General features: G+C 45.9%; 1 protein-coding gene across 1 annotated transcript; it reads right to left on the reverse strand.

The window, feature by feature from the left end:
- Positions 1-1,103: 1,103 nt before the first annotated feature.
- TPR8 (Tetratricopeptide repeat (TPR)-like superfamily protein) lies at positions 1,104-86,707 on the reverse strand. The gene is made up of 10 exons (XM_087386200.1): positions 86,455-86,707; positions 85,865-86,109; positions 44,860-44,893; positions 26,894-27,033; positions 26,671-26,734; positions 26,479-26,578; positions 26,221-26,384; positions 26,078-26,124; positions 2,211-2,303; positions 1,104-2,098 (listed from the first exon to the last, which is right to left on the reverse strand). The coding sequence occupies exons 1-10, from the start codon at positions 86,525-86,527 to the stop codon at positions 1,751-1,753; spliced, it is 1,308 nt and encodes a 435-aa protein (XP_087242326.1). The 5' UTR covers positions 86,528-86,707; the 3' UTR covers positions 1,104-1,750.
- Between the last annotated feature and the right edge of the window lie 15,747 nt (positions 86,708-102,454).

The raw sequence follows: 102,454 nt of genomic DNA on the forward strand, positions 1-102,454 counted from the left end.
CCAAGGTTTTTTTTCTCAGCTTCTGAAGCCTGTTTTTCAAGAGATTTTATGATCCATTTCCAAAGCATTAAGCCCCTTCCACTAACACAATATTTCCATAGTTTTCAAGGCCCCTCTATCCAAGGAAATTTTGCTTTTGAATCCTGGCATTTTTTCTAAGCTTTTGAAGCCCATTATTTAGGGCCTCTTTCAAACTTCAAAGCGTATTTTGTCAAGCCATCAAAGTCAAAGTTCCAAGCAGCCTTGCCAAGCCTCTCCAATGGTGATGTCTCAATGATTTTCTCAAGATTTTACAAGGAAATTCTCTCAGTGAATTTTCAAGCTTATCCTTGAGCACAAATAAAGTGTTTCAAGGTCTACTTCCACTTTCTCACAATTTTCCAAGCAAAAGAGTGGTGTTTTTCCGAGCATATTGGTGTTTCTCCAAGACGAGCGGATTTCCTTTCTTGAACCATGTTTCAAAGTCTCCTCCAATCAAATTTCATCCAAACATGTTTGAGTTAACTATAATTTGGCATGTCAAGCATTTTTTAGCATTCCTCTTGAACGGTGTTCAAACAACAAGTATTTTCAGGTGAATAAAATTTTCATCGACATCAAATGTTTTACTCGAACTGTGTTTGGGTGGATATCAAGGCAAAACTTCTAGTCACAAGATGGGTTTTTCACAAAAGCAAACCTATTCAAACCATGTTCAAGTATTGACAACCCAAGATATCTCTTAGTATCTCAAGCATTTAGTTGAATATTTATTTTACAACATTTTATAGCAGTTTTTTCTCTTCACAAATGAACTGACATCTTTGCTATCTATGCTTGAAGAGCACTCCAAAGACGAAGTGTCATCTTATTCAAATTATGCTCAAAGTAAAGCAATATGAAACCGGGAGCTATTATGTACAGATGCAAGCATGTCAAGATTGTTTTCTAGCAGTTCAACGTCTCCTTGAACTGTATTAACTCAATGCAGGAAAGTATTTCCTTCAAACAATTATCTTGCCTCTCCACACCCATGCTGACGTAAAATGAATTCTAGCATTTCACAATAGCACTTCGATCTTTATATGTTAAAACAATAAGAAAATAGATATCTACGCCTTCCATACTTCAAACACATTGAAACTTGAGGACTGCATCCACAACAGTTTTAGCCACCTTTTCTTTTCCCATTGCTCCATCAAATAACTCTTTGGAAATTTATATCTTTGGCTTGAACTGATACACCCTAACATGTAGAATACATTCAAGAAGATAGTAACCACGAACACGTGGATGGAAAACTAAAACCCTTCACATGATAATGTAGAAAATTTCCAACCAGAACAAATCTGTCGATATGGCAATTTTCAATGCAAATGCTGAGGGAAAAAGTCAAGTGCAAGCCATGTTTAATTCATGAATCAAAATCGCTCTCAAAACTGCTGATTGGACTATTGAGTTCTCGACAAGGACATGGAGGAATCAGCTGCTGTCCCCCCATCCATTGTGTCCATATCTATCCATCTAGATGAACCCCACATGCCAAAGCTCATCAAAGTACAAGCAGATGAAAAGTGTGGCTTTTACCCTGATGATAGTCAGCCAGCTTTATCATGCATAGCAGGCCATGAGATCCCCACCAATTGCATAAAACCATGCAATTGCCTATTCGACTCACCCAACTTTCTCAAAAGGAAAGAAGGAACCACTGCTGTAGAAGGCTCATCTTATAGAGCATCCAGCTGCACTGGGGTGGCGATATGCGAAACTCTCAGCCATTCTCTTGATTGCCTTGAGACTGATTCCTTTCCTGTGGCGATGGCTGTTGAGATCCTGCCTGGCCTGAGGTCCCTGCAAACATTTGTAGCATTGACTGCATTAAACCTGCAAACTGTGGGTGTAGTTGATCACCTTCCATTGTGACATTCACACTGCCATCCAATGTTACTTCAGGATGCTGTCCATCCGAATTTGCACTCGGAACATCACCCTCTCTCGGTGCTGCTTGCTCTCCTGCAAACTGTGCTGCTAAGTTTGCAACTGCCGGAAACAAATTTGCCATGCCTGGTGGAAGAGGGACATTGAAGGGAATCGAGGCAGTGAATCTTGAGTCGGAGCTCTACAAAACAGAGGAAAATGGATAAGCTGAAAACTATACAATATGCAAATTTGGGACATGACTTCCAAATTGCGAAGTGTTAGTAACCATTCTCAATCAAACATTCATGGACCTGGCTATGGCTTTGTGTATGATGCTGATAACTCTGCTCTGCATTTTGATGTCTGTTACGAGCTCTCTCTTCATTCCACTTTTGCTGTGCTGCCTGTGAGACACTGAATCAAAGTTACAATCCTGAAATTCCACCTATGCATGATGGAGCACTAAGGTCTCTCTCATTGGAAAGTAATCCATTCTTTTCTTCATTTCTTTTCAGTGAATTGGACATATCAAGACCCCATAAACAATAAGTGCCAGCAATAGTTCAGAGTTCCAAAACCCTGTTCTGAGTACACGTAATTCTACACTCCTTCCCACCCTCTGCTCCCACGACCTGCTTCATCCCGACTCCCTCTCCACCTTCATGCTCCCCTGGGTCTTCTTCAGTCCAGCAGTGAACTGTCCCCCCTGCCCCCCGTTTTTGGCACTTCCCTCTCTCGTAGCCCCTGTTTGTCCTGAGCTTGGCCCAAGACTCTTCCACCCTATTCTGCTAGCTTTTGGCTGGCATTTGCTCTGCCCAACCCCCTGAGGCTGTCCTCAGGAGCCTGCCTCCTCAAACCTGTTCGCACTCAGCATAGGGCCCCCTGCACTGCTTCCAACTTGCAGCCCCTTGTGGGCATTTTCCATCCCTCTACCACACGTCAGCCGGGCTCATTGGGGAGCCTCCCTTCGTAGCCTCGACCCTTCTGGGGCAAGGCGAGATGCACACACACACACACACACAAAACCCCTCCCCCCGCCTTTTTCCACTCTTTCACAACTGGGTTGGCTTCTAGAAAAGCACATTGCCAAAGCTGCTTTCAGCCAGTGTTTTCTGCCAGGCCAAAAGCCTTTCTTGCTTTCTTGCCACTGAAATTATGGAGGGGAGAAGGACACAGCCCTTCACACCTTCCATTTTCTGAGATGGGCCAGGCAGACTGATAGTACGGCAGTACAGAAGGTAGCCATCACAGCATCTCCCTCAGCCGTTCCGTTAGCTTCAGCTTCTACATCATAATCATCAACACCCACCGTACCATTTTTGGAGTTGAAAGTACCACCACCTTTGGAGTTGACAGCACCATCATTGGAGATGGCAGCACCACCATCAGGGATGGCTTTGGCATGCCCTTCTAGCCCGACCACCACCATACCACTATATGCCTCCCCACAGTATGTCTCATTCGTAATACCTCTACCCCTCAATCAGCCACTTTTCCCCTCCATAGCCAGACTCACCTCACCCGCTTTCCAAGTGTCTCCTCACTACCCTCAGCCCCATGCCACTATACCAACACTCCCCAGCAGCTCAACTACCCCCCATCACTCAGCCGCCCCTCATGCCCTACCTATACCCGTCACTCTAGGCACACACGATCCCACCCGAGGCCTGGGAGCAGATCATCATGGAGGATCACGGCCTCCGTACACGAGAGATGGAGTAGGCTCCCTTCATACAAGTTGCAGCAGAGACAGAGACCTACAACAGGATGTCCTTGCAGCCTGGACAGTGGCAGCTGATCTCCAGAAGGAGTTGGACGACGTCCATCGCTGTACAGAGGAGCCCCAAAGACCAGTCCTGCATGAGTCTCCAAGTGGTGGATGTTGTGAATGGGGGCCTGCGCAGGCAATCATTTCAGACACTCTACTTGAGCAGCAGCAAAGAGCTAGTAAGGCTCTCGACATTAGGGCTGGTGGGGTCACACGTACCAGTTCAGCCATTTCAGATGCTACCACCTTTGTTACCTCCACCTTAGGGGTACCAAAGCATGGTATCAAGGGTGGATGGTGGGTTAGAGGGAGATCCTACCGGAGATCAGCCTCTTTGATTAGCTTCAAAGACACTCACACTAGGCTAGCAGCACGACACAGGTGCGCATCTCTACGGCCCATCCAGATATTCACTTGGACGAAGATCTTACTCCTCTATAGGTAGAGGGGTGGAAAACCCTCTGACTGCAGAGGGATGCCACACGTAAGGAGAAACTAAGCCATGCTACGTGAGGGTCAGCTCTTGACCAGCGGCGGACCTAGGCGAGGGCCAGTTAACACACTCGCATAATGATGCAGGTCTATAAGACCCACACAACCAAGACCCTGACCTACACCATTTGGAAATATAATGGAACCTTATGGTCAAAGCCAGGGAAACTCTCAGAATATACACAAGACGAGATAAGTTTTCTATAAAGAGACTCATCAAAGCCCAGAGCACCCACTACTGCCAGTCTCTAGATACACGTGAGTTTGCATATCAGGACGAGACCAAACAGGGCGGGGGAGTACGCGGATCCAGTGGAGTAATACAAATCATCTCTCATAGGGGTGATGTGATCAACATGTCACATTCATCTGGATCTGGATAAGGAGCGCATCTCACAAGATACTTCATTGCCGTATGCTACTTTCCTCCAGAGACTTCGATTTTGCCACATAGCTTTGGGAGGATGGAGAAATATGTCCATACGCTATCTTATAAAGATATCATGGATTTTCGAGTCGCGGAGAGGTCCTCCTCCTTGGAAACTTCAACGCCAAGACTATTGACCGCCAGGTACCGATCAATGATTTTCAGCATGACTCGATTATGTTGCCTAAGGGGGGTTTCTCACAAGTATCCATAGATCGTCGACCCCCAATCACCTATATGGGCATATTGATATGGGCAAGATGCATTACCTGGTCATATACAATGGTCTTAAAAGATGGCATTTTCCACATGTAGTATGGACCAGCATAGTTGACTATATCATGGGATCCCCTACTTTTGCCTCCCACATCTCAAATTTCTCTATTCCCCAACCACCACCTCGAGCTGATTATGCATAGCTGTTCATAATGCTTATCCGTCCCACTACCACCACCCACTTACAATACTTCCCAAGAGACTCATTTTGACCATACGCTAGCTCCAGCCTATGCCACCCGCCTTTCCATTATGCTTTAAGGACCTTGATGGTATCCCACTTCTAGAGGGCAGAGCCGCAATTGTCACATGTTCCCTACATGGTGCTCATCCAATCTTTCCCTCATACCACAAGATCAACCCATCGACCACCAATAGGGTCGATCCGATGCAATAGCTGGTACGATGATGAGTGTAAGGCCTTGTACCATCAACTCACATTCGAGACTAAGCATTTCACCTTCCGACCACCATAGAGACAACACGAGAGTATCATAACCTAGTCTCCGAACTTAGCACAGATCTTCAATCACGTTGTATGCCATGGTTTGGAGTACCACTGCTATCGTGCCAATACACAAAGAAAGGGATCCCATGGACACTAGAAATTACCACACTCTCGTGATTGGTCACACATTGGCCAAGATTTATGGATCGGTACTAAAGAGAGAGATCAGCTCCTATACAAAGGCACAACGACACTGAGCTTTGGGACAGGCAAGGTTCTCGAGGCAACATTCTACTATTAAACACATCTTCACTCTACGAGACACCATCGAGGAGGCGAGATCGAGATCCTAGGTAGTCTATGCTTGCTTTGTCGACTTTCGGAAGACCTTTGACACAATCTCACATGATTAGGAGACTTTACTAAGTTGGAAGAGCAACAGCAGGAGTGCTAGAGGAAGAGGCATCAGGAGGAGTACCCCTGCAGAGGGACCACCAGTAGAGGCAACCACTGTAGCATTGGCTGGCCTCACATCAACCCCAGAAACAATATTCCACAAATGCTTTGCAACAAGAATATGTTTCATGAGATAAGGCCACATCGGATAGTTGGTGCCATCCAACTTATCATCTTCACGAAGAACGCCAAATAGATCTTGATTGTTCCTAGCCATAGCAAATGTGATACCCTGAAAGAGACCTGAAAACCCAAAAGCCTCAAGGCTATCACTGCAAAAAGCTGGCTGTCCAAAACTGACAGCAAATATCTGCAAATTTCCAACCCAAAACAAAGGGCAAATGCAGATCTGACCCAAATGTGACTGTGTCAGGCAACGTTCACTACAAAAACAGCAAATCTAGCAAAAGCCCCAAATTTTGCTGAAATTTTTGCAAATGTTGACCCAATGTATGCGAATCTAACTCAATGTCTTGCAGAAAAGACTCAATGTCTGAAAATATGACTCAATGTCCTGCAAATGTGACTCAATGTTCTCCAATCTGTCCCAATGTATTGCAATCAAAAGCGAAATTGCAGACCAAATCCCAAAATAGCCTCAAGGCTTGCAACTGCAAAATTAGGACTTGTCCACAAATTGTCTACAAAAGTGCACCTGTCCCAAAGTATGGACCTCAAAATGTAGGCTTTCCAAGCTGTTGAAATGGCTTGAGAAGATTTCAAATAGTAGAAGGAAGATAAGGAGAGCAAAAGCCCTCAAAAGCCCCAAATTTTGAGAGTACTCTACAAATGATTTCACACGTGCAAAGGCTGTATCAAATCCCGGAGCAAGTACAGAGCGTATAATTGTAAGGATGCAGAGTACGCTGACTATACGAAATGTACGATGAAGGTACGGAATCCAATGTACAGTTGTACGGATGCAAGGTGTACGGTTGTGCGGAGACATGTACTACGCTATACGGTGTACGGAATATGTACGACTGCAGAACGGGTACAAGTACGTGATTCCAATGTACGGTACATGTACAAAGTACAGAGACTGTACGAACCAGTTACAAGACCTTCCGTATGCCTGTACGGAAGATGTACAGCGATACAGGCATGGAGCCCTACGGTGGCTCAGGTACGGACAAGTACGTAGTGCAGGTACGGAACATGTATTGTGTACGGAATCCAACATACATTGGCGCATATACGTACGGAAGTAAGCTGTGAGTACGATCGTCCGTACCATACGACTGTACGGATGAAGGAGCGTTGGTACAACTCCGAAGCAGGAGATGAGTCTACCTCAGCTTTGATACCACTGTAGGATCGAATGAAAGAGAGAGTGCAGGTAGCAAAGAGTCGCACGAGTCTTAGCCGTCACGTCAACTAGGATAATAGAAAAGAAAGAGTACAAAGTACTTGTACCTAGACCTAGGACTAAGTGTCCTAGGTGTCACATAGGACTAGGTGTCCTATGTGGCCTAAAAGGCACTAACACTACAAGTGCCTATATTTATGCCTAAAAGGCACATACCATGGCCTATAGGGCATCACTAGAACCACCAGGAGATGGCCTACACTATAAAGGCTCAAATGCAAAATATCAAGTACATACCAAACAGTTGTACTACCTGTGTGTTTGCTATGAAAGCAAACCATGTACCTCATCGAGGCACCTAGCAAGAGCCTAAATAATCCTGTACTGTCCCCTTCTGAAGTACGACATCCATCTGACCATGAGACCCCAGGGCCCTCCATGGAATCCACCCTCGTGTCAGTGTCGACACCCACACATCTGGAAGGTACCAAGTGCTCCATGCTGTCCTTCACCTTCACAAAGGCATCTGACTCCTCGTCAACCCACTCTCTATGTCAGACATCCTCACTGTGATTTCTTGGCCAACATATCTGACCTCGGTAACACTCGGTGATGTCACCAAGAACAACTCTTTGATTACCACATTTGCTTTGGCCTCTCCCTCTGAATCTGAGTCGGACTCCTTTTTGTTTTTTCGATCTGCCTTTTTCTTTCTGCAATCCTTTGCAAAATGTCCTGGCGTGATAGTATCACAATAGAAGCACTTCTTCTTCTGCTTCCTCTTCGAAGTCTCCTCATCGTCAGAGTCGTCTTTCTTCGACTTGCCACCATTAGGCTTGCCCTTTCCTTTGCCAATGTAATCCTTCGCCAGCATCGCCTTGTTGTATTTGTCGTCGTTGTAGAGCTTCTCCTGAGCTTCCTCCTGTAGCAGTAATGGATCCAACTCCTCAAACGTCAGAGGTTTGGTCCTCTGTCCTGCTGTCGCGGTCGTAACAAAGCTCTTAAAATTCCGAAGTAGTCTCCTCAGTACCATCAAGGCCAAATGGCATGAGTCTGTCTTCTAACCAATTGCTGCCAGCTGATCCCTCACCACCTTGACCTTCGTCAAGTGCTATGTACCATATCTCCTCCTTCCATATCAAGATTGTAGAGTTGATGTTGAAGAAGCAAAATCCGGGAGATGTTGTCCGTCTCGTATAGATCCTTCAAAGTGACCCACGCCTCTACTGACGTCTCGGCCATCTGGATATATGGAAGAACAGAGTCTGCCGTAGAATGCCAAGGCATGGGCATCTCTGTCTTCCCAGGCTTCGAGCTCCTCTCTGTCGTCTGTCATGAATATCTTCCCTTGCCTATCCACTATGTCCTCCGGCTTCGCCTCCACTCCCGTTGTCAGTTTCCATAGCTTCCGAGCCACTAAATGACTCCGGATCCTCACTTTCCAGATCGGGTAGTTGGTCCCGTCCAGTTTCCCAGACTCTCCGAAGTTAGGGATAGTGAATGAGAGAAAATTGGGAGGAGGAGGAAGGGAGAGCAGGGGCTGAAGAGGCTATAGAGGTCGACATCTCTGCTATTTATACCACACAGCAAAGTCAACCAAACTCAATTTTCAGTAGACCAGAACTCTGAACGCACCTGACTGAACTTGAGTCACCCTCCTCCTCGCAAGGGCACAATCCTCCAGTGGTGAAAGTCGATTCCCAAGAGCATCTGAATCAGGGTCGTCCTTCAGCAAGGTCCCTGCCTTCAGGCTCCCACACCTATGAGCCTCCTACTTGGGCTCTGATACCATGTTAGAAATTACCCAACCGAGGGTATGCACAGCAAAAGATTGATAGAATAGCCCAAGAGCTCACACAGTGTGGTGTGGGGTGTGGAATCACAAACTTCTTTAACTTATGTGCATAGCATAGGTGTGCAGACTCATCAATAGACAATGAACCAGCCAGATAGAGAAACCACCAAAATAATATATTTCCGTCCAAAGCTATGGACACAATACAAAAGAGATAGATCCAAAGTCCCACTAATGGTGTGGTCCTCTGATCTTACCACAAGGTACTTCTCCTATCTGCTAGCTATCTCTAGACTCGAGCCCGCGTGCTCCACCTCGAGCGTTTGTAGACTCTGTCCAGAATGGTTCTCTCTACCTTGCTGCCTGTAGATCAGCCTAGGTAGGCAGCATTTACTAGCTCAGTCTGCAGCCCTCTTTAGGTCTCCTTCACCTCCTCAGAAAAGGCCCAAGGAAGCCCTGTCTGCTGCTCCTGTCTGCTGTAAATCTGCTGCTCCAGAGAATGAGATATGAGGGCACAAAGGCCCTCCTTATATAGGGCACAAGGCCCTCCAGAACCAACCGACCAGCCAGCCCTAATTGGGCCGACTGGCTGGTCTGTAGCAGCCCTAACCAACCGACCAGATGGTTGGCTGGTTGGCTGCCTATCCAGCCCTTTGTTCCATGCAGGGCCCGGCCCCTTTGGATTGCTTACCCCGCCACCTGCCAGCCCTGTTTGCAGGCCATAGACCTGCCCAATACCTGCTGCAACAGTGCGACTCCATGCTGCTACTCATCCGCCTCTGCTCAGCCCTTGTCCGGACCCTGGCGCACCCTGCACACCTTCCGTACACTGCCCTGCAGCAGCCCGTACACGTTGGTCCCTATTCGATTGAGATGTGGCAACACAGAGTGACCCTATTGAGACAAATCAGACAGCAAGAGGTGATAGTACCACAGGGGAGAGAGAGAGAGAGAGAGAGAGAGATCGGCCACAGCAACATGTCAGATCTCTACGCATTTGAGTCAGCCCCAAAACACAGTGCAGTGAAGGAGGAGTTAGTTGACATGAGGGCATACGATCACCAATCAAGAAAATCCACTGAGCTCTAGAGGGAATGCTCACTTCGTGTCCAACAACCAAGGGAAAAAACGAATGTGAAACTGAAATGCAAGCACCTCCTATAGTGCCCAAGGTAGGTGACCAAAAAGTATGACCCGAAAGAAGTTTGCCTATGACTTGGCACAATCTCTGGCATCCAGTTTGATAAAAAGAATATCAATAGCATCCCCAATAACACCTAGATGTAGCTGATTTTGAATCAGCTGCCTACAACGACGATGTGGCACATCGCCTAGACCCTGTATATTCCAGCTAAAGATTCTCATCGGTGCAAGGTAGTCGAGTAAAATACCATACCCAACCTGGTAGCTGAAACAAACCTCTCCTAAGTAGTATCCCTCCTGCTGAGGGGAGGAAAATCCACTAGCGGAGGGGAATGCCCCATCGATAGGGATTCCCAAGACAGCATTCGCAAAGGTGGAGGGAACAAACTCCTCGATGTTCACCAAATCTGTCAGTACAGAGAATGAGTTTCTGTGAATTAAGCTTGGCTGAGGAGTACGAAGAATGCCTACACTCGACGATGGTGAAGGTAAGGGGCAACCCTCTTGCATCCCTCAAGTGTACCATCGACTCTTATCTTCCATTGGAGCCTCTTTCGGGTTGGCCACCGAGATCCCCCCTCTCCCTAGGATGCCTTCTTCAGCAGTAGAGGCAGTCGGGTCAGACGGGGTACCGCATGTTAGGGTCATTGTCTCTAACCCTCACATCAAGATGACCACACCATGCTCCAGCGTCCAGATGGCTCATTCTTCAAGCAAAGAGTCGAGATCGCTGGGAGACAGGATCAGTGTAGGGTTTGCACGACCCCTGGGCACTTTGCTAGAGATTGCCCAAGAAATTAAAAAAAAGAAAAGGCCTAAAAGGTCCATGGGTGTAGCGCCTCATAACACCACCTCGGTTGGACCTACTTCACGAGACCTTCCACCTCTCGCCCCGAACCGTCAGCTATACAGCCTCTCGTCCTAGACCTTCTTCTACAACATGAAAAGGACCATCATCACATCTTGTTCCAGTCGTCCCCAGTTGGGTGCCCATCAGAGTTGTTGAACCAGTTCCACCTCAGGAGGCAATTGATGGCCCCCTCGACCCTCCCTTATAGGCAAGAGATATTCTTGTCCTAGTTCCTTGTGCTGATGAGGTTGTTTATGTCCCTTCAGTTGTTCATGTAAAGGAGCTTCCATCTATGAAGAAAATCATTGCCAAAACCCGTGCCATACTCCAGGCTAATGCTCTTCTTATGGCCGAGCTCCATCAGCAGCCCCCTTTCTCTTTTGCTTCTCTCTCTTCACCTCTTGACAGAGGCAAGGGGATTATTTCTTCTACTCCACCATCCGCAGGGATCCTCTGCACACCTGCGCCAGAAGCATCATTCACGAATTCTTTTGCAGCTCTGGCAAACATGGCAGAGTTTGAGTTAGAGTTGGTATCCTCTACCTTTGGGGAGCAGGTTGTTCAGATCATCGTGGATAGAGCTACCCCTTCTGCAGGTGTAGGAGTGTTTGCCCCAGTTGACTTTTCTCCTCTTGATATGAGGAAATTTTCCCAGGAGAGGGATATCTTCGCTACCAAGTCGGGTAAGATTTTTCATCCGGCCTCTTCCTCTCGCCGATGAGGATTGTCCGTTGGAACGTTCAGGGCCCCAAAGGTGTACCTCACCACCACCGTTGAGAGACCCTTGTCGTTGATGTTCAGTCGGGAGGTAGACTTCTTAGATCTTCAGATGATATTCTTTTGGAGGTTACCTTCCGGCCTGTTAGGATTGCAAGTTACATGGAGTAGGGCAAGGAAGTGGTATCTTGATCCTGACCCTGTTCTCCTGGCACTTGGGTCTTGGAGACTCTGGTTATATGGTGGTTCCCCCATTAGGTTCTTGCAGTGGGACCCAAGGGAGTGGGAATGGATTGATGAAGGGCACCAAGAGAAGAGCATCCCCTTCTTTCGTTACACAGTCACAAATGCCAGGAGATTTCAGCTTAGCAGTAGAGGTTCGAGGCCCTCGAGAGCTCCTCATTGGGATAGTTTTCAGATTTCTGCAGAGGTGCAGAAAAAATTTTGGAGGCTTTGGAAATCCCTCGGGAATAGAAAAATCACTCTCTTCTTTTGGCTTTATATGCATGGAGGGATTGCAGTGAAACCTGTGGAGATCCAGGTTCGGGGCTGACCCTACTTGTCCTCGATGCCACGCAGCAATTGAGTCAGTTCAGCATTGCCTCTACTCCAGATGGGCATGCTCCCCCCTTTTCAATACAGCATGGACACATCCCCCAAGTCGATCCGGCGAGATGAGATCAACCGTATCATACGGTTAGATCTCCTTCAACTCCATACGTCTCGGACTTGGGGGGGAGACCAGGAGCTCCCCAGCAAGTCCAGGTTCTACTGCAACCACTTCCTGAGAGTATCGAAGGAGGGATTCATTATCAGACCCCAGTAGAGGACAAAGGAGTCTCGCATGCACTGAGGATTGCCATTGGATAGATCCGTGTGACGTGTCTCATCTCATCAGCAAGGATCGAGACGGGGAGAGCAGCAGGCATACCCACGGAGTAGCAGCAATGTATGCTTTGCACACTAGGAGTGAATGAGACAAAGGAGCATTTCCTACATGTCTGCCCAACCTATTATGAGATCAGGGGACGATACCATTGCCTCTACCAGGAGGGGAATGGCTTCGGTCCACTCTCACAATTGATCCACTTCCGAGATCAGGTGGTCTGCATTGGGCTCTCTCTACTTGACATGCGCCGACACAAGGAGACCCTACTACAATAGATTTAGAGAGCAGTAGGAGGCGATCAGACCACAAGACAGAGAGTCTGACACAGCATAGCGTCACGACACAGACTTCTATGCATTTGAGTCAGCTCCAGGACACATCGGGATGAAAGTGGAGGAGATAGCTGACATGCGGGCATCTTGGATTACGAATAGAGGGATGCAGAGACCACCTACAACACGGAGATTGACCAGAGCACACTCTATTGAGGTCCATTCTATCACAGCTTTCCTCAAGGGAGACCACCCGAGGCGAGGGGTTACCCTTAACATAGCCCAGCGGGTTCAGAGATCGAGGAGACCACGTCCCTTTCCGCCACCACAGCATGGCACAGCCCAACAGACACAGATCCGAGACATTTTCACTGCTCACAAGAGAAAGCTAGGCTTTGGCTTCTGAGCCTGAGTCTTAGATCTCAGACCTCAACATGCTACAACTCTCAGCCAGTCTCTGGATTATATCTGATTTTGTTCGAGCTATTGAGCTCTGTAGAGTTATCAGGTTATCAACTTATCAGCTTATCAGCTTATCAATTTTATAGAATGCATATCCATAGTTGTTATCCATGTCACAACTAAGTATAACAATATTCACAATTAACCGATGTTATGTCTAGTGTACATCTGCCAAATACATATCAAGGGTTTGCTACAACCCGTCGACTAGTGGCCATGGGTAATTTATACCACTAGTCCTTTGATCAGTTAGTCACTTTGCTTTTGCAGGAAGAGCAAGGTCGTGCTAATAGGCAAGCTACTATTCCTGATCATGCATTTGTTTCACAGCAGACAAGAAAAGGCAAGGCTTCCAAGCCTATGGGCAAGCCTAAAGGGCCTTAGCCCACTCTTTGCTCTAGCCCACTGGGGCTTGTATGAGATATCCTTTTGGTGTACTTTGTACCTTGTCCTCTCTCTCTCTACCTTGTCCTCTCTCTCTCTCTCTCTCTCTCTCTCTCTCTCTCTCTCTGTGTGTGTGTGCTCCCTACACACCACGCTCCTGCTCCATGCTCACCACGCTCCTTGCTTGCCACACTACTCGCCACCCCCACCGCTGCTTCCTGCTCGCCTCACCTAGCTTGCCATCGCCACACCTTGCTTGCAGCCTGACCCATTACGTAGCCCACCACGCATGCTGCTCCCTCCTCGCTACCCCCGCTACTCTGCTCACCGTTACTCCCCACCGGGACACACTGCTATTGCTACCCTCTCCAACAAGCCTAGGGCCTATCTCCTCACGTAGCCCAACTCCAGCATGCCCAACGCAACCTAGTCCATCGCTTCAAGCCGCCATGCTCCTTTAACAATGTCGCTCGGGCTCCATCAACGCCGCACTGCTACACGAGACTATATGAGAGGCCACTAGGCGCCACGATGACTTGTCATTTCAGGGGGCTGCTCCATCAACGATGCCTTGCCCACAAGCCTGTATAGGACACCACGTGTCATGACAACCTACACGAGGTCACTACAGAGGAACACAGCCCATATGAGACAATACATGATGATATCATAGAGCTCTCCAGGCAGAGTGATATCCTTCTTCTTGGTGACTTCAATGCACACAGGAAAGATAGACAAGTAGGCTTGCTGGATTTTACAGCTGATCTCTCATAGTGCCAGAGCTAGATGTAGTAGAGCTCGGGATAGTGAGACACTCAACAGACACAGCACCAGTGAAGCATACAGGCGACACCTACTTGAGTTAGGGGCAGCTCATGATTTGATCATATATAATGGCCTCCAAAGATGGCCACTATCTGGCGGGCTCACTTGCTTCTCACATGGCGGGGGATCGAGCACAGTGGACTACCTAGTGGGTCCCTTAACCTTCACCTCATGGATACATGACTTTATTGTGCCACCCTCCCACTCGGTGCTGACCACTCATACCTAGCCTTTCATCTATCCACTACTATGCCACTTACAGAGAGCCCATCCCACATCCACTCAGGAGTCAGGTCCACGTCCACTTTGACCCTGCCCTTGACCTTGTCTATGTGAACCACTTAGCCCAAAAGCTCCCGGCCTCACTACTTGGAGATGATGGAAACCTCGCACATGCCTCGGACACCCTTGTCTCAGTAGTACAGGATGCCGCCATCAGGTCCTTCTCCACAACTCGATCTACACATGCCCCAGCCGGGAAGATGCCCCAAAACCCTTGGTATGATGACGAAGGCAAAGAGATGAGAGCTTACCTCACACGTGAGCAAGCCCTAGGCCGTCTAATGTCACCTAAGGCGCAGCGGATCTCCCGACGACTAACACATCGTAAGAGGCAGGCTTTCTTCACACATAGGATGGAAGAGGTGATCAAATCACTCCGCAGGGAAGACCCTACCATTGGATGGGGGCTTCTATCGGAGGGGAAGTCGCCTATTCCCATCACAGATCAAAGGCTTTGGCACACATATGCATGCTCTCTCTATGACGTCCCGAAGCAAGCACCACCAGACATGTGCTCTATGCCTAGACCTGCTACTTGTCATTTGTTCACTGCACAGAACCTACGGGGTGCACTCTTTCGGCTTCACAACCGGAGAGCACAAGACCATGAGGGGCTACGGACTGAGAATTTCGCACACCCAAAATCAGTTTGGCAATATGAGACTAACATATTTAGACATAGTGAAATGGGAAATAACACACAAATCCCTAAAATTTGCTCATAATTTTGCAAATTTGTTTTTCAAATATGTTAAAGTTTTGATACATCAAGTCATGGAATCTATTTGGGTGCATTTGAGAAAAGGTTTGTTGCAAAACAAATTGTTGTGCCAAAGGATGTTAAAACAACACCAACATCAAGCAAATACTTAAATCGGGGATAGGGTATAGGGACTTTGAGAACCTTCGCACATCGTCCGACCATAAAGAGAAGTTGTATAAAGAGGCCTTTGCTATGATGCAACAATTAGGTCCTCCTACTTTCTTTGTTACTTTTTCATGTGCCGAGAGGATGTGGAAACATTTGGTTTCTACCCTAAAAACAACATACAATACAGATAGCACAGTGGCCTTGGGACCACAAGCAGAGATGGGATGTCAAACAATAGGAGAGGAAAAACCCTATGCTATGCGGACGATACTACACTCAAAAGCTACAAAATATGCTATCACTACTTCTGAAGTTCGGACAGAAGGTCCTGAGTCCGATCCTAGCACAGATGTTCAACCATGCGGTATGCCAAGGCTTCCCACCTCCTTGGGACACTACCATCATTGTACCGATATACAAAGCAGGTGATCCCATGCACACTGGGAACTACCGTACCCTCGTGATTGGCAATACCTCGGCCAAGATCTATGGTTCAGTTTTATAGAGAGAGATCGATGGCCACATAGAGGGCCTTTAGGTCAGGCAAGTTTTCGGAGACAGCACTCCACCCTAGACCACATCTTCACCCTGAGGGCTATCATTGAGGAGGCGAGGTCGAAGTCAACGCTTGCTTTGTAGACTTTCGAAAAGCCTTCAACACTATCCCAAGATCCCGCATGATAAGGAGGCTACAAGAGATGCAGATTCCAAAGATCTTGATTTGGGGGGTGATGAGTCTGTACGAGTCCGTTAGAGGGAGAGTCTATGCCCCAGAAGGCCTATTAGATTGGGTTGAAAGCACAATCAAGGTGAAGCAAGGATGCCCCCTTTCACCGACCCTTTTCGGACTCTACATTGATGAGATCACATCCTTCATATCTTGGTGCAGAGACGAGACACACGAGGAGAGAGCAAGCACAAAAAGAAAAATGATTGATAGATTAGATGTAACTAAAGTCACATCATATACATGGATAGGGTTGTGCTTGCTAAGCACACCCTGCAGGTCACATGGAAGTGTGCCTGCCAAGGTGTCACCCTACACTCCCAACACCTATTTGTTGGTGCAGAGACGAGACACACGAGGAGAGAGCAAGCACAAAAAGCAAAATGATTAATAGATTAGATGTGACTAAAGTCACATCATATACATGGATAGGGTTGTGCTTGCTAAGCACACCCTGCACGTCACATGGAAGTGTGCCTGCCAAGCTCAGGGGAAAAAACCTCCACTAGTTGGAGTAAAAAATGCCCCGGGCCTACACCTAAGGTGTCACCCTACACTCCCAACACATAGGTGCTAACAAACCCCCCTGGAGTGAAGTGGTCACAGTGTACAAGGCAAATGTGATATCAATCACCAAAAGGAAGTAAGTTCAGAAGCTTGCGAAAGCCTTCGAACTTCTCACGAGACAATGCTTTGGTGAATATATCCGCCGCATTGTCATGTGTAGGCACATAGATCATGCTGATTTCTGAGGCAGACAATCTCTCTCTGACATAATGATAATGAACCTCAATATGCTTTGTGCGAGCATGGAAGACGAGATTCTTCGCAAATGCCAAAGCACTCTGACTGTCTGTAAAAATAGAGGTAGCACACTCCTGTCTCATACCCAAATCAGCAAATAATCGCCTGAGCCAAGCACACTCAGCGGTGGTTGTGAAAGCTGCCCTGTATTCAGCTTCACAACTGGAAGTGGCCACGGAGGGTTGCTTCTTACTCAACCAAGAGATGCATGACTGCCCAAAGTAGAAGCAAAAACCTGAAGTGGACACTCTTGTGTCAAAGCATCCTGCCCAATCGGAGTCACAGAAAGCATGCAGCTGTGGATCAGCCCCCTTGGGAACAGAATAAACCAAGGTGCATAGTACCGTGCAAATAGCGGAACACCCGCTTAACAGCCTGCCAATGCTTGGTTCCTGGGCAATGCATGAATCTACTCAATAAGGAGACCCCAAACTGAATATCTGGCCGTGTGTTGCATAAATAAATCAAACAGCCCACAGCCTGCTGGTACAATGTCTGATCAAAGGCATCTCCGGAATCTTCAATGCTGAATTTCATGCCAGGCTCCACAGGAGTTGCAACTGGCTTGCAATCCTGGAAAGAGAACCGCTGAAGCAACTTCTGGATGTATTTAGTTTGTTTCAGAACAATACCATCATCCCACTGTATAAACTGAATGCCCAAATAAAAATGCAAAGGGCCCTGATCACTCATCTCAAATGAGGAATGTAATTCAGCCTTGAAGGCTGCAATATCTTGCTCTTTGGGGCCTATGAGCAGCATGTCATCAACATATAAAACAATGACCAAAAAAATATCATATGTCCTCTTAACATAGAGGGTACTCTCAGTTGGACTGTTGCTGAATCCCTGGGCAACCAAATATGTGTGTATCTTCTCATACCAAGCTCTAGGTGCCTGCTTAAGGCCATACAGAGCTTTGTGAAGCCTGCACACCAAGTGTTCCTGTCCATCCTGCACAAATCCACGAGGCTGTGTAACATAAACCTCCTCATGCAAGTCTCCATGTAGGAATGCTGTTTTGATGTCCAACTGATGTACTTGCCATCCATGATGGGCTGCCATGGCAATCATGCATCTGATAGTGGTCATGCGAGAGGTAGGGGCAAAGGTTTCATCAAAATCAATACCCTTTTACTGAGCATACCCTTTCGCAACGAGTCTTGCTTTGAAGCGGTCTACTAAACCATCAGCCTTCCGCTTAATCTTGTAAACCCACTTAGTACCAATGGCCTTTTTGCCTGGAGGCAATTCAGCCAAGTGCCATGTTTCATTTTGCATGATAGAATCATATTCTGAATGCATGGCTGCCATCCAATTACTGTCCTCTGCAGCATCCTCAAATGTCAGAGGTTCTTCATCACTGCATGTGCTCTGAAAGGCATAATCAGTAAATAACCCAGATGCATGATGAGATTTTGCACGAGTCCTCGCAAATAAAGGAGTATGTAACCTGCTGTCCCGTAATGTTTCAATCAGCCACCTGGGCACCCGTTTGGATGACTGAATGGCTGTCCTTTCCTCATCAACTGCTTGGTCAATATTTGCCTCATTTATAGGCATATGTGGTTCAGCCACAATAGGCTGATTAGGTGCTGTACCGGCCTGCGTAACAGCATGGGGAATCAAACTGGAATGTTCTGAAAATGAGGGACCTTCAGTTGTCATGGGCAGCATTTGTTCAAACACATCCCTGGAGTAGACATCAGGCTGTTTTTGACAGGACAGCAATGGCTGAGTGGAATCCTCAGCAAAAATGACATCTCTGCTTGTAATAACCCTCCTGCTGGAGGGATGATACAGCCGATACCCTTTGCTTTCAACACTGTACCCCACGAAAATGCATTTGAGAGCCTTATCATCAAGTTTAGTACGATATTGCTATGGCACATGTGCATAGGCCAAGCAACCAAATACTCTGAGATGAGCAACAGAAGGCTTTCTACCATGCCATGCCTCATACGGGGTGAGATTATGCAAGGCCTTTGTGGGACATAATTTGCACACATGAGAGCTTCCATACAGGTTGGGCAAACCTTTGCCTTTGAGCATACATCTACCCATCTCCATTTCCGACCTGTTTTTCCTTTCAGCCAGCCCATTTTGCTCTGGGGTGTATGGAGTGGTACACTGATGGATGATGCCTCTCTCTACAAGATATGCATGAAATTCCTTGGACATGTATTCCCCCCCTCGATCAGTGCGAAGTGTCCCCACTTTTTCTGAGGCATAATTCTCAGCCTGAGTAATAAAATGTCTGAATTTTGTAAACACCTCTGACTTCTCCTTCAATGGGTAGAGCCACGTGAAACGAGAGAAATCATCAATGAAAGTGACAAAATACAGATATCCCCCAATAGATGGAGTCCTCATAGGACCACAAACATCACTGTGTATAAGCTGTAATCTCCGGACAGCTCTGACAGTCCCATCTTTGGGAATCGGTGTGCAATGCATCTTCCCCAAGATACATCCCTCGCATACATGGCGAGTTGGAGTATGTATGTGTGGCATCTCGGACACCATTTCATGGCTGTGTAAACGTAGCAAACTTCTGAAATTGAGATGGCCAAATCGAGCATGCCATAATTCAGCATTTGCCAACTGTGATGGGGTGGTGGTGAATAAAGCATCATGCAAAGCACTCTCATAGTGATCAAGTCTGTAAAGACCATGGCATAAAGTTCCAGAAGCCACAATTGTATCACCATCACTAATGTCATGTACGGTGCATCTGTCATCCAAAAACTTCACCATTAAGCCACCACGGGCAATGGCTGAAACTGAAAGCGAATTCTTTTTTATGCCATGCACCCATAGCACATCAGAGAGTGTAAATGCACCACCATTTGCTGCGGTAAGTACAATCTTTCCCACTCCTTGCACAAGATGGGAGAAGTTGTTGGCACATGTCACCGTGCCTCCATGAGAACCAGCTGCATAAGATGTAAACAAATCCTTCTGTGAGGTAATGTGCTTGCTAGCACCACTGTCAAAATACCATACATTGGCATCACTCGCAGATAGGCATGCATCATGAACAGACGGATTGTAACTGCATAACACTGCAAAAGCCCATTCCTCATCATGGGAGGATGTATAAGTGTAATTTGCAGCCTCTTTGTTATCCGACTTGGGGACATTATCCGTCACTGCCATGCTGGCCCCTTTGCTCTTTTCCTTCTCAAGCCTCTTGCGACATTCATTAATGTAGTGTCCTGGCTTCCTGCAATAGTTGCACTTCCCCTTTTTCTTGGGTTTATCACCCTCTTTTTCATACTTGCCAAATGGCTGGCCTGCATCTTTCTTGGGCTTGCTGCCCCCCTGAAACGCAGCCTTACCTTTGCCTTTCTGGCTGGCAATAAAAGCCTGATCAGCCACACGCATCACGGTCCTATTATGTCTGGACTGCTCCTCTTGCAAGAGTACAGAAACAAGCTCATCGAAGGTAATTGAATTGGGATTACCCTTCATCATAAGCCGCATAGTAGTGGACACATTCTGATACGCGTCAGGGATGGCCTGCAACACTGTAGAAACCAACAAGGCATCCGGAATAATCTCATCCACAGATGCTAATTGCTCCCGTAAATCCTTTACCTTCGTGAGATAATCATCCATGGAATCACCATCAAGCATAGGAAGAGTCTCCAATTTCCTCTTCAAGTATGCCACACGGGCTTCATTCCTGACTTGGTACAACTTTGCCAAACTTTCCCAAGCTGCCCTTGCTGTTTTGCATGACCGGATGTGAGGAATAATGCTTCTTTTAACAGATAATGCAATCAAGGCATGTGCATTGGCATCCCGGCCATCCCATCGACTCTGCTCTGGAGTAGGTGATTGTGATATCTCTGTAATCCGAGATGACTCACCCTCTGAACTAGGTGAAGGAGCGGTTGTTGGTGCATGTGGACGCAACTAAGTGCCATCCACAATGCCCCAAAAGCCTTTGGCCACAAGCACATGTCGCATCATGTACGACCAGAGAGGATAGTTGGTCCCATCCAACTTATCTTCTGCAGAGAGCAATCCAAAAACATCCCTTTCTGCCATTGCAATTGCACGGAATTTTCCCAAAATGCAAAAATCCCTCTGATTCTGCCCTGAGTGACTGTGTACCTGAAAATACAGAAATACCCCGAGGCACGCTAGCTAAAGAAGAAACACCAGCACGTATCACACGGATAGAGAACTCCTCGTACCAGAACAATCCCTCTGTGGTCGCCACGTAGGTAGCTCGTCGACGGCGCAGGTCACGTGGCAATGGCGCTGAGCGGGCTGGAGCAGCTCAATGGCGGAGCTTCACGTGCAGACAGCTCCCCGCAACATGCATGGCTGGACAGCAGCAACACGATCAGGTATCCAGGTGCAGCTCTCAGGCGATGAAGGGCAGCTGCAGGTCACGCTTGAACAAAAGGGCGACGATGCAGGTCACGCGGCGGGCGATGGCGCACAACAGCGTGTGACGGCGCTTCCACGTAGGCAGCTACGACTGGAAGACGTGCGACGGCTTGTTCAGGCTGGAGCTACTATGCACAGGCGACGGCCAGGGGGTCGGCAAGGTAGCTGGAGCAGACGACGGCTTTCACGGCGTAGGGCCCGTCCGGTGCAAATGCGTAGTCGTCTAAGTCTCCACAGCCACGGGGCATCAGCAGCGACAACTCCACGGCAGGAGCTCCGGTTCACAGGCTGGGCAGATGCCGCAGCAATAGCAAGTGATGGCGCAGGTCTGGATGGAGCGGCTACCTCCAAACGGGATGATACACGTCTCTACGACGTGCAGCCGACGTGCAGCCAGCAGTGTAGAGCCGGGCTAGAGCGGCTATGCATAGGCGACTATCACCACAGGCAGGGCAAAGCCGAGCATCAGGCTCCACGCTCAGCAACTTCACGAGCAGCAATAGCAAAGGCGCAGGGCTGCAAGATGATAGCGACGTCCACGAGCTCATAGGTTGTGCTCTGATACCATTTGTTGGTGCAGAGACGAGACACACGAGGAGAGAGCAAGCACAAAAAGCAAAATGATTGATAGATTAGATGTGACTAAAGTCACATCATATACATGGATAGGGTTGTGCTTGCTAAGCACACCCTGCAGGTCACATGGAAGTGTGCCTGCCAAGCTCGGGGGAAAAAACCTCCACTAGTTGGAGTAAAAAGTGCCCCGGGCCTACACCTAAGGTGTCACCCTACACTCCCAACACATAGGTGCTAACATCATAGACCGACTAGGAGGCGAGGGATCACTACTTGCTGATTTGATGATAACAGATACTACTATATGCGGATGACATAGTCCTCATATCATCTTCAATAGAGAGGCTCCAGAGACACTTAGAGGCCCTGGAGGTGTTTTGTAGAGAGAGAGACCTGACACTTGACCTTGGGAAGACCAAGGTTATGATCTTCAACAACTCACAAGCAGTACTTCGTCGACTGAGCTTCACTTACCGAGGGGAGTCAGTGGACAGTGTGCAGTCCTACACATACCTGGGAGCAGTTTTCATAGGACGAGTCTTCACGGTGACCCACGCAGCCACAGCACGACTCACACGAGGGCGGAGTGCTCTAGCCCGACTAGAGAGACGGTGCTTCCAAGCTCATTTCCAGGATCCACCGACGAAGGGCTGGCTTTTCGACACCCTAGTGAGGCCAGCTGCTATGTATGCAGCACCATTCTAGGGGTGTGACCTCCTGATGACAGTTTGGAAGAAATTTGAGAGACTACAAGTGACCATGGGATCTAAGATGATTCGGAGTAAGCCCTCAGTCCCACACCATATAATACAGGCAGAGTTCGCTATGACAGTACTTCAGATCAATGCCATCTTTCAGGCAGTGACTTTTTTGCATAGAGTATGGGAGCTACCTAGTTGGAGATTGCCGAGACTTGCACTTGAGTCATCTAGACGACTAGCAGAGAGCAGAGGCAGCACATCATCGTATGCACTCGTATCCGCTTCGTTTGCTAGACATGATATTCAGATGGACCGACTTCCCCCATTTCAGTACAGCATGGATGCACAGCCAGAGTCGATCCCACGAGATGAGATTAACTGTATCATACGATTAGACCTCCTCCATCTTTATGCGTCTCGGACTTGAAGAAGGGACCAAGAGTTCCCCACCAAGATCCAAATCTATCACGACCATTTCCTGAGAGTTTCGGAATCCTGAGAGTATCGGAAAATGGACTCATCATCAAGCCCCAGTACTTTGAGGACAGAGGTGTCTCACACTCACTAAGGATTACTATTGGACAAATGCAAGTCTCGTCACATCAGCTGAGGATTGAGACAGGGAGAGCTACAGGTATACCCACAGGGCAGCGGACTTGCACATTGTGCACAATAGGGGAGGCCGAGACAGAGGAGCATTTTCTATGCGCCTACACAACCTACTATGAGATCCGGGAACAATACCACTGCCTCTTCCAAGAGAGATTTGGTTTCGGTCCACTCTCACGACTAATCCACTTCCAAGACCAGCTGTGTATTGGGCTATACCCGATGGAGATGTGACGACACACAGAGATCCTACTGCGATAGATCAAAGAGCAGCAGGAGATGACCACGCCACAGGATACTGAGCAGACCGAGCACAGAGGCAAGTCACGGACTTCTCTGCATTTGAGTCAGCTTCAGGGCATAGTGGAGTGGAGGAGTAGTAGATAGCTGATATGAGGATAGTATGGATCAGGGGAGAGAGCAGACGTGGCGCCATCGAGAGAGGGACACATAGACCGACATGAAGTGGGGCCAGAGCACGCATGTTCGAGGTTCGACCTATCTCAGCTCTCCTCAAAGGAGATTGCCGAAGATAAGGCTTCACCCTTGATACAACACATTGGATCCAACCATCGAGGAGACCACACCCTCCTCCACAACACGAGACATCCTGACAGATGCAGATCTGGGAGATCTTCACAGCACATCGGAGAGCTATCACGGTGCTGGGTTCAGTTTTTGAGTCTCAAACCTCAGCTCACATTTTCACATTTGAGCTTGTATTTGAGTTTCTTTGTTTGATCTTTTGAGCTCTGTATCTTGGCATAGCATAGCATAGCACTCAACAAAAGGGCCTTAGCATACCCTTTTCTTTTTTATTCAGTCCCATGAGGCTTGTATGAGCTATCGTTTTTTCTAGTGTACTTTGTCCCATAGACTCGTGAGGTCTTCCGAGGACATTAATCTCTCTCTCTCTCTCTCTCTCTCTCTCTCTCTCTCTCTCGATCCTCAGTAAGCCATCAGTCCCACATCAAACCAATTCAGCTGAGTTTGAGCTACCCCTACTACAGCTTGACGTGGCATTCTAGGTGATCATATCTTCACCGGGTCAAGATTATGGTTCCTCGACCACGCCGACACAGGTTACCATGGCTTGCCTTATCCACATCCATGACATTAGGTGTTGTATGTCCATACATGCACATGGTTTGAAAGCCTAGCACTCCGGATGGATAGATTGCTCCCCTTTCAATATAGCGTTGAGGCCCCCAGTTCCGCTCAATTACCACACCACAAGACTAACCACGTCATCCAAGAGGATCTGATACAACTATGCACCTGATTAGCCACTAGCGAGCTTCTGTGAACCTCAGCTTCTATAGAGATCACTGCTTATGGATATCAAAGAACGGCTTCGTCGATCCTACACACAAATCCACCTCCCCCACTCTTTGAGGATTCCAAGGGGGCAATTCACTGTTTCCTCACACCGACTACACATTCATATTGGACGAGCTAAGGGCCTACCTAGAGAGGGACTCACACTGTGATCTACAAGAGATTTGAATCAGAGGAGCACTTTTCCTCCAGATGTCTTGTGTACTGTGAGATCCGAGGTCATCACCATTGTCTTTTCAGGGCTTGATTCAGGGGCAATTCAGTGTTTCCTCACACCGACTACACATTCATATTGGACAACGAGCTAAGGGCCTACCTAGAGAGGGACGCATTTGCACACTGTGATCTACAAGAGATTTGAGTCAGAGGAGCACTTTTCCTCCAGATGCCTTGTGTACTATGAGATCCGAGGTCATCACCATTGTCTTTTTAGGGCTTGATTCGACCCCTCTCCAGCCTCTTGTCTCACCCGTATCAGAGACGTTTGGCGACTTTACTTCATTATGTTGTACGACACAGGGACCAGCTACTCAGGGCACATGGACGAGATCAGAGTTCCCAGCTAGACCCCACCCAGCTGACCTGCACGGCCTTGTATGCACATATATCCAGATGGTTTGCCGGTCATCATATTCATATGGATTAACTTTTTAGAACAATTTGGATGCCACGACTTCTTGAATTCCATGAGATGAGATCAACCGTATCATATGGTTGGATCTATTCCAGCTCCATATGTCATGGCTTTTTTTCTTTCCAGTAGATTCCCCTCCGAGCTCCAGTTTTATCACAATCACTTCTTGAGAGTATCCAAGGATGGAGTGATCATATATGGAGGATAGACGAGTCTCAGTTGCAAGTATCTTCTATATGTTCACACATCGAGAAATCCATTGGTTAGCCCATCAAACTAGTTATTAGGCAATGAGCCAGACCCGGTGAAGGCAGCACCCAGAATTCTCCTTTAGCATCTCGTCATAGCAGGAGTCATCGATTTAAATAGAATTAAAAATCATGGCCAAAACATATTGAATGCTTAATGATGTGCAATGCATAACAAGAAACCAGTGCAGCTACTCGCATTGCCTACAAAGTTTGGAAAGGAATAGTATCCAAAGAAGCAAAGAGAAAATCATCATATGATAAATATACACACAACACGAAGCACAAAATGCGCACAAATTTGGAAATGTGTTTAAGTGAGTTCGCATGTATTTGTACAAGAGAAAACCTATACATGGATTAACACATGAGCACCTGTACATGTCAGTGCACCTACAAACTTTGATGAAACATTGGAAGACAGAGGCCTGAGGGATCGAGCTTCTAATTTTTTATAGAATACTTATTTACCTGCAAATTTTCCTGAATGGAGTGACTAGTGGGATCCAAAGAATGAGCTGCATGAGTCATGACATTTGCAGAAAACCTTCAGAGAACTCTCCTCATAAATTGGTCTAACAACACCGATTTCTGCATATGTACACAGTACTCACCCTTTTGGAAACCTTTTTCTATGGCCTCTTGATACTTTCCTTGAGCATAATAGGCAAGGCCTAGGCGGCTGAAAGCTTTGCTATAATTTGGGTCGAGCTGAATAGCTTTGTTGCAATCTACAATAGCTTCTTCATACTTCCCAACCTGTGTGTGAGCAGCTGCCCTGTAAGGCAAGATGAAGAAAGCTGGGCATCAAATCCCACGAAAGGAAAATCCAACCAACCTTCCAAGTTAACAGGTAGGGTATAAATTTCTACCTGTTGGAATAATATACAGCATTGTCCCCACAAAGCGAGATCGCCATTGTGTACAAATCAATGGCCTCAGTATAGCGCTGATTTGCCATTGAATAGTTCCCTTCAGCATGCACCGAATTTTTTTTTTAAAGGAGTATTAATTTTGTAAATAAAAGAGATCAATTCACAATTCCCATAGTATGAGCCTCCAACCTTGGACTTTGAAGGCTTCTGCAAGGATACGACTTTCTGATGCACTTGAGGCAGTACTCATTCTCTGTTCAAATGATAGGCAATATAAGAAAACCGTCCGATTCTTCCTACAGAATATACTGCAAAACATGCTGAAGACAGCACCAGTAGATATGCAACCATGATCATAAAAGGTAAATAAGGATGTAAACATGGATTATCGATTTGGAATCTTAACATATACCTCCACAGTCTCATGAAAGGTACTTCTTGCTTTGCTTATGCGCTCCTGATACTCAGGTGTGTCTGTACGAAGCCCATCAAAGTAGCCTGCACTTTCTAGCCCTTCCCTATACTGTTCAAAGAGCCTTTCATCTGAGCAACCTGCCTCAAACAACAGGGCAGAGACATTGTTAAATCCATGTAAGGGCTTTAAATATATATATATCAAGATGAATCCAGAAACATGCCCAAACTCATCCTCTAAAAACACAACAAATAGTGCAGTTTCCATCTCATGATAGTCACTCGTAAGGTTGAAAACCATAAACTCCATATGCTTTCACACATACAAATCCACACACCCACACATCTTTTCAGCATCCATTTGTACAAAGGTCTTTGTATTGAGTTTCTGTCGTTGGCACTCTGGAGGTGAAGGTACACTCAGAAGGCTAATCAAAAAGTAGTCCACATTCTCTTCATTCAAGCTACAACTACTTATGAAGACTATACAATTTCATTTTAGTATCTCCCAAACAAGCATCTAAGCAAAAAAATGTTTAGACAATCTAAGTGCCTTAAAAATTAACAAATAAATATGGAGGACCATGGCAAGGCCCCTCGTACAATGCTTTCCCATACCTATCTAATTTGCAATTCGCACACTCCCAACTAGGAAGTTGAGCTCAAGTCTTTCTTTCAGGGAAAAAAACAAGCATCAAGATCTGATTACCCGATGAACAACATAAAACTTTACATGTCTAAGAGATTCAGAACCATTGCCACTCCCCCCCCCCCCTCACCATCTATCTCTCTTTGGTGGGGAAAACAATATGGGAAGACATGATAACCTTAATCAAGGAACTCTATGAAAGGAAGGGGGAGAAAAGACCTCTCCATCAAGGACACACATGGTATGGTCACGGGAAAAGGCATGGAGAGGGGGTTGAAGAAATTAGCAAACAGGAAGGCTCCAGACTCGCAAGGCTTAATAGCAAAGACGCTGAAATGGGAAGGAGACAAAACAAAGACTTGCTAACCATGCTAATAAATAAAGCTTTGGAAGAGGAATTTCCCACGGATAGCAACTCAATAGAATTGTACCAAACCACTGAGGAGGAACAACAGGGCAGCAAGCAATTACATAACAATCATGGTTAGCAGTTTAATGGCAAAATTATATGGTATGATACTCGAACAGAAAATCAGCAAATGAGCAGAAGAGCAAGGAAAAAGAGTACCCCCAAACATTCAACAATAGATCATCCAGTTAAACACGAGCTGAAACAAAGGGACTCAAGAACGATAGGAAAGCAATCTACTACTGCTTTTGACACAGTACCATGCAAAAAACTATGGGAAAGGATTGAGCAGATTGGATGAGAGCACACAATGGTGAAGGAGTACAAACTGCTGGGTATGCCTTACTCTTACTCATCTATGCAAATGATGTAGTTCTCTTAAAAGACATAAAGGGCATGCCAACACAGCTAGATGCCCTCCATAAATTTTGCCAACACTCCGGGTTGTAAGTCAATATTGCAAAGACAAAGGTCATGGTAATTGGAACAAGGAACGAGCAATTGTCCTTCACATTTTAAGGGGAACCCCTAGAAGCATAGTTATGCGTTGGTTCGTACTAAAGAGTTCTATAGGAAGAAAAAATGACAAACCGCTTCAGTTTCAATATAGAAATGGCTAAATCCACTAAGGTGGCCAGTCAAAGGCTACTGGAACACCGGATACAGATGAAACACATTTCAGGGCCCATCTTGCCCTAAAACACCGTTTCAGGAAGGCCCCAATTTGAAACACCGTTTCAAGGGCTGAAACATTTCAGAGGGTTGAAACGTCCCGTTTCAAGTATCACCCCCCTCCCCTACTTCGCGATTTGCCCCGGCGGGTTCTTTTGCTGTTTGCGTTTTCATTTTGGCCTCCACTTGCAAACTTTCACTCCCTTCACCCCTTCAGCTTCACACTCTTGAACTTTTGAGGGTTTTCTAGCCCTCCTTGAGCCCCATTCACTCCCTGCGAGTCCTTTCTCTCCTGCCATCATCCACTTCCCTTTAGCCCTCCTTCATAGCTCAACCTCCACTCCATCCCTCTCTTTCAGCCCTCTCTTTCATCCCTCCTTCAGCCCCCTCTTTCAGCCCTCTATTCCATCCTCTTTCAGCGACCTTTGTTCAAGTGTTCAACCCTCTTTCTAGCTTCAGCCCTCTTTCAAGCTTCCATGGCTTCAAGAAGCCATATCCCTGAGTCTCATCCCATATTTTTGCTGGAGTCAAGTTGATCTGCTGGGTTCCTACGACACCAAGAAAGGAGGCGCTCGCTAGTTCATGTGCATGTGGTGTGGATTGCAAAGAGGTGGGATCCTTGATAGGGTGAAGGCCCATCTTCTTGGCATCAAGGGAGAGAGGGAATGACGCTATGCAGCGTAATCTCCGAGGCAGAGAAAGCAAGGTTGGCTTGAGAGGTCGAGGCGTTTCCTCCCGCGAAGAGACCAAAGACTATTGCATCCATTGATGGAGGAGTTGCTTCAGGCTCTCATGTGACTACTGCAAAAAGGACTCCTCTTCCCTCTGCTGCTGCTACTACAATTTCTTCTTTTGGAAGTGCACATGTTCTTGAAGCTACAGGTTCTACTCCTAGTGTATCTCCTTCACCTCTCCCACCTGCATGAACTTTACACAACATGGCATTCACAACAGAAGGCACAAGTAGATGCAACCGTGGCCTGTTTCTTTACTCGAATGCAATTAGTTTCACTATTGCAAGATCTGCTTATATGAAGGAGATGGTGGCTGAATTTACAGCATTTGGGCCCAGATATACCCCTCCCACTTTTGATGCATTGAGGGGAAAGCTTCTAGAGGATGAGGTGAAGGCAATTAATGAAGCCATTCAGCCTATGATGGAGAAATGGCATAAGTATGCATACACTCCATAGAGTGTGGAGTACAACAAAAAACAGCAAATGTTTTGATGCAGATGTAGGCAGATGCAGTGGAATATGTGGGGCCATCCAATGTTGTGCAGCTTGTTTCACATGGTGAAAATACCAACAAGGCTGCAGGTGCATTATTGGAATAAAAGTATCCTCACATTCAATGAGTTCTTGTATTGCCCATTTTTTAAATAATTTGTTGAAAGACATTGGCAAATTGCCTTGGGTAAAAAATGTTATTGACAAAGGAAGAGAGATAGTTGCACTTATTACACGCCATCATTCTTCTCTCTCCCTATACCGCAAGTTTGCAAGCAAGGAGCTCTTGAAGTATGCGGAGACAAGGTTTGCATACAATTATCTGATGCTTCGAAGACTCATTGAAATGAGACGTGCACTTAAGCAAGTTGTGGCAAGCCCAGAGTGTGATGCATGGCCCACTTCTAGGCAGGCCCTTGGACATTGGTCTATGACTTGTGTATAGGTAGCGACGACTTCTGGGTTGATGCATCACACATGTATGCTTTGTGTAAGCCCATTGTGTTGTTGCTGAAAAAGGTTGATGGGGATAAGCCTTATATTGGCAAAGTATATAAGGGGACGGATCACATGATAGAAAATATCAGAGTGTTAGAGAAAGATCCCCAAAGGTTGAGAGAGTTGGAGAGCTTGGCTGTGAGCAAGTGGGACCAATACTACTCTCTGATTCATGCGGCTGCATTTGTGATGGACCCATAGTTTCAACACAAGGGAAGTGCACAACAAAGTGATAAAGAGGTGGTCAGTGGTTGGAACCTGACTCTTCAAAAAGATGGTGCCAACCCCGTATGCTTGGTGGAAAGTGAAAGTCATGCAGAAAATATTGCAGAGATTACGGCAAGGTCCAAGAACAAAAAAAGGAGTTCTACAAGCAAGAGATCAATCCAATGGAGAAGCACGAAATGCAGGAACACCTCAGGGAAGATATCTCAATGTTCAAACGGCACATAATCAGAAGAATAAGAACCATCTTAGACATAGAAAAAGGCAAATGGATAGAGTAAGAATCTCAAGGGAGGTAAAACCTATAAAATCTGTCCAACCCAGAAAATAGAAAATGAAGAGCACACACTCCTCCAATGTAGAGCACAGATGCATATCAGAGAAAAATACAAAGAAAAGTACAGCAGCCTCAGCATAAGGGTCCTCATGAGTCAACCAGCCAAACAATTGGGTTCATACCTAAAAGAAATTTTGGGACACCACAATAAGATTTTCAACATGGCAGTCCGGCTGGCCAAGTGTCATGTGCACGGATTGGTATCTGACGTGTATTGGGGTACACAAGACTAGCTCAGGTAGTCTGGGGAGGCTTAGGGCTAGGCAGGCTTGATTCTCGCGTTGAGTGGCAAGGGTACGAACCAGTTATAGGTCTTCGCTATTATTGGCACATTGGGCCCGAGTCTATATAAGGGGCCTAGAGGTTCAGTTCTCAGCGAGCCGATGGGAGCAAGTCTCGTTCCTAGGTGCTAGGTCTAACCTCGATTGAGTCGCAAACGCGTGCCTGCATCTTAGCGTAGCCCAAGGTCCAGCAGCGGATCACAGGCCTCTTGGCGCCACCTGGTGGTATGGGACACCATGCTGGTTAGGATCTGGTTGGGAGTTCGTGCCAGTAGCTCAGCTCGTGGCTCAGAGGGGACATCTCCTGATTCAGGATCGCATCCCGTAGATGTCACGGTTGGGTGGTGAGCAGCCTGCTCAGATTCCTCACGTTTGGTGTGTTCTTGTGTTTGCTTGCAAATCAGAGGTTTCAGGAGTGCTGGGGTCATGTCAGTAGGTATCAGAAACAACTCTTGAGGTAGGAATCTATGTTACGAGTAAATTTGGACGTGATTTTCTCCAGGTATGCCTCAAATTCGAAATTCATGTTCATGCCTGCAAGTGCTTGTTGGTTCATCGTTTAAGGGTTGTTTGTTGCCTAGATTGGGATAGAAGGAAGGAGTGAGAGAGAAGGGGTGAATTCGTTGTTCGTTGCTGAGGATCTAAAGAGAGAGAGAGAGAGAGAGAGATGGCGTAGTTAGGGTGAAGTGGTGAGGAAGTTATGGCACAAGGATAGGTGCGAGAACGCCTCCGGAGTGCAAGGTTGTGGCGGAATCCAACGAACCCCGAGCACCCGACTGGCTACGTGGAACTCTGAGGAAGGAGAGCGCGGAGAGGTGCGTAGTAGTGTTGGGCATGGTCGCGATTGGGGCTGCGCTGTATTTTGGGCCTAGAAGCCGAAAAAAGCACCAACCCTCCCACAGAAAGCTCGGTTTTCTAAAAGCCAGGGCCAACAAGTCTATAACGTAATGAACTGCTTCCCTTCACCAACCCGTGGACTGTGTGCAAGCTATACCTCTCCCCACCTACCTTCACGGATCCTGTCAGCCAAGGCGGACTGCTACATAAGACCGTACCGACCAGCCGCCTTCTCCACCGAACTCTGCCAGACACGATTGGGGGGGTCACTGTTCGTCAGTTCAGGATCAGCCGCCTTTTTTCTCTTCAGCCAGCCTTGCTATTTCTGGAGCCTTCTCCCATCCTTGTGGCGAGCCTCTACTTTGCTTCATACTCCTAGCTTCGAATCTGCCTATTGCTCCTCTTCTCTAGACTACCCTCTTCATCAGATCCGATTTCAGTTATGGCTGATTCAGTAGACCCCGGGCTCGCTCTGGGTGATCAAGATATGAATTACCATGCAGAGGATGACCAGGGCCTCTACGATGATTCGATTACGAAGACCGCTTTCAGTGAATTCACCACTGCTCTCGATGAAAAGTTTGAGCGGGTTAATGCAAATCGAATGGGGTTGACACAACAACTCCAAGGGATTCAGACTTCAATCTCGCTTTTGACTAGCACTGTTCAAGCGCTCACGCATGTTGGGTCCAAATATCACTCCCGATCCTTATCCCGGAGATCATAAATCCAGAACTAAGGAGGTGGTTGAAACTTGGTTGCAAAAGTGGCAAGTACACTTCCAGTTTCACCCTCACCCCAATGAAAAGAACATGCAGCTTGCAGCAGGGTATATGTCAAGGAAGGCTTTATTGTGGTGGAAGGAACTCCGACCAACATGGATCAAATTTCAAGAGGTCTTCAGGAAAGAGTTTCTGAAGGAGGAAGATTATGATATCATAGGCAAGCTCAAGGCCCTCAATATGTCCAAGCTGAATTCGACTTTTGAGGTCTATCTTCAGAGGTTTCGTGATTTGCAGACCAGAGCTACAAAGATGGATCCTGTGACCTTGTTAGGTTTCTTTGTGGATGATTTGCCTGACTCGTACAAGCTTCAGATCAAGAATAACAAGTGTGCTACTTTGCAAGAGGCCATGAACTATGCGCGCATCTATGATGATACCATGGCCAATGCAAAGGGAACCGGGAAGAACAAGAGGAAGTTCTTCAAGTCAACAACTGGTACCAGGGAGTCGAAGTCAATTGACAATGCCTCCAAGAAGAACTCTACTCAGACGAAGAATGGTCAAGCCCGTTTCCTACGCACCTTGAAGTTAAAAACAGAAGAACATTGCTTTATATGCGAGGAGCGGGGCTACACTTGGAATGATTGTCCAAGAACCAATTGCAAGCGCCGGGACCAAAGCTCCATGCGGGAAAAAGTACCAAAGCTAAGGGAGCTAACCTAAACTGAGGGGACGAAAGGCTAGATGGGCAAAGTTAATGCAAGATTTTGATTTTGATATACGTTATCAAAAGGGTTCGATGAATAGTATGGTGGATGCCTTAAATCGAGTCAAGTTTGTAAATGCTATGTCATTTACGGAAATATCCTCAAACCTATTTCAATCCTTCAGGGGGCTTTGCGCAACTGATAGTCATTTCAATTCTTATTGGCAGAAAGTCCAGGATGGGAGCTCCATGGTTGACCAGGACTAAGGGATTGCGCCACCTACGGTATAGGCGGCAAGAGGTCAGTGGATGATTAGGAAACGACTTGCTGTTCCGGAATGGAAAGATATGTGTGTCACATGTTTGAGATCTGCGATCCAAGATTCTCTGGGAGTGTCATGATGCTCCTAGCGCTAGATATCCGGGTATACATCGGACTCTGTCTCTTGTGAAACATACCTTTTACTGGCCTAAGATGCGTGCATTTATTGAGAACTATGTGGTAGGTTGCTGGGTTTGTCAAGTTACTAAGGCAGAACGCCTTAGAAGCGCGGGTTTATTACAACCATTGCAAATCCCAGGTAATAAATGGGAAAGTATTTCCATGGATTTCATTACCAGATTGCCTAGAACGTGCAAGGGTCATGACTCCATTTGGGTCATAGTTGACCGTCTAACAAAGATGGCTAGATTCTTACCTACTAGATCCACCATATCAGCTGTTTAGTTGGCTCACGAGTTTGTGGACCAATTGTTTAAGCTATATGGTTTGGCTATATGGTTTGCCTTCTGACATAGTCAGCAACAAGGACTCTAAGTTTACAAGTAACTTCTGGACACTTGCTTTTGAGAAGTTGGAAACTACTCTAAGTACTCAGATCATGCACAATATGATGGCAGTACAGAGAAGGTCAACCAATTGGTTGAACATATGCTTCGGGCATATGTTGTAAGAGACAGTCTTCATGGAAAGATTATCTCCCCATGATAGAATTTGCTTATAACAATGCAAAGCCTTCAAGTACTGGTTACAGTCCTTTTATGCTTATGTACGGGTTTCAACCTAAGTCACGTGTTATGGTTGGGTTCAAGATAATTCAAAATGATGCTGCAAAGACATTCTTGCAAGACATGCAAGAAATGTTGCACTTTGCCAAGGAGTCTAAGATCGGGACAGATTTTATGCTAATAGACATCGTTCACCTAGAGAGTACTCTGAAGGGACGATGGTATATTTACATATTCCCAACGAATCCAAGAGCCTAAGTACCGGTTTGGTTCCGAAATTATCCCCCAGATATTGTGGTCCTTTCAAGATTATTAAAAGAATTGGACCAATTGCACATAAAGTAGAATTGCCTCCTGACGTTAAAGTACATCCAGTGTTTCATGTCAGCAGACTGAAACAGTTATTGGGTGCGGATGATCAACTTGTTTCTCCTCAAGAAATAGTAGAAGTTACAGATTTGACTTTTATTCCACACGAGCCTGAGAGTATTCTTGAATTTCGTGAAAGACAAATTCGTAATAGAACTATCACGGAATACAAGATCAAGTGGAAGGATCGTGTTGAGCAGGATGCAACATGGGAGACATTACCAAACCTCCAGAGGACATCCCTGGGTTTTTTAGCAAACTCAAGAGTGAGTTCTTAGAGGAGGGGAAGTATATCATGTGCATGGATTGGTATCTGACGTGTACTGGGGTACACAAGACTAGCTCGGGTAGCCTGGGGAGGCTTAGGGCTAGGCAGGCTTGATTCTCGCGTTGAGTGACAAGGGTACGAACCAGTTATAGGTCTTCGCTATTTTTAGCGCATTGAGCCCGGGTCTATATAAGGGGCCCAGAGGTTCAATTCTCAGAGAGCCGATGGGAGCGAGTCTCGTTCCCAGGTGCTAGGTCTGATCCTGGATTGAGTTGTTCACGTACGCCTGCATCTTAGCGTATCCCAAGGCCCAGCAACAAATCCCAGGCCTCTTGGCATCACCTGGTGGTACGAGACACCAAGCTGGTTAGGATCTCGTTGGGAGTTCGTGCCAGTAGCTCGATTCGGGATCGCATCCCGTAGATGTCATGATTGGGTGGTGAGCAGCCTGCTCAGATTCCTCACGTTTGGTGTGTTCTTGTGTTTGCTTGCAGATCAGCGGTTTCAAAAGTGCTGGGGTCGTGTCACCAAGTACCTACTAAACTATCATGAATTTTGAAAATTGTATCCAAGGGATGTAAAAAGCTACCATCGCTTCAATAGTGCTTTCCAATCCCATAGACCCTGTAGAGTCTCAAGCGAACTTTAATAAGATTTACGAGTCGGCACTAGAGAGAGAGACACACAAAGAGATCAAATCCTATACAGAGGCACAAGGACAACGGGCTTTGGGACAGACTAGGCTCCAAAGGCAACACTCTACTCTTGACAACATTTTCACTCTATGGGCCCTCATTAAGGAGGCGAGATCAAGATCCCAGAAAGTCTACGCTGGCCTTTAACATAGTTCCACAATCCCGCATGATTAGGAGACATCAGAAGATGCAGATCCTAGAATACATGATTTGGGGGTGAAGAGTCTATATAGGTCAATCAGAGGGGGAGTACCTACCCCCCAAGGTCTACCAAACGGGACTGAGAGCACGGTAGGAGTGAAGCAAGGCTGCCCCCTCTCACCGTGTCTCTACATTGATGACATCACTACCTTCATTGAGCGCCTAGGAGGTGAGGGATCACTACTTGCTGATTTGATAATCCAGATACTATTGTACACAGATGACATAGTCCTTATATCCTCTTAAGTAGTAGCAAGCGTGCCACAGAAGACAGAGAAAGATCAAGAACAACGTGTCACAGATTTCTACACATTTAAGTCATCCCCAGGACATAATGCAATCGATGAGGAGGGCCTAGCTTAAATGTGTGCCGAGTGGATCAGCAAGAAGAGACGATGTAGAGTTGTGGAGCCAGAGCCCACGCACGATGCAGAGGTTGACCAAAGCACACACGATGGAGGCCCAGCCTATCTCAGTCCTACTCAAAGGGGACCATCAGAGTGAAGGTTTCGCTCTCGACATGGCTCATTGGATACAGAGATCACGGACACCACACCTCCATCGAAATGAGAGTCAACCCGCGAAACATAGATACAAGATATCTTCGCATCCCACCGGCGAGCCATCATGGCACCAAGATCATAGATGACACTTGGTCACATCTCTTGTCATCTCAAGATTTTTAAGTTTTTGTGTTTTTTAGGAGTGCTAGTTTTTAGTTTCTTAGTATAGCACACAACAAGGGTCCAAGAAGCCCTTTGCATCAGCCCATAGTGGCTTGTATGCGTTTACTTGCACATCTTGATGTCTGCTAGGCATGTTCTATTATAATCTACACTGATAGCCAGAGCGCTTTGGCTATTGCGTGCAATCATGTCTTTCATGCGTGTACCAAGCACATAGAGGTTCACTTTCATTATGTTCCACAACGACTATTAAATGGAGACATACAATTGTGCTATGTTCTAACAGAGGATAGCTTAGCAAAGAGAGTGGAGACATACACTTCCCCTTTGTTCTAAAAGAGGATAACTTCGCAAATCTCTTCACGAAGGCTCTACCGTGACCAAAATTTCCAGCTTTTTGACGATAAGCTTTACACTTGGTATGTTATGTTACGTGATTCCACTATCCCTGTACAATCATAAGTTGCTATATCCATCTCGGATGAAATGTGCAACCATGATTTATTTTCCACGTATTCCTGAGATGTTTCCAAGACACTTCAGCCATACCATGGAGGGGGGTTTGTTGCGACTTTCGCCTTGGTAAGGCCTTGTAGGCAAGTTAGGGCACTTGGCCCATTTAGTCCTAAGTTGGGCCTATATGGCCACACACTTGTACTTTCTCATTATCCATTTGCACGACTCCAGCTCCATTGCATTCCACGTTTCATGCATTTCCCAATCAACAAATTGCCGGTAGAGCATCCAGAAACACATTTTTTGGTATAACACAAAGCTTATCCCTATGAACATGCCCGTATCTCTCACGCCACAACTTATTTGAGCGAGAATTGATTTAAGCTGTCAAGGCAATCATTTCATTAGAGACAACTGTCTGACACACCACCCTTGATAATCAAACTCCAATTGCATAAACAGAGAGAAGATTCTTGTAAAGTTTGGGAACTAGAAGCACATCAGTAAATATCTTGGCCTCACCTTTCTCCCTGATGAAAGGAGCATTGCCTATTCCCTCCACTCAAAACTTTAAGTTGTCACCCACTGTGACTGAAGATATCAGGGGCGAGAAAAGGATCAGGCATGCTGAAGCCTCATTTGGGTAGGGCAAGAAGGAGAGACCAGCAGATTGTAGGAACTATTGGACACTCAGTAGTTCTCGTTATATCAGCCACTTGGATGTAGGTAGGACAGCTCCCAGGCTGTCTACACACAGAGTATGCATACATACTTTTTATCAGTCCACATCCATGTATTTTGTTGGGGTAAAGGCACTGGCCACCCTTGTAACAGTATTAATCTAGTACTACTAAGTACACTAAGTACACATTGTACTTAGGTACTTAGTGGCCCTAGTCTTATCTATATATACTAGTGTGTGTACTTGGGGAGGTACCACTCATTCCTTTATCCCCACCCACTGGTGTGTGACTACAGTGAGTGTGTCTCTCTACTCCCTACTCTATCTCTCCCTCACTCTCTATCAACTGGTATCAGAGCCAACGGGCTCTCTCCCTCCGCTTCCACTCCCTCTCTCCCTAGCCTACCCCTACCGTACGGACAAGTCCGTACGGCCGTACATCGTCCGTACAGCCGTACGGACGGATCGCGACAGCCAGGCTGCAAGGCGGGAGCGCGGGCGGCGTAGCCAGGGCGCGGCTGCACGTCGCAGCCAAGAGCTGCTGCAAGGCGGGAGCGCGGGCGGCGTAGCTGGAGCGGCTGCAAAGGAGGGAGCGCGGGCGGCGTAGCCAGGGCGCGGCTGCACGTCGCAGCCAAAGGCTGCAAGGCAAGCGCAAAGGCGCTGCTGCAAGCTCGCAGGGCGCGGCTGCGAGCCAAAGGCTGCAGGTCGCAGGGCGTGGCTGCACGTCGCAGCCAAGGGCTGCATCTGCGCAGGCCACGGCGCCTTACGCGGCTGCATCTGCGTGGCCAGGACTTCAAGGCGTGGCTGCATCGGCGTCGACAAGGTCTCCGGGCAGCGTGCACGTCCGTACCAGCCCCCCCCCCCCTTCTTCCGACTCCTTTTGTTACAGACGAACAGCAGCAACGGCCAAAAGTACAGCCAAAAGGCGGGGTACCGCAGCAAAGGTATGCAGGTGCTACTGTGGCAGGGCATCACTCAACTCTGAGGCTTAGCTTATGCCGCAAACAGAGTTGAGACAGGTTATTCACTTGGCCAGTGAGGGTTGACACAGTGTATGCATTGTCAGATTTGCAGTGTGTATGCTTGACACTTGGGCAGAGGTTTATGCTTTTGTCAGTGTGTACCCGCACATGCAGTGATTGCAAGCAGTTGATGCCATTTTACTGTGTTAATGCACGGAATGTGCTGTCAATTCAAAGGGCTTTTGATGCCATTATGCTTGGGACAAATGCTTTAGCTTGTTGCTGAAAGTACAATTACTTTTGGTACAGATTTGGTCGATTTTGACCAAGTTTGACTTTAGTCAAATTTGGGGCTTTTGTAGCCTGACCGGAAATCTGTCAAGTGGGAGCACTCTACATGCATCAGGCTATTTCGTAAAGCACTACTATGCTTTGAAAGTGCAAATTTGACTTACAATTTTTTTTTTTGGTCAAAGGTCAATCTTTTCATTGGAGGTCAAATCTCTGATTTTCTTCATGCATTCAAAGGGCTTTTGAGCAATCTCACTTCCAAACTGTGAATTCAGTTGGGGGGGAAGTTTCTAAAGCATATGGAGGCCTAAAATCAGGGATCTTCATCCACAATCAGAGATTCACTGTTTTTTGACAGTCCGGGACTGTCACACAGCAAATTTGACCAGATTTGACTGTCAAAAAGAGTCAAAAAGTACTGCTATCTTTTAAGAAAACAGTTCTGGGATTTTTCTGGAGCACTTTGAAGCAGCTGTACCGCACTTTCGCCAGCAAAAAAGACAGGAACAGATTGCTGTACTGTTTCTGCAGCAAGTGGGAGAAAGACTTTCAGTCGGTTTTATGCCACTGAAACAGTACCAAGTTCATTTTCTGATCGTACTTCCGCTGCGGGGGAATTTTCTTGGAGTAACTAGTGCTTAATTGCACGACTACAGGGAGTCAAACTCTATTTTCTTTACCATGAGTTCTAGCAGCGACGTGTCGTCCTTGTTCCAGATAAAGAAGCTCGAAGGAGCTAAAAACTACGACATATGGAGGACACAGTGCTACAATGTGTTGATGCAGAAGGACCAGTACAAACCTATAAAGGAGAAGGGTGTTAAGCCCTCCAACATTACTGATGAGCAGTGGGAGAAGATGGACGGCTTGGCCAGGTCGACCATTATGCTTACAGTTGTTGATTCACTGGTTGTAGGCATCAGGGATGAACCTACTGCGTGGAAAATGTGGCAACGCCTTGAGGATACTTATGCCAAGAAAAGTGCCACGGGAAAAGCTTACTGGCTGAAAAAGCTTGTTGGTCTTCAAATGAAGGAGGGGACAGCTATGTCCACTCATATTATTGAGTTTAACAGCATATTCAGCCAGGTGATCAACCAGGGGTTGAAGCTCGATGATGAGCTGAAAGCTACACTCATCTTATGTTCTCTACCTGAGTCATGGGACACATTCAGGACTTCTACCAGCAACTCAAATGTCATTCTGTTATTTGCAGATGTGGAGAGTGCTCTTCTACAGGAAGAGATGAACAGAAAGAACAATGCTATTGGGAAGTCAAATGCTTTGAATGCACGCAGCAGGTCCAAAACACGTGGAAAAGACAGAGAAAGAGAGAGGAGCAAGTCCCGCTCTAAAAGTGATCTTGTCTGCAATTATTGTGGCAAGAAGGGACATATTGAGAAAAAGTGTTTTCAAAAGAAGAATGACCAGAGAGCCAAAGAAGGCAAGGCTCAAGGCAAGTCTAAGGGCAAAGAAAAAGAGGAGCTGAATGTTACTTATGTTAGTGACAGTGACAGTGGACGTGAGATATGTTTCACCTCTTCACTGGAGGCTCATACACTTCATGCTGGTGATGGATCAGATATGTTTTCCTGGATTATAGATTCAGGTGCTTCCTTTCATGTGACATCCTACAGAGATCTGTTTGTCAGATATGCAGGAGGGCAGAAGGGAGTTGTCTTTCTTGGTGATAACCATGCATGTTCTATCATTGGCATAGGTGATGTCAGGCTTGTGCTTGAAAATGGCCAGCAGTTAATACTTAAAGGGGTCAGGCATGTTCCTGAGGTGAAGAAGAACTTGATTTCCACAGGGTTGTTGGATGATGATGGTTATCTTACCACCTTTGGTAATCAGAAATGGAAAATCAGCAAAGAGGCAATGGCTATTGCCAGGGGTCCTAAGGTTGATACTTTGTACTCACTTCATGCTGGACATTGTCCGCATTCTGATGTAAATGCCACCGAGCTGCCAAAGATTTCATTGTGGCATAGCCGGCTTGGTCATATGAGTATTAAGGGAATGGAGCAATTGGCTCATTTTGGTTACTTGCCTAGTCTAAAATATTCAGATTTACAGAAATGTGAATTTTGTCTCTACGGTCGTCAAGTACAAATACCTCATAAGAGAAGGTCAGATCAGAAATTACAGCTCTTGGAGCTAGTACATACAGATGTGTGTGAGATGCCTACACTCTCTTTAGGAGGTTCAAAGTACATACTGTCATTCATAGATGACGCCACCCGCAAAGTGTGGGTTTACACTCTCAGAAAGAAGAGTGATACGTTCAAGGCTTTCACTAAGTTTGTTGCACTAGTTGAAAATGAGACAGGCAAAAAACTGAAAGCCTTACGATCTGACAATGGTGGAGAGTACTTGTCCAAAGAATTTCAAGAATTCTGTGAGGCAAAGGGTATCCAAAGGGTTTTGTCTGCACCATATGATCCTCCACAGAATGGTACAGCTGAAAAAATGTTCAGGACCATTCAAGAGAAAGTCAGATCCATGTTGTCACATGCTGCATTGCCCCACACATTTTGGGCTGAAGCTGTAAAGACAGCTGTGCACCTTATTAACAGGTCACCAAACAAGAGACTATGTGGTGGTGTGCCTGAACAGGCATGGACGGGCAAGCCTCCGTCTTACAAACACCTACGGGTCTTTGGTTGTGTCGCGTATGTGCATGTACGCAGGGAGGACAGAACTAAACTGGATCCAAAGTCTCTTAAATGCATATTCCTAGGTTACGGTGACAAAGGTGAGATGGGCTACAGGATTTGGGATCCCAAGAACAGAAAACTTATACGCAGCAATGATGTCGTGTTTGATGAAACCATCATGTTCAAGGAACCTGTTGTACAGCAGGAACCTTTAAAAGTAACTATTGATGATGACAGGCATCATGGGCAACACAGACAGGCTGTAAATCAGCCACAACAGCAGCATAATCAGCCATTAAATGATGCTGCAGCAGATCCTAATGGACAGCCAGTTATGGCAGAAAACATCCCAATGGATGAGGCACAGTTAGGTGATCTTCCTGACATGCAAATGCAGCCAGGAATCATGGAACAGCCACCTTATCTGGGTGATGAACAGGCTGGACAGCCAGCTCAAGATGATGGTCTTTGGGTTAGAAGGTCAACCAGACAGACGCGGCAGCCAGAAAGATTTGTTCCAGGCATTGATTATTTGATGCTCACTGATTGTGGAGAGCCTTCATGCTACAGAGAGGCTAGGCAGAGGGCAGACAAGGTTCAATGGGATCTTGCTATGAAGTCTGAAATGGACAGTCTTCACAAGAATGGCACTTGGGAATTGGTACCCTTGCCTACTGGTAAGAAGGTACTGCCATGCAAATGGGTTTATAGACTTAAAGTCACACCTGGTGAAAAGCCAAGGCATAAAGCCAGACTGGTTGCCAAAGGGTTCAAGCAGGAATATGGTGTTGACTTTGAGGAGATATTCTCTCCCGTTGTCAAGATGACAACACTCAGAACTGTATTAGCATTGGTTGCACATGCAGATATGGATTTGGTCCAAATGGATGTCAAAACAGCATTTCTTCATGGTGATTTACATGAGGAAATTTTTATGCAGCAGCCAGAGGGTTTTACAGTGAAGGGCAAAGAAAAGCTTGTATGCAGACTGAAGAAAAGTCTTTATGGTCTAAAGTAGGCACCCAGGGAATGGTATCATAAGTTTGATACATTCATGCGAACCCAGGGTTACAGGAGAAGTGACATTGATCACTGCTTGTATACCAAGAAAGCTTCAGATGGCAGTTTACTTATCCTCATTTTGTATGTGGATGACATGTTAATTGCTGGAAAATCTCATAAGGAGATGAATGCCTTGAAAAAGAGATTGCACCAGACCTTTGATATGAAGGATCTTGGTGATGCCAACCATATATTGGGTATGCGCATACTTCGGGATAGGGAAAAGCGGTTGCTATACTTGTCTCAGAAGGAATACATTGGCAAGGTCTTGCAGAGATTTCACATGGAGGGGGGGAAGAGTATTGGTACTCCATTACCTCCTTATGTGAAAATCAGCGCTTTGGACAGCCCTCAGACAGATGCTGAGAGAGCTGAGATGTCAAAGATTCCGTATGCATCAGCTTGTGGCAGTCTCATGTATGCTATGGTTGCAACCAGGCCCGATATTGCGTTTGCAGTGGGAGTGGTTAGCAGATACATGGCTAAACCTGGCAAGAAGCATTGGAATGCAGTGAAAGGTGTCATGAGATACCTAAAGGGTACACAGGACTTGTGTATATGTTTCGGCAGTCAAGATGCAAAAGTGCAGGGTTATACAGACTCTGATTATGCCGGTCACCCTGATACCCGGAAGTCTACTACCGGCTATGTTTTCACTTTCACTGGAGGTGCAGTGTCGTGGGTATCTAGAATGCAGCAATGCGTTGCTTTGTCTACTACAGAAGCTGAATATATTGCAGCCACTGAGGCGTGCAAGGAAGCTATATGGCTATCTCGGCTAGTGGCAGATTTGGGCTACTCTAGTGATACTCCATTGTTGCATTGTGACAGTCAGAGTGCCATACAGTTGGCACGAAATCCTGTTTTTCATGCAAAGACGAAGCACATCGACGTGAAGTATCATTTTATCAGGGAGGTGCTTGAGAACAAGCAATTTCAGCTTGTGAAAGTTCACACTGATGACAATCCAGCAGATCTGTTGACAAAAGGATTGGCTGCTGAGCGGTTTGCACACTGCAGACGGCTTATGGGTATAGGATAAGCAGACCAACTGGTCCTGTACATGATGATGTATATTGCTGTTTTTCTTTTACTCTCTCTTATGGGCACACTGCCTTTAAGTGGGAGGTTGTTGGGGTAAAGGCACTGGCCACCCTTGTAACAGTATTAATCTAGTACTACTAAGTACACTAAGTACACATTGTACTTAGGTACTTAGTGGCCCTAGTCTTATCTATATATACTAGTGTGTGTACTTGGGGAGGTACCACTCATTCCTTTATCCCCACCCACTGGTGTGTGACTACAGTGAGTGTGTCTCTCTACTCCCTACTCTATCTCTCCCTCACTCTCTATCATATTTGTGGAGCACCGTAATTACCTTTTACTGTCCTATATTGCTGAGTTATTTCCAGGATTGTGTGCGGTTCTATACCTACTTGTGTGCACAAGAAGAAACAAAATTTGAGATTAAATTTGATCAGTGGGAACACATCATTCGGCCGTGGTGAGAGTTGTGTGTTTCCTGCCCTGTTATCCTGACATATCATTAGCTGGCAGCTCAATCTTTTTATATGCAGTGCAACCAATTCTTCAAAGTGTACAGAATACTTCTTCTTTTACAAGGGTCTAGCCTAGAATATCTAAAATGCCTACAGATTACAAGATTTAGATAAAGTATCTACAAGAGTTTGTCCTAGAACCTTATGGTGAGCCGTACACACAAACCTCTAGGACTTTCTTGATGATGATATACTTCTTCCAAGTGTGGCATGATAATATGACACAATACTATACATCATTGGAAATCTTTTGACAAGCACAACTCAATGGAGGGTGCCACGCATTCATTTAACAATGTGGACATCAGATAATGCAGCAATTTAGATTTGAGGTTATTTCTCCCATTTTGGCCCAGAACTTTCTTGTCTACATCTAGATCTGAAAGTATGAAATTTCCAATTGACTCATTGAAAAAACAAACCATGCAGATATATTAGGATGTGTCATAAACAGCAAGAACTTTTCAAGCAATCCGCATACTTAAAAATCTTACCAATTGTACTTTTTTCTATAGTTGAACACCGTTCCTGCATAACCAACAGAAATGCATGACATAGTTTAGTCACCAAACTATTCAATATAGCTTGATCCAACTGTATGTAATATAAACAAAGGTTAAATCATAAAATTGACCCTCATTTCACAGTCACCTCAAAGCAGTCTACTTACGTATGTTACCTACCTGGACCATAAAGAATTCGCTCCTGCATTTTCTTTATTTATAAGAAATCAAACAAGCCAATACGACATCAGACCAATACACATTATCGGTTGTCAAATAGATTTATCAAGTGTAAATGTGTGCGAGCATGCATGGTCAATAATAGAAACTTGTGCATGCTACCAAAGTGAACTTTTTTCCATGGGCAAGAGCATAGCAGGCTGCTCCCTCATAAACTTTCCAAAGATGGAAAGATGTGGCTGGTTGTGTAATATATATTCTGCCTGTTGCCCACCTTGCATCTTGTGTGGGATTGCGGTAGAATCCCCATGCATTAGCGCAACTTGGTGCTCTACCAACCAGGATGTAGCATTATCGTGCCCTATAAGATTACCCTCCTTGGAAAGAAGCTGATTGCCACGATACTCAACTTCTGTTGTGGAATGCTTTCTTCATCCCCAACTGCAGCCTTACCTTGGTCTCCTTCAAAACAGCACTTCCATGTGCATCTTTTTCATCATCTTGCATATATGTATTACCTTGCTGTTGTGCACCAATGTACTGATAGGAACAGTAACTATTTAGACCAATATGATGGTGCAGGGGCTGTTTGCCATCAGTATTATTATGCCAATTTTCAAAAGTGTCATAACAGCCATCTTCCTTTTGCTGTCCATTGTCTTCATAATTTTGGCTGTCATTTTCAGGCGGTATCGTAAAAGTGTCATGACTACGTGCGTGCGTGCGTGCGTGCGTGTGTGTGTGTGTGTGTGTGTGTAGTCCATAAGCCTCAAAGGCATTGGGGCCACAAGCTAGTAGTTGAAGACCTATGAGTTCTTGAGAAAAGTTCACTTCACGGGACTAAAGACTTTGAAGCAGGCAAGAGTTGATGAATGGCAGATCAATGAAGGTTTCAACATTGCCTATTGCACAGAAGTGCACAAAAGAAAGGAAACCTTCTTGAGCCCCACATTAAGTTGCATGAGACCTCTTCTTCTCTCAATCTTCTTTTCCCCTACAACATGTGCGTTTCACTTTTTTTTTTTTTAAACCATAAAGCTTTTAACTTCCTTAACTTTGAAGCATAGCTCTAATTGCGAAGATATCTCGGCCTTAGTTTAGAGCTAGACAAGCTCGTCAAATAATATACAGAGTTCCAAACCTACAACCTAGAGAAAAAATGGCAAAATACAAATCTGTTTAACGATATGCCTTCACATGAAGGGCTTACAATGATCAATCATTGAAATGAGTGTCTATAGGAAGGGAAGCACTTGGGGCTCCAATACCATGTTAGAAGATAGAGAGAGTACACATTACATACTAAGTATACACAATATACCTTCATAAGACTACAACATATCGAATCTTCCACATTATTTTTTTTATAGAACAAGAGAAAGTCAAAGGTAGACAAGGGTGTTTCTAAGCAACTTTAAGCAAAGTCGTGAGTAAAAGAGAAATTTTTTAAAATAATAACTTAGAAAGCAAAGCTATGATTCCCAAGTATAAGCGGACATCTAGGTTTCGAGAGATTTTGGAAACTCTTGGATAAACCCAGTGGCAAGTGCTTACCAAATACCAACCGTCATATATATCCCGACCATGCAAGGCGTTTCGTGCTTGCCATGCACTAGAGTGTGATGCAAGGATATTTCAGCTTGAAGACCACCTGAAATCTGATGCATGACAATCTTCTCAATAAGCCCAAAAGGAGAGAATACTTGATGCCACACATCCAACAACAAATTGTGGAGGATTCTACTCGGCTGGGAATCTTCCTCATGTTGAAGATGCCCTCAGCTATTTGCATGCTGCTCAAAGCCCTACATAAGCTGCCCAAACTAGAGGCATGTTGCTCTCCATAGGCATTTGATTGTCCCATAGTGTGTAATAAGGCTTTGCTGTTGTCCCATTCTACCAAATGCATGCACATGTGCTGGAATGCTATCAATTCCTGCCTATCTCACACTTGGCAATGTGATGGAGAGGTTCGGAAGAAGGTGGGTAAAGAGAGCGCAAATGCATGTACATGTGCTAGAATGTTGTCAATTCTTGCCTGTCACAATGTTGTCAATTCTTGCTTGTCTCACAGTTGGAAATGTGATGGAGAGGCTCAAAAGAAGGTGGGTGAAGAGGACACAATGCGCTAGGCTAGCTCCCTATAGGATGATTCCAATTTAATAGATATGGCTGCCCAAACTAATTGATGGAGAGGCTCAAGATAATAACCGAAGATGAGGCTATGAAAGGAGGCCCACATAGGCTCAATTAGGGTCACAAAAAGGCCTTGAAAAGGGGCTGTAAAGGGCCTTACATTTTCTTTTTCTCTTTTCCTTTTTTTTTTTGGGGAACAGTGGAAGGGGAGGGAGGGGGGGTCGGGCGGGCCCTAAGTCACCTAAGACCCTTAGGAATCCTAGACTAAGGAGCTTAGTACTCTTAGTATACTTAGGACACTTAGGTCTAATAACCCAATTTGCCTTAAGCTAACTTAACTTGGCCTTGTTAGACTTACCTAACCAAACTAGACCCAAGTTAACTCCACTAACCTAACCAAACTAAGCCCAACCCAAATTAACTTGACCACACTTACCTAACCAAACCTAAACTAACTAAACCCAACCCACCCGTCTAACCTACAGCTAGACTAACCTTAGAAATTAAAAACATCTAATAGCGACGGGCGACGACGGACCAGCGACGGACGCTGATGGACGAATCACGAGCAGTAGAGGCCAAGGCGAGGAGCATTGGCAGCTGATGTGAGACAGATGCAAAAATGAGAGGCGACGTTCGCTAGGAAGATGTGTCGTCTTGCTAACGTTCGGGCATCACTAGTTATAGGTGTCTAATGACGAAAAAGCAGGGAGGTCGAGTCTTATGACATAGGTTTGGGGCTGGTGTAGTTCCCTAAACCTATCCGTGACTATGTGCTTCAGTTTGGTTCTAACAACTACAGGATTCAGTTGTTCATCCGATGGAAAAGATCTGGAAGCTAGTTCATCTAGTAGAAGCAACTCCTAGATGCAGCCCAAATCATTGGGTCGCTTGATCATCAGTATTGCTCGAGTATGGCTCTAATCTGAAGAACTCTCTCAATGCTCAAAAAAGAAGAAGGTTGAACGCAGCCAAAATAATCCACAATGCTTGTTTTCATTGGTCATTAGGTTCATGTTTCCATTGGCATTGCAGATTTCCTTGGTCGTCAGGCAACAGATGCCGTTGGTCATCAAAGAAAAGGATGCTCTTGTCACAAGGACCTGAAATTATGGGACTTTTGATTTGCGACTCCCGTAATTCGCACGTGACTGCCTTGAACCTCGGGGGCACGAGGATCCGGCCATGGGGCGGGACTTGGGGAATTAAAATTCCTGGTGGGTCCTTGGAAATAGTGAACGTGCGCCCAGTTACTAAGCAATTAATTCCTAGGGCCAAAGTGTGCAACAAGGGAGCCAAAAGAGTGGTGCAATTAAAAATTGCTAATTTTAGCATAGGACTACAAAAAGTGCCCAGAGTTCCAAAAGGAGCCAAATCATCAGTTGTGAACTGCCAGAGCCTGCCAGGTGCTACTAGAGAAAAATCGCATATTACCAGGAGCTTCCGGACCCTGCCAGAGGAAATCGTCACCAGCCAGGGCCAGTACCAGTGCATCTGGGCCTGCCGGAGGAAAACGCACCAGATCCAGGGCCTGTTGCAGATTGCGATTTCTACCAAGGTGTCTTCTGCAAATTGCGATTCTTTTTCCAAGTCCTCCGGGCTATGCCAGGTGACTGCCCCCTGTTCTGGTTCTGGTTCTGGTTCTGTTTCCAGGTATTTCTGGCCTGCTACAGGAATTGCAATCTGTTTTCAGGAGTTTCCAAGCTGTCCAGGGTGTCCCAGGGAAATTGCGATTCTGTTTCTAGGCTGTCTAGGCTGTGCAGGAAGATTGTGATTTGATTTCTATAGGCTTCTGGGCTGTGCCAGCTGATTTTTAATAACTTTCCAAGCGTGGGTGTTCCCTTCTAAGCTGCTTTTGGGGCTGTGCCAGAGCAGAATCAGCTTATCTCCACAGAATCTAGGGTTTTCCAGCCAGGGTGACCTTTCGTCTGTGGATTTCGGGTAGAAGAAGGCTTGTCTTTACTTGCTTTTGCCATTCCCTGATTGGTTGCTGGCTAGTTATTGTGTTTGGGTTCCTTTCCTCGTGAAGAAGGGTTGATTTATGATGTTGGGCAGTGGCCAGGGAGGCTATAGATTGAGGCAACCCACTGGAAAGTGTTTGGTTGTTTGATTGCACCAGAGTTCAGCTGTTGAGGGCTTTGTCTTGCAGTTGTTCAGACGTATTTGGCTGGTTGGGGCACTTGGATGTGCGATTGCAAGAGTGGTTCAGATAGTGGATGCTATAGGGGTCTCTGTTGCATGCTTTGGTTGGCTGAGGATATAGGATTGTCTAGTGATTGGATGCCATTCACCGTTTGAAGTTGAGCAGGGAATTACAAGGTGGGCTGGACAGGGGGTCTGCGGGCGTTGGTTTGCCTGTGGTGCAACTTCCCAGAGACCTTTGTAATCAGCCACTTGGCTTCAAATGAATGTTAAATAAATACAGCAAGAGGCGCCAACGTTTGGGGCCAATCGGTGTCCTTGTTTCTGAGTAGGAGCGTTCTAGCTCCCCTTGCAGCCGTGAAATTTGAGACATTTAGTGGGGTGCAGGATAAACTTAAGGCCTTGACCTTTTTGCAGCAGTTCGATGCAGCTTACACAGGAGGGAATTTTACAGAGTCATCCAAGGTACGCCGGGCTGCTAGTTTGCTAAAGGGGAACGCACTTCAGTGGTGGACGACTATGCTTATGCAAAACACCGCACCAAACACGTGGGTAGGTTTCAAGCAGGTGTTTTCAGCCGCATGGCTTACCACGACTTTTGAGGTGGATATCATGACTGCTTGGCATGAGCTGAATTCCATTAATAGCCGCAATTTAGAGGACTATAACTGCAAGTTTTGGGCGGCTTTGTTGCTCGTTAGCTCCTACCGGCTTGTTCCTTTCACTGAGCAAGTTGAGAAATATTGTTGCGGGCTGCCTAAGGAGTTGAGAGACTACTGCATGAAGACTCAACTCTCCAATATGTCTCAACTTATCAAGAATGCTAGTACATCATATGCTTTGATGTAGGGGAGGACTTATGGGTTCAAAGGTGGACAGAAGCAGGAATCTAAGAATGGATCTTGTCGGGATAAGTCTGATAGAAAAGCTAATCATCAAAAGGATGAACGTAATCGCTTGTCTCCAAGGAACGACGCGCTTTATATGAAGCTGGCAAATGTTTCATTTGCAAAGAGGAGGGACATCGGTCTAGAGATTGTCCCAACCATAAAAGGAAGGAGCCGGCTAGTGACACGGATGAGCCACGGAATGTTCCCAAGGGCAAAAGTTCCTAATTCAACAGCGGGTTGTTTACGGCTGGTTTTGTATAGCGCGGTATACAGGTACTTGTAAAAAGAATTTTGTATGGCAGAGTCTGCCACTCTTTTTGGTATCCGATTCTGGATTAAGTATGTTATACGGTTTGCAGGATGGTGTTTTCCCTGCTACTTTTGGATGCTATTTTTTGTCATGAGGTTTCGACAAAAATAAGAATGCTATTTTTGCCATGAGGTTTCAATAAAATATGCATGTTATTCTTGTCATGAGGATTCGACAAGATGGGAATGCTCTTTTTTGTCATGTGGTTTCGACAAAAAGAAAATGGATTCCCCTAGACCTTGGTTCCGGATGCGCAATTCCTCGAAGTGGTCTATGTCGTGCATCGTTGGCCGCGATGTAAGTCGCTTCGTTTGCAGTGCTATACGTATTTGTTATCTGCAGCTCTACAAATCATATATGCACTGTTGGTGATCTATTGGCGGCATGGTTGGCTGTCCACTCATATTTGGATTTGATATCTCACGTACTTCGGATGTTCATGATGTACCACTAGTGTGGGTCTAAAGAGATGGCCATAGGTGGGTAAAGCATGTATGAACTATCCCTGGGAAGTACAGTCTGAGTATCTATTGCATGCATTAAGTATATACATATGCTCATGATGTTACGTGAGATGGATTGGACATCGTGGGAAGCATATTGTTTGTGGGTGCATGTATGCATGTATGCATGTATGTGGCATGTTTGCTTGTCTTTTGCCTAACAAACATTGTAGTGCTTCCACTTGGTTTTCTTTTGCAAGCAATCGAGGACGTTTGCCTTCTTTAAAGAGGGGGGTCTGTCATGAGGACACAAAATTATGGGACTTTTGATTTGCGACTCCCGTAATTCGCACGTGACTGCCTTGAGCCTCTGGGATGCGAGGGTCTGGCCATGGGGCGGGACTTGGGGAATTAAAATTCCTAGTGGGCCCTTGGAAATAGTGAATGTGCACCCTGTTACTAGGCAATTAATTCCTATGGTCAAAGTGTGCAACAGGGGGGCCACAAGAGTGGTGCAATTAAAATTGTTATTTTTAGCACAGGACTACAAAAAGGGCCCAGAGCTCTTATTTTGAGTTCAGTTGACCAAATCAGTTCCAGAAGGAGCCAGATAAACAGTTGTGAGCTACTAGAGCCTGCCAGGTGCTGCTAGAAAGAAAGAAAAGAAAGAAAGATATATTAATGTCCACAGGAGACCTCGCGGGCCTACGGGACAAAGCGCACAGAAAAGCGAACTCATACAAGCCTCAGTGGGCTGAAGCAAAGGGTACGCTAGGACCCTTGCTGAGTACTAATCTATGCTAACAGAATCAGAGGATTACCAAAAGGCGAGCGACAAAAAGCGAGCGAGCCAAAAAAAGCGAGCAATAAAAAACAATAAGATTTATAAATCCCCCATTTCAGTAGCAAAAAATAATAACTTATTCAAAAGTCCATATGTTTCCTCAATGCTAGAAGGTTAAATATGCATATAACTTTCTGAGCCACTAACACTAATTTCACATCATCCATGAGATAGTTTGTATGTTCAATTTCCAATTCATTGTTTGTATTAAAGACAAACCCTACAGTAACTGCAATCAAGTTCTCTCTTTCCACTAGAGTAATTGAGATCATCAATGCAACCTTCCACACAGGTAGGGTGTTTCCAAGGACTCCTTGCATGGATTAGTCTAGATTCCATGCATATGTAAATGCTTAGCTTTTTTAACTCTGTTCACTCTTGGAATGAAACCCATGTTTCTTTGTTACTAGAAAAATATCCTTCCCTAATGATTTATTCTTAGCTCCCACTAATCTAACCAATGCAACAAATTAACCACAAATTCATATTTTGGTGCATTAAATTTTACTAGATGGTGCACAAAGACATGATAATCATCTAAAGTACGCCTTGCCATTTGATTCGATATGTAACATGACCCTATTTGGACTTATAAATCAAAAGATACAAGGATGTGAAAATGCCCTCTTTTGGGCCAAAACAGGGAGCACGTTAACGCGCTCCCTGTTTTGGCCCAAAAGAGGGCATTTTCACATCCCTGTATTTTTGCAATATGTCAACATATGATTTTTTTAGCCCAAAAGATGAGTTTTTAACATCCCTACATCTTTTTATTATCAAATATAAATGGCATAATGTTACATATCAAATCAAATGACAAGGCATGATTTAGATCAATATCATGCCTTTTTGCACCATCTAAAAAAATTGTGTGCATCAGAATATGAATTTTGTGAGATTCTATCCAATTTTTTGCACCAAGTTTAAGCAAGGTTGCCCATAATGGGGAGCAAGAAGACACTGTCTATTTTGGCAAAAAAAAAACCAAATTTTAACATCCTCTACCTTTTAATTGCACTTTGGGGATCACTCTTCATAAACCCATAAAGCATGTGCAAGCAAGCATGTATTAAAAATTACCCCTATTCTTGCAATTTACATTTTGTCATGTAAATGGTTGAACCCATGTATGTGTTTACATTTTAAAATATCTACATATATAAATTACATTAGGTTGCTATTTTATAAATCCCCTCATGCACACAAACAACATGTAAGTCCCCTCACTAAAAAATACCCCTAAATGCACAAAAGTGGTATGTTACATGTTTATGAGTGACCCCCCAGGATAATTGCCAAACCCAAATGGAGTCATGTTACAATAGTCCTTAACTTTAGACTACTCAATTTCAAGAAATGTGACACATAACCACTCTTTTGAATACTTTATACTTCAAGCAATTATTTTATAAAAAACTTAAATTCTTTCTTTACTTGCTTGATTTTCCAATCACTTCAACTAATTGTCGCTCGCTTTTTTGGGCTTGCTCGCTTTTTCTCGCTCGCTCTATTGACTACCTCACAGAATCATTATCATAAACATAAACATAATCATAATCATATCACATCCATCAATCTATCCAGGTGCTGGGACGAAACCAAAGCCTGGTACAATGATGGCTCTCTGGTGGGCTGCGAAAATATCTCGTATCTGTGTACTCTGGGGGCTCTCTGTCGCACATGTGGCCTCTGTGTCCCTCTCTTAGCGAACTGTGCCAGCTGCTCATCCAGATTGCTCTCATATCAGCTAGCTCCTCTTCCTCCACTCCACTGTGCCCGAGGGCTGACTCAAATGTATAGAAGTCTGTGACGTGCCGATGTGCCTGGTCACCCAGGGACAATTGCGATTCTCTTTCTAGGCTGTCCAGGCTGTGCAGGAAGATTGCGATTTGATTTCTGGAGGCTTCCGGGCTGTGCCAGCTGATTTTTAGTAACTTTCCAGGCGTGGGTGTTCACTTCTAAGCTGCTTTTGGGGCTGTGCCAAAGCAAAATCAGCTCATCTCCGCAGGATCTAGGGTTTTCCCGCCAGGGTGACCTTTCTTCTGTGGATTCCGGGTAGAAGAAGGCTTGCCTTTGCCTGCTTTTGCCATTCCCTGAATGGTTGCTGGCTAGTTATTGTGTTTGGGTTCCTTTCCTCGCGAAGAAGGGTTGATTTATGATGTTGGATATGATGTTGGACAATGGCCAGGGAGGCTATAGATTGAGGCAACCCGCTGGAAAGTGTTTGGTTGTTTGATTGCACCAGAGTTCAGCTGTTGAGGGCTTTGTCTTGCAGTTGTTCAGCCGTGTTTGGCTGGTTGGGGCATTTGGATGTGCGATTGCAGGGGTGGTTCAGACAGTGGATGCTATAGGGGTCTCTGTTGCATGCTTTGGTTGGCTGAGGATATAGGATTGTCTAGTGATTGGATGCCATTCACCGTTTGAAGTTGAGCAGGGAATTACAGGGTGGGCTGGCGGGGGGTCTGTGGGCATTGGTTTGCCTGTGGTGCAGCTTCCCAGAGACCTTTGTAATCAGCCACTTGGCTTCAACTGAATGTTAAATAAATACCGCAAGGGGCGCCGACGTTTGGGACCAATCGGTGTCCTTGTTTCTCAGTAGGAGCGTTCTAGCTCCCCTATGATTTGTCTTGTGGTGCATATTTACTTGTCAATTTACTGTGTATGCTGTAATTAAGTGGATCCTACCATCCTTTATGTTGAGGCTAGTTTCAGTGGTTCCATTGCCGGGATCCACCTAACTTCTTCAATAGGGGAGCCTGTGGTTGGCTTGGTGCAAGTCCAGCAGACTAGGTGAAGAAGACAACATACTATTCAGTAAATATGTCACACACGGAGAGATCTGTGAGCCTGACTGAGGAAGAGGAAGAGTAGATGTCTCAGTCTCTTGGTAGTGACCAGGGTGCAGGAGAGGAGACCCAGTATGTTGCAGAGCATCAGGATGATCGGACGGATGAGGAGGATGCGGAACTATTCAAGGCACAGATGCAGAGTTTCATGAGTGCTTTCACGCAGTTCACACACGATCCTCACTTCCAGAAGATGATGAACTCAGATGTGCAGCCGAAGAAAAGGAAGCCTAAGGATGGGGATAGGGATGTTGAAGCTAATAAGCGACCACATGTCACTTTTCAAGATCAGGCCTCTCAAATCCCGTATGGTCAGCAGTAGTCTAATATGATTCCAGGAACTCAAGGTAATAATTTTCAGTCCATGGTTTCTAGACAGCAAGGAGTTTTGGCAAACCCGGTGCAGCCAGGTTACTTTGGTGGATACAATTAGAGTTCTAGGACCAGCTCCTGCGAGCTTCCCCCCCCCCCGCCGTACCTCTACCTCCCCCTAACCCCTCCTTGCCTCGCCCTCTCCCACCCCTACCCCTCCGCCCTCACCTCCCCTCACCCGCTGCTGCCACCGCGCCCTCCCTCGCCACACCCGCCCCTCCTCCGCTTCACCCCTGCCCTCCGCTCTCACCCCCCCCCTCGCACCTCCGTCTCTCCCCCCCCTCACCGCAGCCCCCCCCGCCTCACCCCTCACTCCCTGCCTCACCCCCGCCTCGCTCCGCCCCCCCTCGCCACACTCCACCCCCGCCCTCGCTACCGCTCCGCTCACCCCCGCCCCGCTACCCCTTCTGCTCCACCCTGCTACCCCTTCGCTCCACCCCGCCCTCCACCGTTCCGCTCACCCCCGCCTCCCATTCCGCCCCCTCACCCCTCGCCTCCCGCCCCCGCCCCCTCTCGCCTCTCCGCCCTCCCGTTCCACCCCCGCCCCCTCCGTCCCTCCTTCACCCCCGCCCCCCCCCCGCCCATTCGCTCCACCCCGCCCCCTCCGTCCCTCCATTCCCCCCGCCCCCCCGTCCGCCCCCTCGCCCCCACTCCGCCTCTCCCCCGCCCCCGCTTCCACTCCCGCCTCCCCACCTCACCCGTTCCCCGCCTCCACGCCTCCACCTCGCGCCACCTCCGTTCCCGCCACACCCAGGCTCCACCCTCCCGCTTCTACCCCCCCCCCCTTTTTGGGTGGCAGCCACTTCCTCATCGGTAGCCTCGCAGTTTGTCTTGGCGGTATGGCGGCTCCCTGCCCGGAACCGGAGGCCCAGACGGTCCCTCCCTCTCCAGATGCCTACCGCGTCATCTTGACAGAGCAACAATCATCTCGGGTTCAGGAGGTTGCCAATGACTTTGCCCTTACCTCTGTCTATGGCAGAGTCATTGGACATTCCCCCTCCAGATCAGCCATCAGGGACTGGCTCCAGTCCACTCTCATGCTAGAGGACGGCCATATTGAGGAGGTGGCCCTTATGGGAAGGGGCATCTTCTGGCTTAAACTCTCTAGTGCGAAAGCTGCGAGCAACCTGATTCCTGGCTCCCCCACGTCAGTGGATGGAAAGATTATCATGATAGTCCCGTGGTACCGTGGATTCAGCACAGCAGATTTTGATGCTCGGTTCCGTATACCTCGCCATCCAGTGACGCTAGTTTTTCCTGGTCTTGCTGCTGAGCTGCGGCCGATTGTTAGGGACCTGGGCCCCCACTTCGGCTGGGTTATGCACGATACTTTCGCCGATGCGGTGACTACGGCAGGAGCCCCCCGAGTCCGTGTGGCTGTGGCGGATCCTGCGACTCTCCCGGCAGTGATCGAGATCGTGACAGGTGCCGGCAGCATCACCCAGAGCATGGTAGTCACCGAACAGCCAGGACAGTGTCTGCGGTGTCACGGCTTTGGGCACCTGGCGGCTGTTTGCCCACGCTTCGCCAGCTCTTCTCGGCCTCCCCCGCCCCCCCCCTCTCCGCCCCCTCCCCCCCCCTCCGGGCAGCCACACCAGGAGGAGCAGAGGCAGCCGGAGCCCGGACCAGAGATAGCTGGCGGCTGGACTGAGGTTAGAAGGAAAAGAGGAAAGAACAAGAAGATTTCTGATAAAGGCAAGGAGGCAGAGGTTACCCAGCCCCTGCAGCTGCACCTCAGAGACCCGACAGGCAGCCGCCCCAGGGACATGGGAGAGCACCTTCTTCGACGGTAGCCCGCCCTCCACAGCCTCAGGTCCCCCTCTCTTCCTCTCCCCAGCCTCTTCCCTTTCAGCCCCAGCCCATCCCCCAACTGCACCCCATATCTCCCGACCCGCAGTTTCAGCCCCCTCGTCCTCCTCAGTCTTCTCCCCCTCCTTCTCAGCCCCAGCTCCAGATGCAGCCCCATCCCTCCCCCCCCCGGCCTCTTTCAGCTCTCCCGCAGAGCTAGCTGCACCGACGGTTCCTCAGCCGAGGGCAGCCCCCGCTCCCCCTCCTTCTTCTCCTCCGCCAGCCGCCCCTGAGGAGTCTGAGCTGCCTATTCCCCAACCTCCTCCCCCTCCCCCTCCGCTGGCAGGACACCCTGAGTCTACACCACCACCGGAGCAGGCTTCTCCGTCCGCTATCCCCTCAGTGGCAGACTCTGACGGGCCTCAGCTTCGGGAGAGAGAGCTCCCCCGCGACTTTTACAGCTCTGGCCCCTGGGACTACTTGGATGTGGCCGACCTCGGGACCTTCCCTGCTTGCCTCGACATCAGTATCTTCCTACTCCGCAAAGGGGCGGATGGGAAGATAGCCGCCTTGGCCCCTAGGGATGGCCCTAGCTTTGCTTTCACGTTCCTTAGCAACGGCACCGAGACCTGGACAGACGACTCGGTCTGGAAGGCTCTCAGGGAGCAGACGAATGCTCAGGTTTGCTCCTGGATAGGCCCGTCCGGTGGGCAGCTTCTCGAGACTGAGTGGTCCGAGGATGACGTGCGCCTGCGGTGGCGCTGCGCCGCCAAACGATTCAGACTGATTGTGATCCTCAGGCCCCCCTGTCTTGGCCCCTCCCCCAAGATGTCAGAGCCTGGACTCCTCAAAAACTCCGTGCCTTCTACGGGATGTCCACCTCAGAGATCTCAAGCTGGCTCGAGAAAGCTTTCGTTCATGGTACCAAAGGCCTCTCGCCTTTGCTGAAGCTTTTGAAGGACGGGCAGGAGGACCCCGCTTCCCCCTCCAAACCTTCCCATAAGCGCCAGCGCCTCCACTCCGAAATGTCAGCTTCTTCTTCGACCTCGACCGCGAGCAGACAGTTGTTCGCAGCCTCCCAGTCCTCACCATGAGCCTACACCTCGTATCCTGGAATGTGAACGGGTTTCACTCTTCTGGCACCCGTGGTCCTAGGAAGCTCATTTTGAGACAGGAACTTCAGCCAGCAGTGATTGGTCGTTTGGATGTACTTCTGCTCCAGGAGCACAAGCTTTCGGCGGCTCACTCCCGTAGATGCGGGAAGATTCTCCCTAGTCGCTCTCACACTTATTGGGAGCCCTCGATCGGCGCACTGGGGAGGAGTGCTGGTGTCTATACTTCCGTGGGAGAGCAGCTAGCCCAGGGAGTTTTCGGTCATGGCACGTTGATTCCAGGTCGTGCCCTTTGGGTAGGCCTGGAATTGGAGGGCTCCAGAGTTGGAATCCTCAACATTTATGCTCCCACAGATCTCCGTTGTAGAGCCACCTTCTGGAGGACACTTACAGGGATTCTCCCAGACATGGATTCCTGGATTGTTGGAGGTGACTTCAACAATCTGGAGACCTTGGAGGACCAGCAGGGCAGAGGACCGGAGTTTACAGGTATGTCTCAGATAGAGCAGTCCGCTTGGGACTCTTTTATCTTTGCGACAGGAGGAAGGGACTGTTGGCGAGACCCGTCCTTCCGGCGTTGGCACGGGAGCTTGGACTTCTCGTGGGGCTTATGCAGGGAAGGAGGCAGACTCCTAAAGAGGCTGGATAGATTTTATGTCAGTGATTGGGCCATCAGCAGAGGCGGTCAGGCCGGTATAGTTCCAGGGACGACACTCTCCGACCATGCGCCTGTGCTCTTATCATTAGATTCGGCAGCTCAGGCCCTTCCCCCCCGCTCATGCCGGATTCCCGACTCCATTTTCTCGAGGGAGGACGTGCGCAGCAGTATTTGCAGTCTTTGGGATAGAGACTGGGGCGAGTGCGCGGATCTGGTTGATTCGGTGGCGCAAGCTTTGCAGGAGTCCAGCCAGATCTGCCAGCTCGCAGCCCTACAGGTTCGACAGGAGTGGTGGGGTAGGGAGAGAGCTCTTCGGAGGGACCTCGCCTCCATTCAGCGGCTCCAGCAGGCATCCCTGGGCTCGGAGGAGCTTCGGATCCAGGCCCTTCGAGCTAGAGCCCTTCTTGAGGAGACACTCCAGCGTCGCTCAGAGTTTTCCTATCACACCTCTCTCCTTCTGGGCTCGGAAGGGTGACCGGATGTGCAGGGAGTTCTTCAGGACACATGGCCAGAGAGCTGCAGGTGATCAGCTTCGGAGTCTCAGGACAACGGAGGGACACATCGTTACGGATTCGGGAGAGATCTTGGGGTTGGCCACCGACTTCTACAGGACCCTTTTCCAGCAGGAGCCGCTTGCTCCTCGTACTCGTCGTGCCCGTGAGGAGGTGTGGAGGCACACTCCTTCCTTGGTCCAGCCTAGCATGCAGGCGACGTTGGCACCGTTTACCACGGATGAGATGCTCGAGGCCTTGATGGCCATCGATGGACAGAAGTGCCCAGGTGAGGATGGGCTATCCCAGGCTTCCTTCACCTCCTTCTGGGACCAGATCCATCAGCCCCTCCTAGCAGCTCTTCAGAGGATTTTCAGCAGCGGTTATATGCCAGAGAGCCTCTCCTCGGGACTGATTTGCCTCATCCCGAAGGGAGGAGATAGACAGGAGATCCGTCAGTGGCGCCCGATCACTCTCCTTACCACTGCCTACAAAATCCTCGCCAAGATGATCAGCGCCAGAGTTCGGCGTCTACTTCCAGATCTCATTCATGACACTCAGACAGGCTTTGTCCAGGATAGCAGTATCCTGGATAATGTCTTCACCTTTTCAGAGGCGGCGGAGTGGGCTCAGCACAGCGGATCACACCTTGCCATCCTACTTCTCGACTTTGAGAAGGCCTACGATCGGGTGGACTGGTCCTTTCTGGAGGGGACTCTGGAGCGGCTAGGTTTCCCAGCAGGTTGGATTCAGGGTATTTCAGCTTTGTACAGGACAGCCTCTAGCAGAGTCATCATTGGAGGCAGGATGGGTGAGCGTTTTAGCTTGGAGAGATCAGTGCGTCAGGGCTGCCCCCTTGCTCCTTACCTGTTTCTCTTCTTCGCCGAGGCTATGACTTACTACCTTCGGGCGAGGTCTACAGGGATCAGGGGTGTTCGCCTTCCCCTCCGAGAGGACACGGAGCTCTTGGACTCGGAGTACGTGGATGACACAGCCCTGTATGTCCAGGACGATGAGTTGATGCTGGAGAGGGTGAGGATGGCCCTGGAGGTCTTCTGTTCGGCTGCTGGTGCGAAAATCAACTGGAACAAATCAATTGGTTTTCTCACAGACCCTGGGGCGCGTTCTCAGTGGGGGAGGTTTTTGGGTTTTAGGTGGATCCCGCGGGGACAGACAGCTAGATACCTGGGTTTTCAGGTCGGCCTGGACATCACGCCAGCTCAGCAGTTTCTCCCGGTGCTAGATTCCATCCGACGGAAGCTGGCTTTCTGGAGCACTGCTAAGCTTTCCCTTGCAGGTCGTGCCTTGGTAGTCAACCAAGTCCTCCTTGCCACGGCTTGGTATGTGGCTTCCTGTTGGTGTTTCTCGAGATCCAGCGTGGCACAGCTTAGGAGGCTGGTTCGGAACTTCCTTTGGTCCGGGGAGGATGGCCTCAGAGATACCAGAGCCAGGGTTGCTTGGCAGACAGTCATTCTTCCGCAGGCTGAGGGAGGCCTGGAAGTCATCGATCCAGAGCTGCAGAGTCAGGCCTTGTTAGGCAAGTTAGTCATCCGCGGTTTGACCCCGGGGGGGCAGACGTGGAAGATGCTACTTCAGCAGGGGGTCGGTTCTTGTGTCCCACGCCGAGGTGGAGAGTGGCTCCCGTCCCTCAGGTGGATCTTCACTTCCACCCCGCTCACTCAGCCCCGTTCCCCACTCGTTCGTAGCCTCCTCATGGTTTGGAGGCGGCTCCGCCTCAGCCTCATTCAGTCCCCTCCCCGCTGTCAGGAGGAGATCGATCGCCAGCCGCTTATCTGGAATGATCAGGTCAGAGATGCCGAGGGCCGTCAGTTGGGGGAGAGATCACATATCAGGTGGGATGGCTGGATGAGGGAGCCAGCCCGGTCCCTTCGAGTTTGGAGGGACACGTACAGACATTTGGAGGCGGCTGATCTCGCAGACGCAGCTGGAGGTGCACGTGGAGCCCAGGCGAGACGCACGGAGATCGACGGCGCGATCCCAGCTGATTGGTTGGTTCCACCTGAGCCTCAGATCCTCATGCCTGGTGACGACCGTTGGCTGGGACAGTTCACCCCCCGTGGCATCCCACTGGTGGTCGCAGGACGTATGGACGACTCCTCTATTTCCTTCTTCGCGGTTATGGGGGATGGATGACTCAGGAGAGAGGATGCACTCATCGACCCCCTACTCCCATGGCAGAGGGTTCGGGTCGTAGGCCTTTTGGGGAAGGTCTGGCGTACTGATCCTAACATTGAGCAGGATCAGATGTTGCTTTGGCGACTCTGGCTCTGGGAGGGGCGGGCCTTGTCAGAGCTTGATTGGGACCCAGGAGAGTGGAATTGGCCAGAGATTGTGACAGGACAGGGGCCGACCTCCTTCTTTGCCTACAGCACGACTTTGGGCAGGCGAGTTCTTGGGAGGATGCAGAGCCGCCCCCCCACCCAACGGCCCAGCTGGTATGCACAGGGTATTTCCAGATTCTTTTTGCAGGCCTTCTGGAAGGCCTTGTGGGAGAGCTGGCGGCCGCGGAAGATCTCCTACTTCCTGTGGCTTCTCGCCCACAAAGGTCTTCCGGTGGGGAGCTGGTTGAGACAGATAGGCCAGGACGGACGCTGTCAGATCTGCCATGAGGTTGAGGAGTCACCAAAACACTGCCTGTGGAGCTGCACTCGCGCCCAGGAAGTGTGGAGGTGGACTTTCGGGATTCTCACTCGCGCAGCACCAGAGCTAGGTTTGATCACTTGGGGCGCGTTTTGTTGGTGCAGCACCGCACTTGGTCTACATCACTTATTCGAGGCATACCAGCAGGACCCCACTTTCCTTATCACACATGGAACATGGGGCCGCTCGAGGGTATCCCGCAGCACCTAGCAGAGGCGGATACAGGAGTTCAGGAGAGGCAGCCAGTCTGGGAGATTATTAGCAGCATCGGGTGGCACATTTGGACCTCGCGTTGCACGCGGATCCTCGGTGGCACCTCCTTATCGACTGCCCAGATCATGACTGATATTTGGTGCGAGATTATTCATACCCTCAGAGGCCAGTGGGACCAGATTCAGGGAGATTCCCGGTCCGGTCAAGAGAAGCGGAGACGCTTCCTCCGGGCTTGGAACACTCAGGGCCTCTTCTTCGAGCAGACTTCGCAGGGCCTTCGGTGGCGCTACTCACCACCCCGATGGCTGTTCATTCACACTCGCCTTATCCCGCCGTGAGAGAGTGATTTATTTTGTTACCTTTTAGGGCTGTGTCCGATTTGTGAACGCAGCCCGTCAGCTACAAGCTGACCTTTTGTATCTTGTTCTCGAAGTAATATAATTAGCACTGTTTTTTCGGCAAAAAAAAAGGTTACTTTGGTGGTGGTTCAGTGTTTCAGCAGGCTATGGTCAACCCACAAGCCCAATTTTCGGGTATGCCTACTAGTCAAACAGTTGGGTTTCACGCTAGTTTACAAGCCATGGGACAGAACATGAGGCTTCCGGGCTCTGCCAGCTGATTTTTAGTAACTTTCCATGCGTGGGTGTTCGCTTCTAAGCTGCTTTGGGGGCTGTGCCACAGCAGAATCAGCTTATCTCCGTGGATCTAGGGTTTTCCAGCAAGGGTGACCTCTCTTCTGTGGATTCCGGGTAGAAGAAGGCTTGTCTTTGCTTGCTTTTTCCGTTCCCTGATTGGTTGCTGGCTAGTTATTGTAGCAAGCGCTTGTAGACTGCGTCATGTTGTAAATTGTAGGTCGATGTTGCAATCCTTGTCTGCTGATGCAATCGTATGCCTCTACTATTTGCGTGCGTGCGTGCTGCTGTGCTAGTCGTTGAAGCAGGCATCTATTGGTCTGCTGCGTCAGTTGGAGCTTGCAACAATTATGCTTACTTGTTGGTTCTGCTTTTGATGGCTATTATTGTACATCTTAGGTCATGGTTTGCATGCTAGCCATACATGTTTATTTGCATGATGATAGAAAGTGATTGTTGATTGTGGAACTAACGGTAGATAGGCCAGTGGAGGCGTGGGTAAAGAGTATGTAGCTAAAAAAGCAGTCGCACCTCCCCAAAAAAGCAGCAGTCAATATTTTTGCAATAACTTTTGATCCGTAGCTCGAATTTGGGAGTTTTTGTTATCAACGCGAAGCTGAGATCGAGATCTACGACTTTCTAGAAGAATTCGGGGCAGAGAAGTGGGTTGAAAACATAGAATATGACAGGCAATTGGTTTGTGTTGACAGGCTGCTCCTATTTTGCAGCACAGATTGAACCTTGGGAGAACCGCTCCCTAGCATCAGCATTGATCCTCTTGTCAAATGTTAGGTATGCTTGTCCTTACGGGAAATCAACTTGAGGGATTGCATATATCATGTTTGTGAATATTATGTTTCCAGCATAGCAAAGTCCTTATGGGAAATCAACTTGAGGGATTGCATATATCATATTTGTGAATATTATGTTTCCAGCATAGCAAAGTCTAGAGAGCATGGGATGTTGCAAGCGATCAAGAGATTGATGAAATATACAGGTTAAGAGTTCATCTCCGATGCGCTTATTGTGTTTGTGATTTGAAGAGCTGTTATAATGGTCACTTACAGTCCCTCGGTTTCTCTTATCACTATTTTGGAGTCCTGGCAAGGAGTTTCCTCAAGAATTCTTGGTGACTGAGGAGAAATACTCACATCACATATGTAGCTGTTGTTGCAAGAGCGAGATGGCCCAAGATTTCCCTAAGTTTCTTGGGTTACCTAATGAGGATGCTTCTCAATTCATCAAAGACCTGGAGTTCACAGCGCTACTAAAAGACAGAGAAGGACTAGGAGTTCTATTGCAAGTCCTACACTATTGTCTGCAACGTGAAGCGAGGATATGGTTTCAAAGTTTTGTGCAAGGTGTATCGAGAATCCAAAATCGAGATGTTGAATACCAAGAGGTAAGAGCTGCTTTTTTGGTCCAAGATGCATGAATAAGATATCCAATCAGATTTGGAAAGAGTTGAGCAAGTGCCCAATCAGGAAGTGGACCACTACCTACATCGCTTCGCTCAGCTATGGCATGAATGGAAGCAAGGCTTCTTTGCATCCTGAAGTCCCACCCCAAGTACTGAAGATCGAGAGATTTGTTGCTAGGCTCATGTAGGATCTCAGATTGAAGGTGGAACTGAAGAATCGTCGTTGGTTTGATGAAGCTATTGAAATTGCATGTGCCAAGCAGTGGATAATGCACCAGTTGGGTTTAATCAATGTGTCGAGTTTACAAGGGAAGTCATCTTATGTATCAAAGCTTGTTAAGCTTGTTGATTGCGGAACTAATGGTAGATAGGCATGTGGAGGCTTGGGAAGAGCATGCAGCTAAAAAAGCAGTCGCACCTCCCCCAAAAAACAGCAGTCACTATTTTTTTGATACTTTTTTGATCCGTAGCTCGGATTTGGGAGCTTTTGTTATCAGCACGAAGCTGAGATTAAGCTCTACGAATTTCTAGAAGAATTCGAGGCCAAAATCTGCAGAGCAGTGGGTCGAAAACAGAGAATACAACAGGCAATTGGTTTGTGTTGACAGGCTGCTCCTATTTTGCAGCAAAGATTGGACATGTGGGAGAAGCGCTCCCTAGCATCAGCGCTGATAATGTTATGTATGCTTGTCTTTATGGAAAATCAACTTAAGGTATTTCATATATCATGTTTGTGATATTATGTTTCCAGCATGTTGCAAGCAATTGAGAGGTTGATGAAATACACAGGTTAATGTTAGAAATCGACCAACAAAGGGTATGCACAGTGGAAGACTAATAGAATAGCCCAAGAGCTCACGCATGTGTGGTGAGTGGAATCACAAACTTCTTAACTTTATATGCTTCAAATAGATGTGAGACTAAGTAATAAACAATGATCCAGGCAGATATAGAAACCACCAAAACAATACATTTCCGTCCAAAGCTATGGACACAATACAAAAGATAGATCCAAAGTCCCACCAAGTTATGGTCCTCTGATCTTACCACAAGGTACTTCTACTATCTGCCAGATATCTCTACATCACTAAGCCCCGCGTGCTCCACCTCGAGCGTATGTAGACTCCCTGTCCAGAGACCTCAGCACCTTAGGCTCCAGCCTTATATGAGCTCAGTCTGCAGCAACCTCTGGGTCTCCTCTGCCTCCTAGATGTAGGCGTGAGGGTGAGTCCTCTGCTGCTCTTGCTGCTCCCAAAACTGATGGCTGCTGGACGATCAAATGCCCTGCCAAAGGGCTCCTTTTATAGGTCCCAAAGGGGCTCAAAACTGACCGGCTTGAAGGGCCGACTTTCTGTCCCCCAACCAACCCCAAAGCTCCCCATAATGGGGCTGTGTGCTGACCAACTTGGTTGGCCAGCCAACCAGCCTGGTAGCCCTATATAAAGGGCAGGGTACTGCCTCATTGCAGCACTCTTTCCAGGCAGAGACCCAGACCTCTTGACCAGCCCAACCAAGGCCTGGTTGGCTGGCTCAACCAGCCCCAACCAGCCCTACTGTTGGCCGACCTATTTGCTGATCTGTCCTGCCATATTCCTGCGCCATCTTTAGGGTACGTTGCAAGCCATGTGCCTACCCACACGCCTCACCAGATAGCTCACCATGTAGGCGCTTGTACCCCGGGACGCCCCGCCATCTTGCTGCTCATCATTAACCTCTTGCTTGGGCAGATCCAAGACAAGCTTGCCCTGCCATCTCCTTCCTCAAAGGCAACATCAGATGCAGCCACTTTGATGCCTCTAAGTACGTGTTCCTTTTCTTTATCTTTTCTCCGGGCATACGCCCTAGGTCTCCCTCCCCCACGCTCTCCTCATTTGGGGCTTACAGATGGGGGGTGACCTTTCCAACAGTTAAGGGTTCATATGTGATGTGCTTATTGTGTCAGTGAGTTGAAGAGTTGTTATAGTGGTCACGTAAAGTCCCTCGGTTTCTCTTATCACCGTCTTGGCCCCTTACTCATGTGTTCACCTTTTCTCACGGAATGTTGTACATTTTAGTTTCTATCTTTCAAATCTATGAAGTCAAAGTGATATTCGGCAATGTTATGAAAAGCAATCTTTCCCTTCCCCTTTTAAGAGAGCACCGAGAGGTTTTATTTGGACTGCTACCTGGCAGTCTGTGTGACTGCCAACCCACAACAGGTACTTCTAGCCTATTCAAGGCCTTCTACAAGTGCCTATTGCAGGCCCTGCACCTATTATTCCAGCCTGCACCTGCTTGCTGGAGTCCCATACCTGCTGCGGCACCTGACGTACAATCCTGGCCTCCCTACATGCTACTGCACAGTCCTAGCCTGCACATTATGCATACCTAAGCAATTGCACCAGATCTTCCAAGATAAACATTCACAGTTGAGCGGCCATCAATGATCACTCCTTTGATGGTCATATTTTTAATCTCTACCAAGATCACTAGCATTGCATTATCCACAAGAGTGCTCTCAATGACTATTTTAGTAGCCAAGCTATCTATTGTCTATTTGTCTTCTTGGAACTGGTCCTTAAAAAAATATTGGCATTAGGGGCACACGCCATTTGCAGCAATCGCCCTATGCTTAGGGATACCTTCAATTCCTTGAACTTGCTCCCACCACTTTGAGCTATGGCATCTTGCTACTTTGTATCCTAGTTAGCCTTCTCCATCTCACCCATGCTAGGTGATTCTGCCTCACAAGCTTGCTACCCATAATATGTGATCCTGCACTTGGTTCTCCCTCATAAGCTTTGGTACCCATACGCATTTAGTTCTGCTCTAGGCTCGACACTCAATAGTACTTGCTTTCCTCCAACTATTGGTTCTCAATCGATGACATGTTGCCTTTATGATGACTCGACTTGGTCACTTTAAAGGTCTTTGCCATGCGGCTCCTTCATAACCTTTGTTGTAATGCGTCTGTGCTCTTGCCGAATGTTCCTTTCTCATGCAAACCTTGCCTCAACATTTATGTCCCCACGGGTCCTCAAGAATTGTCACCACATTAGCCCTTGATGGGGTAGGTTCAAAAATAAGTCACACTCGACATCAACATTGTTAGCACTTAGCCCTGGTATGGCCTTGTAGGCTAGTCTTAGGACTCAGTCAACCCTCATTTGCAAATACTCACGTTTGCTTCACCTTGTTGTTTGCTCCCTTGCATTCCACTCTATTTCCATTGCTTCCCGCACCCAACAGTGGTATCAGAGCCGTTCTCTTGTTCCTACCTACCTCTCCCCATGCTCATTACTCAATAGGCCAACCCTTTGTACTTTCTCATTATCCATTTGCAAATACTCGCATTTGCTTCAGCTTGCTGTTTGCTCCCTTGCATTCCACTCTGTTTCCATTGCTTCCCACACCCAACAGTGGTATCACAGCGTGTAGTCTGACCAGCCCTAACCAACCAAACTTCTCGTCGGCTTGGTTGGCTGGCTCTCCTGCCCTATATAAGGGCCTTTGTGGTCCTCTTTGCACGTGTCTTTGTTAGAAAATACCCAACAGAGGGTACACGTAGCGGAAATAATGCCCAGGAGCTCACACAGTGTGTGGTGTGGGTGTGGAATCACAAACTTCTTTACTTATGTGCATTCAATAGGTGTGCAGACTCATCAATAGACAATGAACCAATTAGATAGAGAAACCACCAAATAATATATTTCCGTCCACAACTATGGACACAATACAAAAGAGACAGATCCAGAGTCCCACCAATGGTGTGGTCCTCTGATCTTACCACAAAAGTCCTTCTCCTATCTGCTGGATATCTCTAGACTAGAGTCCGCGTGCTCCACCTCGAGCGTGAGTAGACTTTCCGTCTAGAATGATCTTCTCCACCTTGCTGTCTGGAAACCAGTCTAGGTGGGCAGCTTCCTGCAAGCTAAGTCTGCAGCACAAGGTACTACTTTCTCTTCCTGACTGTAGGCCCAAAGATAGCCCTGCTGCTGCTCCTTCTGCTGGTGGAATTGCTGCTCCAGATGATGCAGAAATGAGGCCTGAATGGCCTCCTTATATAGGCCCCAAGGGGTGCTGATAAAAACCGACCAGCCTGTTACAGACTGGCCGACCAGTCTGTAGCTGGTCCAGCCCTATAAGGCACACAAACCAGGGCTGTCAGGCCCAAACTTCCAGGGCCCTTTGGCCCTCCTTTCAAGGCATATCTCCAGCCTATAGAATGCCTGTCTCCTGCCCACTGACACCCACAATTCCTGCTGCAGATCTGGGCCTGCACACCCTGCCATATCTGCGCCTCTGCAAACAGTGCGCCTCCATGTCCTAGATCCTCCGCAATCTGTCCCAGACTGTCTTGCTTATGCTCCGTACTTTCCTGGCCCTCTGTCCTGCACATAACAGATCTAGATGTGCTGCCCACATGACAGCCATGATGCTGTCTATGTGGCAGCCCTTTTCTCTCTGTTTCTGTTGGGTACTGCCCTAGGTCTCCCTCCCCCATGCTCTCCTCATATGGGGGCTTACAGATGGGGAGGTGACCTTTCCAACAGTCTTTGCCCTACCATGCTGCGCCATGTGCTCTTGTTGGTTTCCTTGTGCAGGCCTGTCCTCTAACCATAGACAGCCACATGGCACTTCTGTACCATTTTTACCCACCATGATGGCCCTGATCTGCCAAGTACTTCCTCTCTTTGGGCATACCTTGCCCTAGGTCTCCCTCCCCCATGCTCTCCTCATTTGGGGGCTTACAAATGGGGAGGTGACCTTTCCAACACTTTTTTTCTTTTTCTTTTTCTTTTTACTCAAATTTGCCTATAGTTGCTTACAAACTCCCTTCCCTTTGTTCCTTCGCTTGTTTTTTTTTTTTTTTGAGTTGTAAGATTGGATATATTCGAGTCTTACAGTCATGTGCCTCATTTTGCCGCCAGAAAACAGAAAAAACAGTCCAGCGGCTGTCTTTTGACTTTTTGAGGTCCGATTTCAACACTTTTTAAAATTTTTGAGCTGCCCACATACAAACGACCCTGTCGCGGACCATTTCGGTCAGGGGAGAATTGTTTGTACAATTGTACAGACGTCCGTACAAGCCTGTATGGACACGTCCACGACCCTGTCAGGAATCCGTACGACTTGTCAAAAGTTGATTTCGAGCTTTTTCGGGCTGTTTTTGAGTTTTTTACTCTTTCAGTCATTTGGGCCTTCCTCTAGTTGCTCCAACCTGCTCTAGCACCATTTGGTTGGGCTTGACTAAAATCTACCTGGTACAGTTGGATTTGAAGCTTTTCACCCTCTTTTATGTCACATTTGCACACAGTACAGTGACTCTAGAAATTGGGGCTTTTATGTCACATTTGCAGATTTTGCAGTGACATTTGCTCCTTTTGGTCTCATTGCCCTATTTTGACTCCATTTCAACTCCGACGTTGTGTGCCAACTATGTGCTCAACCGAGCACCCACTCGGGCATTGAAGACCATGACTCCTTATGAAGCATGGACAGGTCGTAAACCTGTCATTTGTCACATGCAGTGTTTGGTTCTCTTGCGTATGTGCATGTACCCTCTTAGTTGAGGCATAAGCTTGATGATAAGGCTGTCAAATGCATCTTCATTGGCTACAGCTCACAAAGCAAAGTCTACAAGCTGTTTCAGCCTAGCACAGGCAGAGTGATTGTCAGTATTTGTTGAGCATGCCCCTTTACCTTTGCTGGACTGTAAAACACAGCCTTCAATGGAATCCTCTGATGCGTTTGATTCTACCCCGCCTATCACAAATACAGATAACACAGTGCAAAGCACCATGCCACATGCTTCTAGCAGCTCCAATCCTCCTCCCGTTGCTCCTACTCAGCCTAATTTTCCACCGCCAGATGGCCATGCTATCGAGCAAGGAGAGGGCTGTCATGAGACAGCAAAAATCAGTCCCTCGTTGGCTTTTGGATATCCTCAAGGACAGCAAGCAAGCTGAGCCTTTGCCTGCCCGCACTAGAGGTGTGCACAAATAGATGCAAGGCAATTTTTTGGCTCTAGCTATTGCCACTGCCTATAATGAGAAGCCTCTATGTCACAAAGATGCATTTGAAAGTCATGAATGGATGCAGGCCATGAGAGCTGAACTTTCATTCAAGCAAATGGCACATGGGACTTGTGTAATTTGCCTGCAGGCAAGCGTGCCATCAGCACAGTGCAAAGCTTGATGGCAGTGTTGACTTTGAAGAGACATTTGCTCCACTTCACGCATCACGACCATTCGCTGTGTCATTGCTCTTGCATCTCACAGGCATTGGGAGGTCCATCAATTGGATATCAAGACCACCTTCCTTCACCGGGATATAGTGGAAGAGGTCTATGTCACTCAGCCTCCAGGATTTGAACTTCCAGGGGCTGAACCTAAGGTATGCTGCCTTAAAAAGGTCCTTTATAGTTTGAAGCAAGCACCACGGGCATGGTATGCCAAGATACATTCCTTTTTGCTGTGCCTTGGGTTTTAGAACAGCCCTACGGAGGCTATTTTTGATGTCCGGAAGAGTGAATCAGATATTCTGATTTTGATTCTATATGTGGATGACATGCTTATCACTGGGCCAGACTTGCAGAAAATTGCAGATTTCAAGGCAGCTTTGCAAAAATCCTTTGCAATGACAGATATGGGCCGGTTGCATTGTTACTTGGGTATCCAGTTTGCATATGTTGAAGGGGTTATAATGATGAGTCAGTCCAAGTACATAGTTTCACAATTGCAAGCCAGTTTCTACAACATTGGAGCCTGGCTTTCATTTCTCCTCCGAGGATGGAGGTGCACCCTTTGATGCCCCCCTTTATCAGCAAGCTGTGGGCTGCCTTATTTATTTATGTCATACCCGGCCTGATCTTCAGTATGCCGTCTCTCAGTTGAGCAGATACATGCACATGCCTAGTACACAACATTGGCAAGCAGTGAAGCGGGTCTTCATTACTTGAAGGCCACACAAAATTTGGTGACAAGTCTCCATTGGTCTTGCATGCTTTCAAGGACAGTGATTGGGCAGGTTGTTATGACACGAGAGAGTCCCATAGTGGCAATTGTTTCATGCTTGGATCTTTCATGCATTTCATGGTTCAGCAAAAAGCAGCCTACAATTGCTACTTCCAGTTGTGAAGCAGAATACAGGGCAGCCTTCACAACTACAGTAGAGAGTGTCTGGCTCCGTAAGCTACTCGCAAATCTTGAGCCAACTTCTACTACCATCTACACTGACAGCCAGAGTTTCCCACGGAGGACAACTTAGCAGATCTCTTCACGAAGGCTCTACCACGGCCCAAGTTTGAGACTTTTCGGCATGCCTTACACTTGGCACCATTTGTTACGTGACCATCTTGGACTGTCATAGGTTGCTATATCCATCTTGGACGAATATGTGCGACCATGATATAGTTCCAAGTATACCAGAGATGTATCCAGCATACTTCAACCATAACATGGAGATGGGTTTGTTAGCACTTAGCCCTGGTATGGCCTTGTAGGCTAGTCTTAGGACTCACTGAACCCTTCGGTTGACTTCATTGGTCAACCATATGGTTGACTTCGGTGCCATATAGGCCACCCCTTTGTACTTTCTCATTATCCATTTGCAAATACTCACGTTTGCTTCAGCTTGTTGTTTGATCCCTTGCATTCCACTCCATTTCCATTGGTTCCCGCACCCAACAAACATCTATTCATGGCATCCAGTGTTGCCTTGTCACATGTATTCACATTTTCATGCCACAGCTTACAATCCAATTTGACATGGCCTCCCTCTTCATTAAAAAAGTAGTCTACCTCTTTACCTCAATCTCAATTCCTCCTAGGTCCTCGATGTGAAGTTGCTCACTTTCTCGACTATTTTGATGTCTCTCTTCCTCGACTATTTTGATCTCTCTATTCCTGCTCATTCTTTGTGGCCTGCTTCTAACTCCCTTTTTTTCCCTCGCAGCTTGGTTAGCCACCACCACCCTATTGTTCTTAAACAAGCATCATCATCATCATGACTGAGCTTGATGCAAATGTTACGTAACTTTGAGCCACTCTCGGTCTCCATATGCCTAAGCTTTGTTAGCCACTTCTCATTGAAACTAATCTTGCCTTGAACGCCAAGTTCTTGGAGAGCCTTTTTCAACTTTGCGGCCAAGTTATCCTACTTGTCTTGTAGCGAGGCATTTTATTCAGCCTCTTTGTCACTGCGTTCTTCATTGTCATGGGCATCTGCGGCCCCTAATAAGTGCCGCACAGCCACTATGTGACCAGATAAGCACCAGCAGGGCCAAGCTAGCTGATATATCTGGTCAGGACAATGCAGGGGCATCGTTAGGACAGTTTTGGCCTCGTTGGTTCATTTCTAGAGCCCTAGGGGCCTATAAAAGGCAGCCCTTAGGCCCTCATTCTTCATCCACATCAGAGGCTTGAGTTGGGGCAGTTCTTTCCTCAACCAGCAGTAGAAGATCATCACGGGTCAGGCCAAGATAGGACAGCATCAGATCAGCTCCCATCCTGCGTTCCCTATAGGTCTATAGACAGGATCCAGGCACCAGTGCCTGACAGCAGCTGCCTGACAGCAGCAGCAGGGTGGCTTCATCACAGCCCCTTTTCTCCATCAGCTCGTAGTCTTCTACAAGAAGGATCAGTTCCCTCCATACAGTACTTTCTTGATTCTTTTGCAATAAAGGATCTTCCTTCCATGCAAACTTATTTCTCCATTTATTTATAGTTGTACTCAGCAACATTAACTTAGTCGTTTTTCCACGTCTGAGGCCCCCTATATTCCCCCTCAGTTCTTGCACTCACACCACCACGTCCACTTGTGTTTATGAGTGCATTCTCCTCTCAGTTTCTATCTCTATGTCATCCTGCTTCAACATGTATCCACTTGCTTGGTACTATTTCTTTTTGTTTTTCAATAGTATGCTTATTAAGAAATGAAATGTTTTCCTTCTGTTCAGTTACGAACAATGGGGACTAGGTCTAGCATTTGAGGGTGGACCCCCTTGCTTGGGGTTATGGGCATTAGTGACCCACAAGAGTGATGGCCTCTCTTTGAGAGGGACATCTAGAAACCACACCCCACCTGAGTACCCAAACATGGGACCAATCAAATGCACAGATTGCATACCGACCTAGGAACCATTCAAGAGAATGTTCCCTGAGCTTTGGGTGTGGGCCTGGCAGCATGCCAAGAGTAATGGAGATACAAGATAAGACGACAAACAAATGAGCTCAGTATGGCTCAATTATGACCTTAGAGTACGTCAATAGATAGTCTAAGCTGTTAGGAACCCGTGTGTGCGATCAGAATTAAATTCTGACAACTTTGAAATTTTAGGGTTTTTGGGAGTGACGTGGCAGCTGACACGTGGCAGACTGCCACTTGGAATCTGAGCTGGCAGGTCAGTCCACCTGTCCCACACATGTGGCAGCATGCATGGCAAGTGGCAGGGCATGCAAGCCAAGTGTTTGGCCCCAAATCTGGTAGATTTGGGGCAGGTTGGGGCTGTCCTCTTTGGGACTGCAGCCCACCAAAAATCTGGGACAAGTGTCCACCTTCCACTCTAGGCCTAGGGGGGGGGCTGAGCCTATAAAAGAAGGCCTCTCCCCTTCATTCCACACATGAAAATTTCGTCACTTTTCTTCTCCCTCCTTTTAGATGATGCAGCAGAACCTCTCCAGCTCCTTGGGTGCAGCCAGCTTCTCCCCAGGCCATTCTCTCACCTCAGCAGCACATTCTCTCTCTACAACAGCACATTCTCTCTCTACAGTTCCAGCCCCTCCTCTCCAGAAATCTGCCCCCTCTCAGCTCTTCTGGAACAGCAGCAGCATCCTCTCTCCTTCACCTAGCCTGGAGCAGCCACAGCCCCTTTCTCTCTCCTGCTGCAGTCTTTCTCTCTCTACTGCAGAATTTCTCTCTCTACTGTTCCAGCCCATTTCCCTTGCAGAAATCTGCCTTTCTATGCACCTCTGGAACAGCAGCAGCTCCTCTCTTACATCTCCTCCCTTGGGATCAGCATAGGCACTCTCTCTCTACAGCTATCACTCCATAAAAGCTTTCTCTCTCTAGCCTACAGGCTGTTTTTCTAAGCTGTTCTCATTCCAGCCCCATTTCCACACTGCCCTCACCCAAGGTAGCTTCAGAGGCATCAAGGACTTCATCTACAAAAGGATCAAGTCACGAAGGGAGCCTGTATTGTCAAGTTTATCTCATTTACAGCACTATTTCATGTTGTTTCTACTATCTTTCTAGAAACTAGTGTTTGTCTCTAATGTTGGATGTAAGTGGTGATTGTTGCAGGCTTCTTCCTTGTGGATTGGGCAAGCCAAGAGCTGAAACCTGAGCTTGGAGTCCTCCTTTTTGTTGTCTACCTTGTACATATGCTCTTGAGTCTTGTATCTAGGTCCTAGGTTTTCACTGAGTTCATCAGTTTGGAAGGTGCATTGCACCTTGGTCTTGTATCTCCATTTTCAAGAATAAAGTGAGCCTGGATAAGGGGGGGGGGCCGTCTTGGCCCCTCAATCATATTGCATTCTCCAATGATGTCACTTTGTGTTTAAGCTGTATAAGTCTTAATTCCAGCTTAATTGCAAACTCTTAAGTTCAAGTATATGTGTTTGGCAACTCGCAATCAACTCATTCAAATGCCTCTGCAAAATCCGTTGTTTGAATTGATAGAAAGCACCGAGTAGTTTACATTGGTATCAGAGCAAATTATTTTGCATAACTTCACTACGGGACATCGAGGCACGACTCGCAAAATGTACCTTTTGAAGTTCAGAGGGCTCCCATCCACCGATGCCCAATGGGTGGACAGAGCTACATTTCAGGAGTGTCCTGAAATCCTGGATGCTTATGAGGAAGCATTTCAGTTGCGGACAACCGAATGAAAGACGGAGGGAATGTCATCCTGCTTCAACATGTATCCACTTGCTTCAACCAAGAAGAGAAGGTATACCCCATCATCGGCAAGCTTCGGGTACACATCCAGGGGTACTTGGATCATCTACCCTTCATGGTGGCACCACTTCAAGGATCAGATGTAATTCTCGGCATGCCCTGGCATAAGCAAGTCAACCCCCGAATCGATTATGTGAAGAATATTCTAACCCTCCAACATAAGGGTAGAGATGTGAGCATTACAGCGGGAGTTTCAGGAAACACCATTCCTATGGTAAGTCATGCACGATCTCCCAATTTGCTTAAGAAAGGAGTATGTTCTTTTCTAGTGTTTGTACGCGATAAGCAACCAAGTGAAGAAAAGTAAGATCCTCTCACAAAAAAAAGATTAGATTTCCTTCAGGAATTCTCTAGTTGCTTCTCTCAGGAACTTCCTAGTCACCTCCCTCCTGAGAGACCAGAGGATCACAAAATTGACATAGTTCCAGGGTCTTCACCTCCAAATAGACCCCCATATAGAGTTAGTCAATCTCAACAAGATGAAATCTTCAAGCAAGTCCAAGAACTCTTGGACAAGGGATTGATCCAACCCAGTAATTCTTCTTTCTGCTCTCCTGTCTTACTAGTCCAAAAGAAGGATAAAACCTTCAGGATGTGCATAGACTATAGAGCCTTAAACAAACAGACGGTTAAGAATCGTTTCCCAATTCCTCGTATAGACGATATCTTTGATCGTTTAGGAGGATTTGAAATTTTCAGCCGCATAGATCTTAAGAGTGGCTACCATCAGGTACGAGTTGTACCTGAGGACATTCATAAAACAGCCTTCCGAACCACATTTGGGCTGTATGAATATATGGTAATGCCATTTGGCCTTACTAATGCCCCAGCCACGTTCAATCGACTGATGGAACGGTTGTTCAGGAACTATAGACAGTTCACTGCCGTCTTCTTTGATGACATCCTCATTTTCAGCAAGAATGAGGAAGAGCATAAGGAACATCTAAAGATTGTATTTCAAATCTTAGCTGAAAATGCTCTTTACATCAATGAGAAGAAAAGTGAGTTCTTTCTTCCTGAGATTCACTATCTTGGTCACATTATCTCACGAGAAGGTGTCCGTATGGACCCAGCCAAGATACAGACAATTGTAGAGTGGCCTGACTTGAAGAATGCCCATGAGGTAAGGTCTTTTCTAGGCCTATGCTCATATTACCGAAGGTTTATTTGGCATTTTGCTGAACTTGCAGCCCCTCTACATGATCTCACTAAGAAAAATCTAAAGTTCAGATGGACCCAAAAAGAAAAGGACTCTTTTAATGCTCTAAAGCATGCCCTGACTACAGCTCCTGTACTTATCATTCCTGACTTAAGGAAACCATCCCTAGTAGCAGCTGATGCCAGTGGCGATTGCCTTGGGGCTTCTCTTACCCAGGATGGTCATGCTGTGGCCTTTGAAAGCCGACGACTAAGAGATGCTGAACTTCATTATGATATCTATGAAAAAGAACTCTTAGCTGTAATTCATGCTCTCAAACTTTGGAAACATTATCTTTTAGGGATAGATTTTCTTGTAAAAACTGATCATGAAAGTCTTAAATATTTTCTAACTCAACCTCTGATCAGAGAGAGACATATGAAATGGTCTACCTTTCTGCAATCATTTCATTTTCAGATACAATATACTCCTGGAAAAGAGAATGTAGTGGCTGATGCCCTTTCTCGTAGACCACGGCTTCACCATATTTCAGTTCCCTATCATGATGAGCTAACAGCCCTCAAAGAATTCTATGAGGGAGATGCTGATTTTGCTCAGCCATGGGCACATTTGAAAGATAGAGGCACCCATCATGCCTACCACATCAGGGATGGCTATTTATTCATGGAGAACAAACTATGTATCACAAAGCAGCTTAGATCTAAAGTGATGGAGGAAAGCCATAACCCACCCTATGCTGGTCATAGGGGTATTGTGGCCACCTTTTCAGCCATGGATAAATTTTTCTACTGGCCTAACATGAAAAAGGACACTGCTGCCTACATTTTAGCTTGTCTCGCATGTCAAAAAGCTAAGTATGAGAGAGGAAAACCCAAGGGTTTACTTCAGCCCCTACCCATTCCTGAGAGACCATGGGAACACATCACCATGGACTTCATTACAGGAATTCCCAGGACCAATCAAAATCATGACATGATTTGGGTGATAGTAGATCGATTCAGCAAGCAAGCCCACTTCATTCCTTGCAGAAAGAATCTCAAGGCACCTGAAGCTGCCCATTTATTTATTAGACACATCTTTAGACACCACGGCATGCCCAAGTCTATAGTATCAGATAGAGACTCAAAGTTCACTAGTAACTTCTGGCAGGCTTTGTTTGAGAACCTTGGAACTCTTCTAAGTTTCTCCTCAGCTTTTCATCCTCAAACGGATGGCCAAACTAAAGTTACGAATAGTACACTCTTGGATTTGCTGAAATTTTATGTGCATGACCAGCAAACCTTTTGGGAGAAATTCCTTCCTCTTGTGGAGTTTGCTTATAACAACACAATTCATTCCTCCACTGGAAAAGCTCCTTTCGAAATTGTATATGGTAGATCTTTACCAACTCCACTCATGCAAACAAAAGAGAAAATCTTTGCCGCTGATCAATTCGTGGAGGATTATGACTCTGCTTATGCCACGGTTCGAGCAGCCATTCAAAAGGCACAGGAGAAACAAAGAGCAGCTGCAAATAAAAGACGGAGGGCGTTTGCAGTGAAAGAAGGCCAATGGGTCTTATTGAAATTTGAGAAAGCCCGGTTAAAAACCAAAGTGGGCAAAAAGCGCATCTACTTCAAGCTATCCTTTCGATATTATGGTCCTTTTCAGGTGTTGCAGGTAATAAATGATGTCTCGGTCCGATTGAGACTTCCAGAGCACTGGAAGATCCACAATGTCTTCCATGTAAGCTTGGTGAAACCCTTCATTGGGGAACCACCTCAAGAGCCCACACTGGACGATGCACCTGAAGTAGAGGACACTGAGATCTTGTTGATCCCAGAGCAAATTATTTTGCATAACTTCACTACGGGACGTCGAGGCACGACTCGCAAAATGTACCTTTTGAAGTTCAGAGGGCTCCCATCCACCGATGCCCAATGGGTGGACAGAGCTACATTTCAGGAGTGTCCTGAAATCCTGGATGCTTATGAGGAAGCATTTCAGTTGCGGACAACCGAATGAAAGACGGAGGGAATGTCATCCTGCTTCAACATGTATCCACTTGCTTGGTACTATTTCTTTTTGTTTTTCAATAGTATGCTTATTAAGAAATGAAATGTTTTCCTTCTGTTCAGTTACGGACAATGGGGACTAGGTCTAGCATTTGAGGGTGGACCCCCTTGCTTGGGGTTATGGGCATTAGTGACCCACAAGAGTGATGGCCTCTCTTTGAGAGGGACATCTAGAAACCACACCCCACCTGAGTACCCAAACATGGGACCAATCAAATGCACAGATTGCATACCGACCTAGGAACCATTCAAGAGAATGTTCCCTGAGCTTTGGGTGTGGGCCTGGCAGCATGCCAAGAGTAATGGAGATACAAGATAAGACGACAAACAAATGAGCTCAGTATGGCTCAATTATGACCTTAGAGTACGTCAATAGATAGTCTAAGCTGTTAGGAACCCGTGTGTGCGATCAGAATTAAATTCTGACAACTTTGAAATTTTAGGGTTTTTGGGAGTGACGTGGCAGCTGACACGTGGCAGACTGCCACTTGGAATCTGAGCTGGCAGGTCAGTCCACCTGTCCCACACATGTGGCAGCATGCATGGCAAGTGGCAGGGCATGCAAGCCAAGTGTTTGGCCCCAAATCTGGTAGATTTGGGGCAGGTTGGGGCTGTCCTCTTTGGGACTGCAGCCCACCAAAAATCTGGGACAAGTGTCCACCTTCCACTCTAGGCCTAGGGGGGGGGCTGAGCCTATAAAAGAAGGCCTCTCCCCTTCATTCCACACATGAAAATTTCGTCACTTTTCTTCTCCCTCCTTTTAGATGATGCAGCAGAACCTCTCCAGCTCCTTGGGTGCAGCCAGCTTCTCCCCAGGCCATTCTCTCACCTCAGCAGCACATTCTCTCTCTACAACAGCACATTCTCTCTCTACAGTTCCAGCCCCTCCTCTCCAGAAATCTGCCCCCTCTCAGCTCTTCTGGAACAGCAGCAGCATCCTCTCTCCTTCACCTAGCCTGGAGCAGCCACAGCCCCTTTCTCTCTCCTGCTGCAGTCTTTCTCTCTCTACTGCAGAATTTCTCTCTCTACTGTTCCAGCCCATTTCCCTTGCAGAAATCTGCCTTTCTATGCACCTCTGGAACAGCAGCAGCTCCTCTCTTACATCTCCTCCCTTGGGATCAGCATAGGCACTCTCTCTCTACAGCTATCACTCCATAAAAGCTTTCTCTCTCTAGCCTACAGGCTGTTTTTCTAAGCTGTTCTCATTCCAGCCCCATTTCCACACTGCCCTCACCCAAGGTAGCTTCAGAGGCATCAAGGACTTCATCTACAAAAGGATCAAGTCACGAAGGGAGCCTGTATTGTCAAGTTTATCTCATTTACAGCACTATTTCATGTTGTTTCTACTATCTTTCTAGAAACTAGTGTTTGTCTCTAATGTTGGATGTAAGTGGTGATTGTTGCAGGCTTCTTCCTTGTGGATTGGGCAAGCCAAGAGCTGAAACCTGAGCTTGGAGTCCCCCTTTTTGTTGTCTACCTTGTACACATGCTCTTGAGTCTTGTATCTAGGTCCTAGGTTTTCACTGAGTTCATCAGTTTGGAAGGTGCATTGCACCTTGGTCTTGTATCTCCATTTTCAAGAATAAAGTGAGCCTCGATAAGGGGGGGGGGCCGTCTTGGCCCCTCAATCATATTGCATTCTCCAATGATGTCACTTTGTGTTTAAGCTGTATAAGTCTTAATTCCAGCTTAATTGCAAACTCTTAAGTTCAAGTATATGTGTTTGGCAACTCGCAATCAACTCATTCAAATGCCTCTGCAAAATCCGTTGTTTGAATTGATAGAAAGCACCGAGTAGTTTACACTCTACTTCAGTCAACAGTTATTAGGGAGATTCAGTTCAAGGACAGCCACTAGTTTATGGTACTAACGAGATCAAGCGAAGAACCATGAGTGGCAATGGCACATCCAACCTTGGTGTGAGAGGACACAATTTCCACAGCCCTAGTACCCCCAATCGCAAAGGCCCCAATGATAGCTTTCGCCATGGTAGCCATGATGTAGATGCAGGGACAGCAATAAGAAAGCCTCTTCACATGCATGATATAGCTCCAGGAGAAACAAGAGGATCATGAGCAGGCTGTCAGAGAGGGCCATCAAGCAGCTCAGGAGGCCAAGAAAGAGCGCAATCAAGAGGCTCAAGAGGCCACAGAGGACCATCAAGCAGCTCAGGAGGCCAAGAAAGAGCCCAATCAAGAGGCTCAAGAGGCCAAAGAGCTCAGAGAGCGCACAACTCAGAGGCGAAGGAAGAACGGGATCATCTTCTCCTCATTTCTCTACTCCGGCCAAAGGGAGGCAAGGAAAAGGAGGTAGCGGCACAGACCGTCAAAGCTTCATCCCCTAGAGAGCTCAACCTTTTATGTTATGACGGTAAGACCAAAGCCCTAGTGTTGATTTCTTGGCTCAATTAGTTTAAGAGTCATTTCTCAAATGTGCCGTAAAAGACAACGAGAAGTGTATCCAAGAAGTACCAGGACTCCACCACGCTAGGTGATGGTGGTAATGGGAAGAAAACCTGGGAACGGGCAACCTAAGAAGAACTGGACGACAAAAACTAGCAACAGCTACAGCAGTTTCTTGGATTCATCAACCCGAGCGACCTATGCCAAAGAGAACCAATGTTTCTATTGTCATAAGCAGGGCCACAAGAAGCAAGATTGCCCTTATTTCAAGAAGTTTCAAGCAGAAGCAGCCATTCAAGTGGTTCTTCAGCAGCTTCACCTCCCATGAAGACAACATCCGTGAGTCATCAAGAAGATCGAAGATCAGCAGAAGAGGAGCCTCACACGTTTCCCACAATGTTCCACTTTTACTAGCCAGTTTCATTTTGGGAGCACGATGGTGGCACCAATTTGAGGTTCGACCTGACTACCAGAACCAGGGCTTGGATCTCAAAATCCCAAGCCATGGGGTTAAGTTCATTCCTTGGCCCTACGATACTCTTCCTTGACCATTGATTTCAGCAGTACAAATGTCTCGAGAGATTCCCCGAGGTGGCGAAGGGCATGTGGTCTACATCAACTCGATCGCATCCACTCAAATCACGACTCCCAACAGGAAAGAATTATGACTGCAGTACCATAATATATTCCTCACATCAAGTCTCCACCATCCTTACCACAAGTTCAGCTAAAGGATCATCGGATTGAGCACATTCTTGGCTCATCACCCCCGAGCAAGCATCCTTACCGTCTTAGCAAGAAGATGGAGGAGGAGCTTGAGATACAGTTAGAGAAGTTGTTGCGGATTGGCTTCATACGCCCTAGTAGTTCTCCATATGCAGCCCCAATCCTCTTTGCCAAGGACAGCACGGCAAGGATGTGTGTGGACTACCACGCACTCAACAAACTGATATGAAAAGCCGGTTTCCATGCCGGTGAATGATTACATTTTGGAATGCCTGAATGGGGCCAACATGTTCTCCAAAAGTATTCTAGAAAGTGGATACCATCAGATCCGGATTCACAAGCTAGATATTCCAAAGTTGGCCATTTGCACAGAGAAGGCACAATACGAGTCCATTGTTATGCCCTTTGGCTCCATGGGGTCGCCAACAACCTTCAATCGCATAATGTTGTGGATCTTCAAGCCTATCATCGGTAAAAGTGTTTTCGTCTTTCTTGATGATATTCTCATTTTTCACTCAGCATGTTTTGCATGTCCAACAGGTTCTTCAGCTCTTGAAGGATAATCAGCTGTACATCAATGCCAAGAAGAGCAGCTTCTTTTTGGAGGAGGCACACTATTTGGGCTACATCATCTCCCCTACAGATGTTCGATTGGACCCAGCAAAGTTAAGGACGTCGTAGAGTGGTAGGTGCCTAATACAGCCTAAGAGGTCTACATGTTCATGGGTATTTGTCAAGCTACAAGAAGCACATCAAGGACTTGGCAAAGATTGCAGTACCCACCACCAATTTGCTACAGAAGGTAAAGACCAAGAAACAGCCCGTCCACTTTAATCTAGAAGCAATTTCAGTTGAAGGAAGCAGTTACCACAGCCCCATGCCTTGCAGTGGCTCAATGGGATCAGCCCTTGATGTTTGACCGACGCTAGTGACTATGCCATAAGGAGCTCTTAGGAGTGATCCATGCGTTAAAAACATGGAAGCATTTCCTGTATGGACAGAATTTTACTGTTTAGGACTGATCATCAAGCATTGAAGTGGCTGCAGACTATTGCAGCTGCCCAATGGTCTGACCGCCAGGTTCGATGGAGCCAAACTCTTCAGCAATTTGGGGGAATGATTGAGTACCAGTAACACCTCGATGTCCGCCAACTTTGGAATCGTGAGGTGGTTGAGTACTAACAGAATTTGCTTCATCGTTTCAAAAAAGGGACAAGTAACCATCACCGCTTGAATGCAGTCAAGTTCAAGCACAGGGGCTCTCATGAGGTGTCATGGGTCGAAGAGGAGACTTTTTACAGATTATCCCCACCTCCTTTCAACATATAAGGAGGCTTTTCACCTAACCTAGTTCTAATCTCAGCAGAAGGAGATGTCATGGGCATTTGCAGTACGTGGCATGCTGCAGAAAGGTGCTGCAACAACCACTATGTGGCCAGACAGGTGCCACAAGAGGTAGGCAGTCATGGCCAGGTCGGCTAACAGATCTGGTAGGGATAGTGCAGAGGCCTCGTCGGGACAGTTTCCTGGCCTGGTCTATTCATTGGGGGCCTATAGACGGCAGCCTTCAGGCTCTCATTCTTCATCCACATCAAAGGCTGGAGTTGGGGCAGCTCTCTCCTCACCCAGCACCAGCAGATCATCACGAGTCAGGCCAGAACAGGGCAGCATCAGATCAGTTCCCATCCCGTGCTCCCTATAGGTCTACAAGCAAGATCGAGGCACCACTGCCTGACAGCAGCAGCAGGGCAGCTTCATCACAACCCCTTTTCTCCATCAGCTTGCAGTCTTCTACAAAAGAGATCAGTTCCCTCATACACTACTTTCTCCATCCTTTTGTAGTGAAGGATCTTCCTTCTGTACAGTTCATATTTCTCCATTTATTTCCGGTCGTACGCAGCCCTTTGTGCAACCATAATACAGCTATTTTCCCTCTTCGCAGGCCCTCCATATTCCCCCTCATGTTCTTGCACTCACACCACTGCGTTTATGAGTGCACCCTTCTCTCAGTTTCTATCTCTACTTCAGTCAGCAGTTAATAGGAGAAAGAGTGAGTGAGTGTTCTCCCTACTACATTCATCCATCTTTATTTTCTTTTTCTGAGGTAAGCTCCCCCATGGCTTTGGAGTAGCTCCTCATAGGTCTTTGTCCGCTCCTCATAGGTCTTTGTCCGGTTTTTAATCTCCATGGATCTAAGATCCAGATGCAAACGACCCCACAACAAAGTCTGGATTGTCATACCATCAAGCTGTCATCTCAATTGATTAATTAGCACTCTCCTTCAGAGTAAAAATCTTGCATTGTCAAGACATCCTAAGGAAGGCTTCCTTCATCTGATTCCAATCTATAAAATACCTCACTGGGTATTGATTGAGCCACTGCTGCGCTACTTTACGCAATGTGCAAGGAAAATAATAGATTTCTTCATCCTCCAATCCTCTAAAGATAGGAACGCCCCTTTGAATCTTGGTGGTCGATGACATCTTCTTGGCCTGTCCACTGCTACATGCTCTCAAATTGCACTTACCTCACACTCTGCTAAGCTTTTCTTCTTTCTGAGCCGCACCTATTGTTGTGGTATGCTCAGATCTGTTTTCTTGTGAGGAATCATTTCCCTTGTTCCTTCCATTGTCATGGAACTCAGCTTTCCGGTTTATCTTCATTCGAGCTTCCTATGCCTTCACCCATCACAGTTTCCTCCTCGTGGTTGGAATCTTTTATCACTTCATGGACTTCTCTAACCACCAAGAGTTCTTTGTCGTCTTCTAGGACACAGCCTGCAAGCATGGATTCTTCAGGGTCTGGCTTCTCAGGGCTTCTGTGTCATTGGCAAGGTTATATCTACTGCCACACTGTCACTAGCAAGATCAGCAAGGGTTTGGTGGGATGCTATACCGCCTTCCACATGTCCCTCCTTGGGCCTTCTCATGCCTCTGAAACTCCATGGGCTGCTAAACTCACATCTTTCCAATAAAATCACATTCAAGAACAAGCAAGAACCTACTGCTGGGAATTTGAATCAACTAGAAGGTTCCAACAATCCAATCAACAGGGAAATCGCAAATTGGGAAAGAGAGGGAGAGAGAACAACAACACACCACACTAAGGTGGCCCCTAGTGTGGTGCTCTCTCTCTCCCTCTCTTTCCCAATTTGTAATTTTCCTACTCACTACCTTAGGATTGAGGCAAGGAAAGCTATAGGCATACTCAAAGAGCAACAAATCTACAAGTTATGCACGCTAGAGGAGGTCGAGACAGAGGAGCATTTCTTATATGCCTACCCAGCCTACTATGAGAACCGAGGACAATACCACTGCCTCTTTTAGGAGAGGCACGGCTTTGGTCCACTCTCATGGTCGATCCACTCTCTAGCTGACTGAAATGAGACGACACAGAGCGACACTATTGCGACAAATCAAGCAGTAGCAGGAGGTGACTGTGCCACAAGATGCTGAGGTAGACCGAGCACAACGACATGTCTCGGGCTTCTACGCATTTCAGTCAACTCAAGACATAGTGGGAGAAAGGAGGAGGAGCTAGTTGAGTGTCGACAGCAGAGAGAGACGACGTGATGCTGCCGAGAGGGACAAAGAGACCACACACGACATGAAGAATAACCAGAGTATGCTCGATCGAGGTCCGGTCTTTCTCAACTCTCCTTGTAGGAGACCGCCAAAGATGAGGCGTCACTCTTGACATAGCCCAGAGCTCGATAGACGCAGATCCGGGATATCTTTGCAGCCCACTAGAGAGCCACCACGGTGCCAGGTTTTAGCTTTTGAAATTTCAGTTTTCAGTTTCGCTTGAGCTCTTGAGCTTTTTAGCTTAGCATAGCACTCAGCAAGCACCCTAGCGCACCCTTTGCTTCAGCTCACTTAGGCTTGTATGAGTTCCTTCTCTTGGTGTACTTTGTCCCATAGGCCCGTGAGGCCTCCCGAGGACGTTAATATATCTTTCCTTCTTTCTTTCTTTTTCATTCCCAATTTGCGATTTTCCTGCTGATTGGATCATTGGAACCTTCTAGTTGATTCCAATTCCCGGCAGTAAGTTCTAGAATGCTCTTGAATCCAAGTTTATTGGAATGCTGTAAGTTTATGTTGAATCCAAGTTTGCAAAGCTGACTCCAAACGCATACTAGAAAACTAGAGATCAGCGATTTGAATTTGCAATCAATTGGGAGTTCTATTCCTAGACTTCAAAACATAAACCAGACCCTATGCACGATCCAGTTGAGGAGCTAGAATCCAGGAACATTCCCAAACTCATCCTCTAAAAACACAGTGCAGAATGAGATCCCAACGCAACCTTTTCCAGTCCAAACAGCACGACCAGATCTGAAGTTGGTTCTAGGGTACACCAAATTGGGTGGAAGTTCTTTAAAGGTTCTCAATCGTGAAAAAAAATTTAGAGACTTCATGGAGATTTTGACCTTTAAAGTAATGAAAACCATTCTGAACTTTTTCTTTGCATATCATATGGTTGTGAGGACACTTCAAATTCTCGTTTAAATATTGGAAGAAGTCATGATTGAAAGCCTGAAACAAATACTGCAGAGTAATTTTTTGGCATAACTTACAGCATTTGGGACAGGGGTAGCATGTGGTGGCAAGGGACCCGATATCACATCTGAGGTTGTTTGAGAATCCCTTGTGCCAGGAGCTGCTGATGAATCTAAACTTGATCGAGATGCTATGAAGAGCTGGGGCAGTAAATCTGGCTGTATAGATTCATCTATGTTAGACATGTCGAGTCCAAATGCATCCGCAAGGCACTGACTAGCCACATATATGGCCTCTGAATCTACCCCAGGTACAACTTCAACTGCAAAACTCGCAAATAGTATCAGCAGACATCGTGCCACCGAAGTAAAGCAACAAATAATGAAAATGTACAATTGCACTCGTTAGCCGAAACCGAACAACAAAGGCTCTGTCTTATGTTTAATCATAATTAGAATGAAAAATTGGTGGCATTACGGACCTCCACACGGCCCGCAACAACTACAGTATCAAAACTTTGTTAGGTGTCATAACTCAATTGGGCCGGATATTGTCTTTGCAAATCCATTTCGACTCGATAAGGTATGGAAACTCTCTCTCTCTCTCTCTCTCTCTCTCTGGTGAGCTGGAATAATCTACTTTTCAGAAAAACTCTCAAGTGCCACACCTGAGTTTAGAAACCGAAGGAACGCGAGAACGATCCGTCTGGCAAGAGGCGAATCGGTACGCAGGTTTGGCATCTTGGGATTTCGCCTTGATCCAATCTGCAATCTGTATGAGCAACCAATCCAGTGTGCAATTCTATGCTTGTATCGTAAGCTTTTTCTTGTCGTTTGCTTTGCAATTTAGCAACGTTGTCTTGTTTTACTTTGATTAGGTAAACGTGTGGTTAAAAAAAATTCCCTAGTCAAGGGTCTCGCACAAATAGATAAAAATTGCAATGTTGTGATTAACTAGATTTGCGGCACGCACGTAAATAACTACTAACTCGAAGCTAAACTTGAATCCTTAGTAATTTATATTTTTTAAAGAAAAAAAGAGAATGAGTAAAATGGTAGACATCGACGTGACACGAGGTTCATTAGGACCCGATCTTCCCTGCAAATGTCAGGGGTGGTGATTTATTATTGATTTCATAATGTCCATAGTTTGGAAGCTGAAGTCCAACAAATACATGAATAAGGCGATACAACAACTGATCCTCGTTGAAGTCTATACAATATTGTTACATAGACTACAACCATATGAATAAAGGTGTCATCATCCTTCGATCTTGCATCCATCTTGGATTTCCTTGCTCCCTCGCATTGATAACATGCAGTAAAAGAGGAATGTTGTAAGAATTCAGATTGAAAGCAAGCAATTTTGAATGGACGAGCAATTGAAAATATTTATTGGATAATATATAATATATAATTACTATAACCACACATAGTGTGGGCAGGGAGGTGGCGCTCTTCCTTCCCTAAAGAGTTATAATCCGAGGGAACAGGCCCTTCCCTGGGGGTGCCAAGATAACGCCGAGAATATAAACGCCGAGATAAGTCTTGCGAATGGATAAGATACTGGCATATTACCTAAATGTTAATAGTCATAATCGTAGTCGAATGCTAGTAAAATCACTACGAGCACCGTGCTAGGTGAAATTTAATTTCTCGTCGTCTTTTGGTGATTTCATGGTCGTCCCATTTCTCTTATAGATCATAATTATGATTTTATAGACCACCACACATGCCACCAATCGGTTGTAATGCCTGCAAACCACCAATCCAACAATCTGATTAAACTATAGGCTGATGTCAATAGTCACATTTGTATTTCAACTTGACAAATCAGCATCTTGCATGCCCTTGCTTGTGCGAAATTCTACTTTTTTGACACAAGAAGAGTAGAAAAACCTATGTTCTATTAAGTTGCTATCGCCCTGTATTAAGCAAGGGAGGGGGTGATGGAGAATGGATTTTGGGAAACTCATAAGAGAATGAGAGGAAGCATGTGGGGGAGAAGAAGAAGAAAAAGCAGCAACAACTATGGCAAACATAGAAGCTTGGTGGCTATGGTGGACAGAGAAAGCTCCAAAGCTTAATGGCTATGGTGGCAGGCAAAACCTTCGAAGTGGGTTGATGGATAAGAAGAGAGACCATGGCTCAGCACCTGTGGTGCTGTTGTTATTGTTGTTGATGTTCCTACCCATCTCCTCTATCTCCGAGTGCCATTCTGATTGCCTTTATATTCTCAAGTCTTTTGCCATTGCCTGATACCTACATTCCCTTTTGATTGATAGCCTTGCTTCCTTGTTTCTTGGTTGCTTTTCCTCTCCATCTTCATCGTTTGCCTCATCGTGTCCCTCACGATGTCGCATAGAGCCACTTTGCCCACGGGTTCTCTCTTCTTGGCTAGCCTCAAATATCCCAAGGTCTCTTTGAGCTTCCCAGGAAATCAAAGGGCTTGGCTAGGGCAACCACCAGCCCAAGCCTTTGTCCACACTATCAATTGAAAGCATGCACCAAACTCCCCAGTGTCACCTCCACATTCAACAACCCATCACTCCACCCCAGTAGCCACCCTCGTCCCCAATCTAAAGGGCAAAAACTAGAAATGCTGGCCTCAAACTTCTATATCATTGAGCTCTCATGCACTCGCGCTCCGAGCCATCGCCCATAGCTTGACATATGTAAGATCGTGATTGCCGTTGTTTCTGTTCCGGCTCCAAGACACCCTAAAGAGACACACGATTCAAAGGCATGAGTTAGCGAGCATTCACCCAGAAGCATCCCCCCCAAACAGTCCCGTTCCCTGTAGCCTCCTCCCCTAGTCCAACAGTAGAACAACAATCCTTGCAATTGTCCTCTTCGATATTCAAATTCATGACAAACACTACCAACTGTCACACAGGACAAACAAAAGAGTCATGCAAGCTCAATTCTGATTGAGATGCGAGAGGGATAATCATCCTTCGGAGTCAAGGCACTGAAGGCTGGCTGATAATAGCATGATTCGTGTGCTTTTGATGGCAATCCGCAGGGGCCAGTAAGTGGTGAGCACAGCAATGGCGCCATGGCTAGCTTTGTGCTATCTCTCTATGAGGTACTTCCATATGGGAAAAACAATCGATTCAATGCAACAATTCTTCCCTTGAATTTTCACAGCTTGGGACATCTACCATTCGCAATGGTGATTGATGAATTTTCACAGCTCGGGAATTGGTCGTGTGCAATGGTGATTATTTTGTATAAAACTTAGACACAACAACAGCAAACATTGTGGACATCGAGTAGGATGAGATAACATAAATCCTCCCTGCCATCAGTCTGCACTCAAAGAAGCCCTTTGGCACTTCATCTTTCCCACTTTGTCTACATTGCTACCATCTCCCTTGGTTCACGAATGCTGTGTTAGATCGCCAATAAAATTAAGGACTCCAACACTAAGCTCATGATTACCATCCCCGACCGAATGGAAAAAAGGAGCGGGTTTCCCACTATAATTCTCATTAGTGGCACCTTGAATCAGAAGATGTGCATTTGTAGGACATATATAGATGCACTACTTTACTCTTCTAGAATGACGTTTGATGGAGGCTAGCCTAGAGTGGAACATACAATGGAAGTAACTAAGATGAGGATGCAAGTGGAGGAGCTAATTGTAAGAATCTACAATTCCATCATGGGCCACTTAGACGTGATGTATACCCCGAGCTTGCACCCGCACATAGCATCGATGATGAATCGAGGGAAGGGCATGGCATGGGGGACATTAACCTGGTCGAAGAAAGGATGATGGCTGACAAGAGCATCTTTGAGGCGCTTGAAGGGCATCAAGATCTCCTGTCGTGAGTAGATTCAGGCAGCACAGACGGCTCTCGATTGTTGAGTCTCTTTTATTTTTTTGAGTTTGGAAGGAGCATGGAATTGCCCAAATTTAGATTGTTGCCTACTAACATGATGCACTCGGAGCTCGCCTCTCTAGGACAGCGAGCACACACACGATTGCTTCTCGCCTATATATTTGTCGTGAGACATAATCATTTGTTGCAATTGCGACAGCAGGCACAAAGAGGATTGTAGATCATCTTATGAAAGTGAGCTGATGCTTAAATACACCACTTGTAATGAAGGCATGCTCGTTGGAATGGAGCCCATAAGTTAACTTTTGGAGAGATCTACAGAGAAGCGAGATGGGAGAGGACAGAGATAGAAGCTATGTTATGTACCATGTTCGAACTAAGATCCAAACTTTCCAACTGAGATAGTGTACCTTGGAAGATGATGGTAGATGAAGCACGATGGAAGTTCCTACCGGCGTGAGAAGGCATATTCTTTTGTTTGTTGGAAAGGAGCCATATATATCATTGTTGGAGAGGTCCAACAGTTGTAGATGAATGGAATTGGAGAAGCAAGAGGGGATTTGACTAGTGATGCCATAGCCTCTTGCTGATAGATTAGTGAGATCCTCAAGTCCAGAGCTGTTAGCTGCCACAAAGAAGATGCAAGATTCACAAGCTGGGAGGCCGGGAATAAAGAATTGCGGGAGAGATTCAAAGATTAGAGATTTGGGAACAAGCTGAGTAGTCCTTAGTAAAGCAAGAATTGAAGAAAAGCAAGACTCAAATTTAGAAGAGTGTTTGGCCCTTCATATCAATCCAAGATCAAAGGCCTATGATCAAACACATGGCTCAAGGAGAGCTCAGAAAACCCAAACATCTCCTTAGGCTGCCTACCGTAAATAGTGTTCTAAAGTTTGGTCCACCCATGTATTTGAATCTAGAATTCAACTACTTTGATTAATGAGATACTTCAATTCAAATGATGCTAGATGCCCAAGCACTAGTCAAGTCTCTCATGGCCCCTCCAAGCCACAAAGAAAAGCACTTAGAACCATTAGTCTCACACAAATAGACCAGTACTTAAAGAAAATGAACTAGTCATGTGCACATGGCTGTTTGTAATAGAAAATTTGCAATCGATGTCAAATAGTGTTAAAAGAGGTAATTAAGAGCTATATTGTTTTATTCATTACAAAATATTTTGCTCTTTTAGAAGACCATAAAGTTTAGGTCACCCATCTATTTGCTATAGAATTGAGCTACTTTGATTGATGAGCTACTTCAATTCAAATGATGGTAGTAGCCCATGCATCTGAGTTGCAATGCAAATTTTCTAAGTGCTTGAAAGTTTGAGGGTCATGGCTTCTAGGTTTCAACCCATCAAAACTTGGAATAATAATTTAATTCTTGCATTGTTGTTGATAATGGACCCACATAATTAATAAATTTAAGCCATGACAAAGGTTTACTAGCACCGAATTCCCTTATTTGTAAACCAAGAATATAAAGCCCAAATATTAGCAACAATTGTAAGTCTAAGGAATACACTGATAACACATTAAGATAAATTGAAAAGGATAGACAAGAAATATGTCTAAAAAGCTCAATGAAACCTGAGATCAGTCCTTTACTCAACCACACACAAGCCAAAAGAGCAATTAGAAAACGTGAGAAGACATATCTGATTTTGGTGAATATGGTAACGGCTACTCAGCCAAACACTAAGCCTACACACCAAAAGTTTCTCTCTCAATTTTTTGATTGTTTCTTAGAGGATTTACCACCTGGACTACCATGTTCTCGACCTAAAGATCATAGGATAGAAATCCTATCGGGCAATACTCCACCTTGCAAAGCTCCGTATAGAGTCAACCAGCTAGAGCAAAAGGAAATTCAAAAGCAAGTGGAGGAATTGATAGAGAGAGGATTGATAAGACCCAGCAGTTCTCCTTATGGAGCACCTGTCTTATTAGTCAAAAAGAAAAATGGAACCTATCGAATGTGTATAGACTATCGTGCACTAAACGAAATCACAGTGAAGAACAAATATCCAATCCCTAGGATTCATGATCTTTTGGACAAATTGAAAGGGGCCAAGGTCTTCAGTAAGACTCCATTGATTGTTGATGAAGAAGAAATTCAAAAACCTGAATGCATTGTTGATCATCAACAAACCTCGACCCGAAAAGGAAATGTCTATACTAAATACTTGCTCAAATTTAAGAATCATACGAGAGATGATGCTCAGTGGATGCCTGAGCAGTTCTTTTAAACTTTTCTAGACCTCATTAGTTCCTATAATCAAACACGCAACTGAGGTCAGTTGCAATCCAATCAAGAGGGATGTTACAAAAATTATATTTTTGATATACCTTGCTTTGGACTTTATTATTTTAGTCAAGTGTGACTATGGCAAAGTACTCCATAGGAGTGCACCAGACGCCTGACTAGCTTGTGTTTTGCCATGCTAGATGGTCGATATTGTGGGTGATTCCATGTTAATACTGATGTCGCTAGTGTTATTGGTGTTGTGCTTGATTATTATACTTTGAGCGCGGTTATGTTGGGATCGGTTGATTCGGTGATTCGTTCAATCGATTGTTAATAACTAATGTAATTGGTGGCTTGAGTACAAGTGATGGAACTCATAGCGAGGATTGGAGTTAGTGCAAGGGTACCGATCGAGGTGTCACACAGCACATTTTATATGGCCATGGGCCAATTTTGTATTTGCTTTATTATTGCAAGTTTGAGCAATATCTTTTGTAGTGGGGACATAATTCATTTTTGGGCCCTAAGATGGCTATGTAAAGCAAATCCCTCATTTTGGAAGAGAGGGATAATTTTGGCTCGTTGGTGCTTTTATGAAATATCATAAATACTCTAGATGAGGAAGCATGAGCCACTCATCTAAGGGAGGGAGATTGTACTCAGTCTGCTGTCGCTTTCGTGGTGTGATTGTGTTCTTCTTCTCCAATTGATTAAGTGGTGAATTCGTGTGTGAAAAGAAATACCTTTTGGTTTCATTAGCTTTGCATCTTCTTTTGATTAGTATTCATGGTATGCTATCTCCCCCATCTAGTGGTGAACCTCTATGCTTAGCTCCTCACTCAACATCATTGACACTACATCATTAAAGTTAAGATTATTAGAACCAATTCAAAATATTGTTACCAATTTTGCATACCTTGGTGGTAGACTAGATTGGAGAATTGTTTTAGCATCATCATCGCCGACTTTAGCACCCAATGCATGCAACTATTTCAGGATTGATTGCATGTTATTCAAATGTGAGCCCAAACTATCCAATTCTAGCACGTGCAACCCAAAGAGTTTCTACTTTAGAACTATATTTAAATTTTTAGTATTCGACTTGAATAAAGCTTCTAGCATTGTCCCATTTTGCACTGAAGTCTTTGATACGTCCACATGATGGAAGTAATCAAATCCCAAAGCTGATCCAAGAAACCTTATTGCCTTCACATTCTTCAACTCCTACGTTGCTTTGACACAACACATGAATTTAATAGCTCAAAGTATCTTACTGGTGAAGGAAGATACATTGCAATCCAAAAAGTAGAACCTCCGAGTTCAAAACCCTACAAATCCAATGTTTCTTAGAATTAAAAATATTAATTGTCCTTGCTTCTTGGAAAATCATATGGCTAATCAACTGCTTGTTATTGTAAATGACCTATACTACTTAAAAAGCCACAAATGTGATCACCAAGACTAGTGCTAATTTCAACTCAAATTGGATGCTCAATATTATGTGTGGTAGCTACACTTATGTGTATTATTAATTTTTCAAGCCTTCCCCTGTGTGGGTGGTCACTTTTCTTTTGGTTTGGTCATTTTTTAGTTTTCAATTTGGCCCTATGTAGGCAATTTCTCTTACACTGCTTGATGCTCTTTTATTTTGGTCATTGTATGTACTGTCCTCTCCTCATATGAAAGGGGGGTTGTTGGGGCTGATCCTCATTGTGGACTCTTCCAAGGATGCGTTATGTGCCCTAACGTTTGGAGAGGCCCATAATAATTGGAGGCAATATAACTTAGCCATGCAACATGGCTACTCCATGGAATGTCATCGTGAACATGTGGTGCATACAATCATGTGTGATTGACCCATGAGGATGAAGCAATTTTGTGACTTTAAGAGCCTTGATGGTGCTTAGAGGTCTCTTTATATTGCCATGGTGACAAGGTGGGTAATTCTTTCATGAAAGTTGACTTTTGAGCTTTTTTTATGAGCATCTAGTTTGCTAGGCCCTCTTGGGTGGCTTATAACATGTGGTGGAGTCTTTTACACTTTGTGTTAAGTTGATTATCCTCAAATAATAGTCTTATGTCCTGAGTCTTGTGTATCAATAGAGGTGAACCAGAGTCCAAGTCCAATAAACATGACTTTTAGTCTCTCTCTTATGTCGATTCTCATTTGTCCTCAAAGGTTGTGTAAAGAGAGATGGAGCAATCCATTTGTTTTTTGTTTATATCACTAAGATGCCAACATTTTTATCATTTCTTGTGGATGGATTTCCTCAATGCATCCAATGAACCTTGTGTTTAATAATCTATCAGCTAGCCTCCTTGGAACACATTTGGTCAATACACTTTAATCTTACAGATGGTCGCAAAAGCGGGACATTATGTAACTTTTGGTTTGGATTTTTCATAGAAACTATGAGCTAAGTTTATTTTATCTATATGGCCTTTCAATAAGAAGTCAACAAACCACCTAAATGCTTCATCAATTGAACACATAGGGAATAAAAGTAGCTTTATGACATGCAACTTGAATGCTTCATCAATTTAACTCATAGGGAATGACAATAGCTTGATGACATCCAACTTGATAGGTAGTGTCAAACAAGTGCAATAATTGGGCTAGCTTGTCCTTGCCAGTGTACTTTGGTTGGAAAAGTTACCACCCATCCATGCGCATCAAGTATTTTTGCCACTATTAGAGTTCAACATGTTCTCATGCTCATGCTCATGCTCTATGTCTAGCATTTGTTTCTCTTATCTTTCTTGAAGTCTCAAGTCATGATTATGCTCTATATCTACCTCTTCTCTTTCCTCATGTCTCAGGACATGACCTTCCATTTCATCCAGTCCTATAAGGGATGGCAATTCTTGTGCATCTCACAAGGAAGCTTTTGGATTTCAAAATTACGTAGGCTCTAAGATGTTATGAGGAACATTGGCAATGGAATGAGATGGATGTAGTAGTACAGATAGTAGCAATGTTGGTGATGGTGGCAATGGAAAAAATGGTGGTAGTGGTAAAAATGGTAGTAGTAGTGGGAGGGATGGCATAAAATGATAGCAACTACACAAATGATTGAGAATGATGACATAGAAGGAGTTTTTATAAACATTAGTCAAGATATACATATATACATGTAAATCTATGTGTGGGACATGCAAAAGCAATTGAAAAAGGCATCTCCAACACCAAGTAATCATAGGATAGGCTTTCCCAAGCTAAGCAAGGTGTAATACAATGCATAACAAAATTGAACCACACAAGTTGTAACTTATTATCATACTCAGAACTTGCCAAATCATAAGTATGTATGTATATGTATATCTATGTGTATGTGTATGTGTATGTGTATCTATATATATATATACATACATACATGTGTGTGTGTGCGTGTGTGTGTGCATGTGTGTGTGTGTGTGTGTGTGTGTGTGTTTAGCATTGTAATTTTGGAAACTTCATGGATCCCACAAAATTGCTATATAAAAATGTGGATTTCTAGCCATGCATTAAGTGCAATTTGTGCTAGTGCTAGCCATAAAATTGTATTTTCCCTAATGTCATGCTAAACCAATGTTTGTAAGAACTCTCAAATCCCAAAGTGTGATCACGAGTAGAGAAAACCCTTGCACATACAAAAAAATTGCAAATTGCAAATCTCGTAGATTATTTTTTGCAAATCACTAGTAGAGTCACCTTGGCATGTACAAAATAAATAAATTGCAAATCTACTAGAGAACAAATTCATCACACATGCTTCCATCCCAATTAGAGCCATGTTATTACAGAACTCAGCTAATGGGGAAAATAAGCTTCATAACGATTTGTGATTATTATCTTTATTGCCTCATTTAAGCATTCAACAATATCGTTCTAGGGGGCTAAAGAGTGGTACTAAAAGTGTAAAAAGAAGAATCGCCAACTCAATCATTGCAAAAAAATAATGCAAATTAAAATAGGTATAAACACTCTAAAAATCCTTTTAAAAAAATAAAAAAATAATTCACTTTAAGAAATATCATAAATTAAAGTTATTCTTGAATGAATCCCATCATAAGGACATAACCAATGTAGAACTATAGTCAACATTATTGTAATGAAACTGATTATAAGGACAAAAGCCAACATAAAAAGCCCACAAAATTCCTGATCATTAATCTGTAGGTGATATGCCAATCAAATCAAAGAAAGTATTGCTTGGATCCTTCAATGAGAGGATGAAATATTTCATAATGTATTGAAGTCCAATAGAGTAATATGCCTTTGAATAAACCTTTTCAATTGTGTGAGTTCAAGTCTTTCATTATAGAATAAAATAATTCAAAGCTATATTCTGAATTTTAAAAAGTAACCCATCATATCCTTAAGGCTCGAAGCTAATTTAAGTAAATCAAAACAATTTTTAATCAAAGAACCCCATAATATAGATGAGCAAGGATCATCATCCATAAGGAGCTAGAAGTAACAACTTTGAAAGATCAAATGAATCAAGATGGTAAGAGTGTTTCGCAAAGCAATACTATCATTCCAAAATGACTTAGTTGAGATCTTGTTAAGGAAGTCTAACAAATATTATTATTTTAATAGATGGTGTTTTCCAAAAAAACATTGGCAAAAAAAAAAAAAGTATAAACAAGAGAACACAAATGCTCAAACACATTGCCTCTATGGTATGGCATATTGGCCAAGGAGGGGGTACCTTTTCGTCCTTTAAAACGCCAATGAGAAAATAAGTTCTTAAACTAATAAACCTATATATGTGTTCTCACAATAGGGAAGCATGTCTAAGGGGAGGTTTTATATTTTGTGGAGGTATCATCAAAGGCCAAAGGCCACCGGTGTGAGGTGCAAGAAGTGCTTAAATCTTGTAGCTATGAGTTTTAATGCAATATTGCAATACTACTCATGCCTTTGTTGTAGGTTATTGTGCAAGTGATGGCATGGTGATGGTGCCACTATGAAATGGTTATAGAATGTGGTGCCAATAATGGTGCAAGTGTGGGAACTAAAAGAAGAGATGGAATGAAACACAAGGAATGGTCAATACATACGCTTGTAATAACCATAACAAGGATGTGCGTGCTGGAACAAAATAGAATAAGAATGGGACTTGCCACAATGTTACCAAGCCAATCAAAATACATAGGCCCACCACTTGATAGTATAGATATAAGTCATCATTAAAAATCCCTAATACAATGGGTCAACTCGTAGTTCAAGCCTCTCTTCTCTCCTCTCTAAATGATTCTCTCCTCCAACTTCACTCTTACCTTCATCCTGACTGGGCTCACTCATGGGAATGATTTGAGTCATCTCCCATTGGTATAATGTCCTCCCTTCATTCTCATTGGTGATCCCCCTATCTCCCCTAGCCATTATGCCACTCTGTCTCTTAATGGATTTGGTGGCTTTCTGCGTGCACCTTCCTTTGTCTCTTTGATGCTATGCTAACTACTTCCTAGTGCCTCTGACTAGCACTGAGCTGGAACAAGTCAGATCACATTGGTGGATATAACTTGCCATTCTCCATGTGCACTATTAGTGCTACCTTAACTCTTTCATGTGCACATCCGAGTGGCTATATCTTGGAATTCAGATGAAATTGTTCTAGCGTTATAAATTCCATTCAACTTGAGAATCATTTTTTGCTTCCAGCTTTAAAATAGTTTCTAACTTTGTAAGACTTTAATTTTCTATTTTTAAAAAATTTATCCTTGAACAATTTTGTATATGGCTTCAAATAAAAATTTCACTTTTTAACTTGAATTTATTTTTTATCTTCATCATAGTTTTCAAGCTTTGAGCTTTATCATATTTTTTCACCACTCATAATCTTTATAATATATGCTAATGAGACAAATGCATGTGCTCTACAGATACTAATGCTTGCAAATAGTGGGAGAAACAGTCCAAAAATGTGCAACTTATGTGATGCATGATGAGGTATCTATTGCTGGAGATTTCTAATTGAAGAAGATAAAGTGTAATGAAAAGTATGTTTAGTGTAAATAAATCATAGATGCATACAAATGCATTTTAGGCCTCTACTCCCCTGGGTAGCATGTGGCAATAGCAATTTAATGAAAATGATTATAAATTGTTGATGAATACCTACTAAGGCATTTATAGGCCTTTGGCCTCTACCCTCACAGGGAAATAAATATATGATGCAAACCCCTGGAGACTACTTGAGTTTGTTTTGTTCAATATCATATGACCAAAACAATTTTTGGTATGGCTAAATATGGGGTGATTACTTCCCAATTCTATAGTTTCTTTCATCTTTGCTAAACCAAGAGTGCATTTGTCTCTAAATTTTCTTGCCTTTTGACTGAGGTTCTCATAAAATTTTCCAAGAAAAATATCAAACAAATATGAACTATACCCATAGTGGCTACCTCTCCACTATGTGTACAAGTGTGTGCACATAGCCCGGCACATAGATTGTCATAATGCTCAACAAGGAGTGCTTATCAAGTCGGTACATAGCTCTGATGAGTATAACCTAGCTTATGATTCTTGATAAGGATCTCCTTTAAAGAGTTCCATGTTTACCACATGCAAATAAGATTTTAATGTTACTCGTTAAAGACTTTAAGAATGTACTAAAATGATATCAAATCATTGATAGAAAGCATACCTCATAATGCTTCTAATCTTGTAATTTAGCTTTTCTAACATCTTTTGATAAGCATCCTTTCACCACAATGGGGAAGATGAACTATATATACAAATGAAAATTTAAGACATCACCATTTGACAAATTGAAAGACAAGCACACCTATAAGAACACATCACAATCATGAGACTTGAGGCCAATAAGCTTTCCCTCCCTTGGAAAAGCACCCTTTAGACAGTGCATGTGTCCTATCAGTGTTAAAAAAGGGACGATGCCCATGTTTGGCATTGCATCCTCCCTCACGGTGGAGATCGATGGGGCCTTCAAAAGCACAACCTTTGTACCCTTGCTTTGTGGTGACAACTCCCTCATCTTATCTATCCTCTTATCGCTTTACGAACGGGAAGCTATATTCTTTATGTGTGTCCCTTGGGTCCTCTACACCAACCTAATCCAAGTGTGCTCTCGTGTTCTCTCTATAATTCCTAGAAGCTTTCCTAAATCTTTGTGACTGCATAGATATATTTGGGTGCAAGGGAGGAATATAGTTTGCATCTCTATTGTCCTATAATAAAAACAAAGAAACGTGATGTATAATGCATGGTAAAAATAAAGGTCTCAATTTTCATGTAAGCATATGAATACTACTCAAAGTAAGGCCTATACAAAGTATCATATCCATTGCACACACACACATATGGAAGAAGCCCACCAATGCATATTTTTTACACTTCCGGCGATGCATGGTAAAAAACAAGGAAATATGCATGCACATCCATCTAAACAATACGAAACACACAAAAATTGGCAAGAATGTGAATCTTACTCAAATAAGGCCTTGAAAAGTATAATACCTATAGGGTACATAGACATATGGCACTATCATACACATCCTACACACACACACACACACACACACAAATACCCATCCCAACCATGCAAACAATACCTGACCCACAATAAACTTTGAAATCAAATAATGTTACTCAAACTAACAAATCAAAATAATGTTACTCAAATTAAGATATGCACTTGTCCATGATGCATGGTCCAAAATAAGGAAATACCCATCCCAACCATGCAAATAATACCTGACCACAAACTCTCCCTCTAACTAACTCATATAATCTCATCATCCCCTAGATAAAGACCCATGGTACCTTCATAACTTGAAGCCTCCTAATTAAACGAGAGCATGGGACAGTGTCAAACGCCTTTTGAAAGTCTACAAAGCAAGCATAGACTTTCTAGTGCCTCGATCTCGTCTCCTCAATGACGACTCTCAAAGTGAAGATGTAATTGAGTGCTGTCCTCAAAAGCTTGCCTGCCCTATAGCACACTGCCCATGTGCTTCTGTGTGACTACTAATCTCCCTCTCTAGTACTTACCCATATATCTTAGCCAAAGTGTGGCTGAGAGGATGATAGTTCCCAGTGTCCAGGGGGTCCCCTACTTTGTATATTGGTACAATGGCGATAGTGCTCCAAGAGGATGGGAAGCCATGATAGACCATGTTATTGAACATCTGTGCAAAGATTGGAGCTAGGACCTCTTGTACATGCGCGAAATGCTCTATCCATAACCACTCATGTTCTTGAGATTGTTGGTTATGGAGATGGTAGAGTGCACCTCTCACATTCTGTGTAGTGAGTGGGTGACATGTGGTGGGCCTAGGCATATTGTGATGGAAATAGGTTGCTTCCCCTCAAGTAAAAGCCTCCACCCAATGGTTGGGTGCCCTTCCCTAGAATGATCAGATCACCTCCTCCATCTTGTGTGTGAGGAAAGTCCACCTTACAACATGTCAATCATTTTCATGAAATCCATTGTGTTTCATGTGTTGTCCGTTTGCCCAAGGCTCGCTCATGTGAGGTGTGATCTCATCTCTCTACACACATCATCGCGGGCAAGGATTCTCATCATTCCCATGAGGGCATGCGCTATAGATTTGGTTGTGGGGAAGGATTTAGTAGCAGCTACATCATGTACCATTGAGACTAGGGTATCCAAGGCGGGTGAGGTTTGGATCATCTTGAAGTAGGTCTGAGAACTCACGAGCCAAGTGTCTCATGTAGATGAGAGCATGGTCAAAGTGGCTCTGACACGAGTAGGTATGGGGGGGGATCTCCCTGTGGGTGGCATAAAAGCCAAGAGGCTAAAGTTTAGGTATATGTGGTATTAGCCAAAAAAGAAATCAAGACAAGAGACTAGAGGATAGGTATGGCGATGCTCGAGAGCCATAGAGGAATAGGGAATGTGAGGGGAGAAGCGTTAACCTGGGTGGGGACAAGAGACTAAGAGGGGAGGGAATGAAGAGGGAGACTATGGCACAAGGGAAGAGAGAGAGGGGAAAGAAGAGCATGTACATGATGGGAGGAGGAATGTAAACATGGAGACATCAAGGGAAGAGGGCCATGCTTTATTTGAAAGGAAGGGAAGGGGGAAATCAAAGTACTAGCTAGGTGGCTTTACAAGAATGAGAGCGTCTCATCAAGGAATAGCCCCCTCCTTTTATAGCCAAGAGAGGGGGTCTCTCCCAATAAATGCATCCTCCCACATGCATGGTGTGTGTGGAAGAGTCTCCCATGTGGGCTAGGCGGTTACACACTCTCAATTGTGTGCGATAACGCTTGGCCACATTTTTCCACATATATCAACTCCCATATCCCAAGTCTATGATACTCCCTTGGTCTCTTCCCAATTTTATAATACATTCAAACATCTAGGAGGAGAGGGTTGGCACAAGGAATCTTGCCACCTCATCCTACTTTCCCCATTATTTAACTTGCACTCTTGGACCTTCATTACCTCCCCCACATGGGCCTATCCTATATGGAGGGAATAACCCAATATACTATCCATCTCCACCTATTTTATATTACTTCTCCCATGGACTTTGGGCCATATCTCACTAAATGCAGGCATGGGACCGCCTAGGTGGAGGGGTGGCACATGGGGGAGCCATGCCACCTTAACATTTTATAATATTACTACCATGAATTATGTACAACACACCTTATGGGTCCTCTTACGTGGAAGGGTGGCACATGGTCATGCCCTGCCACCTCAACCCTGGGCCCTATGCACACCATATTTTATTATACTATTGCCACACATACAAGCACACACACATATTTATGCCTTTTTCATTGGTCAAATTTATCCATAACAATGGTCAGCATCGAGTGGGGGGGAGGCATAGTAAAGTCATGTATGTGTGGTGTAAAGGCAGGAGACCCATTAGATTACCCATTGTACTAGTCCCTGCATCATGTGGAAAACAAGCAAGCCCGTTAGATGACAACCATCTTTAGAAGCCTTTATATATAATCAAGTCATGGCTGCTCCCAGCTCCAGTAGGCATTGCCTATACCCAATTGTGTGTGATGCATCTGCTGAGTGTCTCACAATCTTGAGCTTTGCTGGGTCTAGCTCTATCAATATGAGAGAGTCAGAGTCAAAGTCTAGCAAGCCCACCTACCTACATTAAAGTCACTAAGAAGGAGGATGTGTTTCTACCAAGAGAGCTATGTGATGTCATCATATATAATTCACATGGGCTCTGTCCCTCTATAGTGACCTCATGTGCATAGGAGATTGGCCGTGCCTCCATAGTCAGACTTGATCGGTTGTGCCTTCGATAGCCGAACCCATATCCACATATGTTGTGCATGCTCCTCTCTCCATACGATAGATATGAAAGGCCTTAGGTGTGATCTGAATAAGGGAGCTACACCGAGCTCAGTATGCCACTATCTCTCCTCATCTCCCTCCTATAGGATGATTCCCAATTATATCCTATCGTTGGGCCCCCTCTCTCAAGGATCTCATGTGTGTCTGTATAAAAGATCATATCTCTATCACTGTTTGTCTATGAGAAACCTCTTGGATCAGTGGACCAAATGTACCATTACAATTCCACACTGCCACTTTTAATCCACTTTATGCACTCATCC

Source organism: Dipteris shenzhenensis, chromosome 2 (genome assembly GCF_047967505.1).
Source record: "Dipteris shenzhenensis isolate YYH24624 ecotype China chromosome 2, Dip_SZ_1.0, whole genome shotgun sequence".
NCBI classification, from domain to species: Eukaryota; Viridiplantae; Streptophyta; class Polypodiopsida; order Gleicheniales; family Dipteridaceae; genus Dipteris; species Dipteris shenzhenensis.

Coding starts and splice junctions, on each gene's coding strand:
- TPR8 (XM_087386200.1), bottom strand. CDS start 86,527: ATGCCAAACCTGCGTACCGATTCGCCTCTTGCCAGACGGATCGTTCTC. Junction 26,735..26,893: donor CCTTTCATGAGACTGTGGAG/GTATATGTTAAG, acceptor TCATTTGAACAG/AGAATGAGTACTGCCTCAAG. Junction 2,304..26,077: donor CCATTCAGGAAAATTTGCAG/GTAAATAAGTAT, acceptor AGTGTCTCACAG/GCAGCACAGCAAAAGTGGAA.